This window comes from Macrotis lagotis, chromosome 4, assembly GCF_037893015.1.
Source record: "Macrotis lagotis isolate mMagLag1 chromosome 4, bilby.v1.9.chrom.fasta, whole genome shotgun sequence".
Classification (NCBI taxonomy): domain Eukaryota; kingdom Metazoa; phylum Chordata; class Mammalia; order Peramelemorphia; family Peramelidae; genus Macrotis; species Macrotis lagotis.
In genome coordinates, this window is record NC_133661.1 from 190,674,622 (window position 1) to 190,818,800 (window position 144,179).

At 35.6% G+C, this 144,179-nt stretch overlaps 2 protein-coding genes, 1 long non-coding RNA gene and 2 pseudogenes across 4 annotated transcripts; 3 read left to right on the forward strand and 2 right to left on the reverse strand.

Moving 5' to 3' along the window:
• Positions 1-11,907: 11,907 nt before the first annotated feature.
• Positions 11,908-72,149, forward strand: KATNBL1 (katanin regulatory subunit B1 like 1). Its single transcript, XM_074235013.1, has 10 exons — positions 11,908-12,032; positions 51,195-51,322; positions 51,897-51,937; positions 52,307-52,586; positions 54,763-54,881; positions 55,286-55,336; positions 55,411-55,500; positions 55,807-55,896; positions 57,507-57,600; positions 61,378-72,149. Exons 2-10 carry the CDS (start codon positions 51,209-51,211, stop codon positions 61,408-61,410), a joined length of 912 nt encoding a protein of 303 aa, XP_074091114.1. The 5' UTR covers positions 11,908-12,032; positions 51,195-51,208; the 3' UTR covers positions 61,411-72,149.
• On the reverse strand, positions 28,749-29,530 carry LOC141521977 (E3 SUMO-protein ligase NSE2 pseudogene; annotated as a pseudogene).
• Positions 72,150-78,981: 6,832 nt separating the features above from the next.
• LOC141523248 (U1 spliceosomal RNA) lies at positions 78,982-79,135 on the forward strand (annotated as a pseudogene).
• A 9,449-nt stretch (positions 79,136-88,584) lies between these two features.
• Positions 88,585-104,649, reverse strand: LOC141521979 (uncharacterized). Of its 2 annotated transcripts, XR_012478097.1 has the most exons (4): positions 104,589-104,649; positions 104,088-104,240; positions 93,880-94,007; positions 88,585-92,000 (listed from the first exon to the last, which is right to left on the reverse strand). It is a non-coding gene; the product is annotated as an uncharacterized LOC141521979 (long non-coding RNA). The 2 variants fall into 2 exon arrangements; XR_012478096.1 differs by having other exon boundaries at positions 104,088-104,636.
• Positions 104,650-104,841: 192 nt separating this feature from the next.
• EMC7 (ER membrane protein complex subunit 7) lies at positions 104,842-125,032 on the forward strand. The gene is made up of 5 exons (XM_074235014.1): positions 104,842-105,117; positions 108,113-108,232; positions 112,914-113,052; positions 123,418-123,498; positions 124,583-125,032. The coding sequence occupies exons 1-5, from the start codon at positions 104,885-104,887 to the stop codon at positions 124,733-124,735; spliced, it is 726 nt and encodes a 241-aa protein (XP_074091115.1). The 5' UTR covers positions 104,842-104,884; the 3' UTR covers positions 124,736-125,032.
• Positions 125,033-144,179: the final 19,147 nt, after the last annotated feature.

Here is a 144,179-nt window from a genome sequence, read left to right on the forward strand (position 1 = left end):
AGTGACAGGATGAAAGGAGAGAGGGGTGGAGGAGAATAGGATGGAGGGAAATACAGTTAGTAACTGTGGGGGAAAAATGATGAAACAAGTTTCTCTAATAAAGACCTCATTTTTCAAACATTGAGAACTGAGTCAAATTTGTAAAAAATAAGAGCCTTTTCCCAATTTCCCCAACTGATAAATGATCAAAAGATATTAACAGTTTTCAGATGAGGTAATCAATGCTATCTATGACCATATTTAAAAAAGTCCTCACTATTGAATGGCAAAATGTAAATTAGAATAATTCTGAGGTACTACCTTACACTTATTGGAATGGTTAATAGGTCAGAAAGAGAAAATGACAAATGTTGGAGGGATGTAGGGAAAATGCACTATTGGAGGAGTTCTGAAATGATTCAACAATTCTGTAGAGAATTTGGAACTATTCCCAAAGGGCTGTAAAAGCCATACCTACCCTTTAAAAGACTTGAATGTATAAGGATATTTATAGCAACTCTTTTCTGGTGAAAAGGAACTGGAAATTGAGGAGATGCCCATCAGTTGGGGGATGACTGAACAAATTGTTTTATGTGATTATGATGGAATATTATTCTGTTATAAGAAATGATAAATAAGATGCTCTCAGAAAGACTTACATGGGAATGGGAAATATACAAGATAACAGCAATATTGCAAGATGATCAGCTGTGAATAACTTTTCTCAGCAATGCTGTGACCCAAGACAACTCTGCAGGATATATGATAAAGAATACTATCTATCCCCAAAGACAGAGCTGATGGTGTCTGAATACAGATTGTAGCATACTTTTTTTACTTTCATTTTCTTGAGGTTTCTCCTTTGGGGGGGGCTGTGTTTACTTTCACAACATGACTATTATGGTAATGTTTTGCATGTCTACATATTTTTAAGCTATATCAAATAGCTTATTTTCTCAATGAGGGGGAGTGGGGTGGGAAGAAGGGAGAGAATTTGGAACTCAAAGTTTTCAGAGTGAATGTTAAAACTTGTTTTTACATGTAACTAGTGAAAAATAATGTAAAAATTTAAGTATAAAAATAAATTTTCATAATAATTTGTATTTTTGAGGAAAAAAACAGAAAAATTTCAAGAAACCCTGGAAATAAGATTAGGGGATCTCATTATTTTATTTTAGTTTTTTTTTGGTAAGGCAATGGGGTTAAGTGTCTTGTCCAAGGTAACACAGCTAGGTAACTATTAAATGACTGAGGTCACATTTGAACTCAGGTCCTCCTGACTCCAGGGTGTTGCTCTATCCACTGCACCACCTACCTGCCAAATCTCATTATTTTAAGAGACCAGCAAGAAAGTTACTTAAACATAAATTAATTTAATAAAGAAAAAACATATTTGCTCTTTATTTCACTACTAGTATAAACTGGAAAATTTAGATAATGCAGAATTATGAGTTGGTTATTCATTTTTTAAAAAATACATAAATTTTCTGCTTTCACCCTTTAGAAAGATTTTAGAAATAGTAGGGTGTTAAATTTATCTGTGAAGATCTTGATCAATGTCCTTCCTAAGAAATTGTGGTGAAAAAGAAGGACCTGGACCCTCTCAAGTCTCATTCTCAGCTTCCCATTTATTTTTCACAGAATAGTACTGTTGGGATCCACCCCCAAAATGAACTTTATTAGGAAAGTTTAATAATAAACTATTAAGAAAAGTCTCCTCCTTTTATTGTTATCACCTCAAGGTCAATGTAAGAAAGCAGAATGTAATCTGCTCTGAGAAAATGCACTGCATGTTTATTGAATATCTAGCTGTTCTTGTATGAAAGTGTATAATTTCTCTTTAGGCAGAAGTGTGTGTATACTGTATGTGACTATATCATTAAAAAGATTTTATTTGTCATGTTGTTTTGAATGGAAAAAAAATCCTTATCCAAACAAGTTGTATTTTGATATGAGATTATAACAACTGAAAAGGATTGTATATCAGTTATGATGTCCAACCAATACCATCTCCTTTTCCTTTTTTTTCCTCTGTGGATGTATTGATGTTAAGTCCAGTACCTTATTTTCCTACTTAAAGTATCTAATGAAAAGCTATTGTAAAGAATAAAAATAATGGATTGCATTTTGGAGGAGGGCAGTTGGAAGGGTTAAGTATGCTTCTGAATATTTCATGACCAATCTACTACAACATTCCTATATAAAATACATATGAGACAACTTATTGTCCATTGTGATATGACACAACATTTTGCAGTGTTTGTTCCAAATATCCTCATTTTTTTGGTAAGTGAAGAATAAACAGGGAATTATTGACCTAAAAAATGAATGAAAGTTATTTCTACTCTAATCTTGACCTTAAACAGAAAAATACCGGTCCAAATACAATATTCACTTCTAATTTCATCAGTATAGAAAATTCTATAAACATGCAATAAAAAATAAATAATCCTTTATTAAATGTTTACCATTTGACAGTACTATGCTAAATTCTGAGGGATACAAATACAAGCAAAAGGAAAGATAATCTCTGCTCTCAGGTGTATACATTCTAATGGTAGGAGACTAAGTATAAAAGGAAACTGAACTGGAGAAAATTGGAAGAGTTAGGAATAGAGTAGAGAAAGAATGAAGACAAGGCTGATTGTCCAGGATGGACCTTCCAATTAGAAGAAAGGGTTTACATAGGGATGGAGTAAACTTCTAGGGTGGGAAGTCTATAGGACAGAATAAACTTCTAGGGTGAACTTCCTTCATTCTACTCCAGGTTGTACTCCTGACTATGGATTTTTCTCTTCCATTCACCCAAATTCTCTTCAGCCTGGAAGTTTGATTTTATCCCCTGGACTTCTCATATTGGAAGTGCCTTCTGCCCTTAACAGTCAGCCACTCCCTCAGGTAGTTCCTCTCAGACCTTCCATTTTAAGGAAGACATCCAGGCTAACCATGCCTTCATTCCTTTAGAAGATGAACTCCTTTCTGGGAAAGTCTCTTAACCTCTGTTTGCCTCAGTTTCCTCATCTGTTAAATGGAGATAATGATAGCCTCCTAGGGTTGTTTTTAGTATCAAATGATATAATAATTGTGAAGTGCTTAACACAGTGCTTGATAAAGTAATCACTACATAAATATTAGATCATCATCATCATCATCAAATTCCTTAACCTCTAGTCTATTTCTACTATGCCCCCAGTGCTGGGTATCTTTATCTTTTCCTAACTCTTTAGATTTTTTGGTTTCCTTTTATGTATTGTCTTCCTTATTAGAATATAAGCTTGAGGGGAGAAACTGTCTTTTTTCCCCCTCTGGTATCTGTATTTCTCTTGTTGGCACTGTTATCTTCCTGAGTTCAAATCTGACCTCAGACACTAGCTATGTGACCTAAGTCACTTAACTCTCTTTGATGTAGTTTCCTTATCTGTAAAAATGAAAAGGATCTTTGCCAAGAAAATCTCAAATAGGGTCATAAAGAGCCAGATATTACTTTAAAAAAAAGACTGAACAATAATAAATTTACATTCCTAGTGTTTAGCATGGTGCCTTGTTCTAAGTAGGTGCTTAATGAGTGCTTTTTGATTTCTCATGATTTAAGAAGGTTGCTGGCAGGGTGGAGAAAGTCTGGAGAATTAGAAGTAGAGCCAAGAGAAAAATGAAGGCATAGCTAACCCAGACACTTTCCTTAAAATGGAGGTTCTGGGAGGAATCCACCATCTAAAGAAGTGGTCACAGACAAGAAATTCATTTGTAATTTATAGTTTAAGAGGATGTTTAGTGACTGTTTACTGTCACCCAGTTAGAATGTGTCAAAGCCTAGAGCTTGTAGATTCCAATAATAACACTCTATCCACTATACTATGCATGCTCCCTCTCCACTAAATGTGTTGTTTTAAGTAAATACATAAATAATCAAATGAATATATAGTTTTAAGATTACTAGGATTGCCTACAAAGCTATTGCTACAAAGTATTTCTCATTTCATACCCTCTCATTCCACAAGTTGAGTTTTTATTTCTTGCTTGGCTTAGAAAAGGCTATGAAATTATTTCTAATTTATTACTATATAGCCTCTGGATTGATACAACTGGATAAGGAATACAAATAAATAAAATAACATTCTAACAAAAATTTATTTTAGAATAAATAAATGGGAAAATTGCATAGGGAAAACCTTTTTTCAGAATTAACCAATTATTTTAGTCAGTGATATCTAAAATGCCCTATACTGATTCTACTTGGCCACCATCCCTAGTCAAACAAGTTCTACTACTTTATCCTAATGTCATATGACTTTTTGCTGTTTTAATTGAGTGGACTTCCATTTAAAACCCTCCATTTATTTGTTATCTTTGTATATGGTATTATTCACATTCTTTTATTAATCTGGTTTAATTTTACTATGTTGTCCATTTCTTCAATATGCAACCTGGTAAACAAAGTTCCTTGCATCATTTCTGCTGAGTTTTCACTTCCTTCCCATCTTCAGTTGAGGAAAAAGGTCTCTATTTATTGTATCTCTGACTCATTTCCACATTGACTTGGGATTTACTAATTTTGGTTCATGCTCTATTATGTCATTGTGCTTGCCCCCTTACCAAGCAGTGACTTGGACTGGAGGTATGTTCCCTGTAAAAGATGTTGGTGGCATGACCTACAATTGGTTCGTAACACCATTCCACTCTGACAATTATCTTTTGTCATTATGACTGAGCTGCTATGTAATTATTTTACTGGTTCACATGATCTATGATCCCATTATGTTGCTTCCCTCAAGCATTTACTTTGCAGAATGAAGGGAGGAGGACATCCATTCCCACAGATCAAATCAAAGGATAAGAACAACTATATAGTGAGTCATAAAGACAGCCATATAACTACATAAGAATAGCTACCTTCTTGGGCTGGGTTCAGTCTAGGAAAAAAAAATTCAACGAATTTTTATGTGTCTATGTGGAAAGCTGTATGAGGCACTGGGATGATAAAAAGATAAATAAGACCCAGTCCCTGTCCTGGTAGAGCAAAGCACTTAACTATAAAATTAAATAGTTTGTAAGATCTACAACTGGAAGAGATGTTAGAGGTTATCTATTATAACCTCATTATTTTATTGATGACAAAAGAGACCTCTGAGAAGGTCAGCAAGGATGATATATTTTGTGTAGGGCCAATCTAATCTAGCAATGGAGTGATTATTGACTTGATATCTTACCTTAAAGTTTGCTTATCTCTGGCAAGCTAAAGAATATTGAGGCTCTGAAGTTCCAAAGTCATGAACTGCTTTGAAAACGAGTGCTACCTAAGAGTATACTTTGTTATACTTTGTGCTTATTCTTCCCTTTCACCACTCCTCTACCCCACTGTGAGTATATTTATGAGAGTGTGTGTTTTCAGCTGTGCTTGATAGACCAAGTCTCCTGTTGGAACAAAATGAAACAAGAGTAGGTCATTCAACAGCTGACAAAAGGAAATCTACTTTTTCGTAGCAGGAAAATATTTAACGAGGGTCATCCTAAGTTGATCCTGCTAAGAGAAGCTCTCCTGCCTCTGAGTTGTCTTTATGTTCTTCCTGCCAAGCTTGGAGCTCCTCCTTGCTGCTTTGCATTCAGGAGATCAGGAAGTATTGGCAGTAGCCTGAGATTTCAGTGCTCTGTGACAATCGAGTTTCAAGGATTTTTTTAAAATTTTATTTTTTAAAATTCATTTAAAAGTAGCTTTTATTATTTATTTTTTCCACTTATATGTAAAGATAATTTTCAACATCCATTTCTGTAAAATTTTCTTCCTTCCACCCATCCCTCCCCTCACCCTAGGATAGCAAGTAATCTGATATACATTATACATGTATAATCGTGTTACATATATTTCCATATTAGTCACTCTGCGAAAGAAGAATAAGAAGAAAAAAGAAATAAAAAGCAAAAAGCAAGTTTTAAAAGGTGTAAATAACACGCTTTGATTGCATTCAGATTCCATCTTTCTCTGGATGTGGGTGGCATCACAGGACTTTTAGAATTATCTTTGATCACTGTATTGCTAAGAATAGCTGTCTATCAGAGTTGATCATCATACAATTTAGCATTCATTTAAAAATTTTTTTTGAAATCCAGATTCTCTCCTTCCTTCCTGCTCCTTCCCTAACCTTTGAGAATGCTAGCAATGTGATATCATGTTTATGTATATATATATGTAAAGTCATGAAAATATATATTAGTCACATGACAAAAAAATAAAACAAAAAGATAGAAATATAATGCAAGAGAAAGAAGTATGCTTCAATCTGCACTCAGAGTTCATCAGATCTCCCTGGAGATAGATAGTATTTTTCATGATGGATCCTTTGGAATTGTCTTAGATTATTGTACTTATCAGAGTGGCTAAGTCTCATAGCTGATCATTACAATATTGCTGTAATGTGTACAATGTTCTCCTGGTTCTGTTCACTTCATTGTGCTTTGGTTCATATAAGGTTTCCTGGCTTTTTCCGAAATCATCTGATCATTACTTCTTATAACACAATAGTTTTCCCTTTCAGGGCAGCTAGATGATGTAGGTCTGCAGTCAAGAAGATCTAGAACTGAGTTAAAATCTGACCTTACTATCTAGGTGACCCTGGGCAATTTACTTAACCATGTTTGTCTACATTTTTTTCATCTGTAAAATGAACTGGAGGAGATGGTAAACCACCCTGTTATCTTTGCCAAGAAAACTCCAATGGGATCACAAAGAGTCAGTCATAACTAAAAATCATTGAGTAACAAAACTAAATTTACATGCAGGAAGAGATTAAGTTATTAAGCTATTATTGCTCATAACAATGTGAACTCCAGGGTTTGGAAGATATGTTATTGCAATGCATTTGAGAAAATACCTTGGCTGAGAAGTAACTGAATCAACGGCTGATTCTGAATGGGTAACATTAGTGAAAGATCATGAGTTAAAGGATTAGGAGTATAGCTACTCAAGTTTCCTTGGAGAATATGAGATAACAGTTGCCCTTCTGGAGATCCAATCTGCCAGTAATAATGCAAATTTAGGAGAGTACCTCCAGAGGGGGTGATATATATGGAAATGAGATGCTACCATTTGCTTTTCTGTACCATTTTCTTCATAGATCTGGATCTTATGAATCCTGTTGAAAGGCCACATTGCCTTTCCTTTACCTTAAAAGTGGCTCCTGTAGGCATCTATAATGGCTCAAGGCAGTTATTTAATTCCATTCTTAATATGCTGGGTACAAGTGATGAAGGCAAGAAATGTTGGGGTATGATCTAGTCTTGGGTTTGAGAATGTGTGAAGAAATTCATGAAAGCTTTGGTCTTCACCCAGAAGTATTCGGGGACAAAAAGTTTATTATATATATTACCAGAAGCTAAAGGTTAGCAGAAACTAAAGGAGAAAGAAGATAAAGGCAGTTAGAAGTGATTGATCCCCTGAGGAGATTAGCAGCAGCAGCTGCTGCTACTACCATCAGGGGATAAGTAGCATAAAGAGGGAGAACTGGGTTGATAACAGCAGTAGCCATCAAGGGGTAAGGATTATAGGAAAAGAGTAGCATAGAGAAATTTGGGACATTTGCAAGGTCATGCTTGCAACTGGGCTGATAACAGCAACAATCAGCAGGGGATAAGGTCAAGTTCATATAGGGGAACAGGATAGGTATAGTGCTGGGAAAGGGGTAAGGGAAGACATAGAGGAAGGGGTGAGGGAGGATTCTGTGAGCTTTGGTGGGATAGCCTTCTGGATCAGTTTGGGAAAGGAGCAGAGATATTTACATCTCAGTACCCCTTTCTGGTGGAGTAGCCCTCAGGTGAGTTTCCAGGTGACCCACAATGGGTTGGACCTACCATCTGGATAACACTCCAATAGAAATCAGACTCTTACCTACAGAATATGCAAGGTCAGCATAGGTGGAAATAATACTGGCATAACATTTTTCTCTGTCTGTTATTTCCTCTGTTTCACAAGTATCTGGGTCAGAGCAGGAAATAAAAGTGGAATTCTCCATGATGGCAGGATGATATAATGAAAAGAATATACGATTTGAAATCACAAGTAAACTGGGTTTAAATCTGATGCCAACACTTCTTAAGTGCACAACTGTAGGCAAATTAATCAAAATCTCTGAGCCTCAGTCCTCTTATCTATAAAATAGGGAAAATAATATGATAAGAAAAAGAGGGAGGAGGAAATAATTTATATAGCTTATATATATATATCTCAAGAACTTGCTTAATAGTCTATAAATATTATATTTGATATGAATAGATGCAATGTAAGTGCTGTTATTATTCCTCTTTTACATTAGAGGAAACTGAGGAAAACAGGAGTTAAGTGATTTGCTAGGGTTACATAGTAAGCATCTTAGACTGGATTTGAGCTCAGGTTTTCCTGTCTTCAGGTTTAGCACTCTATCCATTGCACTGCCTAACTGCCTCTGGCACACTTATTGTAAACATCAAATGAGATCCATATGGTAGTAGATTTAGTAGGTATTAGGGAGTTGTATAAATCAAATAAAGATTAGGTAACTTGCCAATATGCCAGTTTCTTAAAGTCAAGAGTCCCTTATCCTCTTTTTATTGTTTTTCTGTCTCTCCCTATGCTGCTTTCTTCACAATATTGCACACAGGGGAGTGATTATTCAATTCACTTTAATTCAAGCCTTTGGCCTCTAAGACTTATAAATTCCTTATGGATAGAGACTGCACTTCATCCTGTTCCACCCTGTTTTCTTAGTAGATTGCATTTTTAATATCCCCTTTCTCAGTTGAATCTTCAATTTCTTATCAACTGGTTCCTTCCCTATAGCTTTTAAATATGCACAGATCTCTTCCATTTTTTTTAAACCAACAAATTTTAATTAAATGCTATTATCATCCTATAACTCTTCTCTCTTAGCCAAACTTTGACACATCTGTCTACTTTTATTGCCTCTACTTTCTTTCTTCTTATTCCTTAAACTCTTTCAATATGGTTTTTTTATCATTCAACCGAATTTGTTCTCTCCAAAGTTATCAGTCAGCTTTGAATTGCCAAATCTTTTGGCTTTTGGAATATCATATTTCAATTCTGAGAGCAGTTAGATGACTCAATGGATAGAGAGTCAGGAACAGGTGTAGGAATCTGGTCTCAGACACTTACTAGCTGTGTAACCTTGGGCAAGTCACTTAACCCTGATTGTCTCACATCTAGGACCATCTCCAGTAGTTCTGATACATATCTGCTATTGCACACAGATGACTCTGGAGGAGGGTGAAGCTGGTGACTTATCACAGCACCCCCCCACTAAAATTCAATTCATGTGTCTGTTATGATATCACCTCTTGTGCTGTCGTAGTCTTCTTCAAGAATGAAGGACATGGGGCAGCTATGTGATGCAGTGGAAAGAGCACTGGTCCTGGAGTCATCTCACATGCTCAAATGCCATGTCTTATGGGCTATCTTCATATCATTTCTCACATATGCCTCCAATACATTTAATTAATATCATTAGGCTGACAACTATCATCACCTCTTGTCTGAACTATGTCCCAATTGATTCCTTTTCTCTAGTCTTTGTCTCTGAACTTTCCCCTCAACCCCTTCCTCCCTTCCCTTCCCTATTATCCTTCATACAGATGCCAAAGTACTTTTTCCCAAAGCACTGGTACATCTTTCCCCTACTCAATACTCCAGTGGCTCCCTTGTGACTTTAGGATCAAATACAAACTTCTGCTAATCATTTAAATCTGTTTATAACCTGGCCCTAGTCTTATCTTCATATGTTCTACAATCCAGCCAAAATGGCCTTATTGATTTTCTTTGCATGTAACATTCTATATTTCCCATATCTGTGCTGTTATACAAGCTACCACTACATGCTTAGAATGTTCTTCTTACCTCTGCCCTTTAAAATCTCTTTTTAAAATTTTTTTTATTTATTTAAGGCAATGGGGGTCAGGTGACTTGTCCAAGGTCATACAACTAGTCAATTATTAAGTGTCTGAGGCTGAATTTGAACTCAGGTCTTCCTGACTCTAGGGTTGGTGTCCTATCCATTGTGCCACCTAGCTGCCCTTAAAACCTTTATATTTTCTTCTAACCTCAGTTCAAACATTGCCTTTTTCATAAGGACCTATGTGATTGGACCAATTATTCTGAGTTTATTTTGTACATATTCATATGTATAAAGATTGCAGAGATTGTTTCATTTTTGCCTTTGAATCTTTAGGGTATGCCACAATGTGGCACATTAGATACTCTCAGATTTTAGGTACTTAATAGATACTTTTGGAATAATTGGTATTCAAAACCAAATTCAAAGTCTTCAATTTCTATTTATTTAATCTTCCCAATCTCAATTCAATTTGATTCAATTAAGAATATACTTATTAAGATTCAATTATATGTAAGCTACTAGGCTAGGGGCTATAGAGATAAATTGAAAAGTCTCTTTTAGTTATGAGTTTTATGACTTTTTTTGAGGGGTGGGGGAAACATTGGAGTCTCTATTTATTTGTTTGTTTGTTAGATTATTTATTTATTTATTTTGCTAGGCAAATGGGGTTAAGTGACTTGCCCAAGGCCACACAGCTAGGTAATTATTGAGTGTCTGAGGCTGAATTTGAACTCAGGTACTCCTGACTCCACTGCAGCATTGGTATTATCGTTTGAGATCATTTTCATATATATATACTAAGATCACTGAGGTATATTTGGAATGAATTATCAAAAGAATCACTTAGCTGGTGAAGATAGGAGCTATTAACCCAGACTATATCTCTATCCTCTTCACTCCTCTGATCCCCACTGAGACTAACTTCTCTCTCTCTTTTTTTTTTTTTTTTTTGCAAAGCAATGGGGTTAAGTGGCTTGCCCAAGGCCACACAGCTAGGTCATTATTAAGTGTCTGAGGCTGGATTTGAACTCAGGTACTCCTGACTCCAGGGCCTATGCTCTATCCACTGTGCAACCTAGCCGGGCCCCAGAGATTAGCTCCTCTTGAAAGTAATGATAGTGATGGTCCTAGTTGTAGGCTGAATGGTTAACTGGCTTGATTTGAGGGACTATAGGAAAGTTTGCCTTGTCCCAAAATATCTCTCCTCATAGTCGAGTTACTATTTTCTGGGACTTGAGCAAGTCTTATTGGACCCGATTCCCTCAGTTATAAGATAAAGTTGATGTACTAGATGATCTCCAAGCTCCCTTCTAGCACTAAAACTGTTAGTTTTTGAAGAGTTCTCAGTGTTGGTCAAGAATTTCTGTTTACCATTAACAGACTGCCTTCTGTGGGGGTGGGGTGGGGGGAGGGAAGCAAGAATGGGGGGAAAATTGTAAAACTCAAAATAGATAAAATCTTTCTTTAGGAAAAAAAATTTCTGTTTACTTGGGGAACCTAAAGAGGGTCAGTTCCACTCAAGGGTCATCACCACCTCTTACACTTGGCTGAATGACCTTGGAGGAATCACCAGCCCTCTCAACCTCCATTTTCTTATCTCTAAAATGGGTGTTTGGTCTAAGAGAGATTTTTAAGGCCCTTCCAGCTCTAAATGGCTAATCCTATAATCTTTGAGGAAGACGTTTCCACAAAAGGCTCCTAGGGAAGACAAATAGAAAAGTCTGTTCTGATGCATTGTCATTCATCCTCACGGTGTGGAGACCAGAAGGTTGCAACAGGGACTTTAGGGATGAGGGCTCCATTTTTTTGCCCTTTTTTTTTTAAATCCTGGCGTTTAGTGGTCGCTTAATAGATGTTTGTTGAATTGAATACAAGTGGTGCGGGGGTCCGAGGGACAGAGCGGCTGCAGTGCGCAGGGCTCCCTCCAGGCGGCGCTGCAGCAGGAAGTGGGCCGCCGGAGCCCCGGGCATGCGGGCTCCTCCTCCTCTCCTCCCTCAGTCCGCGGGGCGGGGCGGGGCGGGGCGGGCCGGGCCGGAGCGGGCCGACTTGCTATCCCAGCTGGCCGCGCGGCCGCTTTTGAATGGCGCTGCCTGGGGGACCCGCATCCTGCCGCTGGCGGAGACGCTCTAGGTAGTCGGGGCTGCAGCTGAGGAGGCGCCGCCGTACCATGAGCCGCAGGTGAGCGACCTCCCCGCGCCGCGCCGCCCGAGGCGGACTGGCTGTGGGCCAGCCCCGGGCTTGCTCCGCTGGGCCTGGCCGCCGCCCCCTCGCCCTTCCCGGCTCCCTTCCCGTCTCGGGAAGGCGGGCGCGCGCTCCGGGCCGCGCGCTCTCCCGGCCTCTCGGCGGGGGCGGGGGCTGGGGGTCGATGCCTTTCCCGGGGCCGGACCCGGCGGGCCACGCCTCGGGCAGTGCCCGGGCCGGGTGACCCGCAGACAGAGCGGGACCCGCTGTCACCCTTTGGGTGGGGCTGACGGCCGCTGGGGGCTCAAGAAAATCCACCAAACGGTGCTTCAGGCCGGCCCTTGGAAGAGTCGCAAACTTGCTTTTTTTTGCAGGGCCCACACACTGGATTTTTCTCTGACGGCACTTTGGCATCTCGTTTCTGATTTTTTAAAAGTTTAAGCTTTTGCTTTGCAAGAGAGAAACTTAGAATAGGTATAGAAAATCTGCTCTCTGAGCCTTTGAAAATCCTCATTGTGTGTTTTCTGAAAAGTTGTTCTTCTGTTACAGTCCTGGGGCACGGTACCTTCTTAGGTGACAAATAGACAGAAAACAAAGAGTTGTTTTGTTTTTCTTTTCTTGTTGCCTTTTGAAGTTTCTTGAAAACAGAAGTGGTCCAAGTTCCTTTCTGTGTGATTTAAAACACACCCACCCACCCCATAATACACAGCTGAAAGAGATTTTTTTTTTAAGTAATCTCTATTTTAACCTTTAAAACTAGTCTGGTATCTTCGCCTATATTTTAGTAGCTTAAAATGCAACTTCCTGGAATCCTAGACTACATATAGTTTAGTATTTTAAGTATTTAACGCTGTTTTGAAATATTTTGAAAATTATCAGTAGTTCAATTAAAATATTAGAAAAGTGCGAGAAACAGTGTTAAACATCTCTAATTAGAACTGTAATCTTTAATAGGTGATTTGATGTGAAGGAGTTCACAGGAAGAGCAGCCATGTGGGTTTTGGTTGTTCTTTGGAATCAGGTACCTCCCTTATTGACAATTCCAGACTTTAGAACACTGATTAAGAATGCTATTGTAGGGGCTGCTAGGTGGCAGTAGTGGATAGAGCACCAACCCTGGAGTCAGAAAGACCTGAGTTCAAATTCGCCTCGGACACTTAATAATTACTTAGCTGTGTGTGGCCTTGGGCAAGCCACTTAACCCCATTGCCTTACCAAAAAAAAAAAAAAGAAAATCCCTAATACAGATTCTTGTACTTTTTTTGTCATGCACTCTTTTGACAGGTGACACCTTTGGACCCCATTGCAGAATCATGTTTTAAAATGTATAAAATAAAGTAGAATTACAAAGGAAAACCAGTAGGTTGAAATATAGTTAATCAGATTTTTTTTAATAATCTATATGGGTTCCAGGTTAAGACAGGAATAAAAAATTTCATATCTGATTTTTAAACTGAATGTTTAAATATGATTACATACTGCACCAACCATTTGCTTGCCTGCTCTTTGCCAAGTGCATTGCTTGGCACCACAAGGAAACATAAAGCATGTGGTCTTCTATAAGCAACATTATAGTCTAATTGTAAAAATAATCAAGTTTAACAAGTGCTAATCTTAGAAAGTGTGGGTGAAATGGAAAAAAGTGATGAATTTTTTCATTGAACTTGAGTGATAGGACTTTTTTCTTTGGATCTTAGTTCTGCCTTTATGAGCTTGGACAACTACCCTAATCTTTCTGGACCTCTGTTTCCTCATCTGTAAAGTGAGAAAACTGGGCTAGATGACTTTAGAAATCTTTTCCAATTAATTCTCTCTCTCTCTCTCTCTCTCTCTCTCTCTCTCTATATATATATATATATATATATATAGATAGATAGATAGATATAGATATATATAGATATATAATGATTCTATGTTGGGGCATAGACTTGGAGTAGCACTTGAGAGAATACAGTATAATCAAGGAAGGCTTCTTGGAGAAGGTAATATTTGAACTGAACCTCTGGGGACAGGTTGGAATTAAAGAGAAGTATAGGGAAGTATGGAATGGATAAAAATTTCAAAAATAAATAAATATAATGGAAATTGAAATTCTTTTTAAGGGAAAGGAACTTATTTGGTCATCTGGTTCACTGTTTTACAGTTTAGAAAATAGAGGCTCAGGGAATCTGAGGGGTCTTTAACAGAACTTAAATTTGAACCCAAATCTTTTAACTTTTAAGTCCAGTGCTCATTCCATTAAAAGACACTTGGGCCAACTGGGATAAGTCAGGTCCTGGAAGTTAGACAGATGCTTTGGGGTATAATTTGATACATAGGCAATGAACATCCTTAAGTTCAAGAGTAGGAAAGACTGATAGGATAAAAGTGAGATTTCAGGAAACTTAATCTGACTCTAGAATGAATGAAAGATTGAGGAATAGGAGATAGAGGCAGATTTGATGAGGGACTAAGTAACGGTGGTAGGAGTGTCATTAGAACATAATTCACAAGACATTCTGAAAGAATTTGGTGACAAATTTCTGTTAGAGGATAAAGGAGAACTGAATGACTTTAAAGCTTTCTTCCTGAGAAAGTTAAAGGATAATACAACTGCCAACAGAAAGATTTATCATGATTATCATGATTAAGTTTCCCAGGAAAATTTAGATGGTTAGCACTGTGAATTTTTCAACACATTTATAACTAAATAAGAAAAAAAGAGAAATATTTATTGAGCACCTACTATGTGGCAGGCACTTTGTTGAGTGCTTTACAAGTAGTAACTCATTTGATCCTTACAACCCTAGGAGCTAGGTGCCATCATTATCCTTATTTTATAGTTGAAAAATCTGAAGTAAACAGATTAAGTGACTTGCCCATATTAAACAGCTAATAAGTGTTTGAGGTCAAATTTGAACTCAGGTCTTCCAGCTTTCTGACCCTCCTCTCTATTCACTGGGTCACCTATTATTGTAGTCTTTTAAAAGAATTAGCATAATTATTTAGTTCTAATTTTTTCCCCTGAAAAATTAATTTTAAAAAATTTGTATTTCTTTTGTTCCTACATAAAGTAGGTGAATTATTTGCTTTTTTAATTTAGTTTATTCTTCCAAGACTTTTGGGGGTTTTTGGTGCAAATATATTTACACATGTTAGATTCTAGTTTCTTTTCTCTGATAATGTCTTAATTTGATATTGTGAGAAAGGAATGTAATTATTTTATAGTATTTCTTTTAATGATCCTGGAGTATATATCCTTTGACTAAATGACAGACCTTGTTGGCAAAACTTTAATCTGGATTTATATTTTTTATAAGTCAGACTTGTGTGCTATACTCTTATAAAGTTCTCAAAGTATATTTAACATTGATGGATTATTTTTCAAAGCATGGCTTGAATCAGTTAAATTGATATGGGAATTAATTTTCTGAAAAATTGTCTTTTTTTTCCCCCTACCCTTGCTTTTACTATCTTGTCATTGTTCCATTTAATTTGTACACTGAGTAGGGAAGAATAAGGCTACCTCTGGGCTAGGCCACTATTCAAAAAGTGGCAAATCAAGTTCTTGGTGAAGAGTGGAACCTCAAAGAATCTCCTCTCCTCTTCCCCTCCTTAAAAAAAATGCCCCTCAATGAGAAATTGTTATCTCACTTTGACAGAATTTTGGCATTTTTTCCTAACCAGAGATTCATTTGAGTAGAATAATAACATCCTTTTTGTATTTGCTTTTGTAAGGGCTATAAGTCTTTACCATATTAATATGAATTGTTTAGCCTACTTTGTTCTGAACTAGAAGAGGTTTTTTTAATAGGGCAGGAGAGTAATTTGGGGAGTTTGAGACACTAAGGAGAGAGGGCTTTAGGCAGCATATGGCCTTTAAAGACCACACTACTTTAAAAGGCAGTATGAAGAGGTAATGAAAGGGATGTAAAAAGATGAACATTTTTATAACTTTAAGGCTGACCCTTTGACTCATCTAGAAGGGAATATATTAGAATCACAGGTAATATTCATTGATTCTGGTGATGATTCTGTAAAGCTAGACTTGTAAATAAGATTGATTTCTACATTTCCTAAGTTAGTCGTGTATTAAAGAGTTTATTAGAAGATACAGAATAGGGGCAGCTAGGTGGTGCAGTGGATAGAGCACTGGCCCTGGAGTCAGGAGGATCTGAGTTCAAATCTAGCCTCAGACACTTAATAATTATCTAGATGTATGACCTTGGGGAAGTCACTTAACCACATTACCTTAAATAAAAAAAGATACAGAATAAATTAAGGAAAAAAGCAATTACATAGTTTTTAATACATACTAGGCAATGTGCTAAGTACTTTTATAAATACTATCTCTTTTTTGTTTAATTATAAGACCTTTATAGTAGTGTTGCCCAAACTAATTTGGTTATGGAACATTTTTTTTTTTTACTTAAAATACATTGGTTTAGGAGTATGGAAACTTCTGGGGGGGAGAAGACAAATTTGGGGATTGTAGAAGAAAAAAATAAGTCTTTTCTCAGGGTTCCTTAAATTGCCACACATGGGGTGTGTGTGTGTGTGTGTGTGTGTGTGTGTGTGTGTATGTAAAACAATCTCTTGTTAAGGTTAAGATCTACTATCTAATATTTTAAAGGTTAAATATTGCTATTATATACATTTTTTCCAAGCAACCCCTGGTCACATGAATAAAGTTTCAAACCAAAAATCCTTTATAGGATAGAAATTAGAAATACCTTACTGAAGACCAATATCTGTATTTAATCATGGGAAAGAATGCAAAGATCAGACACCTTTTGGAAGCTCTTGTAAAAGCTAGCTGATAGGCTCAAGCCCCTATTAGCTTTTGTATGTTATTATTAGTTTTTAGCTATTTAAAGAAACCTTATCAGTCTTTCTTTGTTCAGTTAACACACTGAATTTGGTATCATTGTATTAGATTTTTTTATATATAACTTTAAATTATTTTTGCTGTTTTAAACAACAGTTAATTAGTAAATTTTATAGTTCACAGGAATAACAATAACAAAAAAAAAAACCCAGTTCTCTCTCAGATCACATATTGTATTCTGAGGAAAGCAAAGTTAAATCAGCAAGCATTTATTAAGAGCCAAACACTGGGACAGCTAGGTTGGGTTGGAGGGGCAGTGGATAGAGCACCTGCCCTGGAGTCAGGAGGACCTGAGTTCAAATTCGGCTTAGACATTTAATAATTACCTATGTGACCTTGGGCAAGTCACTTAACCCCATTGCCTTGCAAAAACCAAAAAGTAAAAAAAAGTGCAAAGCACTGTGCTGAGCTGTGAGGTATACAAAAAACAAAAACAAAAAATAGTGCCTACTCTCAAGGAGCTCACAGTCTAATGGGAGAGACAGTATGCAAACAGCTATATATATAAACAAGTTAAATACAGCATAAACTAGAGGTAAACAGAGGAAAGGCACTGGCATTAAGAGGGATTGGGGGGCAGCAGCTAGGTGGCTCAGTGGATAGATCACCGACCCTTGAGTCAGGAGGACCTGAGTTCAAATTTGACCTCAGACACTTAATAATTAGCTATGTGGCCTTGGGCAAGCCACTTAACCCCATTTGCTTTGCAGACCCCCCCCCCCCCAAAAAAAAGAGAGGGATTGGGAAAGCCTCCTGTAGAAGATGGGATTTTTATCAGGGACTTGAAGAAAATCAAGAAATACTGTAAGTGGAGATGAGGAGGGAGAGAATTTCTGATATAAAGGGCAGTCAGTTAGAAATAGTGAGTTGGGAATTGGAGTGCTGTGTGGAAGACCATCATGGGGGCAGTTATCACTGGGAGTAGGTAAAAGAAGACTGGAAAAATAGAAAGAGGCCACCTTGGACAGGGCTTTGAATGTCTAGATATAGAGGCATGAGAAAGGTAGTCCACCCAGCAGACTTATTATAGTAGACCAAGAATAAGCTAAGTGTTTGCACCAGTATGGTAAATGGGGTACAAATGAGATGTTGCAAAGGTAGAATCAACAGGACTTGGCAACAGATTAGATGGAGGAGAGTGGGGTGTTGAAGATAACATTTAGTTTGAGAGCCTGGATGACTGGGAGAATGGTAATATTGACAGTAATAGGAAAGTTAGGAAGAGGGGATAGGTTTTTGGGGGGGCGATGAAGAGTTCACTTTTGGATGTATGAAGTTTAAGATGTCAATGGTACATCTAATTTGAGAAGTCCAATAAACAAGTGGAGATGCAAAACTAGAGGTATGGAGAGTGGCAAGGGATGAATAAATAGATTTGAGAATGATAAGCAGATGGAGAGATATAGGAAGAGACTATCCTTCACAGAAGGGGGGATTATCTATGTGTGAATTGTAGATGGCTTAGTTAAGTTTGGTTAGAATAGAGAATTGTCAAGGGCAGTATGTGGTCTGGGAGGTTGAAGCCAGATTATGGAAGATCTTCATTGTCAGACTAAAGAATTTATATTTTATTTGAAAGTAATTGGAATATAACTTGGTAGACTATGGGAAATGCTTTGCAAGCTACATAAATGTAAATTATTAGAGATTAAGGTCATTGCTAAAGGAATAGTGAAATAGGAAGGAAATTCAGTGTTTGAGTAAAGTACTTCTTGCTTTCAATCTGATTGGCAAATCAAGAGATGATTTGAGGTTAAATCCTTGTGGTGGATCCAATTAGGATCATTTTTTAGCTTCTTGATATAGTCTGGTGCCTTGGAAGTAAGAATAGAGAAGTCTGATGGTGTGGGTTATCTGGTGCTAGAAACTGGATGGGAATAGCAGAAGACTGAGAAAGTATGGGATTGAAGAGTAAAGAACTACATTGAAATAGCTCACTCAATAATTATTGAGTGAGATTTGGGTTGGGAAAGAAGTTAAGCTAGAAGAGGAGTGATGGGGCTCAATGGAAGAAGGATCAAGAAATTGGAGGTTGTGATGAGTTTAGGGAAGAGTAAAGATGTGGGAGGGTAGAGGATGGGAAATTGTGATTAGAGAAAGTTATTGAAAAACTCAAGATCTTGGAGCGGGGAATAGTTTTAAATCCTGGTGGGGTTTAAGGTATAGATTCAGTAGGGGACAGGAGTAGAATACATATGGTGGCTTTTAGATTTGAAAGTTGGAGAGACTTAAGGGTATCTTGATTATTTGTGCATGTTTCTTCTGTTCCTTCTAGATTGGAAGCACCAGGTGGTAAAAGACTTTATTTAAACTTTGTATTTCCTTCAATATCTAACACAGTGCTCTATATACTTTAGGAACTTAGTAAATGTGGTTTACTTGAACTGTACAGAGAGGAATCATCAGAAATTAATTTCTAGATTTTTAAAATTTTACACAAAGGGAAATTTGAGTTTATTTATAAATGATGTAAAGTAGCATTGATGAATCTCCTTTGAATCTAGAAATCCAGTCCTTAAGTGTAGGAAGCAAAGAGATTTATTTTTATTTATTTATTTAAAAAATTTTATTTAAGGCAATAGAGTTAAGTGACTTGCCCAAGGTCAACACAGCTAGGCAATTATAAGTGTCTTAGGCCGGATTTGAACTCAAGGTCCTCCTGACTCCAGGATCAGTGCTCTATCCACCGTGCCACCTAGCTGTCCCCCAAAGATTTATTTTTAAAAATTGCACGATAAATAATTTTTGTTCAAATGTCTTTTTAACATTTTTTTAAAAAAAAAGTTATAGCTAAGTAAGTGGGAGGGAAGAATCAACATTGGTTTGGTAGAAAATGAACTTGACTGGGGCATGGATTCTTGTCCCAAATCTTTCATTTGTCAGCTTTTGTAGATGATATTGGGCATTTCACTAAAATCTCCCTGGGCATTACTTTTCTTATCTTTAAACTGATTTGGATTAGAAGATATTTTTAAAACCCCTTTCAAGTCTATGTTTCTATGACTTTAGGGTCACATTTTGATCCCAGTGCAAAACCTAACTTTACATTATTAGATTTTTTCCCCCCCTGATGGTTGCACCTTTCTCTTACCTTCATGAGATAGAAGACTGGGAAGAAAGACTACAGAAATTCAAGGCAATAATAATAATAACTTTATTTATATTGAGAAGCATCCTGGCTTGACTAGGAATATTAGGATTAGAATCCTTCTCCAGCATACTCTAGCTGTGTGACATTAGACAAGTTGCACCAGTTTGTATTAGTAGGAGGATTTTATTTATCCTTTATTCTCTTTTTTATCTTATTTGAATAAAGTCACTGTACTGTGCTTTTTAAAGAATATAGTACTTTATATCACTCTCATTTCAATTTTGCAAAAACTTTGCTAGGAAAATTGTGCATGTTGTGTTATTTCCTCTTTCTCCCCCTCCCCTTCTTTCCCTCTCCTTCTCCATATATCTATGAAAGGGAGGCATTATGCTTTGATCACTTCTGTCCTTTCATTAAGACTTGGTCCTTTTAGGATTAGGAGAAGAGGGGAGAAAAGACAATAATTAGCATCTTAAGTACTTTAGATTACCTCTTAGACAATTAGAGAATGACTGAACAAATTCTGGTATATGATTGTAATGGAATTATTCTTGTACCTTAAGAAATGTTGAAAGATGATTGAAGAGAATTCTGGGTGGCAAGAACTAAATTCAGAGTGAAGTTAGTAAAGCCCCAGAACAATTTATACAGGAATAGCATCATTATAAAAAAATAAGTTTTGAAAGACTTCAGACCTCTCTGTTCAAGACTTTGACCAATCATGGCCACAAAAGACCTATAATGATGCTTTTTACCTACTTTCTAACGGACATGATGTTTGTCCTTCATTCTCAAAGAAGACCGTGACATCAGGAGAGGTGATGCCATGACAAGCCCATGAATTGGATTTGGGTGTGGGGGGGTGCTGTACTATGGCACCAACTTCACTTTCTCCTCCAGAGCCATCTGGGTCCAGTGGCCAGATATAAATCAGGATGACTGGAGATGGTCCTGGATGTGAGGCAATCAGGGTTAAGTGACTTGCCCAAGGTCCTACAACCAGTAAGTGGCAAATATCTGAGGTTGGATTCGGATTCCCATCCTCCTGACTTCAAGGTCAGTGCTTTGTTCACTGTGCCATCTAGCTGCCTTCTGACAGAGAAGTGATATATATATATATATATATATATATATATATATATATATACACATATACATATACACACACATACATACACAAAGTATAGAGACATACATTTTTTTTGACTTGGCTGCTGTGTAGATTTGGTTTTGCTGGCCCTAGGACAACCACCACTTCATTTCCCCACTTGACTGCATTCCTTTGGACTTCTTTTTTTATGTAACTCTTTCCCCTCAACTCATTATCCTATAAGATAGCATTATCAAACCTTTATGTACCATTAGACCCTAAGATCCCTCTGAATGTAAGGTGGAGAGAAGAGTTCCTTTCAGGATTGGCATTTAAGGAGTGTGCTCAGGCCAACCATGTCTTCATTTTCCTACACAGTTGCACTATTTTGGACTTCTCCATCATCCCCTTACCTCCTCCCATATCTTCTTCTCTTTTCAGCTTCCTTTTGTATGTTGTTTTCCCCTGTAAGTTCTAAGTAAGTTCTCTGAGAACAGGGACTAGGTTTTGTTTTGTTTGTATTTGTTTCCCCAGCACTTAGCACATTATAGGTGCTTCTTCCTTGCACATTCCTTTTATGTGAGAAAAATTTCCCCATTCTACTTCTCCCTTCCCCCTTCTTCCAGTGTATCTCTCTTTCTAACCCTTTCATTTTTTTTACAAAGATCATCCCCACATAATTGACTTATACCCATGCCCCTGTCTATGTAGACTTCTTCTAACTGCCCTATTAATGATACAATTTTTAGGAGTTACAAGTATCATCTTTCCATATAGGAATGTGAACAGTTTAACTTTGTTGAGTAACTTAAGATTACTTTTTCATGTTTACCTTTTTAATGTTTCTCTTGTCTTCATTTTGAATGTCAGATTTTCTAGTCAGCTCATCTCTTTTTATCAGTATTGCTTGAAAGTCCTCTTATTTCATTAAGTGTTTATTTCCCCCCGAATGAATTTAGTCAATCAAGGCTATTTTGATTGTGATCCTAACTCTTTTGCCTTTCCAGAATATCATATTCTAAGCCCTTGGCCCCTTTAACATAGAAACTGCTAAATTTTGTGTGATCCTGACTGTGATTCCCCAAAAGCTGAATTGTTTCTTTCTAGATACTCACAGTATTTTTGTCTTTGACCATGAAGTCCTGGAATTTGGCTGTAATATTCCTGGGAGTCTTTATTTAGAGCTCTCTTTCAAGTGATGATAGGTAGATTATTTCAATTTCTATTTTTTTAACTCTCTAGTTCTAAGATAGTGGGGCAATTTTTTAAAATAATTTCTTGAAATATGACATCTAGGCTCTTTCTTTAATCATGGCTTTTAGTTGTCTGTTTTGCAGGTCAGTTGTTTCTTCAATGAAGATAGTTCACATTTTCTTTTCATTCTTTTGACTTTGCTTTATTGTTTCTTGATGTCTTGATGTCTCATGGAATCACTTGTTTCTACCTTCCCACTTCTAATTTTTTTTTTTTAGGTTTTTGCAAGGCAAATGGGGTTAAGTGGCTTGCCCAAGGCCACACAGCTAGGTAATTATTAAGTGTTTGAGACCGGATTTGAACCACTTCTAATTTTTAAGAAATTATTTTCTACAGTGATTGTTGTATCTTTTATCCAGTTGGTAAATTCTATTTTTTAAAGAGCTCTTTTCTCCAGTGAATGTTTGAATGTCTTTTTCCATTTGGCATATTTGACTTTTTAGGGAGTTCTTTTCTTCAGTTAATTTTTGTCCCCTTTTGCCATTAGACCAATTCCTTTTTTTTAATGTTATTTTCTTCATTATTTTTTTCTGCCACTTTTTCAAGTTGTTAATTCTCTTTTGACAACATTCTTAGATCACTCTCATTTCTTTTCCCAAGTTTTCCTCTAGCATTCTATTTCTTTAATTCTTCTAGGAATTGTTGGGCTTGGGTTCAATTAACATTTTTCTTTGAGGCTTTGCTCATAGCTATTTTCTCATTACTTTTTTCTTTTGAGTTTATGTTGTGATCTGCCCTTCTAATGTAGTATTTTTTTATGATCAAATTCTTTTTGTTTGCCCATTTTTCCAGCCTGTTTCTTAACTTTTGAATATCATGTTGAAGTTGGACTCTGCCCACCTCAGGATGACTCTAGAGGCACTGTCTTAGGCCTCAGACTTTTTCATGCTTCTGGTTCCAGAGCTAGTTGTGGAAATTTGTGAATTTTCTTTGTTTCCAAAGTTGTATAATTCAGGGATAAATGTAGACACTACTCTCCTGGTCTGTACTCCCATCATTAATCCAGGAAGTGTTCCTACTCCCCTGCAAACACAAGTACTAGCATTACTCTTAATCTTGAAACCATGACCAGGTCCCTTGCTTTCCTACAGCCTCAAGTGCTGGTCTACTTTCTTCCTTGGAACTGCCTTGTGACTGATCATTAACGGTTCTCTCTTCCTTGGAACTGTTAACAGCAATAGAATTGCTAAACATTGCCAGCCAAAGGGTCCACTGTAATCTGTTTCTCACCAGTTACCTGACCCCACTTTCTGTTTCTGTGTTGTGAGCTTCTGAAATTGCTGCTGCCATTCTTGCTACCTCCAAATCCTACCACTCTTGTTCCTGTTGTGCTCTGGGTCTGCACCCACCCAAACCCAACTCTCCTTTAGACTTCTTAAATTGGAAAAATGTCTCTCTCTCTCTCCCTCTGACCTTTTGTTGGTTCTGCTTCAAGATTTGTTTTGGGAGTTATTTTAAAGTTGTTTAGATGGGAATGTTGGGAGAGTTCAGGTGGGTGACTGCCTGTAATCTGCAATCTTGGCCAACCTATCAAGCAATTCTTGCCAAACTAAATTCATTACCTTTTTTGTTTGTTTTATTTTGAATAAGGAATACTAGATTGGTTGATTAAGAGAGTGCTATAGTTGATAATAAGGTAGAAGGTAGAAAAGAAGTTTTTGTCTTATAGAAAATATAGTCATAAGAGGGTTTAAATATCATAGAAATATAAAGGATTTTCTTAGCCATTTTTCATATTAGTTATCTATAAACACCCAAATGAAACTAATCTCTACCTCTATATCTTTCAGGGTAAAATAGCCAACCTTCCTATTTGAAATATTCTCTCTTTTTGTGTTCATTTAGCAAAATCCCTTCTATCAAGAATTTGCACAGGAGCAATTTTGAAGTTCTTTAAATATCTTCCAGCCAATATTATTTTCTCTTCTCACTTATTTGTAGTACATTTTGTCTAGCTATTTCCTTTGCCCCAACACAGTCTATCTTGTATTATACTTATCTCTGTGTGTTGCATGAATATGGTAAAAACCTAGGAACCCGGGATTATCTCCCCCCCCATTGTTTTATCTCCAGTATCATAGAACCTTGCACATCGTAGATCCTTAATAAATTTTAATTGGATTATTGGGGTCATAATTGTGTCTGTCTTTGTTGGGGATTAGTTATGGATGGAATAGAGGAAACTTTCTAGGCAAGAATTAAAATCATAAAGTTTTTGAGCTGGAAAGAACCTTAGAGGTTATCTCAGTTTACAAATGAGGGAATTGAGATCTAGATAGGTTAAGCTAAATGTAGAACTGCTGGCAGAAATTTTTTTCATTTGGAACTTAAATAGTTTGGGATAAGGAGGAGGGGCAGTAACATAGAAAACAGTATGATGATAGTTGGAGTTGTGCCAGGATGGAGTAGCATCCCAGAGATAGGATTGTCGAGATACCACCTGAGCCTCTTAGGAATAGTTAAAAACAAATATGGTACTATGAGTTACAGACTGAAAAAAGTACACTCCTTTGTGCACACGTGTGTGCACACACACACACACACACACACTGTCCTACCTCCCTTCCCTATGTAGCACAAACTTACATACAGCCTTCCCTATATTAATATTCTTATTCTATAATATTATTCTATTATTCTATAATATTCTTATTCTATACATTTCTTATCCATGTCTTCCTATGATTTCCATAGTGCTCTTACCTACCATGTATGGAGGTCTTTTTCTAGTTCTTTTTATTTTTAGAAGATGTAGCACTAAGGTCATTTTCTCTTATTTCTCATCATTATTACATGACTAGCCCACTTCATTTTCCAGTTCTATAAAGTTTATTTTGTTGTAATACTCTGAATTCATTCTAATGCAAACAAGGATGTGTACATTTCTTCTTCAGAGTTCTAGCCCTCTTTCTGTAATATCCTCTTCATTAATTGCCAGTGATTAGCATTCCAATTCATTTATAATCAGTTAACTTCTACAACGGGACATTTACCACCATGATATCTCAGGAAGCTAATTAAGTAAAACATAACCCTCTAACACCCGAGGCACATTTTCCCCTGTATTTCTGCCATTGCAGTGGAGAATTGGTTCTTTCAGATTTCATTTTCTACATAGTGCTCAACCCTTATAATAGCAGCATAGCTGATGGGTGGATGAGTTTGTATATCTGCTACTGCTGCACTGGACTGGGGAGGTCTTCTTAGGTCTTCTGGGATTAGACTTCTTACCAACAGACTTCCAACAAATCCCAAAATGGATTCCACTCTAAGACTTTTGGTGGCTTGCTCTCTGGATCTTCCAAAGGTTACAAGGTGGTAACCATTTCCAGCCTCCTTCATCTAAAAGCAGGTAAATATAGAAGAAACAGAAGCAACAACAGCATGGGAAGATAGAGGCCTGCAGCTTCTCTCTTATCTGAGATTATTGCTTGCCCCCTCACTTGAATACTGTCAGGTAAGAACTATGAAGAGCCTACCGTATAGCTTGCCTTTGCCCTTTGGGTTTTGATTCTTCTTAGATAAAGGTTTTTCATTATTCACCACTATGTTGACTTTTTTGTTTGGCAGAAATTATTGGTAGGTTTTTTCTTTCAGTTTTATTGCTGTTTTGTTTTTACATTACTCCTCTATTTTGCTTGAGGTCTCTTGTAACAAACCTAAAATAGTTAAATAAAACTAATAACGACCTCCGAAAGGTCTTGTAACATTTCACATCTATAGTATTTTCACCTCTATAAAGGATGCTACAAGAATCTGATATAATTTCTAATAAACCATAGAATTAAGGAACAAGATTTCTAGTTCTAGCTCTGTTGAAAATTATCAGTGTGCTCTTAGATAAGATACACTTCCTTAAGTGTAAAATAATCTTATCTAGCTCTACTATTCTAGGATATAAATTTAGAATTTAGCAATCTAATAACACCATTTAAAGAATTGGAATGGTTGGTTTGATGTGACTTATTCTTAGAGAATGTATGCTATTATTTGCTTGTTCTTTTCCTCAGTGTTCACAAGTCTTTGGTTTAATAGTTAATTCTAGAATTTTGCCAAACTTACATATCTATAATTATTTCTCTATAGTTATTGTTTTTCTCTTTCAAAAGTCACTCTTAAGATTTTACTTTGTCCAATGTTCTGTGATCTTTCCTTTTCATTGCTAATCCTCTAAGATAACTGACAACATGGTTGTCTGCACTTCTATAAATTCTTTAAGCATGCAGTATAATTTGCCTGAGCCTAGAAATCTGAATTCATTTAAATTAGGTTTATGTGACAATCTTACTATTTCATTATCACTCTATTTGTTAATCATGTTTGTGCACATTATTATCTTTATCATTTGAAAATAATCAAAAAATTAAGTTATTCTTCTCTGTGTAAATTATAGTAACTTCTTCAAGAATAGATTTAACCCTTTCTTAGGTCTTATTCTGATCCTAAAAAAAGCATTTTTGTAACTTAAGTATTGCATTTTTTGCATAGCTGAAATTTTCTGATACCATGTTTCTCCTTTGTATTTATTCTTTATTTTGTGACTCTCTTTTTTCCATCTTTTGTGAATTGTTAGCCCTTTCACAATCTTAGCTAATTGGAGAGAACCAATGTACAAGTATCTTATTTTTATTGATATCTTTTGTTTATATGCCATCTTTATTTCCAAATTTATCTTTCCCATGCCCTTAAACTTCTCCCTTGTAACAAGTTTTTAAAAAAGAGGAAAAAATGTAACTCAGAACCAATCAGTACATCAGTCTTGTCTGACAGTATATGTAATATTCTACATCTATATTCATTTGCTTCTGCATAATAGGAGAGGTAAGTACATTTTCTTAACTCCTTTTCAGGGCCAAGCTTGGTTATTAAAAAATTTTGGTTATTTAAAAAATTTTATTCTTTATCATTTTCATTATTTCTGTTGTTGTCCTAGTTCTGCTTATTTTTTTTATCATTTCATAAAAATCTTTCCATTCTTTGAATTCTTTACATTCATCATTTCTTAAAAGTATAGTGATATTCAGTTACTTTAAATCACTACAATGTTTAGTTATTCCCTAATTTCTGGGCATCTAAAATTACTTGCCTAAGGCTCACAAAAGGTGCCATAATGAATGTTTTGATGTACAGGACACCTTTCTGTTTTTAACTTTTGGATATAGCAGTGGGACCTTTGAAACCTTTGGGTTTTGATTATTTTAAGCACTTATTTTTTAAAAATTCCTTGCGATTAGTCCTTGGACTAGGTTCCAGCACCACCAACAATAAATTCATGTGCCTATCTTTCCACAGCTTCACCAACATTGACCATTTGCTGGTCATTTGCCAATTTGCTGGATGGAATATAAAAGCTTATTGTTATTTTGATATGCATTTCCCTTATTGGCTGTTTAGAATAATATTTTCTATGGTTGTTAATAGTTTGTAATTATTTTGAGTTTTTTTTATTTATACATCTTAACTATTTATCTGTTAAGAAAGAGTCTTACTGTTTCATATTTATGCCAATTTGCTCTTTACCTTGAATATTTGACCTTTGCCAGAGAGATTTAATACAGATATTTTCCCCTTAGATGCTTTTCTAGTAACATTGATTTTGCTTGTAGAAAAGTTTTTCTTTTTCATGTAATCAAAATTTTGTTTTTCTCATCCCCTTTATCCCTTTATTGGTTAAGGACTCTTCCCCAATAAGGAAGGTACTTGATTTTTTTTTTTTGATGGTTAATAGCCTCATATCCATTTTGCTCATTGTGGTATATGATATAAGACAGTGGTGATGAACTGAAATAGAAATGGGTACACTAAATTGTATGTAAGACAATATATGCTGCACATTGAATTTAAAAACTAGATATGAAGGTTATCTTTATTTTATTGGACTTTTTGTTATATAGTTTTCAATTATATTAATTGTTCAGGCTGTACTCCTAGTGGTCTTTTTGATACCTTTGATGTAAGATCTAAATTCAGTTTCTGCTAAATTGTTTTTTTAAGTTTTTGTTTTTTTTTTAACATGATCATTTTATAGAACAAATACAAAGTGGTTTTTTTTTTTTTGCAAGGCAAATGGGGTTAAGTGGCTTCCCCAAGGCCACACAGCTAGGTAATTATTAAGTGTCTGAGACCGGATTTGAACCCAGGTACTACTGACTCCAAGGCCGGTGCTTTATCCACTATGCCACCTAGCCAGCCCCAAATACAAAGTTTTAAAGAGGAAAACTTTTAAGTGAAAGTTGCTTGGCAGTTAAAAATCCTTTTGATTATGTTTGAAATCTTTAATTTTACCTGCAAATGAAATAAAAGTACATGACTTGTCCTAGTCGGTTTACAATAAAAAGTAAGTGATCTCAGTTGACAGTGATAAGACTTTCCTTCTTGCAAGAGCCCATATACTGTAGATATCTGTGCTGTCTAGTGGCTCTGTTTGCTCTAACTGTTGGACATTTTTCTGTGGTTTTCGATGGCTCTGTGGAGTACTACATCTTGCACAAGATCTGTCAGCTTTACATCTGTGTGACTACAGCTATTTGGGGGCAGCATGCCTTTTTCTTTCGTGTTTCGACTCAATGATTCTTCTAATGGCTTCCTCTTCATAGGTGTACTCCACATACTTTATTTTTCACTGGTTTCTTCATTTCCAACTGAGTAATGGGGCAAATGAAGTTGGTCTGACTTTGGGTCACAATCATATCTTCATCTATTTGTTCCAAGTCATCATCAGTTGAATCCACTGGGAGTCCACATTGCTTCTTGACGTTTCTCAGCTCTTTGCGAAACTGCACAAATCTGTCATCTTTTTTTCAAATTGTCTTCTTTGTTGTTGTTTTTCAAAACCACTAATTTCTCTTCAACTAAGGCTTTTAGATTTGGTGTTAGATTTAGGTAATCTTTATCTTTTACCTGATCTAGGGTGGCTTCAACTGCCATTATATACTGGTTGAGATCTCGATCCATTTTAATATATTCAAACATCAATTTTTCCATATCATAATCATCACCTAAATCAGTCTGAGTTAACACAAGATTCAGGGCAGTGTTGGTGACACTTTGCATTCCAGCAACAATATAAACCTCACAGTTTTTCAGGTTGCTCAAAGCATTGTCCACATTGTTGACGAAAAGCCAAGGAAAATCATCTGAATTCTCTGGCATACTGAAATTATTACCTGGCAGCCCGGCCCGGCTGCGCGTTCACCAGAAGTGGCGGCGGACGCTGGCTCCCAGGCTGCAGCTCCTGGATCCCGCCTGTTTTTTAAATTTTTAAGGCAATTCTTGTATAATATACATTTCTCTTAAGTAGCTATCATTTTCAAGTTTATTGAACACCAAGTTATTAATTTTCATTGTTTCTGATTCTTTACATAGACTGTCTCACCAACCTGTTTCTCTATTTTTAGCCAATACCTTATAATTTTGTTTTTCTATTTTATGGTATAATTCAAGATCTGAAAGTGCTATTTATTCCATTTCTTTTCATTGTTTCTCTTGAGCTCAAAGAGGTTTTGATCCACCAAATGAATTTTGTTGTTTCACTTAGTTCTATAAAAGAACCTTTTTGATGTAACACTAAATCTTTAAATTAATTTAGGTAGTATTATTCTTATTATATTGCCTAGATCCATCACCGAGCAATGATTATCCTTCCATTTAAATAATTCTTTAAAGATTGCTTTATATTTGTGTTTCCATAAGTCAAGGGTGCCTTGGTAGATTGACCCTAAATATTTGATGTATTTCATTGGATGAGAGTTCCCTATTATTATTTTTCTTGTTTTTTCCTTCTATATATCATTGACCTTTTCACAGTACTATTTTATTTGTGACTCTGCAGTATTTGACACTATTGCCCATCTTCTGGATTCCTTCTTCTCTCTGGATTTTATGACACTGTCTCTTGATTTTCCTCCTTCCTGAATGACTTCTCTCATTCTTCTTTGCTAGATCATCATCCTTGTCATATTCCCTACTTTTGAGTATATCTCAGGGTTTTGTCTTTAATCCTTCTATTCTTTTTTCCTTCTTTCTCTGTTTTGCTGATCTTATTTTTTCCCAATTGATATTTTATTTTATTTTCCAATTACATGTTGTGAAAGGCTTTCAGCATTCATCCTCATGCATATACATATTTATAAGTTACATAATTTCCTTCCACCCTCCCTTCCCACCCCTCCCTTTAATGGCAAACAGTCTGGTGAACATTGTACATATTATACATTTGTGTTTAACATGTTTACAGATTAGTCATTTTCTGTATAAGGAATTTGGGACTCAGGGAAAAGAAAGAGATGGGAAGGAAAAACATTAAGAGAAATTTTTAAAATAGTGAACTTCGGGTTCATTTAGATTCTGTAGGCTTTTTGTTTTTGTTTTGTTTTCTTTTTCTTCCTTTGCATATGGATGGTATTGTCCATAACAGGCCTCCCAGGATTATCCTAGGTCTCTAAAACTTCTGAGAGGAGCTGCATCCATCAAGGTTGAAAATTCACAATATTGTTCTTAAAGTGTACAATTTTCTCTTGGTTCTGTTCACTTTGCCAGCCATCAGTTCCTGTGATTTGTTCTATGCTCCTGTGGAGTCTGACCATTTTCATTTATATTATAACTAGTTATATATTTTTTTTACATTTTTGCAAGGTAAATGGGGTTAAGTGGCTTGCCCAAGGCCACATAGCTAGGTAATTATTAAGTGTTTGAGGCTGGATTTGAATTCAGGTACTCCTGACTCCAGGGCTGGTGCTCTATACACTGTGCCACCTAGCCGCCCCTAGATTTTATATTTAAACCTGTTTTTTGGACTGACTTTATTTTCCCCTTTAAATAATTTCATTCTTATACCTTCTTAAATTTATATCATTCCAAAATTGAAATAGCAGTCTAAGCATTGTTTCTTATAGAATGATTGTGCTTCATAACATTCGTATACTATAGCTTATTCAGCCATTCCCCAATTGATGAGTCTCCCCTGAATTTCCAATTTTTTGCCATTACAAAAAGGACTACTCTGAAGATTTTGGAACAGTTGGGACTTTTCCCATTTTTTTTAATGATTTCTTCTGGATATAGACTTAGTATTGCTAGATCAAAGGGTATGATCAGTTTTATTGTTCATTGGGAATAGTTCCATATTACTCTCCAGAATGGTTGGATTAGTTCACCACTCTACCAACAGTTTTGCTGATCTTGTTGACTTCAATGGGTCAAGTAACTCTGAAAATGACTTCCAGACTTTCAGATCTATCCCATCCTATTCCCTCTTCTGAGATCAAGTCATACATCACCAGCTGTCTATTAGATGTTTTCCACTGAATGATCTATAGGCATCTTCGATTTAGCATGTCCAAAACCCTTTGGAAGAAATCAGTGGTAAAATAATGTACTTTTAGTTCAGTCAGGTTTTTATTAACTTATTTAAAGATAGAAAAGTGACTGGATTTTTTTTTTGGAGAATGAATTGTACTTAATAATTATAAACTTTATTCCAATTTCACTTAAAAAAATTAATTACCTCGTGGAGGGTATGAAGGGGATATAGAAAGAAAAACAATGTTTCTATACTTTTAACAAGAGTAGACTCAGACAGTCAACAAGCATTATTAAGTATGTGCCAGGCACCATTGTAGGTGTTGATCATATAAAGAATAAAACAATCTCTAATTGTCTACTGCAAATGTAGTTAAAGTAGAAAACCTTTTTTTCTCTTGATTCAGATTGTTATTTCATCATAAGGGAGTATCCTAGTTGAAAACTCCCTCCACCAAGGCAGATCAGCTGCTGAGGTAATTTATAGTTCTACAGACTTGGCTAAGGAGTACTGAGAAATGAAATGACATGATTTACCTCCAAGATAACAGTCTGTGTCGGAACTTGAACCCAGGTTTGCCTTATTTAAGGTTAGCTTTCTCTCCATTAAACAATCCTGCTTTTTATAGAGAGGCTTATAAGTTATTTTAATCTTGAATTTTTGAAAATATAAGTCTAGGCAAGCCTCATTCCTTTGTGATGAGCTTGATTTCCTAAGTATTGTGGGCATGTAGGGAGTAGTTGAACACCATTTGCCATTTAGTCTTTGATTTGGCTGCTGTCAGGGTAGACTATGAAAGACATTACCTTTTTATCTTGTGGTAGATAGTTAATTTAAATAGAGTTAATTCATACCTAAAACTTCTTCTGCAGGCTACTGTTTTTCTTACCTTTTAATACAGCAACTTTTGTAATGCTTTCAGAAAGACATTGAGCTGTATTTAATTGTCAGGATAGGGTATAAATGAAATCAGTGTTTTTTATCTTTTCTCTCTTTTTGCTGCCCCTTTTGTTTTTTTGTTTGCTAATCTTGGATTCTTTTTCATTAATATATAATTCTTTTCTGTTCCATGAATTATTCTTGTATTCATTTTCAACTCAAGTTAGTATGATGTGAAGTTCTGAATTTTGAGTCAAATTCTAGATTTACTACTCAGTGATTATGTGACCATGGGAAACTTCCTGTTTCCTCACCTCCAAAAATGGAAGGTTTTGTACTACATAATCTGAGCCCTCTTCCAGATATAAATCTATAATTCTGTAGTATTTCTTTTTTGTAATGTCATTGGGCATGTGAAATTGTGATCATAAAATTACCTAAAGTAGTTTGGGAATGAAATGGTAAATTTTGTATTACTTTTGTTCTGGAGAAAAATTACTATTGGCTGTAACGTTCATGATAAAATGCAGGATTATTTCTAAAATTTCTTTTATTCCATGGGAAAGAATACTTATAAACTGACTTATTTAATATTTTTAAGGAAAGCTTAATAACCTGTTTTTTCTCTATGAAAACTTTTTCATTTCTATTACAACTAGTTATAGATTTTAGATTTAAACCTTTTTTTAGACTGACTTTATTTTTCCCATTTAAATAACTTCATTCTTATACCTTTTAAAACTTATATCATCTAAAAATTGAAATAGCAATCTAAGTAGAACAAAGTTTATTTAATTTCTATTAATGTCCAATATTTGACTTTTATTTAAATAAAGTACATATTTATGTATGACTCCTACTTTTAAGGGTCCATTTGTTACACTGGCAACTCCAACTTAAAAAAAAAGTTCATTTACAAATAAATTTCTTGAAACTCAGATTTTATCATCAAAATAAGAAAAGTCTTAATTATAGCTAGGTAACAATAATAATAACTAATATTTACATAGTAGTTTAAGAATTACAAAATGCTTCATATATATGTAAATATATATGTATTATATATAATATATTATATATGTGTTATATATGTAAATATATGAAAATATATAAATATATAAACTATATATATGTATATATATATATATATATATATATATATATATAAAATTTTTTTCAATCCTTAAAACAATCCTGTGATGTAGATGCTGGATGCTGTTATTTTCTTTGTTTTAAGAATGAGGAAACCGAGGTTCAGAAAAGTTAAGTAATTTACCCAGGATCACAAAGCTAATAAATGTTAAAGGTGGAATTTGAACTGACATCTTCCTAATTTAAAATCCAGTGTCCTCTCTGACCTACCAAGAATAATGCTACTATTTCAACTATATTATAAAGACGTCAACCCTAAGAACTATTTATAACAATTTCCTTGCACTAATACAATATTGGTGGAACTATGACCTGCATTTTGGAGTGCAATCTGGAATTTTGCCCCCAAAATTATAAAACTATGTATATATACTCTTTGACCCAGAAATACCACTATTATATGTTTCCCAAGGTTATTAGAGAAAAAGGAAAAGAACCTTTATGTTCTAAAATATTTATGCAACTTCCTTTGTGGTAGCAAAACACTGGAAACTGAGGAGCTACCCATCAATTGAGAAATGGTTTTAAACAAGTTGTGTGATGTGATTGTGATGGAATAGTACTGTGCTATAAGAAGGGATGCACACATTGAATTTAGAAAAACGTGGAAAAACTTACATGAAATAGTGAGATAAGAGAACATTGCATACAGTAATAGCAATATTTCTCAAAGAATAATTATGAGCGACTAAGTTATTCTGTATTATAAATTCTCAAATCAACTAAAGACTCTGTAAAGGAAGATGCTATCACTTTTAGAGAAAGTATTGATGAAAATAAGTAATAATTTTTACATACACATATATCCACATGCGTATATCTATATCAAATGGTGACCCTTTTCTAGTGTAGGGGAGGTAGGGAGGAAAGTAGACAGTTGGGAAATTAAAGACATAACAAAGTTAAATTTTTAAAAAATAGCAACAATGTCTTTGAAAAAAAATAGGTTAAATTTAAAAGTTTATACATCTTCCCCTGTAGCAATCTTAGTAGGGATTTGAGAATCCCTGGCATCAATCATTTATACATGAAACAATGTCTTTATCATTTCCCCCTTTTACAGGTAACTACTTATTTCCTAGCTTATACTGTGTTTCTTTTCTTCCAGATGTGGTACCTTATGCTTGTCTTGGCAGAACTTCATTGTTATTGTTTCTGAATCATTCCCTTCCTACCTTTATCTTTGGTTATTCTTTTCCCCTCCTATATCAGAGCAACCTATCTTCAAAGTCCTTACTTAAATTTTACCTCCCTTATGAAATCTTTTCTGATGCCTAAACCAAAAGCATTATTCCCCCCCCCCACCTTTGTACCACTTATTCTGTCATTTTATTGTTTCTCTTGTAAACTTCCTGAAGGCTTTGCAAATTTTTTCTTTTTCTTTTTATTCTGAGTTTAAAAAACCAATAAACATTAAGTATTTATGTTATTCAACGCACTATGCTATATACAATAAGGGTAGCATTTTTAGATTGGGAGATGAGAAGATATCCAGTAAAAGAAATAGCATTAACAGGAAGGTAAGAAAGCATAGGCTTTGTTTGGAAAAGTCCATTTTGATCCTTACATGTAGAAAAGAATATAAAGCTGAATAGGTAGCAGGAACCAAAGTTTGTCATTTTGGAACTTCATTAAAACATCAAAAGTTTCTCAGTCAGAGGAGTGATGTCACTAGAAAATTGTTTTTTAAGTTTTCCCTAGCAGTAGTATATAACTAGGAGAGAGACTAGAAGCAAGGGGATCAAATTAAAAACAACTTTGGCAAAAGTCTCAGTGAGAGATAATAATGGCATTGCAGATGGATGAGATCTTATTGAACAGACTTGATAGTTGTGATTCAGTATTGTAGATAAGAGGGGGAAAGAGTAAAAAATTACAGGTTTTCTTCCATTGTGACTAGATGGCATGATTGTTCCACTAACAGAAATAGGGAGGGTAGTTGTAGATGTGGACCTTAAAGAAACAGTCAAAGGAGCACTTTGAATAGAGGGAATAGTTGAAACTCAGGAGTGACTATGAGAATAAAGGGATGAGGAGAGGAAGGGTAAGGGTTGTCTTTTATTTATTATATTCATTTAGGACCAGAGATGAGAATTAAAATAATCAGAAAGAAAGGAAAAGAACATAGTACATGGAAGCTAGAAGAAAGGCTATCAAGGAGAGAGTAAAACTATTCAGCAAATGCTTTCTACCTTTAGGTCATTAGATTAGATGTATATGTGGAATATGGGGAATATGAGGAATGGAAGTTAAATTAACTCAGTTTTAGAAATGTTTAAAAATGTTTTAGAAATATTTTTAAGCTTTTGGATGGATATCTAATAGATGTTTCAAAGATATTTGAAAATTAAAAAATTGCTATTGAAAAGCCAGGCACAAATTTTGCTTCTGCATGAGATTATTGTTCTTGTGGTTCCAATATAATATATTAAATGAGTTGCTTTGCTCCAGGGAAAAAAAGCAAGACATATTAAAGCATTGGAAATTTCAAAAAGCACTGAGTTCTTTCAAATAAGTTACAACAGCAGTGAGTAGTTTGAAGGTTTTTCTTGAAACAGTGAAGAGCAATAACACTTTTACTTTGAAGAACTGTATTTTATAGGAATATTAGTTTTTTGTTCGGAATCTACCTTTTTTGCATTGTTTATTTATTAAACCTCTACCATGTGCCAAGTACGTCTTACAAAAGTACAAAGAAATGAAACAATTCCTATTTTCACTCTACTAGTTCAATTTACTTACCTCAATGTCCCTCTGTTTTCTGACCTGCTTGCCATGGCCACCTTGAGATGACCCAATTCTGACTCCTCTTATGCTGATTGGTGAGTTTGTGGCTGGGATCACTATTTCTTGGGGTACCCAGGTACACTTGAGCACTATACTTTCTCTCAATTTACTATCCAGACCATACGACCTCTTCACCAGATGCCCTGCTCCCTCAAGAGTTACCCTTCTTTCTCCCCTTATTTTTTGTTCTTTCATCCTCTCTCAAAGAGGGAGCTCATTGAATTGGGGTGAACAGGAAAGGCTTCATGTGAAAGATTAGACTTAATAGCCTAAGGGAAGAGAGGGACTCCAAAGAGGGAGGCAAGCAGGGAGTGTTCACTCTAGGCGGGAGAAATAGCAAAGGACAAGGCAAGGAGATGGAAATGTCATGTGGGAGGAACAAGAGATGCCTTTTTAGTTAATCCAGAACAAGGCAGGAAGAGTAATATCCAAAATAATGTCTGGAAGTAGGTTATATAGGGTTTTAAAAGATCAATAGAGGAGCTTATATTTAATTCTAGAGGCAATAGGAAGTTGAAATTGGTTTTAGGAGAGATACATTATCAGATCCATACTTAAGGAAAATCATTTTGACAACCTTATGTAATATGTACTGGAGTGGAAAGAAATTTGAGTCAGGGAAAGCAATTAAAAAGTGGTTACACTAATTTTTGTGAGAGGTGATGAAGGCCTGAACTGAGCTAATATGAGCTATATGAATAGACAGGAGACATATGTGAGAGATATTGGGGGGTTTGGGGTTTTTTTTTTTTTTTTTTTTAGGTTTTTGCAAGGCAATGGGGTTAAGTGGCTTGCCCAAGGCCACACAGCTAGGTGATTATTAAGTGTCTGAGGCTGGATTTGAACTCAGGTACTCCTGACTCCAGGGCCAGTGCTCTATCCACTGCGCCACCTAGCCACCCTGAGAGACATATTGTTGATGTCAAAATAGCCAGATTTATTATTGGTTGGATAATGGGTTGAAAGAGAGGGAGAAGTCAGTGATAATACTGAGGTTGCAAACCTGAGAGAATGGAAGGATGCCAATGTGATGAAGATATTAAGGCTTTTTAAGATGAAGAGACTAGGAGAAGAGGGAGCTCATAATGAAAACTTAATGTTTTTTAAAAATTAAAAGAAGATTTTCAGATGAAATAGAGAGTAGGAGTTGGAGATAAAATTAAGGGAATAAATGGATTAGGAGTAAGATAGGGAATCAATAAGGGAGGAATAAAAATACTGACTTTTCAATAAAGGACCAGTTGATGTTGGCTAATATGAATTTGTAATATGTCAGTCAGCATGGTTGTGTAACTTTTCCAGTTTCATGCAGCAGCTGGTGAGTAGGAGTAGAGGAGGTAGATGATGGGAATAATCCTGTACTTAGGTTTGGTATGAGAATAGCAATAAGATAATTGGGTTAGGGATTCAAGAGTAAAGGACAGTATTGATTTGAAATGGGTGACTATAGGACTGAGGTTGGAGAATGAGGAAAGTGAAGTCATGAGAAGTGGTAACAGCTTGAAAAAGTATTGAGGGGTGGGAGGAATTGGGAGTCTTTTTAAGACAAAGAAAGAATAGGTATAGGAAGAGTGAAATAGAAGTAGAATAATAGGAGACTATGGTTAGATATCAGAATATAAGGGTTTCTGATTAAAGAAGCATGGAACTTTTGTGAATAATATCTAGATCTAGCATGTGACCATTTCTTATGTGGCCATGGCCATGGCCATGACCAGGAATAGCAAGGGAAAGTGAAGAGTACAAGAAATTTGAAGATTATCTGAAAGATGTTATGAAATAGTAAACTCAGTGGTGGGTGGAGTCAGGAGTACCTGGATTCAAATCCAGTCTCAGACACTTAATAATCACCTAGCTGTGTGGCCTTGGGCAAGCCACTTAACCCCATTTGCCTTGCAAAAATCTTAAAAAAAAAACTGCCTTTAACAATTGCTAGTCATATGACCATGAATAAGTAACTTAAACTCCCTGAAGAAGTTTCTTCCTTTGTAAACAGATATGTACTACACAGAGCTATTATGAGCCTCAAATAAAATCATGTGTCTAAAGCCCTTTGCAAACCTGAAAGCACTATGCAAATGTTGGTTATAAATATAAAATAATTTATTAAGTGCTTTACATAGATTCATTTGATTGATGAGTTTGTTAGTGGCCTTTTCCCAAGAACACGTAAACCTTTACCTCGCTTCTTTGTCTAGCATTTATTAAACAGCTCTTATATGCCAGGGAAGCATCAAATAATGTCTTAAAGAATTTTATATATATATTATATATATAGATAGATATATATAGATATATATAGATATAGATATAGATATATATCTATGTATATATGATATAAAGAATTATATTTTAACAGCCTGATAAAAGCTTGTTATTGATGTAGAAATTTTCCCTGAGTCAAAGTCATTTTGCAATAATAAATGAGAAGTGAACAACAAAATGTCAGAGGCCATAATAATTCTGTGAAAAAAATTAAACAGTATAAATTAATTGCTACAACAAGAAGGCAAAAAGATGTCAGAAAGTACCTTAATCAGCAAACATCTGACTGACTTGCCAAATCAAGAGAAATGGCTTCCAAAGTGAATACCAGACTAGAATATAAATTTGTTTGTAAAATCTTCCAGTGAAGAATGATGGATCATAATGAGTAATATCTCATAAATCAGTTAGGAACATTGGAGGCTAAAACTAAATTAAAGCTTAACACGATATCCAGATGCACAAAATTATCTCATGGGCATATGGGTAAAAGGAATTAATAAACAAGCAGAAAAAAAGGGAAAAGACTTGGAAAATCATTATAGTAATCAACTTTATAGTAAACAAATTTTATTCTCTCTTATACAGGATAGTGAAATCAATACAATTGGACCCTAATATCACTAAATGTATTTATAGAGAAGGTGGAAAAGTCACTAAAAAGAAGAAAGACAAGAAAAGCAGACAGGTTAGACCAAGTGTATATGGAGGAGATCTATGTTAGAAGCAACAGGGTATATAGCACAAAGTGGAAGGAGAAAATCTAAATCTGGGCTTTGTTTTGAGGACTTGCTATCTTTGAAAACTCATGTTCTCTCCCCCTCATCCTCAATTAAATGCCTTACTATCCTCCTAACCTTGAGAGGATGTGTTGCACATTGGAAAGAGTTCTGGCCTTGAAATCAAGATTCAGAAGATCTCAATTTAAATTTTGTTTCCTGATCATTACCTTTGTGTTACCTTGAACAAATTTTTTTCCTATCTCTGTATCTCAGTTTCCTCTGTTAAATGAGAAGCATGTATTTCTTATGGATCCTTCCAGCTCTAACATTCTGCCATTATGATAACTTTGGCTTCCTTGCCCAGGCCTCGTATACTTCACCCCATTTTGGGAATGGGTGGAATCTGAGGGGAAGACAAAAAACAGAAACAAGTGCTATTTCTCACCTTGATTATTGAAAAACCCTGATACCCTCCCAATATTTTTTTTTCCTTCTTTTTTTAGAAGTGATCGTTCTTGGCTTCTTACCTAATCTTTATGACCAAATGGTCTTTGTCTCCATCAGACTTTGACCTGGGAGAAACATCGCTTTAAAAAGTCAAGATCTCTCATTGCATCCATGGCCATCCCCACATCCTAATCTATATCTGGCCACCTGACCTAGATGGTTCCAGAGGAGAAAGCAAAACCACAGCACCTCATCATTTAAATCCAACTCACTTGCATATCATGGTATCACATCTCTGCTGTTATGGTCTTCAAGAGTAAAGGACAAACAACAACATATTTAATGGAATCAAACACTCATCAGCCTTGTCTTCTCTGCAGTATTTTATGTTGTTGCCTACCTTTTCCTGGATTCACTTTCCTTTCTATGTGTTCTTGATGCTGTTCTCTTCTGTTTGTCTTCTTTACTGATTTGTCTGAAATTTCTTTCCTAGTTTTTTGTTTTTTGTTTTTTTTTTTGCTGATTCACCATCCATGTCATGTCCCTAAGGCTGCCTTCCATTTCCAGAGGGAACTAACTCTTGTTGGTGACTTATTAAACTTATTAAGCTCCTTTGCATTTAATTGCCTCTTTGTAGCTGATTCCTATTACTGTGTATATGCAATCTGAGTCTCTTTTCTGAAAACCAACTACCTATTGGATATTTCTGATAGAGTGTCCTGTAGTCATTTAAAACTCAGCAACTCCTCTTTCTTGTTAAAAATAATTGATTTTCCCCCTCAATTACATGTAAAAGCAATTTTAAAACTTTTTTTATTTTTTAAAAAAAATGTTTTGAGTTCTATATTCTCTTTCCTTTCTACTCCTTGGTACAGCAAGCAATCTGATGCAGGTTATACATACGTGAACATTTAAAACGTTTCCATATTAGTCATTTTGTGCAAAAAAAAAAGAAAGAGAAAGTGAAAATAGTATGCTTCTTTCAGTATTTAAACACCATCAGTTCTTTCTCTGAAGTCAGATAGCATTTTTCATCATGTGTCCTTTGGGATTATCTTGGATCATTGTAATCTTGAGAAGAACCAGGTCATTCACAGTTCATTATCACACATATTGCTATTACTGTGTACAGTGTTCTCCTGGTTCTTTAGCAACTAATCTTTAACTAAAACCACTTTCTTCCAAATTTTCCTATTTCTTTTGAGGGCACCACTATCCCTCCAGTAACCAAAGTTTAAAAACTTGGAATCATCTACAATTTCTCACTCACAGCCTATAGACAATCAGTTGCCAATAGTACTTTTTCCTTTTCTGCATCTCCCTTCTTCTCCACTCACCCAACCACCACCCTAATTCAGAATCTCTCTTGATTATTACAGTTACTTACTCTTTGGTGTCCATGCCCATAACCTCTTCCCATTCCATCTATTCTTCATACACCTGCCAGAGTGGTTTTCCTAAAGTGCAGTTCTGATCATGTCACTCCTTTGTGCAGTAAACTCTAGTGGCTCCCTTTTACTCCTATGGGTAAATATAAATTTCTCAGTTTGACTTTTAAAATTCTTCACAACTTGGCCCCATCTTAGCTTTTAAGTCTTCTTATATTTGACGCTGCTTCTTGTCTGTTGTGGTCCAGTTACACTGGACTGCTCCATGATGTGCACACGTACAACGGCACTCCATCTCTAGGCTCTACATTAGCGGAATCCGTTTCTTGCAATTCTTCCTAACCCAAATTCTTGGAATCCTTAGTTTCCTTTGAAGTTCAGCTTAAATGCCATCTTCTTTATGAAGGTTTTTCTGGTTCCTCCAATTGCTGTTCCTCCAATGAATGCCCTCCCAAAACTATCTTGTATTCATTTTCTATATATTTTGTATAAATTTGTATGTACACACATTATCTTTCCCATTTGAATGTAAATAACTTGATGGGGACTGTGTTTCACTTCTGCTTTGTGTCCCCAGATATTAGCATAGTACTGCCATATAATAAGGACTTAATAAATACTTATTAACTTATTGATTGACAGTTGTAAGATGTTAAGAGACTATTATACAAGATGTCTTGAGAAGGGAGAAGCTAGGTGGTGTAGTGGATAGAGCACCAGCCCTGGAGTCAGGAGGACCTGAGTTCAAATTCATCCTCAGATACTTAATAAATTTCTAGCTATGTGACCTTGAGCAGGTCACTTAAAAAAATTGCCTTAAATAAATAAAAAATTTAAAAAGATGGTATCTTGAGAGGAAAATAGAGAAGGGAAGGCTTGGGAAAAAATCTCGACATGATTAATACTAAAAAAAGAGCAGCTGAAAGAATATCAGTAATTACTACTTATATACCTACTCTTCTATCTATACAAATTTTTATAGCCATCTCTGCATGAAATGAAGGCATCCTTGATAAGAATATTATTAAGGAAAAAGGCAAACTTTTGCAAGTGAAATTCAAACATCTTTACCATTTCATTATTAACTGAAAGAGAAAATATAAGATTCCATTATGTATATTGTTTATTGATTATTGAAAAACTTTTATTCAGTAGAATAAAAAAAATACTACTTTCTTAGACTTCTTTTTTTTTAAGCAAGATATCTTCTATCCAGTTCAAGTTAGAGTGGCTATCCTGGTGTAGATGGTGACCTATATAGATGACAGTGTGTATATTGCATCAAGGCCTAGAGCTTTTAAGTGCCTTCTTGAACAGATAAATCAGAACTCAAGAATTTGACTTCACCACCACCCAGGAAAGAACCAAGGGCAGAGAATATGTTTATCATTACCTATTTTTCAACATATATTTGGATGGACATCCCATAGAGTTCGTCCTTCAGTTTGTATACCTGGTATAGTACAGCTAGACAGTGAATTGGGCCCAGAATTGAACCAAATGAAGAGAAAAGGCTTTATTACTTTTGGAAAAATATCAGATTTCTTTAATGACTTCAAGTGTCCCCTGAAAGCAAAGCCAAATTGTAAAGAATGTTATTCTACCAGTGTTGCTATATGACATATGGAATAAAAGTTTTCAAGGGATTAAAAGTTAATATTGCATAAAGGGCATTGCTGTTTTTTAGTAATTTTTCAGTCATATCTGACTTTTTGTTACCTCTTTTGGGGTTTTCTTGGCAGATATACTGGACTGGTTTGCCATTTCCTTTTCCAGGACATTTTTTTCAGATGAGGAAATTAAGATAAACAGTGTTAAATGATTTGCCCAGGATAACACAGCTAGTAAGGTCTGTGACCAGATCTGAACTCGGGAAAAGTAATCTTCTAGACCCAGTGTTCTACTCATTGTAAAGGCAATAGAAAGACCCAGTAGTAGATATGAGAAAATGGATATTATATGTAGGGTGTAAATAATTATGAAATGTGAAAACTGGACTAAAAGCAGTCATTAAGGAATTATATGATGGAAAGAGATGATAGACTGGTCACCCACTGGAAGAGAAGACTGATAAGTGGACAACCAGAATGTTAACACTGATAACACTTGTGACAGGAGAAAGTAAGAATGGCCTCTGGACAAGGGTCAGCAAACTAAGAATAGTTTAAAAAATTTTAAATACAATAAAGCTTTTATTTTTAAAAATGTAACAACTATTCTTAGCTATAGGGCAATAGAAAAAGAGACCCTGCCCTTCTCCCTGCCTAGCATATTGAGTAGACATCCCATGTCATATTGCTCTACCTGGGGATATCATCCAGAGCCACACAGGATGAGCATGCATGGATGGGCTTCAAAATTAATGATATCATAGATCTATTTGAGTATGTGTCAGCTGTGCTAAGGCCAGAGATACCAAGGTAAAAGTGAAATAGTGTAGTCATCAAGTCCTACTTCAAGAAAATAAGCCACATAAACTTTTAATCTAAAACTGATTATTAGCTTAACCAATCTAAAAGAGTGACAAATATTTGTGTGGGGCAGGTTTTCCAGATACAAAGAAGGCCTTTGTTTTGCTCTGAGTGTTTCAATTTGATCTATCTCTATATTAGTCTATAAGACTTTATGGTTTTGTTTTTATTTGCAAATTAATCCTACTTTGTGAGAAGTCTCTTAGCCATAAAAGAAATGAAAAGTTAACAAGAGGTACCGTGGAGAAGTGAATAGAGCACTAGACTAGAAGTCAGGAAGATTTTCCCCCTGACCACTTAAGAGTCATGTGACAAAGGCAAGTTACTAAGCCCCTCAGAGTCTCGGTTTTCTCATCTGTAGCATTGAACAACTACATGACCTTTTCAACCCTTTGTAGATGTAATTCTGTATATACAACTGAAATTATATTATATAGAATGGGTTTTCATAAGCTGATCCAAACAAACTTTACCTTTTTGTGGGTTGAATTGGGATTCTGTGAAAATTTCAAGATTATTTCATGTATAACTATGCATTTATTAAAATGTAAGTTTTGGGGGCGGCTAGGTGGCACAGTGGATAAAGCACCGGCCCAGGAGTCAGGAGTACCTGGATTCAAATCCGGTCTCAGATATTTAATAATTACCTGGCTGTGTGGCCTTGGGCAAACCACTTAACCCCATTTGCCTTGCAAAAAACCTAAAAAAAAAATGTAAGTTTTGCTTCTGTTTTGCTCTGAAACATCCTCTTTCCCTAACCCTATTTCCTCATACTGTTTGAATCCATTTTTGAGAGTTCCATAAATGTAATATTCTAATCCTAATATTTTTCCTTGAGTAAATTAGTTTGGGGATAGTTTTGATATAAAAGGTTTAGGTCAAGATTTTGAGCCAGTTTAATAAGTGCTGGAAAATTAAGCCTGCACATCCAGAGGAAGAAAGACAAAATGAAAAAACAAAAACAAAAAATCCCCTTCAGAATCTGATGAACACTTTATAAAAATTATCTCTTATGTATCACTTTCCCTTAATCTTAATTCCTCATACTGAAAATGACTAATCTGTGAACATGTTTATCATAAATATGTATATACAATACTAACTTGACTGTTCACTGCTGAGGGGATGAGGGTGGAAGGAAATTTTGTAACTTAAAAATACACATGTATGTATGAATAAAAAAGAAAAAAATATAAATTGGAACTCAGATTGTTACTTCAAAAATGCATTATGTCAGGTGCGGCTAGGTGGTGCAGTGGATAGAGCGCTGGCCCTGGAGTCGGGAACCTGAGTTCAAATTCGGCCTCAGGCACTTAATAATTACCTAGCTGTGTGTCCCAAGCCACTTAACCCCATTGCCTTGCAAAAACCTAAAAAAAAAATGCATCATGTCATGTGAAATATCATATGTGGAATTGAGAACTCAGAATGTCAAAAATAGAAAAGAGTTTTAGAAAGCAGAAAGAAAGAAAGAAAGAAAGAGAAAGAAAGAAAAAATAAATTAAGCCTGTTAGCAGTCAGCTTTAGGGTAATCATTTAGAATTTATAGAATTTAAACCTAAAACTGCATACAAGAAAGTTTTTTTCAAATATGACCAAGACCAGTTATATTCTACTATGTTACTATAGATAATTTCACTTTGCATGAAAGGAGAAACTATTCTGTATTTACTCAAGGATTGTGAGGACTATTTATTTGATTTTTTAAAAGATTCATTTCTATCATGTCATCAGATTTAATAAAGTGTAGATGAATTAGGAAAAGAGTAAGATATTTTTATCTAAAGTGTTTTAACAGATGACCCATGCTGAAACAATTATCTAATGTCTTTTTTAAAATAATTTTTTCTTTATCTTTTGTTTTTATATCATCTGTATTTCTTGGTGTATCCTTTGCTCCACCCTCTCCCAGAGAACCAACAAATAACAAATAATAAAATAGAAGAAAAGTTCAGCCAAACTAATATATCAAAAGTCTGACATCATGTAGTGTTCCACACCTTGCTTTTTTGCTTTGTATCAGCCAGCCTCAGATATTTGCCACTCTTTAGCTGTGTGATCTTGGGCAAATCACTTAACTCTGGTTGCCCACATCCAGGACCATCTCCAGTAGTTCTGATTTCGTATCTTGCCACTGGACCGAGATGGCTCTGGAGGAGAAAGTGAGGCTGGTGACTTGGCACAGCTCCCCTCACTCAAATCCAATTCATGTGCTTGTCATGGCATCACCTCCCTGATGTTGTGGTTTTCGAAAATGAAGGCCAAACATCATCTTTCAGGAAGAAACAACATAATAAATTGGTTATGAACATGTAGCAGGCATTCTTCAGACATATTATTGGGGCAAGTTAAATGACAAAGATCTGTTGAAATACATTCAAGTAAATCCCGTCTCTTTATGAATATCTACACCTGGATTTGAATCCCAGCTCTACCTTTTAATACCACAAGACATTAGGAAAGTTATGTAATTCCTTTGGCCCTCAGCTTCCTCGTCTATTAAATGAAAGAGCTGTATTAGTGGAACTTAAAAAATCCTTTTCAGTTCAAAATTTTTTTTATCTTAAACACAGGAGTTTATTTTTGATCATATGAATAATAAAATTCTTGGTTTTTGTTTTTTTGGGGTTTTTTTAGATTTTTTGCAAGGCAAATGGGGTTAAGTGGCTTGCCCAAGGCCACACAGCTAGGTAATTATTAAGTGTCTGAGACCGGATTTGAACCCAGGTATTCCTGACTCCAAGGCCAGTGCTTTCTCCACTACGCCACCTAGCCAGCCCAAGTAATAAAATTCTTACAAGTAATTAAAGAGACTTGAACTTAAGTGAAAGTTACCACTTAGAATTCTGTTTTTCTGCTCCTTTTACAAATTAATTTGCTCTAATCTTTGAACTCCAATAGAGTAAATGTTAAATTAAGCACCTGCTATATTCAAGGCTCAAAAGGTTAATTTATGAGTAAGGTTGTATGTTATTAGTAAACCCCATAAGTAATCAAAGAGCCACTTGGGAAACAGGTCAAATGTTAGTTAATTGTACTATTAACAATGGTAACCATATTCTGTTTTTAAATGGAAAAATTTAACCAGCTTTTCTAGCTCAAATATAAAGATGCCTTTGCTTAACTAGTTTTTTTTATCTCAAACTGAATGCATCATACTTAACATTTCAATCAATATACTATATATCCTCTAGAATTCAATATATTCAAAATAAAATGTGCAGTTTTCTCTTTAACTCTGCAGCACTTAACCTGTTACTGTAGTGCACCATGATTCATTGAGGTTCACAACCTTAGAATTATTCTTGACTTCTCACATTTAAACTACTCATATCCAGTCAGTTGTGAAATCTTGTCTTTTCTACTGCCATTTCTCACATGTCCCCTTCATTCCATCTACACAGCCACCACTCTAGTTCAGACTTTTATAACCTCCACTTGGATTACTATAATATCTTCCTTTTTGGTCTCCATGCCTTAACCTCTCCCCATTCCAGTTCATCTTTTTCCTAAAACACAGGTCTTTTTTTTTCTTTTTAGTGTTTATCATTCACTTTTTAAAAATTCTTATTAATTTTTATTTTTTAATTTTTTTTAGGTTTTTGCAAGGCAAATGGGGTTAAGTGGCTTGCCCAAGGCCACACAGCTAGGTAATTATTAAGTGTCTGAGACCGGATTTGAACCCAGGTACTCCTGACTCCAAGGCCGGTGCTTTATCCATTATGCCACCTAGCCTCCCCCCTTATTAATTTTTTTTAAAGATATTATTTGAGTTTTACAATTTTCCCCCTAATTTTACTTCCCTCCCCCACCCCCCACGGAAAGCAATCTGTCAGTCTTTACTTTGTTTCCATGTTGTACTTTGAACCAAATTAGGTGTGATGAGAGAGAGAAGTCATATCCTTAGAGAAGAGACGAGATCAGACAATAAGATATGGTTTTTTTTCCCTAAATTAAAGTGAATAGTCCTTGAACTTTGTTCAAACTTCACAGCTCCTTATCTGGATACAGATGGCACTCTCCTTTGCAGACAGCCCAAAATTGCTCCTGATTGTTGCACTGATGGAATGAGCGAGTCCTTCGGGTTTATCATCACTCCCATGTTGCTGTTAGGGTATGCAGTGTTGTTCTGGTTCTGCTCATCTCACTCAGCATCAGTTCATGCAAATCCCTCCAGGCTTCCCTGAAATCCCATCCCTCCTGGTTTCTAATAGAACAACAGTGTTCCATGACATACATATACCACAGTTTGCTAAGCCATTCCCCAATTGAAGGACATTTACTTGATTTCCAATTCTTTGCCACCACAAACAGGGCTGCTATAAATATTTTTGTACAAGTAATGTTTTTACCCTTTTTCCTCATCTCTTCAGGGTATAGACCCAGTAGTGGTATTGCTGGGTCAAAGGGTATGCACATTTTTGTTGCCCTTTGGGCATAGTTCCAAATAGCTCTCCAGAAGGGTTGGATGAGTTCACAGCTCTACTAGCAGTGTAATAGTGTCCCAGATTTCCCACAACCCTTCCAACAATGATCATTATCCTTTCTGGTCATATTGGCCAATCTGAGGAGGTATAAGGTGGTACCTCAGAGAAGCTTTAATTTGCATTTCTCTAATAATTAATGATTTAGAGCATTTTTTCATATGGCTATGAATTGCTTTGCTCTCCTCATCTGTAAATTGCCTTTGCATATCCTTTGACCATTTGTTAATTGGGGAATGGCTTTTTGTTTTAAAAATATGACTCAGTTCTCTGTATATTTTAGAAATGAGTCCTTTGTCAGAATCATTAGTTGTAAAGATTGTTTCCCAATTTGCTACATTTCTTTTGATCTTGGTTACAGTGGTTTTAACTGTGCAAAAGCTTTTTAATTTAATGTAATCGAAATCATCTAATTGGTTTTTGGTGATGTTCTCCAACTCTTCCTTAGTCATAAACTGCTCCCCTTTCCATAGATCTGACAGGTAAACTAGTCCTTGATCTTCTAATTTGCTTATAGTATTGTTTTATCTAAATCCTGTATCTATTTGGATCTTATCTTGGTATGGGGTGTGAAGTGTTATCTAATCTAAGTTTCTTCCAAACTAATTTCCAATTTTTCCAGCAGTTTTTACCAAAGAGAGAGTTTTTATCCCAATGGCTAGACTCTTTCTTTGGGTTTATCAAACAGCAGATTACTATAATCATCTCCTGCTTTTACACCTAGTCTGTTCCACTGGTCCACCACTCTATTTCTTAGCCAATACCAAACAGTTTTGATGACTGATACTTTATAATTTTAGATCAGGTAGGGCTAAGCCACCTTCTTTTGCACTTTTTTTCATTAAGCTCCTGGCAATTCTTGACTTTTTATTTCCCCATATAAATTTAGTTACAATTTTTTCTAACTCATTAAAGTAATTTTTTGGAATTTTCATTGGTAGGGCACTAAACAGATAGTTTAGTTTTGGTAGAATTGTCATTTTTATTATATTAGCTCTACCTATCCATGAACAGTTGATATTTGCCCAGTTATTTAAATCTGATTTAATTTGTGTGAGAAGTGTTTTATAATTATTTTCAAAAAAGATTCTGAGTCTGTCTTGGCAAATAGACTCCCAAGTATTTTATATTGTCTGAGGTTACTTTGAATGGGATTTCTCTTTCTAGCTCTTCCTGCTGTATCTTGCTAGACATATATAGAAAAGTTGAAGATTCATGAGGGTTTATTTTATAACAGCACAGGTCTTTTCTGATTGTGACCAATATTCTTTTTTCCTTTCCCCTTAGTAAGTTCAATTAGCTCTTCTTTATTTTGCCATAAATTGCCATTTATAGCCCTTTATAACCAGACCCCTTCTTAGTAACATATAACTCCCCTCTACATATTTTAAATCCAACCATCTAGTTAACTTTCTCTTCATCTATGATAATTTATCACCCCTGTCACTGCCTTTTTGTTAACTGTCCCTCTCCACCCCCCACCCCACCTCATTTCTACAATATACTCCTTCTATACCTTCACCTCCTGGAATCTCCCTGGTCTCCTTTAATTGCTGCCTCTTTTAGGAGACCTATCCTGGTCCTTCCAGTTGCAACCCCCCCCCCCCCAAGGTTTCTTTGTTTTTTCTGGGGTTTTTTGGTATTCAATGGGAGTACAGTTTATATCTACTTATATAGATATTGTCTCCCCCCAGTATAATGTCATCTTCTTTAACTCAGGGACAATATCACTTATGTTTTTGGATCTCCAACACTTAGCATATAATTCAAACTGTAAAGAAGTTAATGTTTGCTGAGTGATAATTAGGTCCTCTGCTCTTGGCACAGTGCTTCCTGATGTGGAATGATAGTAATAATTAAGGCATGGACCCTGCATGTAGCTGGATAGAAGATGAGGCATAGGTAAACTATAGTACAAAGTAAAGTATGGAAGAGCGACATAAATAAAGTGAGGAAATTCAAGTAGGATATTAAAGAAGGGTTCCTGAAAGAGATGGATTGGAGTTAGTCCTGGAATGCTAGGTAGCATCTCATTAGAGAAAGATGGGCAGTGAAGGTGAAAGAAGGCACCCCAAATAAGGAAATATTGTCCACAAAGATATGTATAGAAGTAGAAAATCAAAACATGAAGTTTGGCATGGCTAGTTTGTAGGGTTCATGAGTCTTTAACTCAGGATACAAAGGGGCCAGATCAACATTAGAGCCTTAATTTTGAGTTTATCTATGTGACATAATTGTGCATTAGAGATATTTATCAAGTAACAAAGGTTGTAGTAGAATAAGGAGAAATTATTCAGTGTGACAGCTTAAAGCCAGAATGCTTTCATAATAGCAACATTATCATCTGCAAGTATAGGTCTTGGAATTTTTTGTAAAAGATGGCAAATAGGGGGCGGCTAGGTGGTGCAGTGGATGGAGCCACCAGCCTTGGAGTCAGGAATACCTGGGTTCAAATCCGACCTCAGACACTTAATAATTGCTGTGTGGCCTTGGGCAAGCCACTTAACCCCATTGCCTTGAAAAAAATCTAAAAAAAAAAAAAGATGGCAAATAGGAGGAAAGACTCCTGTTTCCTGAACCTTACTTTTCCACTGTATTTAATAAGACCTGTGACTTCACTGGTACTAAATTAAAATTCCAAGTTGAAGCCTGGTGACTGTGAATAAGAGAAAGAGAGAGTTATCAGGGCCAGAGCTATACCACTGGTAAGTCTTCCTGACTTCTTGACTTCCCTGATCTATAACACAATTTAAAGCTAGCTATTATGTAACGTTGGTGATCTAATGATTTGTTTATCACACTTTTCTAGATTTCTCTACCTAATATATCCAGACTATTTAAGATGTTGTTAAAACTAGAATTTACATTGGGAATGAAATAGAATGGGTGTGTTAGAGAGATTATGACAATATTTCATTATTTGTAGTTGAAGCTAATATCATGCAATTTTTTCCCAATCAGGGATTTAAGAGATTATGGCATCTGAAGCCCACAATGATAGAAAACGGAACCTTTTGTATGTTGAGGGCCATTCCATTGATCTTCCAAGGAAAAGGATCTCTCATTTCACTAATAAGAACATGAAGGAGGTATGTTAATATTTTTTTCTAAATTTCTCAGATAACATGTAATAGATAAAATGTCACAGAATCTGTACTTTTGGTGGTTGTGGTAAGTTCTTTATTTTTTATACAGTAGAAGGGTAATAATTAAGCATACAAAAGTGTTCGCTCTGTACAATGCTAAGATTTGTTAATTTTGATATAGGGTACATGTTTACTAAATCAAAATGAAATTCTCATTGAAGAAAAATATATAGTCAATGTATTCTAAAATTTTAAATATTTATATAAAATATAAAATACACTCGAAATAAAAATGGAGTAATTGAGATTGATAATTACCATATATAAGTGAAATTAATTGAATTATTGAAGTTGTTCCTGGGTAAAAGTGGTAAAAATGTGTAGAGTTTATTAATAGTTAAGGGAATGCTGAAAAAAATAGAATTGTAATCTTTCCTTTGCCTCCAAATAATAAGAACAATGAAGAATTGTAGATTTATTGATGTTACTCGCTTATTCTGGCCTAATTCCATTAACAGAAACTTTTATCTAGCTTCAGTTGTCCTTGGTAACACTAATTTTCTGATTTTATTGATAGGGTAAGAAATCTCCAAAACAGTTGGCTGCTTATACAAATAGGTAAGAGATAGTTCAAAATTTTGGGGAAGCAACAAATCTTGAAAACTGGGGATGGTTAAAAAATAGAAAAGTATATTAAACATGTTATCTGAAAAATGAGGTTGGAAAGTTACAATCATAAAGTCTCTCTTAATGTCCCAAATTCTTTGATTCTGTGTTTGATTCTACATTTTTTTTGAAAGAGCAGTAATGACTTTTGAGCTAATTCAGGCCTGAAATTATGTTTTCAGGAAATATTTAAACTTAAATATAACCAATTATATAGTAATTGGTTGGATGAATGTCAGATTACTGCAAAATTATTTCTCAACTTTTAATTTTTAATAAGATTTTGTTTACTTTATTTAATTGAACTCATTGTTTTTACAGAACAGTTGGATACGCTGTGAAAAGTCCAGACAAACTGCACAAAGAAATATATTACAGAAAGAAAGTTCATTATTATTTTCCAAATCCTTGTTACAGAAGAAAACATTTCCCTAAAAGCAGGGGGTGTGACATGGCAAATAAAGAAAATGAACTGGCTTGTGCAGGCCACCTGCCTGAAAAATTACGCCATGAAGGTCGTACATTTTTACTTAGTGCCAGTGATTCTAGTTCTTCACAAACAGAAAGCCCATCATCAAAATATAGTGGATTTTTTACTGAGGTGAGTTGTTCCATAAACATTTTTTAATCTACCAGGATTTTATATATATATATATATATTTTTTTTTCTTTTGTTGCTTTCTTTAGTCTGCAAAGTACTTCTTATCCTTTGATTATAGAGTCTCATAAGTAGTGCCCTTCTTATAGTCAGATCAAGTAAATTTGAAACAATGGTTATACCCCCCCCTTTTTTTTTTTTTAGATTTTTCAAGGCAATAGGGCTAAGTGGCTTGCCCAAGGCCACACAGCTAGGTAATTATTAAGTGTCTGAGGCTGGATTTGAACTCAGGTACTCTTGACTCCAAGGCCAGTGCTCTTATCCACTGCGCCACCTAGCCGCCCCAGTTATATCCACTTTTAAAAGTTTGTATTTTTCTGCATAAATAGAACAAATATAACCAGTTACCTATCTCTTGAAGGATCCAGACTAGTATATTGACAGGTAGAGGGAGAGAAAAGATCAGAAGTTTAAAGTTGAGCTATTCTGTATAGATACTGGAACCAGCTCTCCTGGCATACTTTACCTATCTTTATTTAAGTGGAGTCCTAAAGATTTAAACACTTTAGTGTGGTAGGTTGTTGATTGTAATCTTGACTGTACTATGGAGAGACATTTAGCCCAAAATGGTCATTTGAGAAATGATTTGGTAAACTAATATTTTGTGTCTATAAAACAATTCCTAGAATCCTCCAAGCAGTAATTGATTTAAGATAGCATAAGTGATAGAAGATGACTGTGATGAGTAAGAGAATGATTACAAGTATACAGTATTATTAGAGAGATTTTGATTATGGTACTTGAAATGATATGGGAATTATGTGATATTCTGGAAAATAAAGACGTTTCTAGAGGAAGAAAGTGAATCTGTATTAGACAAAAAACATGACGGGGAAGGAGACTAGAATCGGGGTTTTCTGGTAGATTGGTGGGAAGTTTATAATATTTTTAAAATTCTTCATGAAATAACAATGAACCAAATAAGAATTAGAGAATGCGATATGACTATACTTCTCTGTAATAAATGTGAGAAGAATGTAACTATCTCCATCATAGAATACTGATCCTTTGAAGGATCATAACGGTATAGTTTCTAATAACTGAAGACTTGGGAATAAACTGAAGGATCACACTTGTTGTTTAGGTGGAATACAATTGTAATTGCTGCTTTATTATGAAAGACTATATACAATCTTCCTTTTCCTTTTCCTTTTGCCTTTTTGTATTCAAACCTCTTTCCCAAGGAATGGTTACTATGTTTTGCTCTTATCTCCCATGTTCTGTTTTCAAAGGTTTGTTGATTGCAGTCTTGTTAGATGCTCAGCTTACTTTGCTTAGTTCTAGGCAGTTGGAGTTAAATGACATGCTAGTAAATATCACACAGGTAGTAAATGTCAAATGTCTGATATAGATTTGAACTCAGGTCCTCCTGACTTCAGGATCAAGTGGTCTATCCACTCTACAACTTAGCTGCCCCCTATAGGGTTTTTTTACCCTAAAAAAATTCAAATTGATTCCATAACATTGTAGAGAGAAGCCAATGCTACTAGAATATTTTCTCATAACTATCTTTATTCTACAAGAAAGAGTAATAGTTGAGGAAAAGGTAATTGATACTTCAGACTACTTGGTGCTCATTTTCTTCAAATGCTATGTTATTCTAAATAATGAACAATGCTGATAAAGATTTTTAGTTTGGGGAAAAGGGAATAGCATTGTTTAGGATAAAAATATATCTTCATTGATCAATTTATTTGAATAATTATTTCAGATTTCTCTTCAATATAGCTTTAACAAATTAGCTTGCTGCTTGTCATAAGATATGCATGTGATATAATGGAAAGAACTTTGGTCTTGGGTGTCAGGAGACTTGGATTCTTAGGTTTTTGTTTTGTTTTGTTTTTTGCAAGGTGGGGTTAAGTGACTTGCCCAAAGCCACAGGGCTAGGTAATTATTATGTGTCTGAGGCCGGATTTGAACTCAGGTACTCCTGACTCCAGGGCCGGTGCTCTATCCACTGTGCCACCTAGCTGCCCCTGAGACTTGGATTATTCTGTCAATAACTAACTTTATCCCTTTATTCTCTGAAACATCATATAGAAACATACTTATAGAATGAGACGTTGGATTGAATAATATCTCTCCCTTCCAATTTTAAATGTTGTATCTTTGCTTGCAGGTTTCTCAGGACCATGAGACGATGGCACAAGTCCTTTTCAGTAGAAACTTGAGGTTGAATGTAGCTTTAACTTTTTGGAGAAAGCGAAGTATAAGTGAACTGGTAGCCTATTTGGTGAGGTAAATCATTATAATTTTTTCTCATTCTTGGTTCTTCTAAAGTGTAGTGTCTAGTTTCAGGGATAACAAACTAGAATCAGCTTTCCAGCTATTGATACTATTATTGGCCAGAAAATTTTAACTTGCTAAACTGAATTTTAATTAGAACAGTAGTATCCAAAATCAGTGTAGCACAAGTTTGATAACCAAAACTCCAGTCAGTTTTTATCTTTACTTGCTATGTGATATTGAACAAAATAGATAGCCTCAGTGACTGAGATCCTCATATATAAAAAGGAAATTCTAGATGGTCTGTTGATTTTGGGGAAAAACTAATTGTTAGTCACCTTTGTTGACTTAGGTGAAGATGACTTGAAGATGAAAATAGCTAGTTACCTTAACCTTTACTTCTTTTAATACTTTAGGATAGAAGATCTTGGAGTGGTGGTAGATTGCCTTCCTGTGCTCACCAGCAGGTAAAAAGAGAACTTTTTTTGAAGAGTAGAAACCATGATCTATACAAGTTTTTGTAATAAAATATATATTTTAGTTTACAGGAAGAAAAGCAGTACATTTCACTTGGCTGTTGTGTAGATCTGTTACCTCTAGTAAAATCATTACTTAAAAGCAAATTTGAGGAGTAAGTATCTATGTGAATTTCATCTTTCATTTTCAACAACATTTGCTGAGGTCCTACTATCTATATCTTTACACAGTATTAGACTCTGCAAGAGGTAAGGGCAATCTAGTGGGAAAATAAGATTTATATACATGAAATACCTGGGGAGGTTTGAAATGGTATCTTATCAGCAACTGTAATATTTGAGCACTGATACTATTATCAAGTCCTGAGAAAAATTTAAAGTAATGAAAAATGAAATTTTATTTAATTAGTAAAGACTTTTGGAGGAAAAGCATGAATTTTTTACATTGTGTATTATTTCAGATATGTAATCGTTGGTTTGAACTGGCTTCAAGCAGTCATTAAAAGATGGTGGTCAGAACTATCTGCTAATACAGAAGTTGCAAAAGATGGGTAAGTATTAGAATTTCTATCCTTTGGAAATATACTGCTATGTTACTAAAAATTATATTTTCAGGATAGTATTAGATGGAAGAAAGAAAGGAAAAAGGAAGGGAAGGAGAGAGAGAAAGGAAAAAGGAAGGGAAGGAAAGAGAGAGAGAAGGAGAGGAAAGAAAGAGAGAATGAAAGAGCTTATTAAGCTCCAACAATACCAAAAACTGCACTAAGCACTAGGAATACAAATTTAAGAAAATAAGATAGTCCCTACCCTCAAGAAAATTATATTCTAATGAGAGAAGACCAGTTTAGAAAAAGGAACTGCAAAGGGAGCTAGAGTGAGTATCTTCATGGTGTACAAGTCTGCTGCTGAGGAGGTGGAAAAGTAAAGAGATGCAGGTGTAGAATGGAAGGAGCTGTGAGCATGAATAGCCTGAGCTCTTCAAGACAGGTCGTTCTAGCTAGGGACTCACTAATCAGAGGAAATGGTACAAAAGCAAAAGGATCTTTAGGAAGGTGACAAGGCCCAGACAGTCAGGAATGGAGCTAGGAGAGAAGGAAGCATGAATGGCCTAGGCAGTTCATGAAATGGTCCTTCTCTCAGGGATTTGCCAGTTAGAGACAAGAACAGAGGCATCTCCCAGATGAGATAGCTGCTTGTATATGTGATCATAAACATAATGTCATTCACTCCTTTTCTTATTAGGGAAGATTTAAGGAAATGTTATGCTCATTATAAAATTATAGAAAAAACTTGAAGGCAACATAAAACATGCAGTTAATCTGGAACTAGATTGTGTGAGTTCAAATTTTATCTCTCTTGCTTCACCTGTATGACTGGGACTCAGAGAAATTATTTTCCCAGTGTTTCTTCATCTCTAAAAGGGGATAACTAATTATAATATCTCCTTTGTGAGGATCAAGTAAGAGAGTTTATGTATACCTTAAAATAGCGTAAATGTAAACTACTATTATTGATGGTGTCTTCATGATAAAATTCTAAGATGGTTGCTTAGAAACTTACTTTTTATCAGATTGAATTTATTTAAATGAGTAATGAAGATTTTCATATTAGAATATACTTCATATGTAGAATTTCAGAACCCAGTAACCTTTTTCCCTGGAATTGATCCCATTTTGCAGAAAAGACAGAGATAGCAATGCTATAAATTGTCTCTTACCCATTATAATTAGGGTTATAGATTTCTAGAGTTTCAAGAGTTGCACATATCTGAGATGAGAATGAGAACATCTTATCAGTCTTTTAATAGCCAGCCAGTTTAGTAAACATTCCAGTAGATTATTCTACAAACTGAGACAGATAATCTTAAGTAGCTCCCAACTCTGCTAATGGATTAGAGGACTGCTAGAATCAACTGTTCCCTGTATTACATAGGCATTGTTTTCAAGCAGTTATAGTAATTGAGTAACTTATAATTTCCATGAATAACTGACATATATGACTAAAAGTAATTCCTTCAAGTTACAATATCATGTTGTCTTAGGATAAATTCTTAAATATTAAAGTTTATTCTGTCATCTTTCTCTGGATATATGTATATTACCCTGGACTTGTAAACAGTCATGAATAAACTTTTATTTAAATTCTTTTTTTTTTAATTTAGAAATGTTCATATTTTAAAACAACAATTAAGTGGATTGTGGAAACAAGAAAACCACCTTACTTTGGTTCCAGGATATACTGGTAATATAGCTAAGGTATGTATATAATCAAAGTTATATCAAATGTTTGCCTTCAGATGTTCAAAATATTTTGTAATCAAACCTAATAGATTTGTAAAACTAGAACTACTAAGACTAAGTCAGTAAACTACTTAGCTGGTTAAGAAAATAATACAGTCCTGAAAGCAATTATACATCCCAAAGTAGAATACTTAGAGTATAGGTATAGTGTTCCATTGCTTGACAAGGAGCAATGGGACTGACATTGGATGTCTTCTAGATGCATTTCAAAAGAGTTCTCTTAAAGGGGGTATGATATCCTGACACGATTTTCAGAAGAGAGAAAGCCTTTACAGAATTTTAGAGACTCATAAAAGAATTTTAAAGAAACTCATAAGAGTAGTTAGGAAGTCAGAGAGATGTAGTAGAACAGTTCTGGATATTTAAATTAGAGCTACTCTTGCACTTGAATAAGGTCTCTTCTAGTGTGAGGAGTTTTAAAAGTGGCATAGTGGATAAAGCATTGGCCCTGGAGTCAGGAGTGCTTGGGTTCAAATGTGGTCTCAGATACTTAGTAATTACCTAGCTGTGTGGCCTTGGGCAAGCCACTTAACCTCGTTTGCCTTGCAAAAACCTAATAAAAAAATTGAAAAGGAAATTTGATCAATTTCTCATACCCATTTAATTCTTTTTATTTAGTGACAGATGCTTCTCCAAATGAAGGATTATGTGTTAACTCAGCATTTGCACTAGAGAAAGATCCACACATAATAATTGTTTCCAAAAGAGTTTTATTATATTGACTTATTCAGCTGTTTGGATAAGGCAGTGGAATGCCACAAATTCACAAGCCTAAATTAAATCCACATTAGAGTGCTAATGGGGCATTTCCCCAGATCAAGATATTCTTATATCAGCTATGAAGATGATCTCCCAGCCTTTTCTTTTTGTATAAGAAAAGTCAAATTTCTGATATGTTAGAAAGAGCTTCCTCTTTTTCATAGTTGCAGGATGATGATTTTTGCCTAGCAAAGTGTTATCTGCTACCTTTGCTTCCAGACATAAGTTGTGACCTTAAATACAGTAATAAATTGAAGGGAATAAAAATGTGAGAGTAGAATGTCTCCTGATTTACTCAGTCTTAGCTAATGGGGGGATATGGAGGACCTTATCTATGTGCCAGGTTTTTTGAAGTCATTTGAGCCCAGTTGTACACTTAATTTTGAAGTTAAGTTGGGGATAAAGGAGAAATTCCAGGTTGGTTTTAGGGGTAAAAGCCAAAGAAAGCAAGAAGTCAGTATCCTAGTTAGTACATAAGGGTATGAATCTTCCCTGAGAGCTCAGGAAAACTGCCAGGAAGATGGCTTTGGGTTGTTTTCTTAAGTACGAATCAAGTGACTTATATAGATACTTATTACTTTTCTTTGGGTGGGGGCAGAATACTATATCTGAAAGGATATCACAAATTCTGTAGCAAAAGGGGAGCATTTTTTCATTACCTAAAGATCTTAATGAGGAAAATTATCCTTAATTATTAATTCAAATATATATATATGTATATAAATTTTGTATGCTTGTATATGATGATGTTTGCCCTTCATTCTTGAAGAGGACCACAACATCAGGGAGTTGATGCCATGATAAGCACATGGATTGGATTTGAATGAGGGGGTCTGTGCTAAAGTCTCAGTCTCATATTCCCCTCCAGAGCTATTTGAGTCCGGTTACCAGATATAAATCAGGATGACAGGAGATAGCCCTGAATGTGAGGCAATCAGGGTTAAGTGACTTGCCCAAGGTCACAGCTAGGTCAAGTGTCTGAGCCTGGATTTGAATTTCTGTCCTCCTCACTCCAAAGTCAGTGCTCTATTCACTTTGCCACCTAGCTGCCCTTCTATAACAAACAATATCAATTTGTTCATATTTCCCCAGAAGGAAGATCAGACTTTCATTTATGAAATTCTAAGACACGATATAAGGGTCATAGAAATTACAAACTAGACACTAAATAATGAATTACAGTAGTCAAAATTTAACAAACCCCGCAGTGACAAATCTCTACTTTTCTAAGTGTTTCTTTTTTGCCTTCTGAGAAAAATAATTAGTCAAATCATAAAATGAGCTTATCAGAAGAATTGATCTTTAACATTGATTTTTCAGGCTCTTAAAGGAAAACATAAGCTATAATTTGGTTTAACATTTTTCTTAAACTCTAGAAAAATTTTATATATATGAAAAAAATTTGCTTTCCCTAAAGAAAATACTTAAAAGTACCTTGTTGTTGGGAATATTGTCACTTTTTAAAAATTTGCCCAATATCAGAGGACATTAGCTGGGTATTAGATCACACTTAGTTTTAACAAAAAAATCCTGTTAGGAATTTTTAGATGTCTTTAAGAAAAGTAAAATGATTTAGTGTGCATCTAAACAATTCAAGCAGCATATTCCATATAGAATTTTTGTAAATAAAAATATTGCTCAAAAAACTTGTTCAAAATGTTTTCTCAGTTATTGTGGTAGAGATGTTAGAAAATGATATACTGTAATTTAGAATGTTGTATTCATATTCTACTTCATTTTAGAAAATTCATGTGCAACAGAATTCATAGGACAAACATAAAAGAGATGTTTTATTTTTAATTTGACCAGAGATATTACCTTTATTTTTGAAGATAATACTGATTTTATTTTAAAGTTATGTATGCAATTACCAGTTTTTTATAGGAAAATGCTGTAATAAAACTAGATTCCCATACAATTGAAAACCCAAATACCTAATTTTTTTTTTTGAAAGTGGAAAATCTGAAAAGGATCTTAAGAAATGTGATTGGTTGGCCAAATGAGCCAACAATGAGAAGTCTACAAAAACAAAAGTCTATGAGAAATGGAGAATAGAAACTAGAGTTTAAAAAATGTGTTAAACCAAATTGTAACTTAGGTTTTTCCTTTAAGAACTTGGAAAAATCACTGTTAAAGATCAATTCTTGTGAGAAACTCTTGTTTTTGATTTGACTGATTATTTTTCTCAGAAGGCAAAAAAGAAACACTTAGAAAACTAGAGATTTGTCACTGCGGGGCATGTTAAATAATGAATTATAAAAGTCAGAAGTTTGTAAGAAGATTTATGGAGGAGTCAAGGGGAGAGAGTTAGGAGAGGAACATTAAGAGAGTACAGAAAAAGTGTCAGAGACAGAAAAAAGTGCTGAGACAGGACTAGAGAGACCTACAGTTGACATTTTTTAGTTTGCTTTAATGAGACAAAAAAAAAATAAAGGTTAATAGAAATTATTTCCACAATATTTCCTGGGCCCAAGGCACTTTAGTCTTATTTCTCTTGGCTTCTACATCTCAATTTATATGACTTTACACTGTGATTAGCTATGTATACAGAATTGTAATCTTGTAAACTGTACTATCCTGAATAAGCAGAAGAATGTATTTATTTGTTTGTTTGCCTAATGCATTTTGAATGATTTCTAGTAATGAAGATGAGGTTAAAAATGTTGCTTTAATGTTTGTTAAGTTGTTAATCAGAGGGCAGCTAGGTGGCACAGTTGGATAAAGCACCGGCCCTGGAGTCAGGAGTACCTGGGTTCAAATCTGGTCTCAGACACTTAATAATTACCTAGCTGTGTGGCCTTGGGCAAGCCACTTAACCCTATTTGCCTTGCAAAAACACCTAAAAACAAACAAACAAACAAAGTTGTTAATCAGAAGTAAGCATTTGAGTTAAATGAGAAAATGTATGTGTATACACAGTAGTAGGGAGGCTAAGTTGTTGGCTAATAGTCTCTTTTTATTTTATTCTCCAAGGATGTAGATGCTTATTTATTACAATTACATTGAGAAGCATCACCACCTGAAGAGGACTTCCTTATTCAGAATATTCCTGGACTATGTAACTTCCAGAAAAAAGTCTCTTCTGAGAACTATGAACCAGGGAGGGAAGTGGGATCTTCCAAAATGCCATTTAATGAAACCACTAATGAAATCCTAACAATCTACTTCACATTGAAGTGGAAAAAATATCCACAAGGAGCATCTTTGACTTCAATGAGGTGAAAGTGCACTATGAAAATTGTATGCCTTTGCTGTGTTTGGGATTTGTATGGTTATTTGGGGAAAAGATGTTTAAATGCTTCTGTGTCTTATTACAGTTCTTCATTTTGCATAAAAATGTAATTTATACTGATGTGAAAAGAGAAAATGGACAAGTCATTTTGCTAGGAACCACAAAGACCTATTACGATTCATTTTTTTAAGATTGTGTTTTATATATATATATAAAAAACAAACCACTAAAATGTGTGCAGCTACTTTGTGATCACATTGAAAAGATTCAATGTTTAAAACAACAGCAAATAATGCATAATTTTTTCACATTAAGATACTGTGTAAAGCAAGATGCCTTAATTATTAGTGTGTTTGAAAAAGCCAATGTATTATGTTACTTATATTTTCTAAAACAGCCATGCATACAGGCATGAAATCAGGGGTTTTACAGTCATATGAAATATTAGTTTCGAAACCTATTTCACAATTTGAAAAACTTGAGAATATTTTTCTCTGATTTTTGCCAGGATATATGTGCGTGTGTATGTGTGTATCTGTGAATATAAAAAACTGAATATTAATTGGATGAATGCTTAACTGGAAATGTCCTTGTAGTTAGCTAATTTATATTCACTTTTAAAAATTATATTTGGATTGCTATTATTTTCAGCTCTGAATCATTTAAACTCCTTTTATTTGAGTAAATATACTAAATGTTTCTCTTGTTTTTTTTCTTAATTCATGTAATTTTGTATGTGTTATAAATTCTTTTAAATCACTTGTGTTTTGGATAGTTAGTGTCTAAAGCTTTAGGAATGTTTACAGCTAGAACTGACTTTTATGTTCTCCATCCAAATAATTGATACACTACCTCCTCTAATTGGAGTACATATATTCTCTTGGTATATACAAACCCAGTTTTGGTATGATTTAACAGTGGTTTGTGTTTATGTACCATCAACTCACGTAGAAGAAGTCTGGTAGTGATCTGGCCAAATAGTTTTAGTAAACAGTTTTCCTTTAAATGTCCCCTCATGGGCATGAATGTACATCTATAGCATTTTCCCCAATCAGTGACTACTGATATGATATTGAATGTGCATCATTCTTGCTTTAAAAAGGTTGCTTTCACTGACTGGATGCTTTTATTATGCAGTTACATCACACAAAGTGAAAAAGCTATTGTGATCATTGCTTTTTTTGACAGTGTTCCATATTATTCTAATTCTGCGATCTTAAATGGAATTTTTTTCCCCAGAAAGTGAGAAAATAGTTAGTATTTTGATTGAACAGATAGTCTGAGCTAGCTAGTCAGTTGATTGGAATGAAGTATTGAGATTTAAGAGAATAGAAATTTCATCTTTTTTAGACTGCTTGTCTTAACAGAAAGATAGTTATGTTGAGTACCCCCTGCCAATCTTCCAGATTTGGCCTCTTGTTGACAAGGGGAGCCAGTCGTGGAAAGCTCAGCATAATGCATTCATTACTGGAAAAATAGTTCAAAAGTTTATTCTGCTAACTGAGTCAGTAGTGTCTTTGTATAACAAGGACAGCACTTTATGAATACTACTTTTATTGATACAACTGCCTTGTTAATCCTTGCTTTGGAACAGTGTCTTTTTATTTTATTTTCATTTTTTAATAGATGTTGTTTAGTTGATTTTAAGTAAAAATAAAATAGTGTTTATTATCTGTGGAAAATATACACAATAAAAAAAGTAATTACTCCCCCCCCCCAGTCCCCTGTAAAAAAAGAAAAGAAAAAGACAAAGAGCCCTTGTATCCAAGCTCAGATTTTTTTTGGATGGGAATGCATACCACTTCACTTTAAACACTCTAAGCTGTTTAGACGGCCTGAAGTTTCTACGTAAAAACTATCAAGTAGCCTACACTCCTGTTTTTCGGTTTTTGGCTCTTGTGTTTTTTATTTCAGTACCTACCTCTCAGACATTGTAATTTGACCAATGTTTGTAAGTGGCTTTTAGATTGCTGAAAGAAAGGTATTAGATAAACAAGTATAATTAAATACTTCTGGTGGTGTTAAGTTCTGCTCAGCTACAGTAATTTTAATCAGAACAGTGTTGAATTCTAGAAGGAGCCAAAGAAAGTATTTACAAAGTATTCTGGTAATTGTAAACAGTTCAAACATGGTTTGACCTAGATTAGGACAATTGCATGCTTGTTGCCCATCTGTTGAACATTAATAGTGTTAGCAGAATGGCTATATTTTATACGGAATTTAGGGATTAGAAAAAGTTCCTTCCCATCAGGGACCAAAGAGACACTTCTACTTTTTCAGGTTCTCGTCTTAATTTTGTAGCTTTTCAAGCCATTGACACTAGAAATTTAAAGATATGATTTGGGGTTATCATGTTCATTTGGGTAGGCTTGTGTCATGAAGAAATGCTCATGATTGGAATGGCATGAAAAATTATAAGGCAGAGATTTATGACATGGCAGCACCCTGTTTACACTGCAGAAATTGTAGAGAGTTCTGAGCTATGTGATAGTTTGCATATGTACTGTTTATATTTACTTTGGGGGGAGTAATAAATTTTGCAAGCAAATATTGGAGACTACTGAGAAGTTACCCTAGATATTGAAACAAAATTCTGTTGAGTTGTTCTGTGAAGAACTGAAACTTAATTTGTAACTGAATCTTTTATTGTTTAATAATCTTAGTGATCTTAAAGTATTCTTATATTTGAAAAACTGTTGAGAAACAAATAATATGCTACAGAAATAAAGTTTAAATTATTATGCTCTCTAAGCATAATTCATGTTATCAGCATTCTTAGATGTTTACTTATATACTTAAATCAATCTAGGAAAAAGAAATTCTTTTCATTATAATCTGACATTACTACATGAAAGTCTAATCTTTCCAAACCAAGTTGCTTTCTTCTTATTTAAAGTCATGATAATAATATCAGATGCCACTGTCAGTTAAAAAAAATAAACTTAAAGAGCAGCTGACTCAACTAGTCTGATCTATTTCATATAAATAAAACATTCTTAGTCTTTCAACATAGGTTTTTGCCTTGTTCAGCTAGAAATAGTTTTGCTGAACAGCTGCTGGCAGGGATTTATTAATGTTTTTCCTGTAACAAGTTACATTTCAGTCTAATTTGAACATTGTTATACAGCCTTCTTTTCTTATAACATAGTCTGAAGAAATCTAATACCTAGTGAAGTGAAGAAAACTTCTCCAAACTTTTAATGCTTAGATGATGTGCCACAGAGTTTAGTAACAGTACTATATTTGTCTAATATGAATACAAAAGGTTATTAACTACCCCATAATCTGATTTGATATTATTACAAATCAATCCTGCAAGAGAAGTCATAGATCAACTTCCACAAGTGGGATACAAAGTTAGTAGCATCCTCATTTAAGATTAGACTGCCTTATAAAGTTTGCCCCTGGTATTCTATATTGTTGCTTCAAGAATTTTGTTTCATATCAGAAGCTGCCTAGTGCTCAGCTTCTGCCTTGTGCTCAGCTCCTACCCCTATCTCTGCAGTGTAATTTCAGTCTAGCAGTAAAGCTGGTACTTACAGGAAGCACTTAATACATACTGGAAGTTTGAAGTTGGCATCCTACTTTTACTTTTTGCTGTCCCTGGAAAGGGAACATAATCGATATCTACCTTCTACCCTGGAAATGAGTCATGGAAACTTAAGATTTGAGTGCTCAAGGAAGGGAGACCTCAGAGGCAAACTAATATAAATTGTAGAACAAAACTTTACCCGAGAACATCCCTGAAAAGTGGCTCAGTTTTTTTCCCCCTTAAGAACACTATATTCAGAGTCTCTCTACTTTTATATAGCTGTAATCATGGCAAAGTGTTTCCTTTTATCAAATAAAAATCCGTCTCTGAGTCACTTAAACCATTGTTCCTAGTTCTGCCTAGTAGGATTTCTTCTGTTTGACAACTCTTAAAGTAATTTTCTCACATTTCACAGGGAATCAAAGTTGAGCAATGGGAACAGCATTTACTCATCTCTAGTTTGTACTATTTCTGAGATTTACAGAGGTGACTGTCAACTCAGCAATCACTTCTAGCTATCTATAATTATATTTTTTTATATCAAACTAAAAGCTGCCTTCTTATACTTTTCTATCCATTGATTCTGGAACCAAGCAAAAGTCACAGCCTTCACGTATTGACAGTTCTTGAAATGCACAGCTAACTATATACTTCCCTCCCCTCACATCTTTTTTTAGTTGAACTTCTGGCAAGTTTTTTAGATGAACTTCCTGTGCTTTACTGCTCTCCCATCTCTGGAAATGCCCAAGTTTGTTGATGCCTTTACTAAAATAACAGCATCTAGAACTGATATATCAAACTGGATGTCCCTTAAGTACCTCAACTTAATAGGTCTAAAACAATCCTCTGTCTTACCTTCCATCTTCTCCCAACTCACTCCTCTTCCAACTTCTCTATTACTATCAAGACACTGCCATCCTTCTAGCCACCCATGTTTGCTGGCTGTCATTCTTGTTTTCCTCCCTCTCCTTCACACCATGTATCCAGTAGACTACCTCCTCCTCTCTTCTCATAAGCAACCAACTTGTTCAGATCCTATCACAACATAATACCAGACTTGTGCTTGCCCGGCATTTTTGAAGTGGTATGGTTGCCTCACCAATACTGGAGGAATCAAAATCATTTAAGACCAAGAGACTCCTGCAGTAGCCAGACCATCTCCAATAGTCCTGTTTCCTAAAAGTCAGCCCCTGGGATGTTTGATTCTGGTATAGGCAAGTGAGAGGGATGCCTTGCACAGCATACCCCTCACTATAATAAACATACTTGTGCAAGTCATGCCTCTAATCATTTGGTTGGCTGGTGTGGTCATCTCAGTTTTTCGAAGGACTAGTAGTGCATCTTGCCTATACTGTCACAGTAGCCTCCCATTTGGTCTCTGTTACTTAAGCCTTTTCACTCCATTCCACCCTCCACAATCTGACAAGGTGATTTTCTTAAAATGTAGGTCTGATCACATTAACCTCTTCTTCCCCCTACCCCCACTCCCACATACACTCCAGTGGTTCTCTTATTGGCTTATGCATAAAATATAAACTCTTAATGTTTAAACTCTTCACAACCTTACCCCCCTCTCTTTTCCATTTTACTAACACATTACTTCCATCCTTATACTCCATGCTCTACTCGTGCAACATTTCTGTCTCCAGTCTTTGTGCCTTTATGCAAGTTATGTTCAAAATGCCTACAGTGTGCTCTCTCCTCATCTCTGGGTTTTGGAATCCCCGATTTCCTTCAAAATTTGGCTCCATTACCACCTTCTTCATGAAGTCTTTCTAGAATTCCCTTAGCTGCTAGTACATCCAGGCTCCAAACTAAAGTGGATTGATTCATTATGTGTGTGTTTGTGTGTGTGTGTGTGTGTTTGTATACATAGAAATAAATATGTCTGTATATGTGCTTTCTGTATAAATTTGTATGTATTCAGGTCTCCCTTTTTTAGAATGTAAACTCCTTGAACACAAGGGACTTTTACTTTTATCTTTGTCTCTCTCCAGAGCTTAGCTTGGTTGTTTGCACAGAATAAGTGCTTGATAAATACCTGTTGATTTATTGATTTATTGGTATGCTTTCATCAGTGGAAAATGCAGTGAGATAATTAGTCTTCCCCCACCTTGTTATAGATTCTTTGCCTCTCTTTGCCTTAAATTTCTGACTTCTGTTAACACTAGTGACTAACCTTGAAGTCCATTAAACTCTTGAATATTTTTTACATCAATTAGTCTAAGCCATACCTTCCCCATTTTGTTCCTGTGTGAGTTGATTTTTTAAATTCCTATTAAATATCATCTTAATGAATCCTTACCCGAATATTTTTTACCATAACCCCCCCCCATTTTGGTTCATGAATTTCTTTACATGAATACTTACTAATGTACAACTCTTATGCTGCCATCTCCTTAACAGAATGCTCAATAGGGTTAAAATGCATCTTAACAAACTTTTTAGTTATTTGTTGCCTTAGATATTGCCTTACTTAGTCGTTATTTTGGTTTCCTTAGCTGTAAAATAGCGCTAATAATAGTATTCTTTCACAGGTTCATTGTGGGGATTAAATGAAACAATGCCTGTAAAGCACTTTGTAAACCTTAAAGCAATATATGAATTTGAATTATTATTTTTGAAAATGGCATACTAGTTATGGGACACATTTAAAGGATCTTGTGAGACATTTGGAGGTCAAATGTCACCTTGCATTAAGATATGTAGTTACTTTGTGTATTACCCATACTTAACAATATTTTATTATAGCTGTCTGAAACCATGATTTTATTATTTTTATTCATGGATATTGTTTCCTGTGGATTTTTTTATTGATATTTTCCTTTGACATAATTGCTTTTTGCTATACTAATTTCAAATAGAGATATAATTGTTTTTTCCTTCACCTTTCATTTTAAATTTAAAATTTTTCTTGAATACATTTGTAAGTTATAAGAAAATAATTTTTTCAACCATATTCCAGAATCCAAATTTTGTTAGACAGATATCATCTTCTTATTCAATTGTTCTCATTCCCAAATTCACCTTTTTTCTTTTGAAGTGATAATGAAAGTACCACTTATGTTCTTCCAAAAACTTGATTATTCTGAGGCAGTTAGGTGGCACACGGATAGAGCACTGGCTCTAGAGTCAGGAGGACCTGAGTTCAAATGTGATCTCAGACACTTAATACTTTCTTATCTGTGTGACCTTGGGCAAATCACTTAACCCCATTGCCTTGCAAAAAATAAACAAACCCCAAGCTTGATTATCCCTAGCAACATTTTCTAGATTTCTTTTGGTGGTTTGCTTTATCTCCCTATGAATTACCAGTAGTGCAAAGCAATTACCATATTTGACATATATTGGGAGATTTTTGCATCAAATTCCAGACTTGAATTCCTGGTATATCCCACTGGAAAATGACATACTTCTCAATTTGTACCTGGTGTACAAATGACTGTTTCAGTCCAAACATCCCTAATCCCCAGCCCTTACACTTTTTACTTTTCCCTTTGACTAGAATATAAACTATTTCCTAGTGGCACTTGTGAAAATCCTGGTCATTCAACAAATATTAAGGGCCTGCTGTGTTCAAAACATTTCTAGATCCTGGGTTCCTTTCTGTGCCATATGAGAAGATTTTTCTGTCTGAGAATACTTGTAGTTTGCCCTTATTTTTCTTTGGAAGATTTTCATATCTATCATTCGTGCCAAAAGTTTACTGGTTCTTCCTTTTTTGTTTTATGTTATTTCATTGTTTAACCTTCTGTATAGCTTAAAATTCTTTTGTACCTCTGTAGATTTTTTTTTTCTTATTGGCTTCCCCTTTTAAGTAACACTTCATTTTCCCTGATAATTTAGAGTAGAGAGTTCTTTAGCTCATTCACTTTCTGTAGTAGGAAGACCAAGCAATTTATTTCTCACTTCTCACTGTTACTGCTGCTACATTTCACTGTGCCAGAAGTTAAATTATAGTATATTCTCTGTAGATCAATGTAATGCTCTTTGTCCTATGCACTTGATAGAACCAAAATGATTAAGTCTTTCTTAATATTGTGGCTCTAACTCTTGGGTTAATAGCTCCTACTAGTTTCCTATTTCAGCCTAATCCAGTTAGTTTCCTGCCAAAACCCTAATATAAGTAAGAAGCTGCCTTCAATTATTCTGTATAAAGGTGCTATATAAAAGTGCTATATAAAAATCTAACTTCCAGTAATCTTTCTGTTACTCCTTAATACCTACCTTCTGATTCTTAGTTTTTCTATATTCATTCCCTTGATTGTAAAATTCATTTTAAATTCTAAAATCTAAAGTATTTCTAGAATTCAGTATCCCATTTTTAGGCAAAATAAGAAATTAGGCAATTTAGGAAAATAGGCAATTGAACTTTTTCCTTTAAGGTTTTCCACATACCTTTTGGGACCTGTTATACAAAGTAAATTCTAATATTCCATAGAGATCTGTGAGACCAAAAGAGCTAAACTAACATAGTCAGGAACAAAAATGTTATTTTCTCTCATTGATTTTGTTTTTTTTACCGAAGCAGGTGGGTTTTGTGCTAAGTTTTTCAGACTGTTGCAGAAGTCGAATCAAATAACATTAATTTTCTACAGATTATTGCTACATTTGTCTTTCTGTTTGGTTTTGACATCTTTAAATTGAGGACTGCTTTGGTTGATGTGTTTTCTTTCCTGCCTCATTTTGATCTAAACACCAATTTAGAGATTTATTTGTGACAGTGTTTCACCCTTTTTTTAAACTGAAAAAAAAATAAAGTGAAGAAAAAACTTTCACATGAATTGACTTCAAATCTTCTTGGAAAGAAACAGTAAGGGTATGAAAAAGAATGAAGAATTCTTTGAAACAGCTCACAATATAAGAATTCATTTTCTTTGATAGTTGCTAAATTAAAGTAAAAACCATTAGCAAAAAAAAACCACTCATAGCTGTTGCTTTGATATTTGGAGAAGAAATGTCAATCTTTTGGGAAATATGTTTTTAATTAGAAATATTTGGAATCAGTCTTCCATTTTACTGTATTGACTTTTCTTCACAAACATTTGAAAAAGTTTTCTGAATTAGTAGAAAAATTATTGTTTATTATTTGAAAAGTTTAGTTATCAATTTTAAGCAAATTTATTGAGATAAGTGAGTATATAGAGTGGGGAATAAATTTTTAGATGAACTCCTACGTGTGATAACCATTATGTTGTCATGCTTTGGAAAGAGGGACAAATACAAGAAGTCTCATAATTTTAGCTCTAATAGGTTAGACTGATTGAGTCCATCCTGGTTATTGCTGGATACATTTTATAACAACCTCATGACAGCAGTTTACTTTTACACTCAAATATCCATCTGAAAATTATTTTCCATTCATTTTCACAAGCTTCCTTGGAGAGGAGGAAAGTTTTCTCTAGCTGAATGTGGACCAGAAGGTAAAGAAATTCTCATTCTTTAGAACCAGCAGAAACAAAGATGTAAAATTTGTAGCCCCTAGTCCTCGGCAGAGGAGGCCAAAAAAAAAAAAGCACCAATTAACCTTTTTCTTCCCTGGCCAGTTCTGTTACTTTTTACAAAGTCTACATGAACAAACTCAAATGATAACATGATTTTACAGTTAGTTCTGATTATTTTACATATTGAATATTGTTAAATGATTATCCTTAATAAGAATTCATTTTAAAATAGATCTTGGCCATTCCTATTCACATTTACCTTGAGTATGAGGGTGTGTTTGCAAGCACATATGCATGCAAGAGAAAGTATGATATTCTGCTGAAATGTATATCCTGAAATCATGTTTTTGCCTACAGTGTTACTTTTGCCATAGTGGAAAATGAAGAGAACCCCCTAGCAAACTCTTATAATAAGGCCTATGGTTTACATTGGATTTGCTTAAAACAGAAGTATTTAATTGACTTTACAGTATCAGCAATAAAACTGTATTCTACAAATTAATTGGTCATAGTATTTGTTTTAAACAGTATAGTTTTTGCCTCTTAACTTCTCAGCTTCTCATTTTAATAACCAAATATATCAATGCAGAACTTTTTGTATCCTTGTGCTTTTGACTTTTGGTTAATTATTCTTAATTTTGTGATTTTTTTTACTTCATTTTAAGTTTTTCTTGAGAGGAAAAAATGAATATTTCTCAAAGTACCAAAAAAGTACAGTGCATTAAAAGCAACTCCATCTTCTAGTCTTTGAAACTGTTCTCTCTTTGGCATCAACTAAAATGAATTTAGCAGGTACCAACATGATTATACAACTGTCAGTGTCTTTTTAAAAGTAGCTTGTTCAGTCATTATTGCTTTATCAAATTCCCTATATATTGAACAACATTTTATTTTCTGCATTATAAAAACCATTAAATCTACATATAGACCATGTTTTCATTATAGCAAAGGTTTGCTATAGTTGTTCCTTTGGTATCTAGAAAATTATATTGCTTCAAAATATTTTTATCAGGTAATATTTTTTCAGTTATTTACAGAAAAATCCAACTGCATACTGAAGTTCACTTAGCATTGGATCAAAAGCAACAATGGGTCTAACTGAAGGAAAATTTTTGAAGGAATAGAAAAAACTGATATTATAATGTGAATCCTAATTTTTCCTGGCAGGTATAACTTTCTTTTGTTAGTAGATTAGAATAAAAACATGACCTCATTTTTCTTTATTCTGCTAATTTTATATAATTTTAAATTTTAGATAGTTTAGATAGTTAACCATATGTTTGTTTTATTATCTACTAATTTTTTATCAAAATTTTCAAATTTATTATTTATTTTTGGCTTAAAAAAAAATTCGGGTTCCAAATTCTCTCCCTCCAGCCTTTCCCCCTACCCATTGAGAAGGTAAACAATCAGTTATATATGTGAAATCATGTGGAACATATTCACATATTAGACATATGACCAAAAATAAAAAATGAAAATGAAGGTGGAAAATGTATGCTTCAGTTTGCACTCAAAGTTTATCAGTTCTCTTACTTTCTCTGGGGGAGGGGTGTGGGGGGGGGTAGATAGCCTTTTTCATCAGGCAGCTAGATGGTTCAGTAGATAGAGCACTGGCCCTGGAGTCAGGAGGACTTGAGTTCAAATTCAGTCTCAGACTCTTAATAATTACCTAGTTGTGGGGACCTTGAGCAAGGCATTTAACCCCATTGACCTTGCAAAAAAACTCAAAAAAAACAAAAAGCAGAAACTGCCTAACATCTGGAATAGAACACATGAAGATCACCACAGACAGTTCATTTAATCCTTAATCAAATCACATGATCTATGTTTCTTTTTCAACATTTTTTATTTTATCATATTCATGCCATAAACAGTATTTCTGTGACTTTTTTCTTTTAATAGAGTAATAGCTATCTAGACAAAATGAAAAAATGTACATATTTTCTAGTAGTTTTAAATTTAGCTTAGTGTACATAATCTACACACAGTATGACTAAATTGTGAAGATTCACAAGTGATATATACATTTTAATCTAGAGAATGCACATCAGTCAGTGATGGGGATCCCAAAGAACTTGATTTGGGTGAGTACAATGGAAAGAACCATGAATTTGGAATTAGACTCCAAATCCTTCTTCATAGATCATTGAGAACTTCACTTAACCTTTTAAATAAAGTTTCCTCTTTTGTAAAAGGAGGAGTTGAAATAAATGACCTCTCAGATTCCTTTTAGTTCTAAAGTTATGATCCTTTGGTCCTAGTCTTAGTTCTTAGGATTTGTTTCACAGACTGTTAATGAGTTTAGTTTTGTGTAAAGAAAACATATTCAAAATTAAAATGAAGTCATGGACTCCCCTCTCCTCCACTAAATAAATTGGAATTAAGAATGATTCAAGCTTTCTTTTTCCTTTACTTTTATGTAATATCTTGAAGTCACTTCATATATGCTTTCCCTTTTCTCCCAATAAGGGAACTGACCACTATCTCTTTTTTATTATTTTATTTTATTTTATTTTATTTTATTTTATTTTATTTTATTTTATTTTATTTTATTTAGATTTTTGCAAGGCAAACGGGGTTAAGTAGCTTGCCCAAGGCCACACAGCTAGGTAATTATTAAGTGTCTTAGACCGGATTTGAACCCAGGTACTCCTGACTCCAGGGCCAGTGCTTTATCCACTACGCCACCTAACCGCCCCACCACTATCTCTTTTAAGAAATTTCCCTAATAACTTTTTTGAAATAGTTTTTCCAATTACATGTAAAGATAGTTTTTCAAAATTGATTTTTTTGGTAATATTTTGAGTTCCACATTTTTCTGTCTCCTTTGTTTCCTCCCTCCCATGACAACAAGTAATCTAATATAGTCCATATAATCATGTTTAACATATTTCCATATTAGTCATGTTGTGAAAGAAGAACTTGATGAGTTTTTAAATAAAAAATTAAAGTGGTCGATTTTTCACTTCAATGGATACAAAAATAATGAAGCTAACCATCTGCTGGGTACCATTGTTGTGAGATGCCCCTGGGCAGGGTGTACTTGGCATCTAAACATATATCAGCTGTTGGTGATGATAGTAATCTGGCTCCCACAGATTATTTGTTGCGTTCTCATGAGTGCTAGACATTGTACAGAACATATGCAGTGCTTGTTTTTAAGAAGTTTCTGTTCAGCATGAATTTATATGCCCTCTATAAAAAACTTTAGGGCTACAAGGACAAAAACAAAACAAGTTATAACAAAAATACTCATCTACATTAAAAGATTATAGAATTTAAAGGTTCAAGAAGACTTTTAAGGATGCCTTCTCCTAAACTGTTTAATATAGTGGAGACAGTCTGCTGAACAAATCAAAAATCAATTGGAAATTCTTAGAGATTATGGACAATCTGAAGTATGTTTAGAGGAAAGCAGCCAGGATTTTTTGAATATGTTAAGAGACTGGAGGAGGGATGTCTTAGTTGGGGACATAATGATTGTCTTCAGATATTTAATACCCCAGCATTAGAGAAGGGATTAGACTTATTTTACTTGATCTTATGAGATGGGAAGTTGCAAAAAGGCAGATTTCAGCTGTATCTGCTTTGCATGTGGTTTATGTATGTTCATATAGGCATGTTGTCTTCCATTATTAAAATCTTTGATGATAGACTCTTTGAATTTCTAGATCCTGGAATGCAGTAGGAACTTGAACTCTGATTGATTCATTTGCTATAAAGAAGAATTTCCTAAACAGAGATGTCCAAAGTTGAGATAAGTTGCTTAAACAAATCCTGAATTTTCTCTTGCCTGGAATATTTCAAGCAGAGGCTGAATGTCTGCTTCTTAAAAATGTTGTAGAGGGAATTTCTGGTTAGGTAGAGGTTTGAATAAATGAATTCTGAGTTCCAACCCTGAAGATTTTGTGACCCAAAGAGTCTAATTGATTTGCCCAAATGCACAAGACTAACAATGAGTAAATTCAACATTAATTACAGAGTTTTAATTTAATGTACCCACTCCTCTCAAATTTTCCTCTTCCTATATACACCCTTATTTTTATTGACTACCTTTCTGCAGAAAAGTAACTTTTCATAGTGAAATGTTTCTCAGCCCATAATCTAAACATACATTAGGTAATATAGGTAATATAGTCTACATGTGAGAAAATTGAAAATACATTTACAGTTATTCCCATTTCTCAATTTATATATTTTCAAAATTACCCATTAGAATTCATGTCTCTCAACCACCATAACTTATGGGAACCAGGGACAAAGTGTTGGATAATACTAGGACCAGAATATATTTTTTAAAAGATACGCTAGGTTGTTAATGATTCTCCCTCTCATTTCTGAGTATTATGAGCATAGATAGACCTGTTAGAACAGGCATCTGACTAGGGAGTTTTCCCAATGAAAACATGCCTTAAAAGAATTCTGGTTACATAATTCAAATCACCTCTTCATACCAAGACTGAGAACTTCAAAGGCATTCTAGTGTTCTCTGCTGCCATTACAAATATCTAGCTGCTATCTTGTTTATTCACTAATATTTTTGAAACCAATTAGTACGTAGACTACTTTTAAAAATTCATTTTTCTGTATTTGCTTTATCCTTGCATGTTAAATTTAGATTGAGAAACTGGAATGGAAATCTATGATTATAGGATCATAGATTCTGAGCTGAATGCAATCTTAGAGGTCATCTAGTACAACTGACTTATTCTTTATTTGAGGAAACTGATGCCCAGAGATGAGGAAGATGACTTGTCTAAGGTCACAGAGGTAGTAAGTGGGGTAGGTATTCAAATTCGACCAGGCTCAACCAGACTTAAAAACCCCGTATTTTTTCAATATATTACACTGAGTTCAGTAGAATGTTTAGCAAATTTGCTGATTTTTGCCCCTAAGTTTTTGTAGAAAATTTCTTGCCCAGAGTAGGCATCACTCCAAGAAGCCTTGAATATTTGTTGTCCAAATCTGGCCATGGAGCTTTTTTGGCAAGGATCTGGAGTGATTTGCCATTTTCTTCTCTATGGAATTAAGGCAAACAGAGATTAAGTCACTTTCCCAGGGTCACACAGCTTGTTCAAGTCCTAGGCTCTACAGTGGAATGAATAATTAATGTTTGCCCTTCATTCTTGAAGAAGACCAAGACATCAGGGAGGTGTTAACATGGCAAGCACATGAATTGGATTTGAGTGAGGGAGTGCTGTGCTGTCAGCCTCACTTTCTCCTTTGGAGCCATTTAGGTCTGGTGGCCAGATATAAATCAGAACAACTAGAAATGACCCTGAATATGAGGCAATCAGGGTGAAGTGACTTGACAAGGTCACACAGCTAGTAAGAGAATCTGGTGTCTGAGGTCATATTACAACTCTGATCCTCCTTACTCATAGGCCAGTGCTCTATCCACTACACCTAACTGCCAGGAATGAATAATTGATTTGAAGTTGAAAGATTCAGGTTCAAATGCCACCTCTCTCAATTGGTTTCCTTATCTGTAAAATGAAGGCATTTTACTAGATGTTGTCTAATGTTCCTTCCACTCTATCAATGAAAAACGGGATACTCACACTGATGAAATCACAGATACTTTAATTTTTGAAAGAGTAGCTACAATAGATAGCTTAACTAAGAGTACAATGTACAATGTCCCCAGAGTACATTGAAGGTGGTGAATGTTAAGATACATGTTAACATTACTCTGAAGGTAGTAATAATATTTTTTATAAATACAAATACCTTTGGGGCGGCTAGGTGGCACAGTGGATAAAGCACCAGCCCTGGAGTCAGGAGTACCTGGGTTCAAATCCGGTCTCAGACACTTAATAATTACCTAGCTGTGTGGCCTTGGGCAAGCCACTTAACCCCATTTGCCTTGCAAAAACCTAAAATAAAATACAAATACCTTTGATGCTAGAAAACTCCATTCCCCATAACCTGAAGATACTTATTTTGTGAGCAGTAAAAGCTCAAAATCTAAAATAATGATAGCTAGCATTTTTATTCCCTTTAGGGTTTACATGGTGCTTTGCATTTCTTATCTCATTTGATCCTCACCACAACTCTAAGGTAGGTACTGTTATTCCGTTTGATAGATGAGAAAACTGAAGCAGGCAGAGAAATGACTTTTCCTGTGGGACTTATCTTACAAATTGTAAATGTCTGAAACATAACTTGAACACAATCAGATCTTCCTACTTCCAGTTCAGTGCTTTAACTCCTGGACATCCCAATTCAATGAGCGTCATGATGATCCATGACACATTCAAGCTAGTGTATCAGGGAAGACTTTGTAGAGATTATCATATCTGTGTGAGACCTTGAAAGAAAAGATGGAGATGAGATCCCATGCAGAAGGAGGACATGAGCAGCATGAGCCAATAAAGAGTCAGGACTATTAAAAATTATTTCCTCTCAATTCCAGTAAGTAGTGACTTGGACATTTTAGAATGATTGCCCAGTGACTAGAGATAGCATTTCCAAAGCATTAGATAAAACCATATCCCTCTTTTGGGTGTGGTTAGTAAAGAAATAACTATATACCCTAATCTGTCTGAAATGAAATTGTCGATTTCTTAGCCCTCTAAAATATTTTTGCAGAAATTCATTAAAGATTCAGTGCTAGACATTGCTTTGGTTTGGTCATGCCTAAATATTAAGGAAATTTCCAGTTTTCTTTTTAATGATTCAAAAGAAGGAGGTGCTCTAGTCCTCCAGGAACTGCATTTCTATTCAATATATCCAAATAACCTTTAATATTTAACCTAAGGATTTAGACTATAAAATTAGGGAAGTATTGGATTTAAATATTCTACCTTCGAAGAGATGATAAATTCTCCACATGTACTCTGATAGCTTAAGCAGTAAACTGTAAACTTGCCTTGGTTACATTAATTCTTGTTTGACCTGAGGGAGGCTTAGAGAGAAGGCCTCAATGTGGCAGGCAGTGTTCTATTTTGGCAGAGTTCTATTTTGCACTTCTATTGAAAACTATGCCAGAAAAACAGCTGCTAAGCCAAATCCTTAATAAGCTTAACTCATGTCACTGTACACTGACTTGCTCTCTTAAATGGATAAGATCTTAAGAATCTGATTAAATACACAGAAGTAACAAATTTCATTTCAAACTTTAAATTCCTTTCTTATCTAAACATTGCAATATAGTATAGAAGTATACTTAGCTTGTGTGAACTCCACTAACAATAGAATGAGTTTCCTGATGCCTACACTCTTCACCTTGACATTTTCTGGTATATTCAGACTTGATTTACCCCTCATCACCATTTACTGCTCTTATGCATCCAAGGCAGTTCTTTTATGAAGCATGGTGAGACCATAAACACATTATTCAGAACCCACACTCAAGCCTGCCTTTCCTTGGACATGATCTTAAGGTCTTCCTGCACTGTTTGCCTAAGAGATCTTACGCAAGTTCAGAGGTCTACAAGGATCATCCCTGAAATGTGATGAGAAATGTGAAACATACACAGAAAAATCTTGAAACAATTGTTACTCTTTAATTAATATACATTTGTCTAATAAAATTATTGAGTGTTTTGTTGGAATGTTCTGGGTATCTTTGTAAGGAAAAGCTAATTCCAGTGATGGCAGTATCTGAGTGATTTTGTGTTACTGCAAAGAGCCAATATTAGACTTCAATTTTGTTCCTCAATGAATTTGAGTATATTTTAAATTCTGAATATGAGATACATTAAATATGATGTGAATGTTGTGATTAAGATTGAATATCCACTAAATTTTATCTCCATCACTATTTAAAATAACCTTTGCTTATCTATAGCTATTAATCATTTAAAATCTATGTCACTTATGTAATATATAAAAATCACAGTATTACATTAAAATGTTTTTATATAATGCATTACCTTTCTGAAAGCAGGAAAATTAAATAATTTTTAAAAACTTTCCCAAACCTATTCAAGTTACATTTGAGGCTTTAATAAAGAACGGAATATCTGAACTGTGACTGAATTCCAGTGACTAGTTGAGATTATATACCAGAATAGCAAATTACATTCAAATTGTTAAATAAGAGTAATTTAAGAAAATTGAAGCAAAATATGATAGTTTTATCTGCATATGAAAAGGAAAATTTTAAATTGACATAATTTGTCCATATAATGGAGTATAAAGTAGTGTGAGCAAACAACAGAAAAAAAAAGTGAAGAATTAATTATATAAAATTAACTGCCAGGGCAGCTAGATGGTGCAGTGGATAGAGCACCAGCTCTGGAGACGAGAGGACCTGAGTTCAAATGTGGCCTCAGACACTTAATAATTGCCTAGTTGTGTGACCTTGGAAGAGTCACTTAACCTCATTGCCTTAAATTTAAAAAAAATTTAAAAAAATCTCAATATTTAACCTGGCAGGGGTGATTCCATGACTACGAAGGTGGTTTCCTCAGGGCTGGATTTATCCATTGCACTCTGAATGGACTGATCCCTGCAATTTCCCCAAATGCAATGACAATTTGTGGTAGTGGGGGACTGCGTTCAAGCTTTCCCTTTATTTTATTTGTTCAAATAAAAGCTTTAAAAATCTGAAAAAAATTAAATTAACTGCCCACAGCTGCAAGGAATATGAGACCCTCCCTCCAGTCATGGCACCAGTGTTCCTCAACAGACAACTTGATGCAAACCACCCAAGGCAAATATGCAGAAAAGTGAATGTACAAAAAGGTGTTTCCAAAGCCTCATCTCCCTACAGGAAATAATAACAAGAGGTAGAAAACTTCTGTGTTGTATGCAGAGTGACCAGGAGTGAGAATCATTTCATTTTAAGGAAATTGGTGCCAAGGCTTTCTGTTTTAGGAATTGTGTCCGAGGTTCCTTGAAAGAGTTTGGATGCCACATTAGAAAACTTAAAAAGGAATACCTTTAAAACAGAAACACCCATTTTTATTACAAATAGCGGAGTGTATAGGAATAAATGGAGCTTTCCTTAAAATCACAAGAATTGGGGCGGCTAGGTGGCGCAGTGGATAGAGCACTGGCACTGGAGTCAGGGGTACCTGAGTTCAAATCTGGTTTCAGATACTTAATAATTACCTAGCTGTGTGGCCTTGGGCAAGCCACTTAACCCCATTGTCTTGCAAAAACCTAAAAAAAAAAAATCACAAGAATTATAGATCTAAAACCATCAGCAAGGATTATCTGTAATGGGGACTAGCTAAGAACCTTTCCATTGAGATCGGGATAAAACAAGAATGCCCATTATCACCACTATTACTCAATATTGTACTAGAAATACTAATTATAGCAATAAAAGAAGAAAAAAATTGAAGGAATAGACAATGAGAAAACAAAAATGTAACTTTTTTGCAGCCAATATGATGGTATGCTTAGTTGAAGTAATTAACAACAAAGTTGCCGGGAATAAAAACAAACCCACATAACTCATGAGCATCTCTCTCTCTCTCTCTCTCTCTCTCTTAGGTTTTTGCAAGGCAAACGGGGTTAAGTGGCTTGCCCAAGGCCACACAGCTAGGTAATTATTAAGTGTTTGAGACTGGATTTAATAAATAGAATTTAAAAATAATTGTAAATAATATAAGTTACTTGGAAGTCCACCTGCCAAGACAAACTCAGGAGTTACGTGAACACAATTACAAAATGCTTTACACGAAGTCAGATCTAAACATTTGAAAAAATATACCTTCTTGGGTTAGCTGAATCTACATAACAAAAATGACAATTCTATCTAAATTAATTTACTTATTCAGTGACATACCGATCTAACAACAAACATTATTTTATAGAGCTGGAAAAAATACAATTCATCTGGAAGAACAAAAGGTTATATATATATATATATATATATATATATATATATATATATATATATGTCAAGGGAATTAATGAAGACATGAATGAAGGTAGCCTACCCATACCAGTTCTCAGGCTGTATTATGAAGTGGTAATTATCAAAACTATCTGGTTCAGGCTAAGAAATAGGGTGGTAGATGAGAGGGTTAGATTAGGTACACAAGACTCAGTAGTAAATGACCATAATAATTTAGTCTATAGAAAACCCAAAGATCACAGTTTTGGAAACAAGAACTCACTAGTGGCCAAAACTGGAAAATGGTATGGTAGAAACTAGGTATAGACCAATATCTTATACCATATACCATAAGCTCAAAACATAAAGAATGATATCAAAAACAAATTAGAGCATGGAATGGTTTACCTGTCAGGTTTGCCTTTATGGAGAAGGGAAGAATTTGTGAATAAATGAGATTAAGGAGCATTACTATAATGCAAAATAGATAATTCTGACTACATCAAAAAGGGTTTGCACAAACAAAACCAATGCAGCCAAGATTAGAAGGAAAACAGAAAGCTGGGTGCAATTTTTACAGCAAGTTTCTCTGATACTGGTCTTATTTCTATATAGATAAGTGAGTCAAATCATAAGAATACAAATCATTCCCCATTTGACAAATGGCCAAAGAACATGGACAGTTTTCAGATGAAGAAATCAGTTATATAAAAATTATCTGGGGCAGCTAGGTGGCATAGTGGATAAAGCACCGGCCTTGGAGTCAGGAGTACCTGGGTTCAAATCCAGTCTCAGACACTTAATAATTACCTAGCTGTGTGGCCTTGGGCAAGCCACTTAACCCCATTTGCCTTGCAAAAAAAAAATTAAAAAATATAAAAATTATCTGAAGTTTTATGGAAAAATGCTCTAAATCATAAGCAATATTAGAGAAATTCAAATTAAAACTATTTTGAGGTACCACTTCATATCTATCAAATTGACTATTATGACAGAAAAGTTAAATAATTAAGTTTTTATTATTAAAGATGTGAGAAAATTGGAACACTAATTTCTGGAGTTGCAAACTGCTCCAACCATTCTGGAGAGCAATTAGGGACTATGCCCAAAGGGCTATAAAACTTCATACCCTTTATCCTGCAATGCTCCTATTAGGTCTGATCTAACAACAAACATTATTTTATAGAGCTGGGATACAAAAAAAAATGAAGAGGAGGACATACTTATTTCTATAAAAAAAATATATAGCAGCTCTTTTGGAAATTGGAAATTAAAGGAATGCCCATCAGTTGAGGAATGGACCAGTTATGGTCTGTTTGTAATGGAATATTATTATGCTATAAGAAATGATAAGCTTGATGCTTTCAGAAAAATCTGGAAAGAAATGATCTACAATGAAGTGAACAGGATCAGGAAATCATTGTATACAGTAATAGCAATACTATATGATGATCAACTGTAAATGACAGCTATTTTCAGCAAATGCAATGATCCAAGACATTTCCAAAGAATTCATGATGAAAATTGTTATCCACCTTTAGAGAAAGGACTGATGGAATCTGAATGCAGATTGAAGCATAGTATTTTTCACTTCATTCTTTTCCATGATTTTTTCCCTTTGGATTTGTATCTTCTTTCACAACATGACTAATATGTAAATATGTTTTTCATGCTTGCACATGTAAACCATATCAAATTGCTTACTGTCTTTGGGAGAAGGAAAGAAAGGGAAGGAGAGAGTAAATTTGGAACTCACTTTTTAAAAAATAAATGTTAAAATTGTCTTTACAGTTAATTGGGGAAAAATAAAATGTTATTCAAATTCTTTCCCCCTCCTCAAATTCTGCAATATTGCAATAGCATCTTCCTAATTGGCCTCTCCAAATTCCCTCTCCCAACCTTCCTGCACTCTGTGCTAGGTTAACATTATTAAAACATTTCTTTTATTATGTCTCTTTTTATCAAAAATCCTAAAAGGCTTAATCCTTAGGTTAAAATTCAGCTATGGCATTCTGTCCTTGTCCCCAAATCTGTCTGTGTCTCTAACCCCATAGGGACATTGCACCAGCCAATATCTTACTGCCTTATATCTTACTGAAACTTGTCCTTTTCATGCCTTTCTCTTTGCAGAAGTCCTATTGTTTTATAGGCCAAGATACAGGTCAAACTGTTTCTTGACTGTCAGTTGAAAGTGATTTCCCTTTTAACCTCCAATAGATAGCATTTTTGATACCTCTCATTTGTTACTTTTTATTGTCTTAAGATTTATCTTCTCTCTCAACTGGATTCTGATGTTCTTGAAAGTAAGAACCTTGTGTCCCATACCCTGCCTGTTACCTGGGAATTGTTTTTGGTTACTTGTATATTCTAAAATAGATTCATAGCCAGTGTTGAATCACTCTCAGAGTTATAGAGGATCTTTCTAAGATTGCCTTGTCTGATACCTGGAGGATGAACTCAGGGTTAGTCAGTGAAAAGATGTCACAGTTTATCTTGTATCTCATAAGTCTTTTTCTTTTGTTCAAACTTTCTGAAGAAAAAAGACAAAAGAAGTACCTTCTATGTAAAAATTTCAGTCTGTTTGTGCCTAGTTGAATTTTGAGATATTAAGGTCAGAGAGGGTCAGGTACTTCATATGTATCTCAACTAATTAAATACAAAGTTAGACATTCTCAATGATTTCATTAGAATGTATCTACTTCCACTAAGATTGTGACACTACCTCCACTAAGGTTTTCATGAGACTGTGGACAAAAGTAAAATGCCTGGTGACTAGCTTTCTGGTAATAAGCTTTGGAATTTAGGCAATAGATCTTCCCACTGCAGATACAGAATTTGTTGCCCAGCAGTACTTGAAGCCTTTCCAACTTGGTACAACTGTACAGGTTTTGTTCTCCATTGACATATCCTTTGAAAACCCACAGTCTTATCAAGAGCCTCCCCTAGCACAGTAAAGCATCAGAGGATGACCTTGATGGAGACTTATCCCCTGGAAAAGAAGTAGTACAGGATAACAGGTCAAATAGCTTCTTCCTAATTGGGAAGGGAGTGTGATCATGCCTTTAATGACCACAACTCCTCGGCTTTCTTATATATTCCCTTACCTTGAGATATCCTTTGTCAGGATATTATTTGTGACATTGTAGATATTTTGTACCTGGGTCTGGGAACACCCTGAGAAGTCCAGTAACAGATAGTTTGAACTAAAAAGTTGTAGCCACTATGTGAAGACTTCTAAAGGGCTTGGTAGGATAAAATATAAGGGAGAGCAGAAATTCCCATAATCAAATTCCTTGCTACTCCATTGTTTTCATATACTTGAAAAATGATGTTGAAGGCAAAAGACTTTGGGCTGATCTATTTGAAAGTTCCTGCTAACCCTATTAACTTGGGATCCCTTGAATTAGTGAATACAAATTTTCAAGTTTACACTACATGATTAGTTCTGTGCTAGAATTCAAATTGTCCTTGCCTTTAAGCAGTTTAAGGAGAGTAGAAGGGGAATGATGACAAATTTATCCTAAAAAAACAAACAGCAAATCCAGGCAGTAGATAAGTGCTAAATGAGGGTTACATGTGATCATTGCTTGGGGGATCATTCTCTTTTACCTAGAACAGTCATAACAATCTTCATCAAGCTGAGACCTGAACTGGTTCTTGAAGTTCAGGGAGAATTGTAATTTAGGGGAATGGGGAACTAAGGGAAATCTCCATTGATTACTTAAAATATTTTAAACAATAGATTATATTTTTACCCTGACACAACACCACTTAAAAAAAGAAACTAAAATTGTCAGTTTGCTTAGTTCAAAGGAATATAAAAAGGAGGGATAATAATATTTAGACTACTCTCCTCACAGGGTGATTGTGAGGAAAGAATTTTAGTAAATTATTTGTATTTAAATACTTTCTCAAAATGGTTTTAATAAAATCTTCCATTTCATCTCCCTGGTCTAGTTTACATTGGATCCAATTTTAATACTGGTAAATATCTTCAAGAAGAAATTCATAAGATGGTACTAATGAGGCTACTATATTTAAAGAGAGATACCATTAAAAAAAAACAAATGAAAAAGGGTAAAAACATCACGTACAAAAATATTCATAGCAGCCCTGTTTGTGGTGGCAAAGAATTGGAAATTGAGTGAATGTCCATCCATTGGGGAATGTCTTAACAAACTGTGGTATATGTATGTCATGGAACACTATTGTTCTATTAGAAATCAGGAGGGATGGGAATTCAGAGAAGCCTGGAAGGATTTGCATGAACTAATGCTGAGCGAGATGAGCAGAACCAGAAGAACATTGTACACCATAACAGTAATATGGGGTTGATGATCAATCTTAATGGACTTGCTCATTCCATTAGTGCAGCAATTAGGGACAATTTGGGGGTATCTGTGATGGAAAATATCATCTGTATCTAGAGAAAGAATTGTGGAGTTTGAACAAAAACCAAAGACTATTGCCTCTAACTTTATCCCTTGTTTTTTTTTAAAAGTTTTTGCAAGGCAAATGGGGCTAAGTGGCTTGCCCAAGGCCACACAGCTAGGTAATTATTAAGTGTCTGAGGTCAGATTTGAACTCAGGTACTACTGACTCCAGGGTCAGTGCTCTATCCACTGTGCAACCTAGCCACCCCTGCCTCTAACTTTAAAAAAGTTATCTTATTATGTAATTTTGCTATCTCTTATATTTTATTTTTTCCTTAAGGATATGATTTTTCTCTCTCAACACATTCAATTTAGACCAATGTGAAGACTAACAGATTGCTTTCTATGGGGGTGGGGGGGGATGAGATTGGGGGGAAATTGTAAAATTCAAAAAATAAATAAATTTTTTTAAAAACCCAAAACTTTTTATCTTTTTTTTACTTTGTTTAAAAATTTAACTTTAATTTTTCAAATTCCTTGCCTCCCGCCCCCCTTTAGAATAGTTCTGCTCTTGGTATTCATGTGTAGACAAAATTTTTGCGTTCTTTATTAAACTGGTCTTAACTAGTTAAGCCTGAAGAACACAACACTGAGTACTTACTACCTTTTCCAAACAGAGCTTACACCTATCCCACTTGACTCAGATCAGTCAGACTTAATGATTACAGCTCTCTACCATGAGTAACTTATGTGTAGTTTCCTGCCACCTTCATATAGTGGTAAAGTATAGAAATGTAAGCTCTAGATGGAACATAAGTTCTTTGAGAGTGAGGACTATTGAGCATATGTCTTTATTTTTCCAGTTCCTGTTAAGTGTTTAATAAATATATGAATGGAAAAAAATGACATTTTTTGGATGCAGAAAAATATACAAAATCTGTTAGGTTGTCTTTGAATAAGACTTAAAGAGGATTTCTCTGTCTTGTTGCACTTCATTTAGCCATGACAGAAAACTAATTAAAAAATAGTTGTTTATAGCATTTTCGGTGTGTTTGTAACTGCTTAAATGCTGTGTAGATTGTGGGTGTATATAGTTGTCAGTCCTAAATCATCCTGGACTGTGGTCCTTTTGACAGACACACTCAACAAAATATTAGCATTTCTTCCACTATGTGTGCATCAAAACCACTGCAAAATGCATTACTGCATGGGTCAATGAAAAGTAAATGTTTTAATGGGGGGGGGTGTAAGCGGCTTATCTTCTCTGTTTACCTAGTACAGTGCTCTGTGTATAGTAAATGAGTGCTCAATAAAAGTGGGTTAATGGTGGAAATACAGGTCAAACAAGGTCAGAGACTTGAATCTGAGTGCAGCCATCACACAACTTTCCAGTGTTTGCTGGGATTCTAATTGGGAAAGAGAGCAAGCCACTCATAGATTTTACTGTTAATACCTCTAATTCCCTGCCCTCACATCCTCACCTTGGTGGTCTCAAGACATTGAGTTTTTCTCAAAAAGTTGATGGCTTTAATGTAAAGTATTTAGCACACTTTTTTGATCTTCATATCCAGATCTCCTCTCTTTGATTTCAAATCCTATTCTTACCCTCAAATCAAAGTCAAGTACTCTATCCATTATGCTACCTTGCCTGTTCTTTCCCTATCTTTCAGAGGAAAAATTATCTGTTCTGTTACACCTATTCAGCTATTTCTGTGTTCTCCATCCCATTCCTGCTTTATTAGTCCAGCCAATATACAATTGCTTCATCAGTTTCTCTCTCTTAAATGTTTAATTTCTCTTTCATTGCTGTTTGCTTCCCTTGCCTATACTTTCTCTATTTTATGTGCAAATCTACCTTAATTCTCCTGACTCCAAATCTAGTTACTTTCCCAATATTTCATGCTTCCTCTCCTCTTACTTTATTTTTGAAAAGTAAACAAACCTCTTACCTGTTACAATTTAAAACTACTAACCTAGCTCTCTCTTCACAATGTTGTAGAAATAATTACCCAAAAAAGTCCCCTTCAGTCTTCTTCTAGGTATTACAGCTACACTGAAACTGCATCCTTAAAAGCTACCAAAGGTGAAGGAGACAATTACAATGTTCTTTTCTTTGTCCTCATCTTCTTCAACCTTTGCAGTCTTTGAATGCTCTATATTCTTGAAACTCCCCTCTCTTGGAGTAATTTGGAATTATGCCCAATATGGCAATAAAAATATGCATATTCTTTGACCAGCATTACCACTACTGGGTCTGTATCCTGAAGAGATCATGAAAAGGGGCAAAAATCCCATGAATTGGAAATTGAGGGGATGTCTATCAATTGGGAAATGACTGAATAAATGGAGGTATACATATGTGATGGAACACTATGGTTTTTATAAGAAATCATAAGGGATAAAATTTCAGAATAACCTGGAAAGACCTGCATGAATTGATGCTAAGTGAGATGAGCAGAACTAAAACATACACACTTAACAACAACATGGTGTGATGATCAACCCTCATGGACTTGTTCATTTCATCAGTGCAATATCAGTGATAATCTTAGGAGATTTTGGATGGAGAATACCATTCTGTATCCAGAGAAGGAGTTTAAATGAAGGCCTAAGCTTATTATTTTCAGTTTTTAAAAGTTGTCTTGTATCTTATGTAATTTTGTTATCTCTTATGTTTTCTTTCTTCCTTTTGGATCTGATTCTTCTCTCACAACATGTTCAATTTCGATATATGCTTATCATGATTGAAAATGTAAAGCCTATATCAGAAAAAAAATGATTGTTAGAAACTACTATTGTATGTAATTGAAAAATCAAATCAAATATTTATATAATTAAAAAAAAGAAACTTCCCTCTCTTGGTTTTTGTGACACTGTATTCTTTTCTCTTCTCCTACCTCAGTTCTTTCTATCTTCAATAAAAACTATGCCCTAAAGTGGAGTGTTCCCCCAAGAGTCTTTCCTCCACCTTCTATTGTTTCTCCACACTTTTCCTTTGCAACCTTTTCTATCATGGCTAGCTAACCCTTTCTGGCTTAAACTATCACCATGTGTGAATAATTTCCACTTTAATATCACCAACCCTAATCTTTCACAAACACTCCAATCGAACTACTTGTTGGATACTACTCTTTAGTTATTGGGTATTTCAAAGTCAGTATGTCCAATATTCCTCCCAAAATTTGCTCCTGCTGCTTTCTCTTGTATCTGAATAAGAGCAGCTATGTGGCACAGAGAGCACTGACCTTGGAGTCAAGAGGACAAGGAGTTCAAATTTGGCCTCTGATGTCATGATCTTCAAAAATGAAGGACAACCATTTTTCTGAATAATCATAATACAATATTTAAAAAAATTAATTTATTTTTTCCAACTACATGTAAAGATAGTTCTCAACAATCATTTTTTTGGTAAGGTTTTGGGTTCCACATTTCTCTCCCTCCCTCCCTTTCTTTCCCCTTCCTCTAGACAGAGAGTGCTTTTTTTTTTCCATTTTGCAAGGCATGGTGTTAAGTGACTTGCTCAAATTCACACAGCTGAGGCTGGATTTGAACTCAGATCCTCCTGACTTCAGGGCTGGTGCTCTAACCACAGCACCACCTAACTGCCCCAAGAGTATTCTAACACAAGTACCGATGTTAAATATATTTCCAATTAATCATATTATAACAGAAGAATCAAAACAAAAAGGATGAAAAGACAAGAGAAAAAACATAAAAAAAAACTTTAAAAATTGAAAATAGTATGTTTTGGTCTTTATTCAGACTCCATAATTTCTCTGAATGTGAATGGTATTTTCCATCACAAGTCTTTTATAATTGTCTTGGATTGTTGTACTGGTGAGAATAGCAAGTCTATCATAGTTGATCATCATACAATGTTGCTGTCATTGTGTACAATGTTCTTATGGATATGCTCACTTCACTCGGCATCAGTTCATACAAGTCAACATGATCTTTACATTTATTCAGGCTAAAAATCAAAGTTATTTTATTTTTGCTGGGTCTTACATCTGCCTTTTATTTCCATGGTCACCCATCCAAAGGTTGGGTGTTCATTAACTTTCACTTAGACTATCTATAGTAGACCCCTACTTTGTCTCTCTGCCTTTAGTTTTTAATTTTTTTAATAGTAATGAGTATTCTTTCTAAAGTATAATATTGATCATGTTAATTCTTAGTCACCAGACTGCCTAAGAGGAGGAGGATAGGACAAACAGTGACTCAAGTTGAAAATGAAGACCATTCAAGTTCTTATGCTGATTCATCTTTGAGATCCAGTCTCAAAAAAAGTAACATCAGCTATCCAAAAAAAAATAAAAAAGAAAAGGAAACAACAACAATACCCATACTATTAGTAAGGATATTCTTTTCTCTGACACAAAGCACTGTGCCTTAGCAGGTGATCTTTAAGAGTTGCAGTGATTGGGGACAACTAGGTGGCTCAGTGGATAGATCACTGGCCCTGGAGTCAGGAGGACCTGAATTCAAATGGGACCTCAGACAATAATTACCTAGCTGTGTGGCCTTGGGCAAACCACTTAATCCCATTTGCCTTGCAAAAATAAAAAAAAAAGAGTTGAAGTGATCAAAAAATTCATGACACTGTGGCTATCCTAGAATTAAATTTCTCCAGCTTATCTGGGAGGATCCTTGGGACTCTAGGCAGTCCATTCCAAGAACTGTATTGGAAGCTTTTCCAGAGCTTACATTCAGATGACACAGCCATAAAGGACCCAGATCATGCACATGCGACATTGATCCATCAGAAGACTCTAATGGAAACAAAATGAGCAAAACAAATTAACTGGAGTTTATTTAATGGAGCAGCTGTTTTTGCTCCTCCACTACGACAAATGTACTGTAATGGGAAAGCTAGATTTAAATAGATTCCTTTTCATATTCATATAGTGAAAACAGCAGAAAAGTTCTCATCAAGGTTATTTTATAGTCATCAACTCTCTTGAGTTGAGAGGAAGGCCTACTAGAAAGGGCATTGAATTTAGGAGTCAAAAAATCTGTACTGGGTCTTAGTTCTGTCACTCCATTTTTGACTATTGGGTCTCTTTGTTTCTCCTTTGGAAAACAAAGATCATGATCCTTGAAGAGAGGCAGGATGTGATAATGGATAGAGAGCCTGAAAACCAGCAACCCTGGTTTTTATTCTTGCCTCTGACATATATTGGCTATGTGACCTTAGGTAACTAACTTACTCTGAGACAAGTGTCAGAGAAGGTGCTAACATATGTGGTGATGGGAGTTTCCTCAATCAAAGTGGCCTAAACCAAAAAATGAGTTGATATTAAACCTTAGCAACATCATGGAAAATGGATGGAAGATCTGTATCAAATACTCCCTTTGAATAATTATTGTGTGAGTCTGAGTAAGTCACTTAACTTTTCAAGTCTCCCAGCACTTCCATGGAACTATAAATTGCCAATATTGATGAAATTACAAATCTAGAGCAAAGACAGCCATTGAGTTTTATGTTTTCTGTAATGTCCACATATAGATAATTTTAGTTGATGCTCCAAGGAAGCTACTAGTGAGCAATTGTCACCAAGAAGTATTAAGTTCAATAATAAAGCTTGGGTACTTTATTAGGATCCCTAATTGTCTAATATATATGTTATTCATAGAAAAGAGGTGAGTAAAGGAACATTGCCTTAGGGACAACAGAGGTTTGTGATCCAGGGGGAAATTTGGGACTAGGTAGGATTAGAACTCAAAGATCCTGACTCATTGTCCTTTGGTAAAGAAATGACATAATTGTCATTTAGAGAGGCAAGGATATTTGAATTCCAACTCTCTGATTTTACAGATGAGAATGCTGAAACCCAAAGAATTTAAATGACTTTCCCATGATCACAGAGAAAGCAGAAGCTTTCTCAGAAGTTGTTCCTAAAAACAGTCTGCGGTTTGGGACCATTCACTTCCCCAGAGGAAAACAGAATGACCAATTGTGATTCATGGTAAAATGTATCAATGCACTCTCCAGTCATGTCTTTGAAATGTAGGGATACACAGAACTCACATCCTTGACTCCAAATCAAAAAGTCTCTGTGATGTCATTCTGTCTCTAATGGAAGTCTATAAAATAAGAAGGCAAATTGTCTTTTAATTATATTATTCAGAAGTATGTGTAAATTTTCCCTTCATATTTACTGAGAAAAACTAATATAAAATACAATTAACTTTTTACATTGCAACTGAATAAAGATTTCTTTTGAGGCAGCTAGGTGGCGTAGTGGATAAAGCACCGGCTCTGGAGTCAGGAGTACCTGGGTTCAAATTCGGTCTCAGACACTTAATAATTGCCCGTTTGCCTTGCAAAAACCTTAAAAAAAAAAAAAAGATTTCTTTCTGGTTTCAAGTTCTTACTGTTTGATAGATTGTAAACTCCTTGAGGGCAAGGACTTTGGTTGTTGTGGCCTAGCATTGTGAATTATTCTGATAGGCATTTAATAGATTTTTTTTTTTTAGGTTTTTGCAAGGCAAATGGAGTTAAGTGGCTTGCCCAAGGCCACATAGCTAAGTAATTATTAAGTGTCTGAGACCGGATTTGAACCCAGGTACTCCTGACTCCAGGGCCTGTGCTTTATCCACTAAGCCACCTAGCCGCCCCCACATTTTTTTTTTTTTTTGGCAAGGCAAACGGGGTTAAGTGGCTTCCCAGCTGATTATTATCAGGCTCTTTTTTGTTGTAGTTTGCTCATTTTTCCATTCAGTTTCTCAACTTTGGACTTTAAGTTAGAAGAGGGTAACTGACCTGAGCTTTAGGATGTTATGTCTTGCTGTTTTCACAGCTAGACCTGAGGTACACCTGTACCTAAGGGTACACCTCTCCTAATCTTCTATGTAGATCTGAGTGACTGAATGTGGAATATTGCCTATAATATTAAACTTGTATATTTGTTTCCCTAGTGGTACGATTCAGAGTTTGGTTTAGTGCTCTAGTCCTACCCAGGTAGAGTTCTAATGTCCTTGGAACTGTAACCAGAAACTGAGTACTAGGTAACAGACCTTCTAAATGGTACTCAGTACTGTGTATAGTGCTAAATAGGAGCCTATAATCTCTTTTTTGACCAGACATTCATTCTTCTTATGTAATGACTCCTTACTGGCATTATGCTGTAGCCACCTTCAAGACCCATATGTACTGCCACTCTGGATCAGCCATCATCCCAGTATCCACAGAACTCCTTTCTGTTCCTCCAAGGATCTGGATCGGAAAAACATAACTCATTGTGATTTTTTTTGTTGATTATAGTGCTCAGAATTCAGTTTTACATACTATTTAAAGTTATTTAGAGGGGCAGGCTAGGAAAATTCAGCAGTTACTTATTTTATTCAGTCATCTTGGTTCTGCCTCCCTCCACCCAGAGGTGTTCTCCTCTGAAGAATGAGGAGAGCAAAGGAAATATACTAAATTCTTCATTTCAATTGATCTAGTGATTTTACTAGTAGGACTAAATTATGAGGTTATTGACAGTAAGAACAGCTAACAGCATCCAGAATAGATAGTTTCTAAGGTCCCTTCTAGTGTTAAATCAATGGTTCCATATACAATAATAAAAAGTCAGAGACAGAATATGTGCCCAATAAATGAATAGATGACAGAATTACCATTGTAATAGAGTATTATTATTATTATTATTATTACTATTCCCATAAGGACAAAGATGAAGAACTCAGAAACTTGTATGAAATAGTAAAGAAAACAACTTCAAAAGAATAACATAATGACCATGAAAATAAAAACAGTCTGGAGAAGCAACAAACTCTGGTCAAATGAAATGGTCAATAATAATTGTTTCTTTTAACTCCAAACTTCCTTTAAGGATCTCTCAAATGTTATCTCTTTCAAGCGATTTCTTCTATCTCCTGATTCTGAATCCCCCAGTTCTTTTGGTTGTGTTCACCCCAGTATCTCAGTCAATCACCATATATTTATTTTGTGTAAATCTTGTATTTACTTCTCTGTGAACATATTGTATCCTTAAGGCAGAATGTAAGCTCTCTAAAGCAGAAACTTTTATTTGTGTATTTATTTCCTTAGTGCTTGCTACATAATAAATGCATTTTGATTGACTAGCTATTACTGCTATGTCCATTGCAACATGACTACATTGTCAAAACCAAGAATTCACAGATTTCTCCAAAAAACAAGATATGAGGGTACACCTCCACCAACCTTCTGTGCAGATCTTGGTGACTGTGAATGTAGAATATTGCTTATAAAATTAAACTTTTTTCAATATTTTGGTTAGTTTTGTTAAAACTTGCTAAAAACAAAAACCAAACAAAATCCCCCCCTCCATAATCTGTTTTTTGTGGGGAATGTACTTTGTAAGGGTATTTGTTTAGGTGTGTTTTATGAGGTATGTTCTATCAAAACAAAATATGTTGTGTAAATATAGTTTTTTTAAAGAATGAGCAAGGTTATTAATTTTCTTCTTGGGCTCCATTTCTTACTCAGTTTGCCCAAAAGCCTTTGCTCAATAACATGACCACAACATTTCAGATTAACCTGCTTATTATTACTGATGCCTTTTGGAAGTCTACAGCTTCTGCCTCATATTTTAAATGTTCAAGGTTCTTTCATGGCCAGTTCACCTAAGTGAACTATTTTCTGGAATGATGTATATGCAATTACAGTTGTTAGAAACCATATGTTATGGTGAAGCATGTGTGTTATATATATAGATTTGTAATGGGATGTGTAATCATAGAAGCAATACATAAAGATGAAAAGAGAACTGGGATCTTAAGTTCTATCAGGGCATTTATAACTAAGTGCTCTAATTATATCCATGACTATGCAATTCACATGCTCTCATAACAGCTGAAGCATGATATGATGAGGACTCTATTCAATCATGTTTAAAGTTTTAAGAAATACTTGTTTTTGTGATGAGTGGCTCCCAACTTCTTCAACAGGAAAGAAACTACAATGCAAAAGCTACTGGTGCTTCCACTGCTCCCCCTGCAGCCCATTAATAGAATTTACAATTCTTTCTTTACAATCTTTTCTGGCTTACTGGTTCTGCCACCCAAGTCCCTCTATGAAATAGGCTTTAAAATTTTTTTCCCCCACTTACCTTTTGGGGAAAAAGGCCATTTGGAGGAAGTAACAGGTTATGTATACCAATCAACTGCTCAACTGCTATCAGTGCTATCCTTATCCTTATGCCCGGACCAAAACAATGAGAAGCATCAACAGAGGAACCTGAAAGGTAGTTGTTTCATAATGGAAAAAGCTATTGAGGACCACAGGACCTATAATGAGATGTATTAACACGGGCTATTCTTTTTTATTCTTTACTATCATACTTATTGTACTGGAGGATTTACAAAGCACTTTTCTCATAAGGTGGAAAGGGCTAATATTATCTCCATTTTATAAATAAGGAACCAGAGACTCAGACTGAAACAACACCACTAATAAGAGTTTGTTAGAGTTTGAGAGAGTATGGCACAGTGATTAAAAAAATACAAGTTTTGAAGCTAGTTGATGTAGGTTCAAATCATGGCTCTGTTACCTTCTTTTGCTGTGCTCTTAGACAAGTAACTTAATCTAAGTTTCTGTTACCTTATCTACTAAAATAAGAGGGTTGGACTAGATAACCATCTAAGGTCCCAATCAGCTCCAGCACTATGATGCTCTGACATCTGTTCTCTAGACTCTCAAGTGCAATGCTATGTTCGATGCATTGAACTAGATGCTAAGGCTATAACAATATTTGTGCTTTGTTCTCAAAGAAGTTCATGACATTAGGGAGATGACACCATACAGCTAAGTGAATTGGATTTGAAAAAGGGGGTGCTGTGCTAAGTCACCAGCCTCACTTTCTCTTCCAGAGTCATCTGGATCCAGTGGTCAGATAGGAATCAGGATGACTGGAAATCTACCCTAAATGGAAGGCAATCAGGGTTAAGTGACTTGCCCAAGGTTACATAGTTAATAAGTGTCAAGTGCTTGAGGATATAAACAATTTTTTGATTTTTTTTTTGTAGAGGGCATCAGGGTTAAATGATTAATAAGTATCTGAGGATGGATTTGAAGTCAGGTCCTCCTGACACCGGGGCCAGTGCTCTATCCATTACAACACCTTGCTACCCCTGATATAAAGATTTTTTTTTTAAGTTTTTGCAAGGCAATGGGGTTAAGTGGCTTACCCAAGGCCACACAGCTAGGTAATTATTAAGTGTCTGAGCCCGGATTTGAACCCAGGTATTCCTGACTCCAGGGCCGGTGCTTTATCCACTGTGCCACCTAGCTGCCCTCCAAGATTTTTTTAAAAGAGTTCCTGTTCTCAAAGGGGCTTACTATTTAGTGCTGCCTCTACTCTAAGTAATATTTCTACAGAATAATAGTTTTCCCTGTAATGGCATATTTGTTTCAGTTGAGGAATAATTGTACATTTCATTTAATGTAAGTAGTTCTGAGTTCTAGTCAAAAAAGAATGTATAAAGCTCTTACTAATGCCAGTCACTGTGCTAAGTGAGCTCTGGTTTCTAGCTCCATGAACAAAATATGGGACTTCCTTTGAATCACCTAACATCTCTGGGCCTCAAGACTATTACTGTAAAATAAGGGTGTCAGACTAGACCCTTTGTAAATCTCCTTCCAGGTTTGACCTACTATACTTAGCTCCCTAAGTGCTTTTACTTCACTGCTCTAAGACTGCTGGTTTGGACCATACTGAGCTTAAAAGAGAGTTCCTACTAGACCTGTCTAGTAAGCTTTTCTCTCTGTGGAGACTTTTCTCTTAGGGTTCAAATTCTGTCCTTGCCAAAGGGGTTATATTTCTGTTAACACCCTTCTCTGGCTAGCCAGTGTATGGCCTCTCCTATTACCCCTCCCTTTTAAACCTATTTACTGGTTCATTTAAGGCCAACTGAACTCTAATCAGAGAACAACTTTCATCTTTAGAGGCAAATAATTATAAACAGAAAACTAAAAACAAACAAGCAAACAAAAAACTTAGTTCACAAAAACTCATGATCTAGGGTATTGTAAAAACAAGGCCTCTGGCATTCCAGCAGTAGGGAGTTCCTCATGATTCTTAAAGCAGGATCTCTAGCTTTTAGAATCATGCCTGACACCCAGGATCTGCATAATAAATGTATTTTACTGTTTCTTTGAATCCTCAGAGCTTAATATAGTGCATGGCACTATAGTAATGTGCTTGAAAAATGTTTATTGACTGATAATAAATTTCAGTAACTTTTTCTGTGGTCTTCTTATCTCTTGAGTATTCAGCATTGATTGATATTCTGCTTTCCTTGAAAAACAAAGTATACCCTATCAAAGAGATCCTTGGCATTTGGATATTTGGAGACTAGTAATAACTCTGCTACCTATCTCGTATATGACTATGACCAAAAAATTTCATCTGACAAGTGGTATTTTCTACCTATCACTTAGAAATACTAAGAGAATTTAAGAAGGAACATGTTTTGAGTTGTCCTATGTATATTCACATAAAATATTACTAAACAGAAAGAAAGCCCTTTGAAAAGTAGCTGCCTCCACAACAGAGCCAGGGAGATCTGTAAGTATAGTGATAAGAATTTGCTGAAATGTGTATTCTTTATGTTAAGGCTCTGTGTGTTCCATGTAAGTATCCAGCTTCAAACTAAGAGCAACTCCTTTGTATATATTCCTCTAGGAAAAGGGAGCAGGTCTCTACAAATGCCTAGGAGTCAGATATGTGGGTGGCAGGGAGCAGAAGAAAATTTTACATTCTCCATTCCATATTCATGGGAAAAGGTTCCTTCTTTCACTGAAACACTGATGTAACCATTATACTTTTAATCACAAATATGCCTGACATTGCCAGTCTCAAAATATGAAATAGATCTTTTAGGTTTGTGGTGGTAGTTGTTATTTTTCTAGTGACCCTGCTGAACCTGGTACCCATGAAATATTTCAAGATAAAGCTTGAGGAAGACTTCTAGTATATTAGCTAGGGAAGATGAGTTGCTCCCCTTTCTGGGGAGGATCTTTGTAGATGAGGTAATATATTCCTAAGTAAATAACTTTCCCCAGCTGAGATAAAGAAAAGAAGTAGTGAAAAGGGGATGGAGTGGGCAGCTAAGTGGTGCAGTGAATAGAGTACTGGCCCTGGTGTCAGGAGGATCTGAGTTCAAATTTGCCTTCAGACACTTAATATTTACTTAGCTGTATGCCCTTGGGCAAGTCACTGAACCCCATTGCCTTGCAATCCCCCCCCAAAAAAAAGAAGTAGTGATGATAGATATCAGATTAGAAATTAAAGGACCTTTCATTTTGAACTTTCCTGGGTAGGCAGAAGCACAAGAACTTTCTGGGTAGCTTTATTTGGCTTAATACAGTTTTTATTTATAGATCTCAGGCCTTCCAAGAGACTGAAGTAAAACTAATCTATTTGAATTCTACTGTCAGAGCAACTAAAGAAATGATATACTATCATGTAAGATAATTAATATAATTCCTGTGAAAATGGATAGGTAGAGTAGAATAGTGGGAAAAGAACTGGACTTTAAGTCAAAAATTCTGGAATTGAAACAAGCCATGCCAGTTTCCTTATTTGTACAGTATGGATCATATTTACTCTAAATTAAGTCATGGGGTTATAATAATCAAAACTGTAAAATCATACACAAATTATTTAAGTCTTACTATGTCACTCCCTAGCTCAAAAAAAAAAACACAAGAACAAAAACAAAAACCAAACAAAAAAACAAATTCCAGTGGTTCTCAATTACCTATAGAATCAAAAATAATCTCCTTTGGCATTTAAAATTATTTACAAACTGGCTTCCAAGCTACCTTTATAAGCTTTTATTAAACATTACACCTCTTCATATTCTCTCTGATCCAATTAATCTGGTCTTCTTGCTATTCCTCACATACAACTCTCCATCTCCCTTTTCCTTTCCTTTGCACAGACTGTCTATTACCTATCCCTGGAATGTGCCCACTTCTAATCTCTGACTCTGAAGCTCTACTTGTCTTCCTTTAAAGCCCATTTCAAATGTCTGAGTGCCCTAGCTTGTTAGTTCATCTTTCGAAATTATATTTTATCTATTCTTATATATGCAAATATTCCTTCCCCACCCCCTTTTGAATAGTCACTCCTTGAAGACAAAGGCTGTTTTATTTGCTGTCTTTATACCTATAGCTCCCAATCCAATGATTTCTTAGTGCCCCAAGTAACTCTCTAAGAAATCAGTAACAGGTGAGTTGTGATCTGTATTAAAGGGAATTTCTGTCCTCCTCTAGGAAATTTTCCCACATGGACCAAATCACATATCTAATGTTTCACTTTCAAAATGAAAACACGAACAAAAAATAATCCTATATACAATTATAGGGTATTAGAAATGAAAGCAATCTTGAAGTTCATTAAGCCTAATATACCTGAAGCATGAATCCCCTTTTACAGTATGCTCAACAAGGATCATACAGCCTATCTTTAAAGATGTCTAGAGGCAGCTAGGTGGTGCAGTGAATAGAGCACTAGCCCTGGAGTCAGTTCAAATCCAGCCTTAGACACTTAATAATTACTTAACTATGTGACCTTGGGCAAGTCACTTAACCCCACTACCTTACCAAAAAAAGAAAAGATGTCTAGGAATGGGAAATTCATTTCCTACTAAAGAAGCCATTCCATTACTATACAGCTCTAATTATTAAAAATCTTTTCCATATGTAAATTTGAGCTGTTGTAATAATGAGAAATAACTTTTGTGTTTTGAATGGTAACCAAATGAGCATTCCAGACCTACTGGATACTCCAATAGATCAGTGATCTCATCTACCTGAATGATCTCTCTCATTATGCAGGTTAGAACCCATCCATATTTGCTGATTCTGTGCCAGGGACTTTTTTCAATTTTTCTTGATATTGCAAGGATACAAGTTGAAAGTACAGATTTTACAATACTATCACTTGCTTCTATTATATGACCAACCCATCTTTTTCATTTCTTTGACAATATCCTATGTTCTAGTTCTTTATAGTTACTAATTTGTAATATATTAGAGCTTATTCAAATCCATCATGTATTTTTCCACTGCTCTCTGAGTGACACTCATTTTTAATTGTTTGGAGATTCATGTTATAAGTCTCTCAGATGTCTAACAACACTGGTAGAATATTGATATAAAAAAGATAGGTCTTAGTTTCAGGGAGATTTGGAAGTCTTAGAGTTTTAACCTGTCCATTGTGGTATAAGTCCTATGATGATTAAGCTCTACTGGTTACCAATCTAACTGCTTTTCACAATTTATTCTAGACAATAGGCATTCTTCGTTTACTTGTTTTTTCCTGTGTTCATGGTTAGGGCAAGTTTTCAAATAGATATTATCTTTTCTAGGAGGCTCTGCAATATTTTGGTACTTGATGCAATCAACATGCTGCCAGGCACAAACAGGAATATGATATCATCTACAGAAAACCCCTTAGGAATGAATGACAAAGCATTTATTAAATGCTATGTATCAGACACTGTGCAAATCACTGGTGATACAAAAAAAGCAAGACCATCTCTGTCTTCAAAAAAATTACTTATGTTTTAATATGGAAAGATAATGCATAGACAGAAGTTAGTGGCCAGTGAGGAACCTGAGGAATAGTCTAGGCAGTCTTAGGGATGTTGAGTAGAGGCAACGGGCAAATCCTTGGGTGGATTTGATTACTGTATCCAGAACTAGAGGTGAAAAGCTGGAACATGGAACATACTGGCTCTAGGTTAAACTTGAGAATGTTCACTTATCAAGAATCAAGGTGTGAGGCCATTTACAGATGAGGAACTGAGGTAAACATGGTTAAATGCTTTGCCTAAGGACACACATCTGTTTAGAATTCAGGAAGATAAGCCTTCCTGATTCCAAGCCCAGTGCTCTATCCACTTTCACTATCTAGCTGCCCTGGTTATGGGGTTAGGAGAGACTTAGGTTCAAATCCTAACTCTGGTATGACCTGGTTATGTGATGTTTCTGTGAGCTTCGGTTTCCTCATATATAGAATGGGAATAATACTACTTGGAATCTACCTCACAGAGTTATTGTGAATAAAGCACTATATGATGTTACTAGCATTTATATAGTCCATTTGTGGTAAGAGTAAGTTTGTTACCTTGGCAATAAATTATTCCATCTTTTTACCACTACTTTCTGAAGTATTTTGATGTTTGTTTTTTATAATTTGTATATATATAATTTGTATATATATATATAATTTTATAATTTGTTTTTCAATATTAAGATAAGCATTTGCATAGTATAGGTTAGTAAATAATATTTATATTCATAAACAGATAGTAAACATATGAGACTCCAAAAACCTGACCACCAATGGGAAAATCTGATATACAATTAACAAGTTTATGTCATCAATCATTAATCAAATTAACTGGTAAACAAAGTAGGTCATTGAGCTACCAATTAGAATTTGGGTGCAACCAGTCAACACCCATAGTCAGAACTTAAAGAAACCCTCAACCTCATAGAGACCCTCAATCTCCAGCTTGTCCTAGGATCTCAAACAAAGCATTTCCTTGCATTCGCTTACCCCTTACCACCCCCACCTCATGCAAACATACTGACAACCATCAACCTTGATAATATTCCCTGATTGACATACTGAAATTTGGCTGATTTTTCAGGCAACCCCACCTCAGAGTTTCTTGAGGGGGGGGGGGGTTGGAGCATTGTTCTTAAGTACCAGTGTGAAATATGCTTACCAGTTAACTCTAGGAGAATCAGATTGGCAGTTAGTTCCTAGCAAGCTTAGTATTTATATTGCTTAATAGAAAATATGAACTGATGTTTGCATGTACTTGATTAATAAAGTTTGGTTGCTGGCATTGAGAAGTATAAATCTAATTAGTTTAGCATTGCCCTAATTAACATAAATAATGGTAAACTGGTTTTGCAAGTGCACTGTGTTACTTCTTTGAGGTGTATAAAATATATGATATGCTATCTCATTTGATCCTCACAAAATCTCTGGGAGGTAGATGCTATTAATATATCATTTTACAAATAAAGAAATTAAGGCAAAGAAAGTCAATAGATTTGCCCAGGGTTAATTAACCAATAAGAGTCTAGGATAGATTCAAACTCATATCTATTTGACTCCAGGTCCAGCACCCTATACTCCGGAAATGGAGATAAAACAATCAATTTAACTCACAGCAGCATTTTAGGTGGGAGCTATGTATACATTTCATCTCCATTTTAAAAATAAGAAAAACAGTCTTAGAAGTTAAATGGTTAACTCATGGTCACATAACTAGGATATGTCAGAAGTGGTGGTCAAACCCAGGTCTCCTTGATGCCAAATCCATTCTTTTCATTATGCCATGTCACCTTTCTCTCACTGTTTGGAGATTTGACATTTTTTTAATGGCTGTTTAGTGTAGCACTGGACTTTTTTTTTTATTCAATGAACAGTTAACGCTGCCTCCACTGTCACTAACTAGCTGTGTGACCTAAGGAAAGACCTGTAACCTCTGAATTTCAGATGATCTCTAAGACCTTTCCTAATACAAATGGAAAATGTAGAGGCAAATTTCAGCTAAGAATGAGGAAAAGACTTCCTAAGAATGAGGAAAAGATGACTTTCTAAAACATGAGTTGTCCAAAAGTAGAATTGAGATAGCCTCTGGAATTCCAACCTGGTTGCTGAGATCCTGGGGTCAATTCAAATGGCCTCAGTAGCATCTGCTATTGTGGTCCATGTCTGGGGCATGACAAATTTGAAATAAGGCACAGGGATGTCTACTGGATATAGTGTACATGGTGTAGGAAAGATTTTTGATCAGATATAAAATTTGTGAGATAGCTGTCATCAATATAAGGATAGCAATGAAAGGCACAAAACAAGTATTTTCAGGATGTTAGAAAAACATAATATTTCACAAGGTGGGCTTTGAAGGGAGAAAGTAAGCATGGAATGTATAAGTTTATCTACTTTCTGCCTTGTATTTCCACTTCATTATATAATATGATCCCCTGTTGTCCAAGATCAGAGATTTGTGTGAAGATCAGCATTCCCTACAAATCGTATACTTAGAACTTAGAAAATTTTAAACACTCCATACCTTGTTTGCTTTGTACAGGTAATCTGGGCTATCTATGGAATTTAACCTACACTCCTGGCCATTTGCCAAATACCTATTTCCTATAGGAAGTGAGGGAGTTTTAGGAAAGGGGATTTCTGTTGTGTGACCTAGGAATATCTGGTGAGTGAAGGAGAGAAGTTTGTTCTAAGTTCTTTTGACCTTTTCCTTCTTCAAAACTACCTTTCAATGTTCTCAGGAAAAGTGTTTGGATTTAGTTAACTCCATGCTAGGGTACAAATTACCTTCATATCTAGACATATGCATTTTCCTCTCTAATAAAATTTTATTGTTCTTTTGTTTTTACATCTGCATTTTATAAAATATCCCTCCTAATATTCCTGCATTTTACAACGTATCCCTCCTAATACTCCCAGTCATCCCTTTTTATAGCACCAAAAAAAAAACAACCCACAAAAGAGAAAAGAAGTTCACCAAAAGTAACCAAAGTGTCAGAAAATTTTAACATATGAAACATCCCATACCTAGTCTCTCACCTTGGCAAAGAAGTGGGGAGATAAGGGAGTGCCTTTTCATCTTTGGCCTATTGGTTTTTATAATTTCTCAATATAATTCAATGAACATCTTCATTTCCAAACAGGCAGACTGTTGACCTGAGTGATTCTTTAATGCGAGTTTATATTTGTGTGTGTGTGTGGAACAAATAGAGGAAAGAAGGCAACAAGGAATTACTTATTGTCTTTTCCCTGACCAATTCAATCCCATCTATTCCTTCTCTGGGTCCTAATTTACTCTCCATAAAAGGTAGAATAATTTCCAAGCTTCCTTCCAGTATTTACTCTGCTGAAATTTCAGGCTTTCTTTCCTGGTACCAGCTCTAACACACCCTCAATATGAGAACCCAGCCTAAAGAAGAGGCTTGAGGTTTACCACTTAGGGTCCTGGCCAGACAGACAACAGTAAAGGTATTTATATAGCTAAGTGCTTTACAAATACCTCATTTGATCCTCATAACTCTGGGAAAGAGGTGCTATTACTACCCTCATTTTACAGATGAGGACACTGAAGCAAAGAGGTTAAATTAAGCAATTTGCAACAATTTGTCTCTATTCCTTGCGCCACCTGGCTGTCATTTATAATAATCACTTACCTCCTTTCAAGAGGCAAAGTGCTGCCTCTTTCTGCAATCCTGGTACTTAGCACAGTGCCTGGTTCAGAGCAGGTGTGAAATAAATGTCAGCTAGTATCAATTTTATATGCATTCTCTGCATTGCTTTCCTGATTTTGCTTATCAGTTCTCATTCCATTCATGTGTTGCTATATTGATTATAGAGCTACCGTATTTCCCAAAAATAAGACCAGGTCTTGTATTAATTTTTTTTTTTTTGGTCCCAAAGACCATGTATTAGGGTTTATTTTCAGGGGATGCGCAAATGGTGTTTGAATGGCTTGTTTATCACAATATCAAGAGTCTGGAGATGGGCAATCATTCCTGTGGGAAGTTCTTCATGTCTTTAGTGGGGTGAATGCTGACTGAATCCCAGATCAGCAAACCTCTTTGGTCACCTGGCAAAACAAGTGGCAGCTTTAACCATTTACCCACTGCCTCATAACTGCTTGTGTGCACCAAGATAAATGCCCTTAGTGATGATGACAGGTGGGGCTTTCTTTTCCTATCAAGTGCTCCTGTTTTGTGTCTGTACTCCAATTAATCATTGGACAATAAGTTCAACATAAGTGTTAACCTCTTGAACAAAGGTACCTGAACCATTTGGGTAGTTACAAAAACATAATTATGATTTATATTATTATTTCTTTTAAGTGTTTATGTCAATAATATCATTTATTTATATTTAATTATATTTCACTATTTTTTATATTACTATTATTTTATACCATTATATTTTATATGATTAATTATGTTACTATTATTTATGTTTCATATATCAAAGTTATATATTACTATTTATATTATTAATAGTTCATATTCTTTATATTATACTATTATTATTTTATAATTGAACATGTCCCACGTGTGTTGCAACAAACGTACTAAGTGCATGCCAGGGTTTATTTTGGGGGCAGGGTTTACATTATGAGTATCCTGAAAAAAATCATGCTAGGGCTTATTTTCTAGTTATGTCTTAGTTTTTCAGGGAAACATGGTAAAAGGGGTAGGTGTATCAGTGACTGGCCCTGAATCCCCCACTTTGAAGGTGATCTGCTTTCTTACCAATTCCTTACAACCAGGCAGCTAGGTGGCGCAGTGGAATAGAGCTTGGATTTAGGAGGATGGCAGTTCGAATGCAGTGTATTAGCTGTGTGACCTTGGGCAAGTCACCTAATCCTGATTGTCATGGCATCACCTCCCTGATGTCGTGGTCTCCTTCGAAAATAAGGGAAAAATTTATTATACAAATAAAAAATATCAAGGCGTTCTCGACCTAATGGGCGTAAGCAACTATGCACCAAACAATCTCTGGGAAGTAAAGATTGTGAAAAGAAACCAAAAAAGATTCTTAAAACATATTGATTTTTCAACCCAATTTGTTTCCCAATGTAAAAGGCTGACAAATTGCTTTCTGTGGGGGGGAAAAATTGTAAAACTCAAAATAAATAAAATATTTAATAAAAAAAATTGTTTCCTCTGTAACCCTGTGGATTTTGTTTTATGCATTGGTAAAGATTATTCTGAGGAGTCCCTCTAGGAACGGATGTAAAGCGCCCCACGAACCTGCCTGGGTGCTGTGCGTACGACAGCAGCCCACTGCCGGGTCCTCCGGAGTCACTTCCGGTGCGATGGGAGGGAGGGGCCGGAAAAGGGCTCCCGCTTCTACTTCCGCAAGGTCAATCCCGGGTCAATGATTCTATTCCCCGCGCCGTTTGCTCCAGTCGCCGGACGAGTTCCGGTGCAGGGTGATGACGACAACAAGCCGGCTGACTGGGGCTGCCGGGATACGGCTAGGAGAGTGAGAGGAGAGGTCGGTGTTTCCGGCCAGCCTCCCCCCCCCCGCCCCCAGGACGGTTGTCATGGCTGCCGTGCGGTGGGGTCTCGTCTCGGTCCTGCTGCTGTCGCTGCCCGCCTCTTCTCGGGGTTCGGAGGGGGCGGGGGCGGCCTCCGAAGGGCCGGGTGGGAGCGGGGGCGGCGTTGGGGAGCGCTTTAAGATCGAGGGGCGGGCGGTGGTGCCGGGCGTGAAGCCGCAGGACTGGATCGCCGGGGCCCGTGTGTTGGTGGACGGGGAGGAGCACGTCGGCTTTCTCAAGTGAGTGTCGCTGCGTCGCGAAGCGGGCAGCGAGGGGCCGGGCCCCGAGCGGGCGCCGCGCCGAGGGGGTGGGGGAGCCCCCGAGCTGAGGAAGTAACGGCGGGAGTCGCCCCGCTGCTTCCACTCTGCTCCCTCCCACCCCGGGGCAGGTGGGTTAGTCCGCATAGACAGGTCAGCCTACATGTCTGCGCTTCATTTTTCTTAAACTTTCTCTTAGGTTTTTTTTTTTTTGCAAGGGTTAAATGGCCACACAGCTAGGTAAATATTAAGTGTCTGAGGTCGGATTTGAACTCAGGAACTCCTGACCGCTGCGTCACCTAGCCGCCCCTTAAGCTTTTTTTAAAGGGAAATGTCACCTCTTCGTGATAGACTGAAAGCTCTTGTTGCAGCTTTTTTTCCTATTTCATTGCTGAGTTGCTGAACTACGAAGCTATTCCCAAGAGACGTTTGTTGACTCCCATAGCTAGGCTGGCTCAGTACACTGCAGCTAATAATGAGATCTGAAACCTCTAATCATAACATCTTTTTCTCGAAGCTGGGGGTGGTGGGGCAGGAACGAATTGTTCCTTTTTCCACTTTTGAGTCCACAGGGGAAAATTACAGCAAAACCCGTCTCATTGATTCTGGGCTTCTGGGTTTCTTTGTTTTCATTTCATGGTTTTCCTTTTGTAGCAATGGGATTTGAGGCCAAATAAGGCGGCTGCCAAAGGTGGTAGTAAATGAATGACATGAGCACTCTTGTCAGATTTCTTATGCTCTCTGGTGCTTCAGTACCTTTTCAGACATCTTGTTGTAAGATTGTTAAAAAAAAAAAGATTAATGTCTCATTAAAAATGATATAAGGCGAAAAAACTGGAAAACAAAATTTTTCATCTAAGAATCGCCTTTTTTAATAGGCACGTAGTATAATAAGAACAAAAAGGAGAAAACATTCATGTATGATGGAAAAACTGGCTCTAGTTCATCCCTGGATTCATATTCCTTTTAAGTTTTTCTGTGTGACTGGGCAAAATCACTTAACCTCCAGGCCCCTTAGTTTCCTCTTATGTAAAATGAGGGCATTGGATGCCTTCTAGCTCTATATCTGTAGTTCTATGACCCTTTTAACTAGATTTCAAAATATCTAGTTTTAATTCCAGATTAAAATAATTAGTAATTATTAGATCAGGTTCTAGAGTAAGGGAGAGTCTGACGTGGCCCAGGTAAGCCACCACCTAAATGCCAACTTCACAGTGTTTACAGGCTTTCAAACCTCTGTAGAAGCAGATTTCTCTATCCTAGTATTTTTTCTGATATAATTCTTTTCTTTGCTCTGTACTTTAAAAAGTATAAATACAGGTGTTGCTACTACTAGAATTTTTTTAAATCAATTCATCAAGTTTTTCCTCTCAGCAGAATCACCTTTGATAGATTAGTTTCCTGTAGTACTTAACAGTTCTAATTTTCCTTCTGTTATATTAATTTGCAGTTAGTCTCCAGCTGCCTTCTAGATAATTTAAACCTGGAAGGGCAGCTAGGTCATACAGTGGATAAAGCACTGGCCTTGGAGTCAGGAGGACAGCCATCCTTAGACACCTACCACTTACTAGCTGTGTGACCATGGACAAGTCACTTATTCCTCATTGCCTCACAGTCAGGGCCATTTCCACTTGTCCTGATTCATATCTGGTCAATGGACCCAGATGGCTCTGGAGGAGAAAATGAGTCTGGTGACTTAGCACAACACCCCCCTCACTCAAATACAATTCATGTGCTTGTCATAACATCACCTCCCTTGATGTCATGGTCTTCTTTGAGAATGAAGGATAAAAAAAAAAAACCCTTTAACATTTAGTTTACACTTGGAAGAAATGTTTTAAGAATGGGTGGAATCATTAGTGCTTTGATGTTTAGTTTGAAGTGGCGAGGAGAATACGTGTCCTGCCACTTATCAATAGATACTTTGGAAATAGTTAATATTATAGTAGATGCAAATTGTGAAAATGTCATATTTAATATATTGTAATTAAAATCCTTACTGAGAGTCAGTAGATATAGGCTGTATTTATTTTTTCAGCTCATTAAAACTTTTCCTCTCAGAATAACTTTCTTTTCAAATGGTTTTTATCACTTATTTTAATGGGGGTCCAGTATGTTTTATTATATTTAATTAATATCTGATTTTATAGTTAACTTCTGAATATTTCCATTGATTATTTGAATTTTATATTTGTGTAATGCTTTATAGGTTTCTAAATACTTTTTATGATACTGTTTGAACCTTGAAACAACTGTATGAGGAAGGCAGAACATATACTTTGTCCCCACTTTCCATATGAGAGAACTGAGGCTTAGAGTAGTTAAGTGATTTGCTCAAGATCATTTAGCAAGGACATGGAGCTGACACTAGAACTTAAATCTTAAGATTCCTTCCACTGTTCATTTTATTATAGCTTGCAAACCAACCCAAATATTTAGTCTTCTGGAATAGCAAGAGTTTCTTGTTGTTCTGTGCTCTAACAGAATAGGACTGTATCATTGATTTCTTTGCTAGATCCTCTCCCTTCCCAGCAACCAGATGAAACAGGGTTGTACTTCCATTCTCTGCAGTGGTGGCTGTACTTCAGGAAATTCTATTTATTTTTGAGCATTGACCCCTCCTCTCTGTGACAGTTTCCAGCTGCCACAGTGGCCCAAATCATTAGAATTGTTTGTGGTTTTAAGTCACCTGTCCAATAGGACAGATAACCATAGTTAACTAAACTCTTTCATATGATAGGCATTTACAAAGTTCCTACTGATTTTAGCCTCCTGAGAAGTAGATGATATTATGTACTCTCATTTTGTGACTGGAGAAATTTGAATGGGTGAGTGGGTCTATTACTTATTCTTGTCAGTTGATTTTGGTAAGATTTTCGATATAACTTTGAAATAGAAATTTTTAAATATATCTCAGTTTAAATAGAGACTAAATTACTGAATAAAAGTGACTGAAGATGATTTTTATTTTTTTCAGGACAGATGGAAGTTTTGTAGTTCATGACATACCTTCTGGGTCTTATGTTGTAGAAGTTATATCCCCAGCTTACAGGTTTGACCCTGTCCGGGTAGATATTACTTCAAAAGGAAAAATGAGGTGAGATTTCCTGGTATTATTTCTTCTAAGGGCTTTTGAACATTTCACTACATACCTAATAGAGTTTTTTTTTTTAAGCTCTAGGCAATATGTTTCAGACTCCAGGTTTTTGAAAACCAAAAAAACCTTAAAAGAATCTTGTAATTTCAGTGTGGTACATCATAGAAATCCTAAAATTGAACTGACTTCTATTCTTACTTATTTTTATATGTTCATATTAGATTAAAAAACAGGGAAGATCTAAGGTTTTAACTCTAAGACTTGTTTGAACTTTTAGTTAGTATGTCATTATTTCTTTCACAGTTTCATAAACATCTTTCCTTTTTAATTACAAGTTAATTTACCTCTTATTGTGATGTTATTTGCTAAACTTGAAAATAAAAGTTGAACTTATTTGTATTTTGAAAATAATATTTTTAGGAACAAATTCTACAGGTGTCCCTGATGACTATGTAATGTTTTGTTGCCTTAGAGATTTCTCCAGCCATTTCCTTAATCTAGACTGTTTAATTGATGACAGAAAGTTTCTGGAATAAGGTAGAAGCCCTCACATTACCCAACATTTAAAAAAAATCAATCCTAATGGGGGCGGCTAGGTGGTGTAGTGGATAAAGCACTGGCCTTGGAGTCAGGAGTACCTGGGTTCAAATCTGGTCTCAGACACTTAATAATTGCCTAGCTGTGTGGCCTTGGGCAAGCCACTTAACCCCATTTGCCTTGCAAAAACCTAAAAAAAAAAATCAATCCCAATTAAGAAACAGGAAAGGAAGAAATTAAAGTGTGATGATAATTGAAACTTGTTTGTATGTTTAGACTTTTGGTTTTCTTCTGTTTCAATTCTGTGACTACATGATTATCTAATATCTGAACAGTAAAAAAAAATGGAGAAGTTTCCAAGCAGCAGTGTCTTATTTTACAAGCAGCATAGTATTGTGGACAGAAAACCTGCCTTAGAGTAAGGAAGACCTTGGTTCAAATCTTGCCTTTGGCACTGTGTTACCTTGGGCAAAAGTCACTAATTTCAAATTGAAAAATCATTTGACCTCTTTGTTTCAGACAATTTTCTAAGAGCATAAGTTGCAATATAGTTAAATATCTGCAGTGGTAAAGTGAGTATCCCTGCTGGAATTCTCTTTTTTCTTTTGTTTTTTTTTGCAAGGTAATGGGGTTAAGTGGCTTGCCCAAAGTCACACCGCTAGGTAATTATTAATGTATGAGGCCGGGTTTGAACTCAGGTCCTCCTGACTCCAGTGCTAGTACTCTATCCACTGCCAACCCCTAGCTATCCTTCCCTGCTGGAATTCTAATTGAATCATATGTCTGGGTCAAAACTGTGTTTGAGCTGCCATGCAGCATTAGTTTTTTGTTTTTAAATTTATTTGTTTATTTAGAATTTTATAATTTTTCACCTAATTTCGATTCCCTCCCCCCCATCTTCCACAGAAGACAGCCTGTCAGTATTTACATTGTTTCCATGGTATACATTAATCTAAGTTGAATGTGATGAGAGAAATCATATCCGTAAGGGAAAAAAATTAAGTATAAGAGATAACAAAATTACATAAGATAACAGGTTTTTTTAAAAAATTAAAGGTAATAGTCTTTAATCTTTGTTCAAACTCCACAATTCTTTCTCTAGATATAGATGGTATCCTCCATCGCAGACAGCCCAAAATCGTGCCAGATTGTTGCATTGATAGAGTGATCAAGTCCATTAAGGTTGATCATCACCCCCATATTGCTTTTAGGATGTACAGTGTTCTGGTTCTGCTCATCTAGCTCAGCATCAGTTCATAGCATTAGTTTTGTATTGATGTACTTTTGGCACATCTCTTCCCTCCAGATAACAAGTATTCTTCAGAACCTCCTCATTAAAAAAGACAGCTAAGCAAAATAATTATTATAGGTTACAGTACATAAACTTTCCATTTTATACTTTACTGTTTATTTAATAATTTTATTTTTATATCAGATCTGTATTTTCATCAGTATAAGATACTCTGAGTGGAGGAACTTTTGCCATTGCAAATTGGCACCTCTTCTCCAACTTACAGTTTTAAGTACTTAGTGTGAACACTGAGAGAATCATACTGTTTCTAGTGGGAAATGGAAGATTTGGTTTCAAATTTAATGAATTGGATCCAAGATTGTCTATTATATTTGACTGTAGTTTAATTATCTTTTGTCTTCATTTATGTTCATTTCATTACTACATAATGTAGTCATTGTTTATGTTTAATTTGTTCAAATCTTACCATAGTTCTCTGAATTCATATTTGTTTTTCTTTTTTAGCACCATGTATCTCATCATGCATATGTTATGTCATTCTGTTAGTTACTTCCCAGTTCTTGGCTGCATTATTTGTTTCCAGCTTTTTTTTTTTAGGTTTTTTTTTGTTGTTTTGGGGGTTTTTTGCAAGGCAAATGGGGTTAAGTGGCTTGCCCAAGGTAATTATTAAGTGTCTGAGACCGGATTTGAACCCAGGTACTCCTGACTCCAGGGCTAGTGCTTTATCCACTGCGACACCTAGCCGCCCCTTGTTTCTAGCTTTTTGATATCACAGATAGAAAAAAATTATTTTTTCTTTAAATAATAAGAATATAGAGGTTGGAGGAAAGCTTTATGCATTGCTGTTATACTTGACTGAATATTTTAATATGATGTGAGATAGTCTTAATACCATGTTTTTTAAAATACTACATTGATGAATGATTTTAAGAGGTTTCAATTTATTTGAGGTGAAGAGTGCTTCCTAATGGTTCATTTTGAAGTCAGTAGTTATTCTGATATATCTATCTGTGGTCCCTGTCCTAGTGTTTAAGTACCTTAACAAAGACTTTTAATTTTTTTAATTTTTAATTTTTTATGTTTTTGCAAGGCAAATGGGGTTAAGTGGCTTGCCCAAGGCCACACAGCTAGATAATTGTTAAGTGTCTGAGGCCAGATTTGAACTCAAGTACCCCTGACTCCAGGGCCGGTGCTCTATCCACTGTGCCGCCTAGCTGCCCCTAAGCCTTTTAATTTTAATGAAATGGTAATGAGAGAAAAATGAGAAGATATCTACTCCAGCCATTTCAGGGTAGAGTTTTTGACACTTTGCTTACAGGTTAGGAAATGTTGGGACTAAAAATATGTTTATATCAATAATTTCCAGAGGCATCTGGAGTTTGAGGGGGTAGAGAAAGGGAGTGATGTGAAATTTAAATCGAAAATGGAGGGTAAATCATATTATGAATGGAGAAAGGAGAGATAAGCAAGGGTATTCAGGAAAACATTTGAACAGGGTGAACAAATGTTAAGCTTTTTGGTGACCTACATCAGGGAGAAACTGTTCTATAAATGGTTTAAGTAGAATCTAAAAGGTACTATGAATAATTATAGAAAAACCAACAAATTATAGTAATTGTTTTTGAATTTCCATAATAAAGCTAAGTTTGTTCAAACAGAAACTTCACTTTGCTCTTAGCTTGTAAACTTTCCTAGTAATTGGAGTTGCCCTGGTTTGGTATCTCCTGGTATTTTTTTTTCCTTTTGGAGCAAGTTCTGTGATATGTCACTGGAATCAAGTCTGAGGTTAGCAACTTGCTGAAGGTCAAGATCCTGTACATTAACAAGCTGGAACTACTCATAGCCAAAAAAATCCCAGTTTATAAACTCATATCAAATATCAGTCACAACATTTGTAAAACAAATCAAACTTAAAATTTTCAGACATAGTTGACCCACAGCAATAAGAATAATCTCATTGTCACACAATTCTATGAGAATTCTTGATCAATAAGTTGATTACATTCTTATCAGCAAAACCACCTTTGCATGGATTATTAATTTTAGAGTGTGGATTCTGTGGCTATTGTTTTATCAAATATTGGCTAAAATAAAGGCTTATTCATTGAGATTTAGAAATCTTTTTATTAGACTTTTTTGTGTTTCCATACTTGTATTCATGTTAACAGTACTTTACACTATATTTTATAGTTCTATCACTGTGATAAATCTGAGGAGTTATGGAGATGGAAATGATTGTATATTGTGTTGATTTACATTAGAGCATAAATAGAAATAAATATGACCTAATTTTTCCATTCCTGAATAATTTTTATGGATTTTTAATGATTTTTTTGTAATATTGCATTGAAGATCAGGTACATCTATAATCCACATGATGAGTAGATTTTTTTAAAATATCTATGGTGGCAAAATATTATGGAATTATAAAATTTTGGAACTAGAAGGAACCCTAGAGATTTATTTCAATACTTTTTATGCATGAGAAAAGAATTCCAGAAAGTTTAAACTACTTATACTGTAGATTATCAGCATTTGAAGAGACTCTAAAGTTTATACAGAAGAATAGCATAAGTTTTAAGAGGAATTTGAACACCAAAAACATGCAGTAACTCACCTAAGATCACAAAGGCAATTGATTACTATTGAGACCAAAAATCTATATTTTCTGAATGGTTACAGTATTCTTTATGACAATATGCTAAAATGAGTTGGTATTTTAAAAAAAAAGTTTGCTTTAATACATATTTTGGAAGTCAAAAGTGTGGGTGTGAAAGCACTTGCAAAGTGTTTACTATATAAATGTAAGTCATCCTTAATATTAGTACTTTTCAAACTAGTGATATTTTTGTAGAATTATTCAGTTGTCTTTTATTGTTATTCTTTCACCAGAGCAAGATATGTTAATTACATTAAGACATCAGAAGTGGTCAGGTTACCCTATCCTCTTCAGATGAAATCTTCTGGTCCACCTTCCTACTTTATAAAAAGGGAGTCCTGGGGTTGGACGGATTTTCTGATGAATCCAATGGTATGTATTATGACAAAACTGAAACATCTTTATTAATTCTGAGCTAGTTTTTAGGTAACAGTTTTCAGAAGTGAATGTTTCTCAGCAATCAGCTAGACAACCAAGGTCAAATTTTTTGGTAATGAGAGATGATTTCTAGAGTGTTGATTGAAGTAAAACAGTGACATGGAGATGAGAAGTGAAAAGATTATGTTGAGAATTACATTACATGATAAGTGGCATAGTTGGAAAGAATGTTAGAGGTAATCTAGACCAACCTTCTACACTGTTCAGGAATCCTTTCTACAACATCCCTGGCAGATAGTTGCCATCCAGCCTTTGATTGAATACTCCCAGTGTGATCAAGGATGACTAGTACCTCTGGTGTGAAGACTGCCAAATCCTTCTCAGATCTGCCTTCTCCTTTTGATGTACATCTGAGCCTCCTAACACTTATCTGTGACTCCATGAATCTGTAGCTTTCACAATGGTCATACTCTGGTAAACTGTTTCAGCAGATGGGCTAAACCAAGTTGAAGGTAACAAGGGATTCTGAAACCCATTAATGAGTTAGGGGGCTGGCTACCTCAAGCATATGAAGACTTCCACTGGTGTAATGGGCAGAGAACAGTTCATTCCAGTGGTCATGAAGGCAGCTAAGCAGGTGCTATGAAACACTTGGAACTTGATTAGACATCGAAGATGCCAAGATCATCCACTGCATCTCAAGCCATCCCCAGTTGTCTTGATTTTCTCTTGCCTCTGGACCATGATGACCTCGGAAGAGAGTGAGGATGATGACTGTGCAATTCTGCCTCACTTAAATCCAATTAAATCCAATGTATGAATTAAAAGACATCATCCATACTATCTTACCATTCCTATCTCAACAGGTGACAGGCAAGTGATAAAGCAGAAGGTGTGGTCACGCTAGGAGCTGTAGTCACAGTCCTGTACACAAGCCATCCAGGCCATAGGGTCATCTCTTCAGTGGAACTGTCTGAACAGCCTTTTAAGAATTGTACTGCTCACCTTCTGGTGTGAGGAAGGTGCTAGAAAAAATGTCCTAAAAATTGTCTGCCTACTCAAGCCTATCTTGATTACCGCAACAGGTGGGTTGGAACACAAAAAAATATACAAAAACTTCTTCAAAGATGATTCCACTCACCACTGGTGCATGAAATGTGCTCACTCTGCAAGACAATATAAGATTCAGTAGTCTTGAAAGAAGAACTGCAAGAGAACTCGGCAAGTGTTACATCCAAATAGTAGCCCTGAGTGAAACAACTTGAAAAGGTTACAAGCAAAGACCAAAGTGGAAATTTGAGTGGTGCCTGATTTTCTTTTTGCAGATGATTGTATACTCAGTGTATCCTCTGTAGCTCAGATGCAACAAAGTTTGGATTAATTGCTGCTTGTGCTAATTTTGGTTTAACAGGTAACACCAAGAAAACGCAGGTGCTCCATCCAGTAGCACCACACCATCCATATGTGGAACCATTAGATACTTAGGGAGAAGTTTTGAATACTGTGGATAAGTGAACTTATCCATAAGTGAACTTACCTTGGCAGTGTATTTTTCCAGGCATGTACATTATTTTTTTTTAGGTTTTTTTGCAAGACAAATGGGGTTAAGTAGCTTGCCCAAGGTCACACAGCTAGATAATTATTAAGTGTCTGAGGCTGGATTTGAACTCAGGCACTCTTGACTCTAGGGCCAGTGCTCTATCCACTGCACCACCTAGCCACCCCTAGGGAGGTACATTATTGATAATAAGGTTGATGCACACATTGCTAGCTCAGTTTTCAGGAGACTTTGAAAGAAAATGTAAGAGAGAAGAGTTTTTTGACTGCTTACCAAACTGAAGGTGTACAGATCCATTGTGCTAAACTCATTGTTGTTTGCCTGTGAAACCTGAACAATTTACCAGTACCATGCCAGGAAACTGAATAGCTTCCATTTAAACCCTCTTAGGAAGATTCTGTAGATCATCTGGCAGGATAAGATCCCAGTCATTGAGCATTGAGTTCCTTTTCCAGCTAAACTCCCAAGCATTAAAACATTACTTTGGAGAGCACAACTATGGTGGGCTGACCATGTTATTTAAATCCCAAATCTATGCTTGCCAAAAAAACTATTTTGTGAAGAACTTACACAGGGCAGGTGTTCATGGGAGGTCAGAAAAGGCAATACAAGGACACTTGCAAGGTCTCCCTTAAGAACTTGAGAATTGATTGAGGAGCATGAAAGACACTGGCACAGGACCATCCAGCATGGCATATGCTCATCAGAGAGGGTGCTGCGCTCTGTGAGCAAGGCAGAATTGAAGCAGCTCAAAGGAAACATGAGCTACTAAAGTTTAGAGAATCAACCCCAGGTGTTCACATGGACTATTTATGTTTGACCTGTAGTAGAGAATTCTGAGCCTGTATTGATTTGATTAGCCTCATTGGACACACTGTAACTTGTTTCTAACATAGTGATATTGTTTTGATCTTCTTAAATAATGAAGTACAGGACCCAACCAACTTCCAGTGATGTTGAGCACATTGCTTCATAAGACACTCTGTTAACATTGTGAGAGAGCTCCTATTCTTCATTTCCTTGAGTAGAAATCAGCTATACTGTTACTTCTATCCTAGTTCTGCTTTTTTTTCACATGATAACATTTAACAATTTGAAGAGAGTTGTCATATTTCTCTTTGGTTGTCTCTTTTTCAAGCCAAACTTCCTCAGTGATTTCTAAAGTCAGTTTTTATACATTATGATTTCTTGATCCTTTATTATCCTAATCATATTCCTCTTCAGTTTTTGTCTTAGGATGTAACAATTGAAATAAGGCAAATGGGGTTAAGTGGCTTGCCCAGGGCCACACAATTAGGTAATTATTAAGTGTCTGAGACTGGATTTGAGCCCAGGTACTCCTGACTCCAGGGCCGGTGCTTTATCCACTGCACCACCTAGCCACCCCTGGAACTATTTTTTGATAGGATAGTATACTTTTATTGATTTAGCCAAAACTAGCTTTTTTAGAAATTGGATTGTACTGTTAACTCATGTTGAGCTTGTAATCAATCAGACTCTCTATGTCTTTTTTACATAAATTGTTGCCAGGTCAAATGTCTCTCATCCTGTACATAGGATCATAGATTTAGAGATCATCCAGACTAACCCTCTCATTTTATGGATGAAGCACAGAAATCTGGAGAAGGTAAATGACTTGCTAGGACTGCCAGTCCATTGATCTCTCCTGTATACCTTGTTGCCTTCTCATACATGTTGCTTATATATGTGCAGCAGTGCTAAGTTGAACTAGATGAGTTTAAAGGTTATTTCTAACTCTTAAGATGCTATGATCTTACATTTATCTTTGCTAAATTCATCTCACTGTTATTTTTAAATCATCATTTCAGGGCTTAAGATAGTTTTGATTATTTATTCTCTCATCTATAGTTTGAGGTATCCCTTTCATATTTGATAAACTTCTTTCTAAAATCCTTCTAATAAGAGGTAACCTACTACCTCCTAGGCATGAATAGCTAATCTTTTAACTCTTAAGGGCCCCACCATCCAACAAAAACTTGTCAAGGAAAACATTTAAAATTTAATATTTATTTATGACTATAGTGTAACCTGTGTTACTTAAGAGTAAATAAAATATAATAATGCCACATGAATGGGGTTTGAAGGCTGCATACAGCCCATAGATTGAACCTATTCTGCCTTTGGATATCTGTTCCATTCTCGGGACCATCAGAATAAATCTGATCACTCTTCTACATAAAAGCCTTTCACATTCTTGAACACTGCTATAATCTCCCCTGACTTCCAGATCCCTTCCCCTTGTCTTTCCTTTGGGCTAACTTCTCATACCCTTCAACAGAAATTTTAGTCTTGTAATTGCCCAAACACTCGCTTATGTAAGACCTCCAGATTGTCTCTGCCCTTCTTTAAATGAGGCTTTGAACCCTGAGCTTGGTAGTCTAGATGCTGTACATAGTCAAGAGCATAGTTATTATTTATCCTATTCAGGCTACTATAGGATAATAGGATCAAATGAGGTGTTTTTTTGTTTTTTTGTTTTTGTTTTTCCAGAAAGAGGGAAACATGGGTGTGTTTGTAGACCAGGAGTAAGGCAGTAAAGAGGAAGAGACTGAAAATAAATGATAGCGGTTTTGCATAAGGCAAAACACAGAATCTCTGAGGTACTTCAACTTGCCATCAAATCACTAATAGTCATTCAGCCTTTTTTAAATCTACCATGTGTAACTGGCCTACCAGTGATAGCTTGAATATCTTAGTGAAATGCAATGTTAAAATATATAACTAGTATTCTCTTACCAGTCCTCCTTAAAAGGAAATGAAGTTAATGTGACATAGTCTATAATTTTTTTTTGTAAATAAGTTTTAGTAATGTCTTTTGTTTTTATATCACAGTAACTTCTATATCCCCTTTCTCTCCTCAAATTGAACTCTCTTACAATGAAGAAAAATAGTTAAACAAAAACATGTACATTGACTTCAAAGGACAGTGTAGGCAATGTTTTATTTTGTAAGTCCTCTGAATCCTGAAAGGAAAAATTCTCCAGAATTTTTGTTGGTATTTCAGTTTCTCAGCTTGTTTTTCTCTAGTAATCTTTTTCATTTACATTGTTATAGTCTTTGTACATATTGTTTTCTTGGTTCTGTTTATTTTATTCAATCCGTGCAAATTTCCTCATGTTTCTCTGAATTCCTTAAATTCGCCTTTTCTCACTGCACAATATTTCATTGTCATATTCTTATAATGCCTTTCTTCAATCACTTTTCCTTTCAGTTCTTTGTTATCATAAAAACTACTTATTATGAATATATATGCCTTGTGGTAAATTACTTGGTCAAAAAGCATCATAATTTGTCCCTAATGAAACCATCGTGACTTTGCTTTCTTTCCTGCATATGTCTTCCCCCCCCCATTTTAAAGTATTTTAAAGTATATTTTAAAATACAAAACAACTGTTACAAAATCATACCAGAAGTCATACCAAATGTTCTACCAAACCACAGCTCACCATCAGCCAATGTGGCCATTTCCATAAACATGGAGGGTGGTCTCTGAAGGTGAAAGCATTTCTTATCTATGGACCATTTTTTAAAATTTAATATTTATTCTCATTTTGTACAAATAATGTTTTTTATACATTAATAAAATATTCTTGTTTAAGAGTAAACAAAATACCCCCTCCCCTAAAAATATAGACTCGCTTGAGCAATAAAGTAAAGGGGAGAGAAAAAATTAAAATAAAAAAAATAATAGTAACTGTAGGTATGGCCACAGTGGACGGAGCACCAGCCCTGGAGCCATGAGCACCTGAGCCCACATCCGGCCCCATACATACACCCAACCATCACCCAGCCATGTGACATGCAAGCCACCCCAACCCCACTGCCCTGCAAAAACCAAGAAAAGAAAAAAAAAAAGACCCAAAATAAAATAAAATAGTAATAATAGTAGGGGCGGCTGGGTGGCGGACAGAGCACTGGCCCTTGAGCCAGGAGCACCCGGGTCCGAATCTGGCCTTAGACACCCAACGATCACCCTGCTACGTGGCTCCAGGCAGGCCACCTGGCCCCATTTGCCCTGCACTCCCCCCAAAATAATAATAAAAATGTGCTTCAGTCTGTGTTCAAAACTACCAACTCTGTTGCAGGTGGATCACATTTTTTATGATAAGTCCATCACAAAAGTTACTTCCATATTTTTCCATCATTGCCATTACTGATCGCAACTCCCTCCTTTTGTATTTCTCCACTACCATGTACTATATTTTCTCTCTCCTTTCACTCTGACTCTGCCTACAGCAGTAGGTGAGTGACCCCAGCAGCCCTGGGGCCAAGAGGCCCTGAGCCCCCCATACCACCCCTTAGGCCTAGCATCCACCTGGCCCTATGGTCCCGAACAGGCCATTGAATCCCAGCCCCTTGCAAGAAGTAAACAAGAAAATGTATTATATCTGACCACTCTTCCCACCATGGACCATCCTCTCCTCCATCATTCACATCCCCACCTCTCATATGTCTTAATATTCTCCTTAATAACCTCTGAGAATTTTGCTTAGAATTACAATTAAGCTGACAGGTCTGTGGTTTGCTTTTTTTTTTTTTTTTTGCTTTTCCTCACTCTTCTCTTTTTGGAAGAATGGAAAATGTTGCGCTTTCCCAGCAAACCTCACAGCCAGGCACGTTCATACTTACTTGGTTCTTTCAGCATTCTATGATGTAGTTTTTCTATTCCCTGGTAATTTGAATTCATTGAGGTCAACTAATTGTTCTCTAACTTTTTATTTATGTGGGATTTCTGCCCCCTACTAAACATTTTTATTTTGTCCTTTCCAATCCAAGGATCATCTTGAAAGGAAAAACAGTTTGTCTTTTCAGGATGGATCATTATCACTGTCTATCCACCTTGTACTATCCTTTTAATTTCCTTTTGCCCCTCAAGTAGGGGCCTTAGCATTACATTCATTGTCCTTAGCATTACATTCATTGCCACTCAGAGTTCATTCTGGGACTTCAAGAAATGACTTCTAACTGCTGTTCTTTATGGCAACATGTTGTTCTTTATTTTCAGTGTTAATTACTTGTCCTTGCTTCTGTCTTCTCTACATATTTTTTTTTTAAATTTAGGTTATAAGGCACCTGTGCAGTCTCAATAGTCTTTTGTTTGTTTTTTAAAGCAGCTGCCACTCTTTGTTTGCAAATTATTTTGTTTTGTATGCTCAGAATTTCATTTTTGAGTTTCCTGTCCCTCCTGTAAAATATTAGGCTGCTGAATCCTGCCTACCATTTCTCTGAATTCTTTGAATCTACTCCTCTGAAATCTAGAAAGCACATCAAGCCATATCTGACTTTCCTCTCCCTTAAATATACTCCACAGTTCCCCTGAAGAACTCAGCATTTCTGCTTTGGTAATTAGTTCCCTCTTGTTAGACTCACTCCTAGAATGACAATTCTTTTTGTTTCTTCCTTTATAGGCTCATTCTTTCCTCAGTTCTACCACATTTTATGAAGTGATATTGTTTGAAAATTTTTATTTTTCCTCATTGTGCTTTCTTAGTCTGAGTTCATTAACTAATTTCCTTATTTAGCCACATTTACTTCTTTGGGTGCCTCCAATGTTTATTTCTCATTGGGATTATCTGAAAAGGTATAGTCATAATCCTTTTCCCTCTTTAGTGATTTTAGTCATGGGATAACTTTTTTTTTAATTTGTTGAGAAGTTTAAGGTGCATATCCAGCTGAACTCAAAATTTCATTCCTTTATTTTAAGTGTCAGGTATAGTCACTTTTCCCCAAGGTTCCTTAATTTCACATCATCATTGTGTATTGCTCTTGTTAGAATTAAATCTGAATAAAAATTCTTTGATATTTTCTCCATTTTGTAGATTATAGCAAGTTAAGAATTTTTTACATAGCATTTTTTGGATCTGGAGAAGTAACTTAAGTGATCATATAGTACAGTTTTCTCATTTTATGGATAAGGAAGTTTGAGACCCTGTGAGTTGACCATAGTCAGAATCTATGTCTCCTGTACTGCCTACAATCACTTTTTTTTTAAGCCATATGAAACCATTTGTCAGCTTAGTTAAAAGTTCCTCATCACAACTTGATTGTCATTGGACAAGTTTTGTTTATCTTTTAATTTATATTCCAAGTATCTTTAATTTTATAGGTTATCTATTTTTTCCTTTCAGTGGCACTAAATACAAAAAAAACCCAATGATGGTAATTTTAGGAACAGTCTTACTACATTTCAAAAATATAACAGTTAAATTTTTTATTATTTTTATTTAAAGCTTTTTGTTCTTTCAGTATGCATAGAAAAAACACATTTACTAACTTTCTTGAGTTATGGAATAGAATGAACTTGGAATAATGTGTGTTGTAAAAGCAATCAATTAAATATTTAGGCAGTCTACTGAAGTTAGCTTTCTATTTTGAGGCTATTCAAGCACATCCCATCTGACTTATTACCCCTCTGTGAAACAGCCCTATGGGCAGGACCTTTCTGTTCACTGAACTGAGAGATTAAATCTGCGGTTTAGAGTTGGCAGGTAGTGCTACTGATGAACGGTTATTTCATAAGATATTCATTTAAATAACCTTCTTAGAGTGTATGTTGAGTGTTGTCAAGTTTTTAGAGAAATGAACAAAGTGCTAATTGTTAACCTGGAACATGGTAATGTGTATTGAAGCAGTCAGGTCAGTTTTGGAAAATTAATTAATTTCTAAGAGTCTCTGCCACTGAATTAGTTTCCATAGGTCAAAGATAAAATGGAAAATATTCCTCTGTCAATATCATGGTTCACATCTTTACCCTTTCCACTGACTCATCCTCTCATTTCTTGCCCTTTCATATTCATTAGCAGTTTTCAGGAGCCAATATGTTGTAGCTTTTTCTCCTCAAGGGAAAATAAGTCATTGGAGCTACTTTAATGAATTAGTCCACATTCAATAACATACTTTATAATAAACTGAAAAGGCCATGCTGTTAGTAAACAAAATCCTAATTTTTTAAAATCTAATACTACACAATCTAATATTAGCAACCTAGCTCATCTTTATATAAAATAGATAGGCTCTTTGCCTATCACTTGAAGTATACTATGTTAGATACTTGGAGAGATGCAGAGATGAATAAAACAGTTCCTGGTGGGTATGGTGGTGCCCATGAGTGCTTCCATTGGAGATGCTGAGGCTGGTGGGTCATTTGAGTTTGGGAGTTCTGAGCTACAGTAAGACTAAAGTAGAACAGGTGTCTACAAGTCTGTCACCAATATAGTAAGCTCCTAGGAGTAGAAGGTCACAAGGCTGCCAGAGGAAGGTTGGAAAATGAAGCAGATTAGAGCTTCCATGCCAGTGAGTATTTGAATCCAATCTGACTTGTGGTTGTAGTGGCAGTGGAGGCAGTAGAAGAAGAGATAGCACTTGAGATTTTTGAAACACTGTTCTTAATATTAACTCATTTGATCCTCACAACAATCCTATGAGGAACACATGTACCATGGGGGCAACTAAATATGATGTGAATTAAAATTTTATAAATGATAGATGAGGTGAAGGAGGAATCACTTCAACTTTGGGTAATTAGTGAGAACTCTGTGGTGAATGTGGACCTTTGTATTTGAGAGGAATGGTTAGGATGCCAAAGAAATAACATAAAATAGCCACGTAGGAATATAGTGGTATAGTGATCAGAGACCAGAAAGGGTCCATTAGAAGGGTCTATTGCAGAAAAGTCATATACTCAGCAATGTGTCTTGCTTTCTTCCCCCAGGATTTTCCCTACCTTTAATTGAGGTAATAGGTAGAATAAAGTGGAGAACTTGGGAATGTGGGAAGAGTGAGGGCTAAGTTGTGATGGATGTTCTTTTGCTGTCAGTGCTACGATAGCAATTTCTAACCTTTTTTTTACATTATTTCAAAAAATGTCCTAAAATTCTTTAAACAAATTATTTTGAATAATTTAATAATAACTAATGTTCATATTTTGTCATAAACTTTAAAGCACTTTATATATATTATCTCGTTTGACTGTGAAGTAGTTCCATGAGGTAGATCTCCCATTTTGCAGATGAGAAACATGATGCTCACATTAGGAGGCAATATATCCCCAACAGTCTATAAACATAGTTTGTTGACTAAAATATTATAGTCATCATTCCAGAGCATGAGGCATCCATATATCAATTTCCAAATGTCAAGAGATAAACTTTGTTGTATCATCAAAGGTATTAGGGAAAGTGCCTTGGAATTTAATAATTGTCCAAGTCAATTAGTTTTTGTCCTTAAAATAATCTTTGGAAAGGTTATGGGCTGCTGGTTTTATTCTGTACCCTTGTGTTTTGATTCGTATTTTAGTTTATATGTTTAATTATAGTTTCCATTAAGCACTGAATTCTTTTCTTTAAAAATATTTTATTTATTTTGAGTTTTACAATTTCCCCCTTAATCTTACTTCCCTCTCCCCACCCCCCACCCAGAAAGCAATTTGCCAGTGTTTATGTTGTTTCCATGGTATACATTGATCCAAATTGAATGTGATGAGAGAGAAATCATATCCTTAAGGAAGAAACATAAAGTCAATCAGACAATAAGATATCTGTTTTTTCCCCCTAAATTAAAGGGAATAGTCCTTGAACTTTGTTCAAACTCCACGGCTCTTTATCTGGATACAGATGGTATTCTTCATTGCAGACAGCCCCAAATTGTCCCTGATTGTTGCACTGATGGAATGAGCAAGTCCATCGGGGTTGATTGTCACTCCCATGTTGCTGTTAGGGTATACAGTATTTTTCTCATTCTGCTCATCTCTAAGCATTGAATTCTTGTTTTATTTTCTCTAGGTGATGATGATGGTACTTCCATTACTGATATTTGTGCTTCTGCCTAAAGTTGTCAATACAAGTGATCCTGACATGAGACGGGTAAGAAAATTCCTCATTTGAAGCTCTTTGACTTTGTCCAGTTGTGCCAAAAAGAATGTTGCGTTTTTTAATACCTGCTCACAAATTAGCCTGACTTGTAGACTGGGCTATTAATACTGGAGGAGAGGTACCAGAAAAGTAAAGTTACAGAGATGGCAAGAAAACAAGGTAATTGTGATATATCAGTTAGCAAATTTTAAATGCTTCTTGGGCTAGAATCTGTGCTGAGACGAGATATAGATAAAGAAAATAAAACATGTCTTATTCTCATATTGCTTATATTCTGTCAGGTGAGAATATGTACATATATATGAACTTGGAATTTAAATTCAAGGTAGTTAGGGAATGAGGAAAAGCTTCATGTTGAAAGTGGTGTTTGTGCTGGGTCTTGAAATAAAAAAAAGGGGTTCTGTGAATCAGAGTTGCATTCCAGACATGGGAGATTGACCTTTAAAGTACAGGAAGAGAAGTAATTGTATAATGAGCCTGGAAAGATAAGTTGTTGACCAGGTTATAAAGGACTTCAAAAGCCAAAAAAGTATGGTTATATTCATGGCATGGAAAACCATGAGGAGGAAAGGGTGGTCATTGGTGTCCTTTAAAGAGGTCAGGGAAGTTGAGGACTAAGAACATGTTCATTAACTTTTGGTGATTAAAAAGGTCATTGGTGACCTGGAGGTAGAAGATAAGACAGGTAGAGAGGGAGTGAAAAATTATTATCTTAATTGAATATTGACTTTCTCTGAAAGAGTTATATAGTCTTAGACTCATTATTCAGTGGAACTACCCTATGCCTTTATCTGTTAGTTTAGTTTGGATGCTCCTCATCTAGGGTCCATGAATTATGTTAAAAAAAATTTTGATAACTAGGTTTCTATTATTTTGATAACTAGGTTCCCTTTGTCATTCTCCTGTATATTTTATGCATTTAAAATATAGTTCTATTGTTCTGGACCCCCCCCATAAGGGGTCAAGGGGCCCAGATACACATAAAACTTAAGAACTCTTCTCTTAGTAGAAGATGGCAAAAATGAGTAAATCTAAAAGCTTGTGCCCCTCATATCTCTGTTATGTTTTCATGCAGGAGATGGAGCAGTCAATGAACATGCTGAATTCCAACCATGAGCTGCCTGATGTTTCAGAGTTTATGACAAGACTCTTCTCATCAAAATCCTCAAGCAAGTCTGGCAGTGGCGGCAGTAAGACAGGCAAAAGTGGGGCTGGCAAAAGAAGGTAGTCAGGTGGTCCAAAGCTGGTGTTTGCACAGACACTCGATGACACTGGGTAGCATCCAAGTCTTGAGGGAGAACTTCACAAAGCAACTACTGTAAACCTGAACCAGCCTGAAAGTTGATCTCTTGCAACTGTTGTATGTGATGTAACTTTTTAGCTCATTTAAACTGTTTGGTACTTGGTACGCTGAAGATAACCCAGATCCTATCCTTTACCATATGAGGTCAACATTGATGTCACTGAATTAATTACAGTGCCCTGTAGAGAATGACATAAATAAACTAAATTATATGAAGTACTATACATTATGTATAATAAAATAAGTCTTAATCCACAGATACAATGTTATCTACTTTTTGCTTTTACTAACATTCCCTTATTTTTGCTAATGCAGCTTTCTTTGCTACATGAGTTTTGAGCATAAAGCTTTATTTTTTTGAAAAGTGATGGTACTTGAGGAAAATGAGTTATTCAGATTTTAGTGATTTTTTTTTTTAGGTTAGAATATACTTGAGTATGAGAATAGATTTTTATGTATTCTTATTTTTTTAAAAACCTTAGGAGTACTTAATTATCTGTGCAATTGTTAAACTTAGGATAAACCCTCCTTGATTTGGGTTAGCAGTAATAGCTCTGCTGATGTTGCATGACATGCAAATGAATTGGATTTAAAGGGTTGGGGATGGGGAGCAGAGTAATGCAAAGTCACCAGCCTCACTTTCTCCCCTGGAACCACCTGGGTCTAGTGACCAAATATGGATCAAGATGACTGGAAATGGCCCTGGATGCAGTGAGAGACCTTGACCTTTTTTGTTTAATTTAAACTTTATTATTTCATCTTTTAATATTCACTTTTTTAAAAATTTTGAATTCCACAACTTTTTTCCTCCCTCCTTTTCCTCTCCTCTCCCCTTGACACTGAGCAGTCTGATATAGTTAGGCATATTTCCATATTAGTCATGTTGTGAAAGATGAATCAGAACAAAAGGGAACAAAAAACCATGAGAGAAGAAAAAAGAGCATAAAACAAATTTTTAAAATGGAAAATAACTAAGCTTTGGTTTGCCTTCAGACACTATAGTTCTTTCTCATGTGTATGGTATTTTCCATCAGAAGTCCTTTAGAATTGAGACCATGGTCTTTTTAAGCTAAGGTTTTTCCCAGATCACTCTGACTGAGGCAGTACCCATTCAGTGATTGCTTACAAAGTGGAAATGAATTCTCTTCAGTGCCATTTTGAAATATGAACATAGGTATCAGGGAAAATGTATATTAAATATGATAGTAATCTCACTTTAAAAAGAAAAATTTTGTTGATGCTCTTTCTTTTTTCCTATTGTCACTTTCTTTTTTCTTGGTTCTTGCAAGGCAATGGATTCTAGTGACTTGTCCACCATCACACAGCTAAGGTAATTAATAATGTCTGAGACTGGATTTGATCTCAGATTCTCCTGACTCCAGGGCCGTTGCTTTATCCACTGTACCACCTAGCTGCCCTTTATTGTCACTTCTTAATGATTTCCTCTACTGCCTCCCCAGTAGAACAAATACATAATCAAGCAAAAAAAATCAATACACCACATTTAAAAATATAATGTCTCATTTTGTGCCTTTAGTTAACTGTCTCTGCCAAGAGACAGGAGACATATTTTATCAGAAGTCCTTTCAAGTCCCATTTGGATACTGCCTTCATCAGAAGTCCTTCAAAGTTATTTTTCTTTATTTTTAGCCTATAAATTATTATCCTAATTCTTTATTTGCATTAATTCATACCAGTTTTCCTTAGTTTCTCCAAATTCTTCATATTTTTTTGTGCAATACTATTCTATTATATTATTCAAATAGGTATGCATATATACACAAGCACACACTTACACATTATTTTGCATGCATTTATTTTTTTGTCCCTCCCACAGTTCCACTTCACACACATCTCTCATCTCTATGTACAAAACCAGCAAATGAAATCCTCATTTTAAATGTGCATAATTGACCTGCAGTACAGATTCTTAGTTTGGCTATGCCTCAAAATGTATGTCTCTGAATTTAAAATTGTTCATCTCTCTGGCAGGAACTGGGGAGGGTGTTTCATCTTGAGTCCCCCTGAACCAGGAGTGGTCAGAATTCTAAAGTCTTTAAAAGTTGTTTTCTCTGTAATTATGTGTTATAAATTGTTCAAGTTTGGCTCATTTTGTTCTGCATCAGTTCATAAAGGTCTTCTCTCTATTCCCTGTTTCACTTCCCTCTGAAACTCTTCCTGAGGCACGAATCTATTACATTTATGAAATATTTGTTTAGTCATTCTTCAGTAGAACAACCCCTTAATTTAATTTCTGGCTTTTAGCTTCTAAGAAAAGAACTGCTGTAAATATTTTCCTGCATATCATATTTTCCTTCTTACTTTGATCGCTGGGCTATTAATAGTATAGCTGGGTCGAAGGGTATACACAGTTTAGTAAACTTTGGGGCACAGTTCCATTTCCATTTTTGTACTAGAGTGGCTGAACATCTATTTTCTAGGTCATTACTACAAATAGCTGCTATAAATTGTCTCAGAATATCACAGCTCTAATAAGACTATATTCAGATGCCTGAGTTTTTACGAATTCCCAAGGATAACCTGTGGATTTATTTTATTAAATTTATTTATGGCAGTGGGGTTAAGTAACTTGCCCAAGGTCACACATCTAGGCAACTATTAAGTGTCTGAGACCAGATTTGAACTCTGGTCTTCCTGACTCCAGGGCCAGTGCTCTACCCAGTATGCTACCTAGCTGCCCCTAAATCTGTGCTTTTGTAATGATCGAATCCGCAATATCTCAGATGCACAGTTTTAATAGTAAGAAAACCATTTCTGCTTTTTCTTTTTATTATTTGCTCTCCTTTTATGCTTTTACTGCATATGTTAAGTGGAATATATACATATCTCAAATCCTTTGAAGTCTGAGAGGCTATATCAAAGTTACATTTCCTCAAAATCTGATAAGGGCAAGGAGAAACTTTTCCATTATGCTCTATACCTCTCATCTAGTCCTCTTGGGTTTCCAATCTAATAAACATTTATTAAGAACCTACTATATAAGGGGCAGCTAGGTGGTGCAGTGGATAGAGCATCTGCCTTGGAGTCAGGAGGACCTGAGTTCAAATGTGATCTCAGATACTTAATAATTATCCAACTGTGATCTTGGGCAGGTCACTTAACCCCATTGCCTTATACGCTTTACCCCCATCCCCACCCCCCAAAACATTACCTAGCCGTGTGGCTTTGGGCAAGTCACTTAACCCCGTTAACCTTGCAAAAAAAAATAACCTGTATACAGTTAATAAAATGATAGTGTTCGCCCTCAAGAAGCTTAGAATCTAAAGGGGGAGACCGTAATAAAAAGGAGATAGGAAAGGGCAATAAATCAATAAATAAGATTGCATTTCCCAAGTGCAGTTCTATATCTGAACTATTTGTCTAAATCAATAAATATTTAAGTACCTTTGATGTGCCAGGCACTGTCTCATATAGTGGGAATGCAAAACAAAAATAAGTGTCTGTCCTCAAAGACTTTGCATTCGACTTAGGGGGATGCAACATGCTCATGGATAAATGTAGGATAGGCTATGTGCAAAATAATTGATTGGAGGAAAGTAGATGGAACATAGAAAGACCTGCCTTGATGAAGGTGGCACTTGAACTCCCTTTTGAAGGAATTAGGAAATTTAAAAAAAAATTATTTTTTTTAAAAATGTATTTATTTTTGAATTTTACAGTTTCCTCCCAATCTCACTTCCCTTCCCCTCTCCCCACAGAAGGCAGTCTGTTAGTTTTTACATTGTTTCCATGCTATACATTGATCTAAGTTGAATGTGTTAGGAGAGAAATCATATCCTTAAGGAAAAAAATAAAATATAAGAAATAACAAAATTATGTAATAAGGTAACTTTTTTAAAATTAAAGGTAATAGTCTTTAGTCTTCAAACTCCACAATTCTTTCTCTGGATACAGGTGGTATTCTCCATTGCAGATACCCCAAAATTATCCCTGATTGTTGCATTGATGGAATGAGAAAGTCCATTAAGATTGATTATCTATGATCTCTCATCACATTCAATTTAGATCAATGTATAGCATGGAAATAATGCAAAGACTAACAGGCTACCTTCTGTGTGTGTGGGGGGGGACCGAGATTAGAGGAAAAATTGTAAAATTCAAAATAAATAAATTTTTTTAAAAAAGGATTGATTGGGGGCGGCTAGGTGGCGCAGTGGATAAAGCACCAGCCCTGGAGTCAGGAGTACCTGGGTTCAAATCTGGTCTCAGACACTTAATAATTACCTAGCTGTGTGGCCTTGGGCAAGCCACTTAACCCCATGCCTTGCAAAAAAACTTAAAAAAAAAAAAGGATTGATCATCAACTCCATGTTGTTGTTATGGTGTAAAATGTTCTTCTGGTTCTGCTCATCTCACTCAGCATCAGTTCATGCAGATCCTTTCAGGCTTCTCTGAATTCCCATCCCTCTTGGTTTCTAAAAGAACAATAGTGTTCCATAATGCACATATACCACAATTGATGGACATTCATTCAATTTCCAATTCTTTGCCATCACTAACAGAGTTGCTATGAATATTTATATATACTAGTGATGTTTTTACCCTTTTTTCCATGATCTCTTCAGAGTATATACCCAGTAGTGGTATTGCTGGATCAAAGGGTATGCACATTTTTATTGCCTTTTGGGCACAGGAATTAGGAAATTTTAAGAAACAGTATGGAGGGAAAGCATTTCAAGCACAGAGAGACAACCTGGATAAAGGCCTGGAAATAGAAGATAAAGTGGAAGTTGGCTTACAGCAATTAGTCCAGTTTGGTTGACACATAGAATGCGTGGGTGATGAGTAATATGTTATCTGTCTGGAAAGGTAATCTGGGGCCGGAGTGGAAGGGATTTTAAATACCAAACAGAGGAATTTGTATTTTTCCTTGAGGCAATGGGTAGCCACTGGAACTTATTAAGCAGGGCAGAGATATGGTCAGAACTACACTTTAGAAATATTACTTTGGTAGCTATTTGGGGGATGGATTGGAGAGAAGTGAGCTTGGAAACAAGGAGGTCAACTTCTCCCCCACAAATAAATATCTCCCTCTCCGTCTTTCACACACACACACACACACACACACACACACACACACACACACACACACACACACACACACACCTGGCGTGCATTAACAGTAATCAAAGAATGAGGTTTGTAGAGAATGAGCAGTGTTTTAAAAGTGGGTACCTGAGGTTTATGTTGCTCTCCTAAGTTCATTCTTCTTAGCTCCTCTTCTTTGGCAGAGGGAGAGACACTGTTGTTCCTCTCAGATAACCCTAAAGGTTGTGTGGTGTCTTGACTATCATGAGCCCCCATTCTATTGTGTTCACTTCATATTGATATCAATTACCCTTTACAAAAGAATACTGAGAAGGTATAACATGAACAGAAGCTATAAAAACATTCCTTCAAACTAGGGTCTTCATCATTCTGCATACAATCAGTTCCTAGGCAGAATGGGCTCATACCTAAGTCACAGAGGAAGTACAGTTGCCTGTGTAGAGAACAAATGGCTAACTGGCCCCAAGAAGTCCCCCATACTTTAGAAATAATAGTTCGGTAACTATTTGGGGGATGGATTGGAGAGAGGTGAGCTTGGAAACAAAGAGACCAACCTCTTCCCCCCCAAATAAATATTTTCTTCCAATCTTTTTTTTTTAAAGTTTCAACACAGCTTTACTTATATAGTGTAGCTGATGAACAAATCATTCTCATGCTCTCTGGACTAATTCCTTGCCAGATACAATGTCACTCCTTCCTATCTGTGTAAACCAGGTAAACCAGGTTGCTCTTTTGTTTTGGCTTCTCCTTGGACTCAGCTGCTCCTTGGATTCAGATCAACTCTAGTGATCTCTGCTACTGGACTCACTTGCTGAAGCATTTCAGATGTTTTGCTCAGCTTTTCAAAGTTTGCAAGGTTATTTGTATATTGGTCTTTTTGTCTTCAAATACTTGTTTACCTAAGATTAGGAAAGAATAACAGAAAAGGAAATGGGCATCATATGCTCAGGGACATATAGTGGCTTTATGGGGATGATAATAAAAAGCCTTTCACATTTATTATCTTATTTGAGACTCAAACAACCCCATGAGGTAGATGGTATTCTGCCTTCTATCTTCATTTTACAGATGAGGAAACTGAGACTGAGAAGTTAAGTGATTTGCTCAGAGGCATAGAACTAGTTAATTGTCTAATGCAAGATCACACCTCAAGTCTTCCTGACTCCAGGTCCAGTACTCTATCCACTGTGTTACCCTCACCAAGTTTGTAGTTGCTTAAGATTGTCCCTTTGGACCTTTTGTCTGAACACTGTCCTTAGCTTAACCTCTTCTTTATTAGTAGTACTTCTGAGTCCTTATCTAATCATAAGACCCTTTTATTATCATAAAATAGAGCTCCTCTCCATGTGCCCATTCCTCCTCCCAGCTCAATATGGCTATAAGGAGGCTTCCCCAAAGTTATACTTTTTTTGTATTGAAACCTTTCACTCCCAGGGAATATTTTTCATGTTTGTTATAACCTACTAGAAGAGCAAATCCCCACATGCGTTAAGGACTAATCACTTATTGTCTAGCTCCTTATTACACTTTTAAAGGGAAAAGCATTCTTTTAGCTGAAGGACTTGAGAGGATCTATTCAGCACAAAGCTTTCACAACATGTTATGCTTCTTGCTGGCAAGTCAGGCCCTGTGATTTTGGAGTCCACAATGGATGTTTAAAAACAGGATTATTTGTTTTATAACCATTGATGAATTTAATGAAAGCAACAATTCAAAGGAGATAAATGCCTTGGAAGAAAGACTTGTACCACCACAGATTTAGGTCAAATAATTTTCATAATTTGGGACATCTAATAAATTCAATATATTCTTGAAGGCCAGGATGAAATAAAAAAAGTATTTTATGTCATAATGACAATACTAGAGCCTTTCTTCCCTTGATAATCTCTCATTTGACGCAGGTAACTAGGAGGCACAATGGATAGAGCAGTGGATGTGGAATAATTCAAATCTTGCCTCAGATACTTAGCTGAATGTCCCCAGGCAAGTTGTTTAACCCCTGTCTGCTTCAGCTTGCTCATCTGAAAAGTAGTGATAATAGCACCTCCCCTCCATAATTTCTGTGAGGATAAAAATGAGATAATGAATTTAAAGCACTAGAAAAATGCTAGCTATTATTATTATTATCCCATATATATCTTCTTTATATCCCCCCCCATTAGACAGGGAGCACCTTGAGAGCAATGACTGACTTTTACCTATTTTTATGTCCCCAGAGCTTAGTACAGTGTCTAATGGATGGTAGATATTTAATATATTTATTTTATACTCCAATAGACCATATAAAAATACAAAAAGCTTCTAGATATAAAATTCTAAAGCTAAAACCTGCTCATAAGCCCCTCTGAAGTGCATACATATATTTCTGAGTGTATATATGTGTGTGTGTGTGTGTGTGTGTATATATATATATATACATATACATATATATATATATACTTTTCCATGATTTTACATTACAGAAATTATATTGTACAAAGTAAATATAAAAAAATGTATTTTTTTAGGAACATTCTTGTACAGAGTAGAAAGTACTGTATCCAAACTCAAAGAACCTAAGCTTGAATCTCTTCTCTACTATTTTAAAGCTGTGTGACCTTTTGGAGAGCCATTTCCCCTTTTCTGAACTCATTTGATTCCCTCATTTGTAAAAAAAAAACAGTTACACCAGATGATGACTCAGTTTCCTTTCAGCCCCAAAGCCTAGGATTATATGATCCTCTTATATCAGGTGATTAACATACCTATGGGTGTATAATATATTAAGGAGCTTTCAGGGCATACTTTCCCTTTTAAATCTTGTATTTATTATCTTTCACTCCTGGCTCCTGGAACTGTGGTAATTTTCCTTTCAGATGTTTGCATCTCTTTCTGATATTATCCTTCATTCCTCGTCATTGTCAACCAGTCAAAGAGTTAAATTTGTAGGGTGAAGTCCCTTGATTGATGTCTTTTGTTGGCACAATCAGGTTAGATACGGAGCCCCCACATTTTCAAGTTGTTCTCCAAGATTCAAAAATTTCAACAAAACTTGAATAGAGATAAGAGATTTGAAAAAAGATCCATAGTTTGAACTGCTCTAAGAGGGAGGGTAACATCTATTTCTATTCTATGATGGCTTTCAGCAAGTGGCCATTAGGAAGGGACCTGGTTGTTCTATAGATTACAGAAAGGTTCTCATACTCTGAGAAAAGCAGCTAATAAAAAGGGAAAATCTTTTTCATTTAAGTTACTGCTCATATTTTTTAAAAGAATTGCCTTGTCCCAGATAGACTAGTTAAATAAATTTTTTCAAATACTTTAATACATTTGATTAGACCTTCATATCAACCATGTAAAGGAGGTGCTACAGATATTCTTATCTCCATTTTGTAATTATGAAATTATGGCTCAGAGAAGGTAAGTTAGCAGAGTTGGGATTTGAACTCAGATCTTCCTGACTTCACATTCCACCCTTACCTCTTTTATAAGAGTCAATATCCCCTGGTGCCCATTGATCTAATTTCTATTTGTCATTTAAGCTTATTTTAAAGAATTTTATTTTTTTATTTTTAATTTATCAAATAAAATAAGCATTTTCATAACATAACAGAAAAGATCATTGCCCATGAAGTACAAAGCTATTATATACAACTTGCTATTCCTTTTAAATATATAATAAAGGTGTCATTGTAAATTTCTTTTTTTTCTTTCCTCCTCCTGTGTGCCCAGACTTATCTCAGTCATTACTGCCTTTTTAAATAGGCATTCTTTTGAACTAGGTTAATAGCCTATCCTAGTTGGTAGGTGAAAGAAAAGAGACTGAGAGCCCTATATTTTGAATATGGAGTCTGAGAGCTCTGTCACCATTTCCCCCTCCTCACATATATTTCAAACTAAGAGAGACAGGTTAACATGAAGATCTCATCAGAATAATTCCTACTTGGTGATTTCCAATGTATATCTTCAGGAGACACCTCATCTTTTCTTGGAGATATGCAAGGTGACCCTTAATCTATGGGTAGCTCCATTTATCCATTTAGCTTGGGCAAATGCCTGATGAGTCAGGAGCCAAGCAAGCTGCTTTCTCTCATTTTCTTTCCTGGGGTTCCTTCTGTGGGAATGAGCACACTGGTGAAGACCTCTTTAGCAGAGTAAGGATGATAGGGAAGAAATGGTACCAATTTACTCTTCTTGTATCAACGAAGAGCTTATTACTGAGCTATTTATTCTGAATCAGGCAAATGATCTGAGATTTTAAAAAATTAAAATAAAAACCTCAAACAGTGGCAGTGATTAAATACTTAGCCACAAATTATGGTAGAAGTACAAGGAGATACCCTTCCTGATTGGTTTATCACTTGTTCTTGGCCTCCATTACCATCTGGAGTCCTCACTGGAGCCCAATAAAATTTTAAAAATAGCTGAGTATGTATACTGGATAGCAGAATTCCCCCCCCCCCCCCTTGGAGCTGAGTCTCTGGTCCACAATCACGTCAGAAAACTGGATTGGAGAGGGAGAGAAGGACTTGAGATATTTTGGAATTTCCCACTCCTTTCTCTCCTATTTTTGCAACTCAGAAAAACTCAGTGGCCAGGATATATGTAGATACTTTCAATGTCTTCCTTCTGGTCTTTTCCTTCTCTTGGGAAGTGTCATGAAGATCACCACCTCCCATTTTGTCCCTCTGGAACCTGCCAAGCGCTCTCAGAAGAGAGCTTCACTCTGACCTGCATTCAGGATGAATTTGGCCAAATTTCATGAAATGCTAATGGAATCTTTTTTGTTGTTATTAGGGTTTCAGTGCTGAAAAACCCTTGATCTAGAGTCAAAAAATCCAGGTTAAAATCTCACCTGTGATGTTTACTACCTGTATGACCTCAGCAAGACACTTTGAGCTCTCTGGATCTCAGCTTCCTCATGTGTAAAATGAGTAAGTTGAACTAGATGATACCAGCTGCACTCTTCTGACTGAACTCCATTCTGACCCCAGGAAACCTCTTAGCCAAGAAGTCAAGAAGTTCATCAGTTTGTGGAATTGTTTCTGCTCCAGTAGTCTCTGATCCTCTGCCTGAAGGGCTAAAGGATAAAGCCAAGAACTCCTCCCAGAGCCTCTATTTAAAGAAGACTCTTGAACTGGACTGCATCATGCCCCCACCTTGGGTACCCTTCAGCTTCCCTTTCTATAATGTCTTCCCTCCCTAGATTATAAGCACCTTGAGGTCATGTAATCTTTTTTTTCATCTTTGTATTCTCAGTGTAACACCATGCTTGGCTCATGTTGGCACTTGATAAATATTGACTGTTTTTTGAACTGAAGCCCTGGTTAGCTCTGAATTCATGATCTCAAATTCACGAACTAATGGAGGAGTAAATGAATGTTTACTTTTGAACATACAGATAGCTAAATGCTTTCTAAAAGAATGAATGAATAGAATAGTTATAGCTTTTAGATTTTCTTCTTGTTTCAGACCCATTGCTTTGGTTCTATTGGCAATAATTTTTTTTGTCCTTCATTTTCTAAGGCCCATCAGGGAAGTGATGCCTTGACAAGCACATGAATTGAGTTTGAGTGAGGGGGTGCATGCTAAGTCACCATCCTCACTTTCTCCTCTGGAATCATCTGGGTCCAATGACCAGATAGGAATCAGTACTAGAGATGACCCTGGATGCGAGGCAGTCAGGATTAAGTGACTTGTCCAAGGTTACACAGCCAGTAAGTGGCAAGTGTCTGAATGGAATTCGAACTCCCATCCTCCTGAATCCAAGGCCAGTCCACTGTATCACCTAGCTGCCCCTTCCATTCGCAAAATGTTGAAATAACGTATGCTTGAGTTGGAAATAAAATTCTTGTAGTTTTCTTTCAGTTTACTCAACTAATTAAATGATTTTGTTTTCAGATATCCCCACAATTCATTTCATCCAGGGGGTAACCTGTGTTTTTTAGGTGATATTAGAGGCAAATTGTAATAGAGGGTTCATCATCATTCTTTGCCACTTGTCTAGTTGTGATTGGGAATCTTTGTTTAATTGACATTTTGTGTGTTCCTAGACTCATGATCTCCTGCTTGAATATAACATATGAAATTTCTGAAGCTGCTTCTGGTGTTGTTTAATGGAAATACAGAAATTTATGAGACTCTTTTACCTGTTCTAATAAGGCCAACAGTTTTGGAGTGGGTTTGTTTATTCTCTGCTTATAGTCTGAAAATTTATAGATTTTGCAAGAATTTGGGGGCAGGAAAGGCAGCATATGATATATAATTTTAAAAAGTACTAGATCCAGAGTCAGAAGACCTGAATTTGAATCTCACCTTCAATACTTACCAGAGGTATGAACATGGATGAATAGCATAATCCCTCTGACCTTGTTTCCTTATCTACAAAATAGACATAGAAATATCTAGTATTTCTCTTACAAGGCTGTTGTGAGAACCAAATGAAATAATGTAGTAATGTGCTTTATAAATCTTAAAGTGCCAATTATTCTTATCATAGAATCTTGAGTTGGAAGAGACCATAGAGTTCATTTATACTTATCCTTTGCAGAAATCTCCCTATATAATTTGTGATGGGTACAGTCAATCTATCTCTATTTGAGCTCTTCATTGGTATTTAACAAAACAGGCCATTTCATTTTTTGAACAACTTGAGGTAGAAATTGTTTCTATTGAATCAAAATTTCTTACCTATAACTACCACCCATTGGGACTATTTTGCTGCCACATTGAATAAATCTTATCCCTCTTTTACTGCCCCATTTAATATTTGGAGATAGCTGCTGTCTCCCTCATAAGTCTTACCCAAGTTAAACATTCCTAGTTCCTTCAGTTGTTCCTCATGTGATACAGTTTCAAGACCCCTCCTTCTGGTTGGCTTTTGTACATGCTCTGATTTGTTGATATTCCTCTTAAAACATGGTTAACATTACTTAATGAAATGTTCCAGATGTGGTCCCACTGTCACAGAAAACAGTGGGACTATTAGCTTTCTCATTTTGTATCATACCTGTCTTTTAATGCAGCAGATAATCATATTTTGGTTGGATCAAAAGTTGAGCATGATTCTTTATATATACTGAAAGTGGGTTGTACATGATCAGAAGGGAACTCTGGAGGAAGGGAAGCTCTCATTTTATGGGTGAACTCTTTCTTCATGTGTCTAAAAGAGAGGAGATAGGTGAGGGCAGTATTGCTTATGAGGTCTAGGGATCTTCTAGCAGCTGGCACCCCTGTGGTGGACATATGTCACCCCAGGACACATTCTTATACTTTATTTTGACTCTGCCTCTGTGTAACATCAGGGATATCTTAGAGGTTCTCCTGACTGAGGGATCAATAAGGCTCTAGATGACCTTTTAAGGTCTCTTCTTACTCCAACAGTCTAATTTTGGGGAAGGGAGAATTTTATTGTGAAGTCCTGGAAAATCCATTTCTCCTCATGTTCTGGATATCTCAGAGGTTGCTATGAACTTCTCCATTGGACTGAAGGCATCCTCAGAGGTGATGTCCTCCAAATAGTCTGGTGAATGACACTGTGACTACAAGTTGGTCGAGAGTGTGACCATTGACTAACAGCGACACTGAATGGTTAACCTTGACTTTGTCTTTGTTGGGGAGGATCTTCCTTCTGGTATATATATATACTTCTAATCAGCTTCCTCATCCTCTACTTTGCTCTTCTTTTATCCCTGCCCCATAATCATGACCACTCAGCAATTATAAACTCTGAGTTAAAGTCAGTGATCTTAATGCTAATGAAAAATGGGATAACCACAAGGTTTACTTTACTGAAGATGAAGACAACTGACTTGGATAGGATTTGGTTATAGATTATGAGGGACAATTTGACATAATAGATAAGTTAGTGGATATGGAGTAAGGGAGACCTGATTTTAAATATTGCCTCATATACTCACTAGCTATGAGATTTTGAGCAAGTCACTTAAGCTTTGTGGGACTCAGTCTTCAGCTGTAAAAGGAGAGAGCTAGGCTCAATGACCTAGTTCCAAATCTGTGTTTTATGATTTTTTTTTTGGTGGGAGGGGAAATTGGGGTCAAGTGACTTGTTAAGTGATTAGTAAGTATCTGAGATCAGATTTGACTTTGGTCTTCCTAACTCCAGCGCCAATGCTCTATTCACTGAATTGCGTGATCTTTTTTAAAAAAAATTATTTTTGGGGTGGCTAGGTGGCTCAGTAGATAAAACACTGGCCCTGGAGTCAGGAGTACCTGGGTTCAAATCCGGTCTCAGACACTTAATAATTACCTAGCTGTGTGGCCTTGAGCAAGCCACTTTAACCCCATTTGCCTTGCAAAAAAAAAACCTAAAAAAATTATTTTTGAATTTTACAATTTCCCCCCTAATCTTGCTTCCTTCCCCCCACCCCCATAGAAAGCAGTCTGATAGTCTTTACATTGTTTTCATACTGTACATTTATCTAAATTGCATGTGTTGAGAAAGAAATCACATACTTAAGGAAAAAATAAAGTATAAGAGATAGCAAAATTACATAATAAGATAACATTTGTTGTTGTTGTTGTTGTTGTTGTTTTTAAATTAGAGGTAATTATCTTTGGTCTTTGTTCAAACTCCACAATTCTTTCTCTGGATACAGATGGTATTCTCCATTGCAGATACCCCCAAATTGTCCTTGATTGTTGCACTGGTGAAATGAGCAAGTCCATTAAGATTGATCAGCAACTCTATGTTGCTGTTATGGTGTACAATGTTCTTCTGGTTCTAATTGTATTATTTTTTGATAGAAGCTAATGTTTTTATATTGCTTTAAGGTTTGCAAAATGATTTACTTATTATCTTTTTTGATCCTCCAAAACAACACTGTGAGCTAGGTGTGATTATTATTTCCATTTTTTAAGAATGAGGAAATTGGGGTGGCTAGGTGGCGCAGTGAATAAGAGCACTGGGCCTTGGAGTCAGAGTTCAAGTATGGCCTCAGACACTTAATAATTACCTAGCTGTGTGGCCTTGGGCAAGCCACTTAACCCTTGCAAAAACCTAAAAAAAAAAAGAATGAGGAAATTGAAAATGAGAAAGGTTAAATGACTTGTCCAGTGTCACACAACTAGCAAGTGACTGAGGCAGGGATGAAATTCAGGTCTTCCTTACTCCAAGTCTAGCACTCTGTCAACTGCACAACCTAGCTGCCTTATAATCGTTTAGCCTATATATGGCAATCAAAATTTCACTACCAAGGACCAAGATGACATCTCTATGTAGAATTCCACCAAGTTGTAACACAAGGACATTTCCTAAGGTGATTGGTGGTATAATTTAGTGGCAAATGATTTCCTCAGAACCAAGCTTGACTACAAAAAAGATAATTTTGTGGGGATAATGTGGTGCTAGAAGGTTGGATTGACTGACAGGTAAGTCCATTCTATGGGGTTCAGCCTCATTTTTATAACCACAATCATAGGGTCAAGCTTCCAATTAGGACAGCACTGGGAAGAAGTTCTACTTCTAGTATATAGACAATTCCATCTCTAGCATGATTTTGTCCTTATTGGTTTTGATGGAAATTTGGGAAGGGCAGGTCTTTTCCCCCCATTCACATTCTTTTGGAATGGTTCCACCACTCCTGACAGGTTAGCTTTATGTTCATTACCTTAACGTACACATCCATCTCAGAATATAAATTTAGTAGCTCAAGGATTTCCTTATATATGTGGTTGCTGAGCCTGGAGCCAAGGTATACATTCAATACTGCCAAAATAAATGCTTACTAATAACTCAGAGCTTCTATCATTCTCCTTTTTGAAATGTAACTCTGTTCTCTTTGTATTCTACCTTGCTCTGTATATTTATTTGCATGTTGTGTCTGCCATTCAATGGAGAGAATGAGATTAATGATTTCACACACTGTTCACTTAAACCCAATTCACTTGCAAGTCAAAACATCACCCTCCTAATGTCATTGGTCCTCTTTGAGACTGTAATTTTTTTGAGGACAGGGGTTCTCTTTTGCCTCTTTTTGTATCCCTAGCACTTAGCAATGTGTTTGGCACATAAAGTAATAATAATAATAATAATAATAATAATAATAATAATAATAATAATAATAAATAAACTGTCTGTGTTCAAAGAGGGCCACACCAACCAATGTGACTTGACCGTCACATTATATTTATTACAATGAGTTATTTGTGCAAAGACATCCTTCTCACTTGCCTTTTCCAGAACCATTTCACCCCATGGCTTGATTTGATAGGAAATAGGTCTGTATGCTGCAAGAGTCCTTGGTCTTTGAATATGGTTTTCCCTCCCATTTCATTGAGGCACTGACTCTGGGCATGCATTAGCAACTTAATAAATGCTTATTGATTGACTGATGCTGCACCCAAATCTTAAAGCATGTGTTTTTCAGAAATTTTATTTTTATTTTTTAGAACTCTGGACATCTTACTTAATGGTTAAGGATGAGAATTCGGCTTGTAGATGCAACTGGTCAGTGGACAGATAGGAAAGGAATTAAGTGCTTTAGGCACAAAAGGAGGAATAGAAATCTATGCCAGTGAGGTTGTTTTTGGTTTGTTTGTTTTACCAGATGTTTTTGGTTTCCCCTATTAAAACATTAGACTTTCATTTTTGTTTATGTTTCCCCAGTAGTTTGTCTGGTGCCTGGAATACTGTAGGTACTCTATAAATGCATCCTGAATTGAATTAAATATGTCTGAGAAACCAGAGTTATTACATCCTACTTCTGATTTTTAACTTTGCAGAAGAGAATATGAAGAATTTTGTAGAATGGGGTCAGCTCTACATAGCTATTGCTCAATATGAAGGTTGACCAACTCCATCTCTTTTCTTTCAACAAAGACAAAATTTTTCAGTAGATGACAATACTGAGTGGTGGATGGAATGTAAGAGATAAAGTCAGGAAGACATAGTTTCAAATCTTTCCCCAGACATTTGCAGGATACATGACTAGCTCTCTGGACCATTTTTTTCCTTATCTGTAAAATAAAGGAGTTGGATTCAGTGCTCTTTTTAGCTCTCAATCTACAATTCTTTAAAGTAGACTTTAAAGCTTCCTAATGGAAGAGTATGAAATAAGGGATGGTTTTCATCTGACTCAATAAATGCACATTACTTATATTATTAGAAAATTATATTCTCCAATGCATGTCAACATTTAGTGATAAGCTGTATGGATTAAAATAAAGGCTCAAAGCCTTTTTTGGTCAACAATACAAAGGAGATATAATTATAAAATTTTCCTTAGGGCATACAAATACATTATCCTAGTTTTTCAATAAGTAGATAACTAGCATATAGGTGATGATTTTGTGCCAGGGTATCAACATTAGAGGGTGCTGACATTTCACAAAAGCAGTGCAGATACTTACGGTGCTCTTAAGAGCTCTCTCTTCCCTGGTGACTACAGATAATTCTAGGTAATAATCCTCAACTAATCTTACTCCCCCACACCTCATGAACACCTTCCAAGGTCCCACAAATCCCTGACTCCAATTCATAATATTTGCTTAGGCACAAAAATTTCTAATTATTGTTCTAGTGGTGACAGACAGTTGGTGGAAGGGATTCTTGTAGTGAAGAAGAGAATGCAACACACATCTCAGGGCAAGGATCATCTTGCCTGCAAAAGTGCCCACCATATAAATGAATAGATTGAACTACTAGTAAATAACCCCTCAAATAAACGCATGGACACTTTTTGTTAGTGTAATCAATTACTATTTAATTTCTCTTTTTTTTTCTTTCCAGAGGAAACATAATGATACAGTATAAGAAAACATTTAAGAAAAAAACAATCCAAACAACTCACATTCCTTTTGCTATAATTCCAGTTATTTACAGTGGATCCCTGAGATCTGGCAAGCTAAATTCCAGATCTTTAGCAGCAGAGATTTAAATACAAACTTCATAGTACACTGAACCAAACATCAGCATGTCCTTTACAAGAAAATCACAATGAGGGATAGTGCACAGAGGCCATGGATGTTTACAAAGTACTTGTTCAATCAAATACTGACCAAAATGACACCCCCCCCCTAAAAAAAAGCTACCCCAAGCAATAAACTACCAAATCTACAATCCACATAAAAACAGAAGCCAAGACTTCAGCAATGAAACAACTATTCTCTGGTGACTGGAGGAGGTGGCACACCTTTTGAATTAAATACATATGGACTGGGAGTTTGGGGTTTGCAACACCTAACTTCTGGATTCATTCCCCTCCCCTTTCTCTGATGTTGCTCTACTGTGGTGAAGTAAGATTGCTTGTACTAATGACTCTAGCATCAAGAAAGTCAAGTTTCTTCTTGGTTATTTTTTATTCTTTTATTTTGCTTTGTTAAGTTGGCAAGAGTTGGTTTGCTGCTCTTTCATGAGAGCTACTAAGAATTCACAGAGGCACAAAGAAAAAATCAATAGAAAGCCAAAGAGGAGAGTGTAGGGTTCTTGCTAAGTATCAGCTCCTTAATCTCATGAAATACATACAAAAGACATAGTCAAGTAAAAATATGCGAATTAGTGGTTTGTCTTTATGACTTCAGTCTCTCAGTACTAGTTTCCCTCACTAAGGCCACTCTCCTTCCTTTAGGCTCCCAAAGTCATCATACTCTAGCTAAACTTGTGAGAAGTATGGATCAATGTTACTTGTTTTATGGGTTTTTTTATTCTTTTACTAGTTTTCTGAACTTTTTGTTACTGTAATAGTCTTTTGACATTTAGTCTTACTCCCAGTTTTTCTTTAATACTGTTTTTTTGTAGAATTGCCAACAGAGTTGATGTAAGAAAAGCTAGAAGAATATAATGGTAAGAATTTTGGTTGGAAGAGGGAGGTCTGGGTTTGAATCTCACTTTTGACACAACCAGCAGGTAACTCTTGTGATTGTCAAAAGTTTACTTTAGCTAAGGGACTTTCCAAATCACATCTTTTTCAACCTAAAAACAAAAATAGTGATACTGGTACCACCTACCTCAAAGGATTATTGTAAGGGAAAGTACTTTGCAAACCTTAAATCACTCTAGAAGTGTAATTTATTGTTCCTGGTGTTAAGTTGGAGATGATTTAGAAATAGTTTTGGTTTGATTTTAATACTCTCCCAATCTTTTAATTGAAACATGCATATTCCTTTTTCTTTCTCTTTGTTAGTATAGGTCATCACATTAAGAGGTAGATTTTTGTTTAAAAAGTGAATTTTTGGCCTTTAAATACTAAAGACAGATTACATTGGTCCTCATTTCTATCTGTTTCCGAATCTCTTAATTTAAGACATGAACTTGGAGAGGGAGAGTCAATATTAAGTCTAAGGGGGCAGTTCAGTGGTATAATTTGAAGGACACCAGGAAGATTCTTCCTCATCTCCAAATATGCCTATTGAAATATCTCATGAACCGAAATTCCACCATTAGAGCCTCTTTGTTTTAGAGAGATTTGTCCTCTTCTTGCATGTAAATACTTAGAGGAAGCCTAACACAAAGTCATCTACACCTTAAGAATAGAGACTGTCTTTGTCCTTTTTTTTTTTTTTGGAGGAGGGGTAGTATCTTCAGAGCTTAGAAGTATTTCTGGTGCATAGTAGGCATTTAACAACTGTTTATTGACTGACTGACAGTACCTTGATATGATTTAGTTTAATCACTGCTTTCAAAGAAAAGTAGTACACCCCATATAAAATGGAACCTAAAAGGATCAATTAGCAGAGGCAATGAAAATAAGTTTGTACTGTACAATTTTGTCTAGAACTAGACCTATGGGGAAGATGAAAAGCAAGACATATAGAGAAAGGCTAAAAGAATTGGAATTCTTTAGCCTGAAAACGAGAAAGTTGAGAGGAGAGCTAGGAATAGTCTGTACTCAGCAAAGGCATATTAATAGCTATTCTGCATCTTCACTAAGAATAAGGATAAATGGTCTTAAAATGTAGCAAAAGGGTACCATTTAGGGGGAAAAATTGAGACAAATTTCTAAGGGCAAAGTATGGTTAAAATAATAATAATTGGCATTTGTACAGCTCTTTAAAATTTGCAAAGCATTTTACATATACAATCTGTCTTGAGCCTCACAAAACCCCTATGAAGTAGGTAATAATAATACTTATCATTATTCCTATTTTACAGATAGGGAAACAGACTTGAGGAGGTCTAGTCACTTGACCATAGTCAAACAGTTTGTAAGTATTGGGGCAGGATTCAAACTCAGATCTTCCTGACTCTAAGGTCATCCACCACAGCATGTTTCTTCATCAAACAAAATAAAACAAAAGTGGGATGGGTTTTTAGGGGACTTTGTAAAAGCAATGAAGATTGCTCCTTCTTTTGGAATGGTAA

Coding starts and splice junctions, on each gene's coding strand:
- KATNBL1 (XM_074235013.1), top strand. CDS start 51,209: ATGGCATCTGAAGCCCACAATGATAGAAAACGGAACCTTTTGTATGTT. Junction 52,587..54,762: donor ATAGTGGATTTTTTACTGAG/GTGAGTTGTTCC, acceptor CTTTGCTTGCAG/GTTTCTCAGGACCATGAGAC. Junction 57,601..61,377: donor ATACTGGTAATATAGCTAAG/GTATGTATATAA, acceptor TTATTCTCCAAG/GATGTAGATGCTTATTTATT.
- EMC7 (XM_074235014.1), top strand. CDS start 104,885: ATGGCTGCCGTGCGGTGGGGTCTCGTCTCGGTCCTGCTGCTGTCGCTG. Junction 105,118..108,112: donor GAGCACGTCGGCTTTCTCAA/GTGAGTGTCGCT, acceptor TATTTTTTTCAG/GACAGATGGAAGTTTTGTAG. Junction 113,053..123,417: donor ATTTTCTGATGAATCCAATG/GTATGTATTATG, acceptor TATTTTCTCTAG/GTGATGATGATGGTACTTCC.